General features: G+C 38.8%; 1 protein-coding gene across 1 annotated transcript; it reads left to right on the plus strand.

Moving 5' to 3' along the window:
• The first annotated feature begins 23,088 nt into the window (after window positions 1-23,088).
• LOC134534729 (uncharacterized) lies at window positions 23,089-106,421 on the plus strand. Its single transcript, XM_063373224.1, has 2 exons — window positions 23,089-23,475; window positions 99,328-106,421. The coding sequence occupies exon 2, from the start codon at window positions 99,387-99,389 to the stop codon at window positions 100,986-100,988; it is 1,602 nt and encodes a 533-aa protein (XP_063229294.1). The 5' UTR covers window positions 23,089-23,475; window positions 99,328-99,386; the 3' UTR covers window positions 100,989-106,421.
• Window positions 106,422-144,179: the final 37,758 nt, after the last annotated feature.

The following is a 144,179-nucleotide window of genomic DNA, read 5'->3' on the forward strand; positions in this document are numbered from 1 at the left end:
CATCCTTGTTTAATTTTTTTTTTAAATTTGTGGTCGGGCAGCGATGGCGGGCGGTAGATAAATCAGCGATCGCGCGGCGGAGTCCCGCCAGCCACAGGCCTCGCATCCAGGAAGTTCCCGGAAAGACGCCAGCCGGGATACAAACGACGGTCCTACCGGGAAGCGCCTACCGCACACACGACTCCGTGTGAACCCTCACCCCCTCCCCTTACACCCCCACTCTCCCGCGAGGGCGCGCGGAGCAATTACTCCCCTTAATGAACGTGTTAATTGCATCGTGCTCCCCTCCCCTCGACTCTTAACCCCCTCTCCGCAAACCAAGTAGCTCCCCCTTCCCACCACGTACAGTAAATCTCTGATCTTTCTCTACATCCGGACTGCATCTGGGGACCACTTTTATTCCTCTCCAGGATAAGGGAATTAGTGGAGGTGAATGGATGTGAGTGTGTGTGTTGAGGGGGGGGGGGGGGGGAGAGGGAGGTTTTGGATAGGCATGCTTGCAGTTAATGGCATATTTGCCCACGTTCGTCTGTTTCGAGCATTGTTTTCCTAACTGCGAGGCGCAGCTGGCTTTCTGTTGCGTAACGTCATAGGCTATATCCGAGTTTCGGGAAAAACTATCAATTCTAATGTTTACGGTCTCAGACCAACACCATTACACGTTACAAATGAAAAGATATCCATAAAAAGGAAAACTATAAAATAACTAGATAATGCCCGGCATGCGTTGCAATGCCTCAATAAATTTTTTTTTGTAATTTTTTAAACGTATACTAAGCATCTCTCTTTATCTCTCTAATTCTCTATCTCTCTATGTATATCTCTATAACTCTCTCTATCTTTCTATTTATATCTCTATCTCTCTATATATCTTTCTAGCGGACCCGACAGACATTGTCCTGCCAAAATGTACTTTTTGTGAGATATGGATATGGCGGTAAGTATTTCTACGCTGGACATTTTGTATCTTCTCATTATACATACCCCTCCTCTTGGGCACGCCACTGCCGTTACCAAAAACCTTTCCCATGGTTACGCAGAAGGCAACAACAATGCAAAAGCCCGTTGCCATGGAGGCTAATTATCAACAATGCTTAGTTTTTTTGCTTTTAAAGCGTGTATTTTTAGTTTTTCTTAACTCAGAATCGAGATAAAATATCCAATTGTGAATCTAAACCATCCTCGAATCCCCGTGAACTCACACACAAAATTTCATCAAAATCGCGTACAAACAGACCGACAGAAAAAGTACTGTTTTATTATAGTAAGATAGATAGATTATTCTTACATGTTCGCATCCATGCAGTATATGAAAAATCAGCATGCATAGCCCCACACCTATAACTATACTTATCTGCTGCCCACGACTTTTTCCGCATGGAATTTTGTATTATCTTGCACCGTTTAGAAATTTAAACATTATAACATAACAGTTGATACAGTTGTAGTAGTTTTCTTATGTTCACAAATGATAATTTTTCTCACCTCTATTTCAGTCTTTGCAATAAAAATATGTTACTACCTAAATTTTGAGTAAATATGTTTCTACTTTCAAATGTAATGACGGGAAGACACTTCATAAAATGTCTTTGTAAACCACATTTACTGTTTTTTCCGTCTCGAGCTAGAATGTAAAGATTGTCTGCATTACTGACCCGCGAGCAAGCTACATACATTTCAGAGAGAGAGAGAGAGAGAGTGAGAGAAAGACACCTATTGAATGTCTATCTAACTAATTTTTTTATGAGAGCATATTTTCATTAAATAAATCATGAAATCATTCAACGATAAAAGCTGTTTATTTAATTAAGCGGACGGGTTCGCTCCAAGGAGAAAATTGATGCGGCGAGACCTCGTGGACATAGAGAAATGACACACACTCACTATTTGTGTGGCTATGAAACATGATTTTTTTTCTGCAATTTAAATTGTAATATACAAAAAGGGTATTGAAAATTGAAACAAACATGGCGACACTATAAACTGTCAGGATCTTTATTTTTTTCTTACTCTCTACTTAGTTCCTTACAATAGCAAAACTTAATGGCTTCTAATAATGCGTTGCAATTTTTGCTTTTAAAGCGTGTTTTTTTTTAGTTCTTACTAACTCAGAATCGAGATAAAATATCCAATTGTGAATCTAAACCATCCTCACTATTTGTGTGGCTATGAAACATGATTTTTTTTCTGCAATTTAAATTGTAATATACAAAAAGGGTATTGAAAATTGAAAAATTGAAACAAATATGGCGACGTTATAAAGTGTCAGGATCTTTATTTTTTTCTTACTCTCTACTTAGTTCCTTACAATAGCAAAACTTAATGGCTTCTAATAATGCGTTGCAATTTTTTTCTTTTAAAGCGTGTTTTTTTTTTAGTTTTTCTTAACTCAGAATCGAGATAAAATATCCAATTGTGAATCTAAACCATCCTCGAATCCCCGTGAACTCACACACAAAATTTCATCAAAATCGGTCCAGCCGTCTAGGAGGAGTTCAGTGACATACACACGCACACAAGAAATATATATATAAAGATTAATATTTTTGAAAAAAAATAATGTTTAAATCAATGAAGATAGTATGTTACTGTGCGAGAGGCCACGTCACCTAAGCTACTACTTTAGGCCCATGGATCATTATTGTTACGATATATATTGTGGGGAGTACTGGGTTTGTAAATGATAGACCAATTAAGTTTTATTACAGTTTAATTTAAAACTAATATTTACATTAATAATAAATAATTTTACTTAAAAATGCCCTACCACAAAAAACTGGCACTTAAAAATGTTTATTTTCAAGTCACTCAATGTCTGTCAAGTTCCGCAGTTCGCACTCCTCACTGGAGCTAGGTTCAACAGTGGCTCGCCCCTTACCTCGCGCCTGTCCACACAGTGTCTCGCGCCACTCAGCCGCCGCACTCTCATGATCAAGTCAAACTCCACGTCGTGCCACTCTCGGGGGGGGGGGGGGGGGGGATGTGTCTCTCATCCTCTTCGCCGATGTCGCACTTCCCTTCGCTCGTAATCCGCTCGGAACTGCCGCGAAGCCCGGCGTCGCTGCTCAAGCACTTGAGGCGGCCTTTCTCGAACCAACGAGAGCAGTTGTGACGAGTCGCGTCATCCCGGGCCGACCCGACGCCCGAACAGTCCAGAAGGGTGACATCCGTCCTCGCTACTCTGCGCGGCGGCCCGCGGAATTCCCAAGGCCGCTCAGCGCCAGTCGACAGCGCCGTGGCAGGACTATGCGTGGGGGTGCGGAAGGGGGAGGGAAGGGGTAGCGACGACCCTTGTAATCCGGCCAGGCACGCGTGGCATGCCAAACGTCAGCGGACGGCACGTGACACGGCGAGTGACTCCAGTGGCCGTGCATGGCCGCCAGCCAGCTCCGAACGTGGCACGTGTCCCGGTCCTGCGTTCGTTACAATATTAATGTAATTTTTTTAATACACTTTTCAAATTTTAATTTTTTTCTATATATTTTTTTTTATTAACGTCCCCCTTCCACACTCAAAATAAATTCCTGTATCCACCAATATCGGGAAGGTGTTTTTCTGTAAGTGAAAGCGAAGGAGGAAAAAAAATTCCAACACCGCCGGGATTCGAACCTGCGACCGGTCGGACGCCCTGGAAACTCGCCCGACTGGTCTGGTTGACGTCAAAGCGGAGAAGCGGTTCCCCGCCCGGCTCACAAGGCGAGTCCCTTGCCCGAGGGACGATCGATGGCGCGACCCATGGGCGTCAAGGGGCGTGACCTTGGGGGGGGGGGGGGGGGCACCTCACTGAGGGGGCACACTTGCCCTGGCAAGATCGTAACTGTGAAGCGGGAATGATATAAAAAAGAAACCTGGGAATTCTACTGATCCCCCCACCCCCCACCCCTGGCGGACCTGTTCCGAGGAGACTGACTGGCATGCGGCGAAACTACCTCAGTTCTGAGCTATGCATTAATGGAGTACAAAAAAAGTTTATTTATTTATTATTTATTTTTATAAAATAACACCCTGTGACATCTGTCTCGCTTCCTGCGCCATCTAACGCAAACGTTCTGGATAATATGACGAAAAAAAAAAAACTACCTAGTTTTGAAAACATGCATACATTTAAATTTGAATCTTACTCGTAGGGAATTTTTTCATAAAGTTTAAGAATGAAAGTAAAAAGTCACGTATAACTTTGCAACTTTATATGAATATACAATTTGAATGGTAATTGAAACGAAATCTGCGCCAATTCACCCTGTTTTACCTTAAAACAATCTTAGGCCTACTTACTGCAAGAATGATTTTTAAAACAATTTTTTGTTTTATTGCAATTCTCACGGATGTATCAGTATACTTATAAGCATTGAATATTATTTTTTTTATTTTTGAAGTTATATTTAAATAAGATAATTAAATGTATAGATACCCTCAAATATTTAGTGTTTGAAAGATTTAATATTCGAGTGAAAAATATCTGGAGAGAAATATTTCAGAAAGTTAAATTTCATATATTCAAACATAATCACTTATAGTTGAGGAGGGTTGTATTATTTTACTCTAAAAAAAATTACCATAACTATTTCGTATTTACTACCATCCAGAGCGCTGTCAGAATGTTTGTTACGCACTTCAGGAAACGTTTTTGACAAAAAGAGAAATTATTTAAAAAGTTGCTTTTAATAAGTACCTATATTTAGTGGGTTAAATTTTTCTTCAAAACTTTAATTTCTAAGTTTTTATCCGTTTATTATTTTATTCCTGACGCTCGAGTTATATTTTTAGATTTGAAGCACTCTTTAAGAATCGAATACAAGATTATGGTTGTTATTGTATATAGTCAGAAAAAAATATTCATTATCAAAATTATTTCATGAAGTTAAAACTCAAGTTTCGTAATACCACGGCCTGGCAATTCATGCAATTAATGCAAAATTCCCTATGTCGTGCCATTTTCCAATAATTATTTGTTAAAGATAAGTAAACATAGCAAGTCTAGCTGAGACTCAAAATCGTTTATTAATATATTATACTTTTACTTCCTACATCTTAACTCAAGGGATTATATTCAGCTGAAGTAACGTATCACCTTCATAATCTGCAATTTACGTTCCACCAAAACTACTATCTCGATTTTCAAACTCCTTATCAATCTAGAATATTTAAACCTAAAATAAGTGTGTTATCAAGATTAAGATATTAAATTTTGATTGCAATTTAATTATTTATTTTAGGAGGAAACGAAATGTAATGACGAGGAATTATTTGCTGTTGAACATCAACAAAGTATGTTACTTCAGGAGAGACATTGTTTCTTAAAGAATGACTTAAGTGGATAACAAAATTTCTTAAATAAGTATATGTTATCGTGAGATTTACTAATTTGTTCATGGACAAAAACTGAAGATAAAATATATCAACAGCTCGATTTAATATCATTTTGAGATGGGCAAGAGTCCCTGCTACTCTTTCTGTGACAGATAGTACATAATTATCTTGTATTGTTATACAGTTAGTTATATATATATTAATATATATATATATATATATATATATATATATATATATATAGCCACTCGATAAAAAAGAAAGCATGATAGGTACAATTTCAATATTTTTCCTTTTTTTTTTTGTTAAGTTTGTGTAGTAGAGTGTACGTTTGGACGCCATAAATTGTGCACCTTTTTTCTCTATTCACAATAAGCTATTAGTCACTTGCACAGAAATCCAGGTGGTGCAAATATTTATTTCAGTGATACATGTTTAAAAACTGCTCCAGGATTCGAAAAATATTGCCACTGTTGTTCAAAAGGAGTTATTTCCTCTTAATATATTTTTTTACCGCGCTTGAGAAATAATTAACATCACTCAGTCTGTTACGATTCCAGAGAGATATAAAACTGTTGGGAGGATTCTTAATGCTACAAAAAGCTTAACATTTAAAAAAAATAGAATTTTAAAATAGGACAACTGTGAGATTTGAGCGATAACCATGCATAATATGGCGGAGATACTAACATGAAGGTGTGATTTAAGTCACTTAAATGCTTTCAAGAATCTGTACTGGGTGTTTGAAATCTAAAAATTATTCTGATATCTTGATCAGTTTTCATTGTCTAGGGAAATTTCTTTTGGGTTGTTCCTTTTGTGTTTTGTAGCAAAAATTTGTCGTCATATATATGCTTCTTGCTATCTGCTATTAGTAAATGTCAGTCACTAGTCTAATTATAAATGTTGCCTTACTAATTTCATTTTTTTTTTTTTTTTTAATATTTGTTTTACACAGCTGTGTTACGTACAGAATTGATTTTTATCATCTCATTTTCAAACTATTTTCTGTTGAAAATTTGCATTTAAAGAAGTTATGAAAAAAATGATCAAACTGCGGGTGAAGCCGAAACCCTTGAACCAGGGTTTTGTCGAGTTAATTTTGCCCCACGTGTGGGCGACAGACCTTAGGCCTACTTCGGTGTCGCCTCGCGAACCCTATCCCTGTCTATTAGCTCTTCCCCGCGGAAGGGGGCCATTAGAGAGGGAGAAAATGGGGGGGGGGGGGTGTTTCTGGCGACGAATTAGGAGGGAGAGGGGTGGTGTATGCGATGCGAGGATGAAGAGCAAAAAAAAAAAAAAGGAGGTGTGATGGAGGGTGGTCCCGGAAGCGCAGCGGGTATCAGTCCCTCCGGGACAAACCCCCACCCCCCCCCCTACCCCGCAGGACTTTTGAGTTCCGGCTCCAATTCGCAGGAATACTTGTCTTCCTCCCACGGGAGGCCATCGTCCTCCTAACAGAACTGAACATAACACCTAGTGTAAAAAGTTATATTCATTTGCGTTTCGTTACAGACTCTAGCCGATAACTGGCTTCACACGGGTGAACGACATAGTGTGTGGATTTTATCGTAGGTTACTTTTCTTCAGTTAGGTCCGTTCTATGTAGACACGGAAAAACGTGAAGACGGAAAAGGATCCGGACCCAAAGATATTTACGTTTCACTGAGCGTCTATCGCTTCTACAATACACGGAACCGTTACAAAACGGTCACCAATGATATTGAACTTCGCATTTACGAAAAATTAATTTTGTTTAAAATATATACATAATTTTGAGATCCGAGAACAAACAGGGTCAGGTTTTAAATTTTTAATTAATAATAAACAGCAAATTAATAAAATAACACTAGATATTCTTGTAACTGAAACAATTTTTTCACGTATTTAAATTGAAAAAAAAAATAAAAACATGGCTGCCACCGCGACCAAATATTTCGTTTACCGAATAACGTTAACGAAAGAGCTGAGCATCGCCGAACTAATCCGTTTGGGTCCGGGCCCGCATGAGTGCCGTTGTAGATACTCTGTTCCGAGAGTTACGTCTCCGTTTACGTGATCAGTTGCTGTTTTTGTTGCCGTTGTAGAACGGTCCTTGTAAAAACAAACACTATTAGATAGGAAATGGAGGGTGAGTACCGTTTATAAAGTTAACGTCAGGTGACACGGGCCGCAGTAGTGACAAGGAGTAGCCTACTGCCTATTTGCATAAACATGTCGTTTGCGTGTTGTATCTATAACGTTTCACTCTGCGTAAGCTTGCAGACCTTTTAAAATTATTAAAATGAAATATCGTCTATGTCCATCTGGAGTCATCTATGTAGTTTTATAAAAACCCTTAGGGATATGTCAAGAGTTTAATTATTGCAAACAAACAAACAAACTCACACTCTATAATATTACTGTAGATGTTAAACCAGCACACACGTAATTTAGTTAAAATTATGAAATTAAAAAAGGAGTAATCTGTTTTATATTATGTTTAAATGCGTTAGTAATGTAAGATCAAACACTTAAAGCTTTAAAATCCAAAATAGGGACCCGGAAAAAAAACGCGTTTTCTATTACTAGAAACCTGCCAAATTCACGGATTCATTCGGTGATAGGCTAGAATTCAAACACATTTACCTCTTAGATAATTTTGCTATTGGCTTACCGTTCATCTGGACGAATCTCAACCAGTTATAAACCCTCAACCAAAGAAGGATCGAATCATAGACAAATCAGCTGAGACGACTTACAAGTCGGCAGCCAATGAACTTGCGTTATTTGCCCGAGTGTACAGGAGTATGTGCAGTCTATCCTGAAGGCCATCGAAACCGCGAATTTTGCATGTCTCTATCTATTACATGTACGAAAGACTCCATAGTTCTATACACTCGGGCAAATGTCACCTGACTGGTGAGACGTCTCTTAACTTGGTAGTCTGTTGTTCGGTAATTCTTTAGATGACGGTTTCTCATTGGCCAAGAGTGTTCCCTGCAAACTGTGCACCAATAGCGGAAGCAGTTTAAAGATAGGCTATACATAAGGGCATGTATTTTAATCGTGAAATAATCTGATGGCTAGAGACCGGAAAAATTCGCGGATTCATTTCACGATATGCTAGAATCCAAAAAACTGTACATTTATATTGCTTCTGTGATTGGCTTACAGTTTATCTGAAGGACTTTTATCCAATGGGAAACCTTCAACCAAAAAAGTATCGAATCGCAAGCGTCCCAGTTGACAAGTGTCACGAGTCAGTAGCCAATGAGCAAGTGGCATTTGCCTGAGTATGTAGAGGGTTGTGGAGTCTATCCTAGAGGTCATCGAAAGCGCGAATTTTTCCAGTCTCTACTGATGGCTTATTAGACTGAAGCGAGGCGTTTTTTGCTCTAGCGAGTGTTCTCTTGTAATTGGCGGTCGGGCCATTCAGACGCGTTATTTCCGCGCTGGATGATTTATTATTGGTGTGCTGGCAGTAGACATGCACCTGACATAAACCCAGCCAATCACGAAACACAGACTGTGCTACAAAGTTTTAGCACACAGCTGGTCTTTAAAAAAAAAAAAAAAAAACTTTTCGCGAAAAGTGTATGGTTCTAGGTATACACATTTGAATTTTATCGTATCTCAAAATGAACCTGCAAAATTTTTCGGTCCCTACCTACAATAAAAAATGTTATTAGGTTTTATAATCTCGATAACGCACTAGCTGCGTTCGCCATGAAACTAATATTCTGATGTTTAACATCTTAGCTCTCAGCATACGGCAGTTGGTAGGAGAAATTTGACGAATGGAACGGAAGTCGCATGGAACGGAAATGTGTAACCACGATGCTGTGGCGGATGGCGCGAACCAAAGTTCATAGAGAAAAGGGGAAAGGTTATAGAATTCTCTGTTTAATGAATTTTAACAAGGTGGGCAGTGTTTTAATAAAATGCCATGTAGAAAATCAGGTCCACAGCCGGGGTTTAGTATTTTCATCAAGTATTTTTCGGAGCGGTTTCATTATAAAGTTTTACATTTCGATCTTCACAATGGAATGATTAGATATTCGACGTAGCACTCCAGAAGCGATTTCTAGCGGCGGATGCGGAAACTACGTGTGATTTGCGTCCAGAAATTTAGTTAAAAACACAATTTGCGTATATTTATCACTATCGACATTATTTTAATGATGTCTATGTTAGATTTCGTGTCCGAGTTTCGTATTATAATTGTATTTGCAACACGAGAACACATGAATTCGCTCGTTGCCGAGTACTGGCGCGTAATGAAAGACTCGCTCTCATTTTTTTTGAAGTGAAACTTTACTGAGGGGACAACAATATTCGAGCGTTACGAAATATCCGATCGCATGATCGGAATAGTTAGTTACGGGGTGGAGAAGGAAAGTGCGTCAGCGGCGACGCCACTACAACGCATGCGCTAGCGGTCGAACGGGAATACGGCCAGGAGGGAGGGAATAGGTACGTAGCAGAGCATGATATATGCCGGAAGGGGTGACGGCAGAAATGACGCAGCAGTAATGCTACGGGATTCTCGTAACGCTGCTGGTGTTTGTATACTCCTCAGTTTTCGTAACGGCTAACGATTGACGCTACCATATATCTTTTATTTAGTTTAAATTATCTCAACTCATTTATTTGGGTGGAAAATATTTATTGGTTTGTGTAATTACCTGTATAAATGTGATTCTTTTTTCTGTGAATAGTGTGAATGCAAATGTAAATAATGTATCTACACGTAATAAGCAAGAAGTTTCACTTTTGTCGCGTGTGGACCCAGGGAAACAATATTTTTTGTTTGATGTGACGTCTAATAAATCGATGAACGCCGGCTGCACGCACGAAAAAATGTCACGTTACGCACATTTTTCCGTTACGCTCATTGTACGCTTGCGCCGCATCTATCTCTCTTCCACTCGACTGTTTATAAAGTGAAGTGAAAAGTTAATGTGGTTTTCATTGCTTATTACAACAACAATTTCGGCAATAAAGGTTAATTATTCTTGCATTTTAAAATCTGAATACTAGTATAATTTCAACTATTTATTCTTTTATTATTAAAATTAAAATGATTCAATTTTATTCATAAAGTATGCAATCATTTCATCATTGTTTTGTTATGACGTTGTCACGTTAAACTATCGTCCGTAAACCGACTTTACACTCAACCAATTTTTTTTTCTTTAATAATACGTATGTCGTGGAGGACGTCCAATGTCCCGCTGAGTCGCTCGCTCGAGCGCGGCGCGTGACCGCGCCTAGGCCGGCCGCACGAGCGACACTGACCCTGGCGTCAGTCCCGCTGGCAGAGGTTTGTTGTCTCTGGCCGGCGCAGCAGCAGCGCCGCTCAGCCCACCAGCGGCCGGCTCGACAAGCTCCCAGCGTCCGCCGTGCAGTCGTTGCTAGTTACAGGGAATTTTTTTTCGTTGGGGAAGAAGGTGTGTATATATATATATTGTTACGAACGTGAGCAGGGCCGCGGCGTGCGCAGGTTCGGAGCTGGTTGGCGGCATAGCACAGCCACTGACGTCACGTTGCCGCCGCAACGTGAGACGTACCGCGCGCGTGCCTGGTAGATTACAAGGGTCGCCGCTGCCCCTCCCTCCTGCCCAACACTCCTCGCGCGGCGCTCTGTCTCGACGCAGTTATCTGACAGCTGGGGAGTTCCGCGAGTCGCCGACGCGTGTCTCGAGATTCCTGGCGTCGGGTCGGCGCGGAATGACGCGACTGGCCCCAGCCGCACTCACAACTTCTAGAAGAGGCAACTGGGCCCATATAATCCCAGGACGCCGGCCTCCAAAGAGTTCAGTTGGGAGTTCAGTTCCGGGGCGAGTGTCTGGGCTATAGTGCCGCGGTTGCGGCGGAGTTCCTGGGCGAGCGAGTTCCTCGGCGAGTGAGTTTCTCGGCGATAGTTGCATGGCGAGAGTCCCGAACGAATTTCTGAGCCAAGCATCGAGCGGATCCTCGGAAAAGGGAAGTGCGGCGGCGGCGGCGGAGTGCGGCGACGGAGTCCCGCGACGGAGGACCACGAGGGGTGCTGTGGCGAGAGTTGCGCCAGAGGTGCGGCCCAGCGAGGTGTGCAGTGAGTAAGAACTGAGTGACTGGGGAGTAAACATTTTTAAGAGTAATTGATTATTAGTCATTTTTGAAGATTATTTTTTATTGATGTAAATATTGAAGATTAATAAACCTGTGTAGTAAAATCTTTAGTTGGGCTATCCATTTACCAACCCAGTAATTTTTCCCACGACGATTTATTATTTTTATTTTAATAAATCGTAACTATATACATACACACATACATACATACATACATACATACATACATACATACATTTAGAAACATGCACAGAAGAAAAAAAATTCCGTACATTACAAAAGATTCATTTGGAAACCAGTTGCCTAGAAATAGTTTGTAATACCACAAGAAAAAAAATTGTAACATTGTACAGCACAAGGCTATGGTAAGCCTATATGAAATAATTTTTTTCGAGATAATACTCCGTACTTTTTAGGTGCATAAATTTATATTTTGAATTGATGTTTCATTCAAGCAATTTTTTTAACCGTGGTAAATATAATAGAATATTCAATAATTCGACTTTATTTGGTTTTTGTTATGCTTGTTAATGTGCGCAGTTAATACTGGAAAGCTATTCAGGGAACGGTTTACAAATAACTTTTAACTATTGGAGGTGCTGGGAAAACACAGAGCGTAGATGCCCACTATTTTGTACTGATGCAGTTTTTTTTTTTCATGTAAATGTTAAAATTTACAAATATCTGTAATTTTACATGAATATTTCAGTTCAATTCACAAAAAAAAATACAGTGGTTATTCAAAATGTTTTACATTGATATCGACACTAACTGACCGCCATATGGTCCTACAGTAGTAGCCATAGGTGACGCGGCTTTTCACACAGTTGTAATTGCAGGTGTTGTAATAACTCTCCTTGCATCACTCTAAATAACATACTGCTTTCACTGATATTATGCAAATTGTTTCCCAACTTCGGGGGGAGGGGAAAATATCCCCCCAATGCTTTCCCCTTCCCCTGCGTTCGCCACTGCATGCAGACATTGGTGTTTTGTAGGTAGGTAATAGGTATTTTCCTGGTTCTGAACACTGACAAAAGCCTGGAGCTTCTTAATAAAGAGCAATGTAGTTATCTTTATGAAATATTTTTTTGAGTTGATAACGTCTTGTAAATCGATGAACACCGGCTGCACGCACGAAAAAGCATGACTCATTGTCACGTTCCGCCTGGGCCGAGCGTGCAAGAACCGGCCAACCACCGTGCGAGAAAATCTATAATATCAAACAGGTTAAGGCGGGCTTTTTAACTAATTGTTCGTGATTATATTTAAATAAATTATTTAAATTAAATATGCAAAAACTGTAAATAATATTTAAAAATTAAAAAGTATGCAATTTTTCATCAATGAATTCTTATGACGTTATCACGTAAAATTATCGTCAGTAAACCGATTTTGCAGACAAACCCCTTTTTTTAATTATTGCATGAACATAGTATTAATATAGTAAACAAATAAAAATACAAATAAAAAACAAATTAAAAAAAGTGTGTGATATTCAGATTACTTAAAATGCAGCTTCATGCTGTGAAATTCCTCACCTTAAATGTACATTTTATTGTTCTTTAAAAAGTCTCGCGTATATTCGTAAATAAGCAGATGCTAATTATTTTAAACATACATATTTGACCTGCGCTCAGACGAATCTTTTTTTAGGAGCGATCCCAAAGCAGAGAGCGATTGCCAGGAACTTTTGTCTGCGTTTGCCTTTGACAGGCGATACGGCGTCCAACGTGATGAACCAGAATTGACAACCCCTGTTGTAAAATAGCAAGACAAAAATATTTTTTTGGGATTAAAAACATAGCTTTTATTATCACCAAAAAAAAACACCGATTTTTCCATCCAAAAATTAAAGGATTGCCAACAAAATTTGTTTTAATTATCGATGCTAAAAAAATAAGAAATTTCAGCGAAGGTCGGTTCAAGAGTTTAAATGAGACCTCCCAAATCTTGTTACGTATGCATCTCAAACACTCTTTTTGCTACCTGCCAGTTTCCATTACCCTGTTTTCAATAGGAACACAGAACTTTGTAATGGAAAGTCGGTGTAGTTTCTATGAAGATCCAGTTGAGAGAAAAAAAGTTCGATAATTCACTGCAGTTTATAACAGTGTAGCAACTTCAACAACCGCAGCTGGCAATCACACGCGATAAAAGTAATCAATAAAGCAGTTCCGGTGACAATCACCGTCGCGGAGCGATAAACTTTCACGATGTACACTTTCGCTTACACCAGGCCGTAATAAAAGCTGACAGTCGCAAACCAACAAACAATTTAATTTTAACCATTCTCCTTTAAGCACCCGAGAACAGGGACAAGAAAGTTTTAGACACCTGTTGGGATTTAAAATAAAAGATAAATGTAATTTTTTTTACTGTTTAATATTGTTCCTGTTATTTTACCTGATTTTCTCTTACAAGAACCCGCCGTTTTAGTGTTGGGTGATCCGAAAAATGCTGTTTCAGAGCGCTCAATATTTTTTGAAAGTCACAAAACATTGAAATAAAATTTAGGACTATAATTATTGCTTCATTCAAGTTACTAAGTAATTTTTGTGCAAATTTATGTATACATTTCCTCTGACTTGAATGTTCTTTTATTTATCTTTTTTGCTCCTGCTCTTATTTTAATTTTTTTTGAGGGAGTGAAAAAGGAAGAAAAACATATATCAGGAGTCATGACGTGTATTATTTTATTTTCTATTAATATGAATAAACCACTGATATTTCTGTTGTTATTTGAGCTAATATTTTGAATATATTATTGATTTCTGCCACGTTTCAAAATAACAACACTCACCCATACACTGTGAAATACTCCTAATCTGTTTGTGTACAATGTTCCAAGATTTTTAAGGGACGAGCTGCATTTTGTTTATTACTAAACAAACTAATGCCCGGCATGCGTTTCAATGCCGACATATTTTTTTATAATATGCGAGAAGTTACACATATACAAAACATCTCTCTATATCTCTATCTACGCAAACATACCAACATAACCAATAACTCGATAACTCGATATATATATATATATACACACATTTATGTGTCTACTTCTCTCTATCTCTCTCTCTCTCTATATATATATATATATATATATATATATATACATATCTCCACATATGTCTCGGCAATTAAAATATTAAAATGTCTATGTTTTTAAATATCTATATTTTTATATATCTTTCTACTTCTAGTTTGACAAAAGATTCCCCTGTAAACTTGTTTCCAAGAAATAGTTTGTGATAATACAAGAAAGATATTGTAGTTTTGCATTTATATGAAATACTTTTTATATAGATATTACTGAGTATTTCTTACGAAAATTGACGCATAATTTTATATTTCAAATTTTTTTTTAAGAATGGAAAAAATAATCGAATAATCAAACATTTTAGTTATTTTGTAGTATCGTGCTTATTATGTGCGCAGGTAATACTGGAAAGCTGTTCAGGGAACGGTTTTCAAATAACTTTAACTGTTGTAGGCCCTGCTGGGACAACAAAAAGCATAAATGCCTGCGCGTAAGAATATTAACCCAGTGTTATTGCGAACGTTATTTTGTAGTGATACAGTTTTTTATCATTTAAATGTGCAACTTTACAATCATCTGTAATTTTACTGAGTATCTCTGTTCGATTTACAAAAAAAAAAAAAAAAAAAACAGTGCACTGATGGCTACTTTTGAGATGTTTCAGATTTGATACGGAGTCACGTGTCACGGACTATGCGAGTAACCTATAGGTAGCGCGCGCGTGGCCTTCGCTCATCGACCGGGCGGGAGGCTTGGCAGCCCTGCTAATCCCTCAAGTGGCAGGCGCGAACAGGATGTCGATGAAGGAGTGGGGAGGGAGGGCGGGTGGGCTGGACAGGTATCGGTATATGCTAATGACACGGCACAACGCAAACAGGTCACACACTTGCGGTCGCGCAAACATCCCATATTCTGTGGATATATACACGGCTCTCCGCCACGGAGCGTGTTCGTAAAGGCTCCCACCAGTCTTTTCACTTGTTATTTTTTTTATCATCTGCTTGGAATCTTTAACAGCTGTACATTTAATTTACGTGACTTGACACACCCTCCATATGACTGTGCGCTTTGCTCAAGACACCTGCTTGAAGCTCGATCCCACACGCCATGTTGATATTTTGACGTGACGACGTCTAATAAATCGATGAACGCCGGCTGCTCGCACGAAAAATTGTCCCGTTACGCACGTTGTCCCGTTACGCTGTGTCCCGTTACGTTCATTGTACGCTTGCGCCGCATCTATCTCTCTTCCACTCGATTGGAACAACCATCGATTTGACATTTTCGAGGCACATTAAACTTGAAACACTCCCATTCGTTTACTACTTTTCGTATCATCGTCCAATCCTTAACAGAATAACACCGATTGGAATAAGTTAAATAGCAAACATGTATAAAAGTTATAGTTAAAATAATCTCTTCGTTAAAGTAATAAACATATTTGAATTAATGAGTGCAAATAAAAGTAAATTTATCAATTAAATTGTAGATTTCATTTCACTCCTTCTTTGTATCCATACAAAATAGTGATAATTCAATAAAAATGATTCAATTTTATTCATAAAAGTATGCAATCATTTCATCAATGTGTTGTTATGACGTTGTCACGTTAAACTATCGTCCGTAAACCGACATTACAGACAACCAATTTTTTTTGTTTTGTTTTATCATCTTTCATTTTTTAAGGACTTTTTACAAAATTTTGCCTCTTTACCTCTCTTGCATTTATGGTTCTGCCACAAATATTTTCAACAAATATTAACTTAGTGTGATATGTGTGTAGAAATTATTCGTAATTACCATATATTGCGTGACTTTTACAACCACAGTATTACAGTAAGTGAACATCTGTTAAAAATATTTTTGGCACAACAAATACAAGGGAGGTACAGAGTTAAAAATTTTAGAAATAGCCCTTAGAAAAGTTAAGACGATAAAACGAAAAAACTCATCATGCATTATATGAACATTCCTACTTCGACAGCAAAATATTCTAATGATGTTAGAATATAATAATTTTTATACACGTTAAGCTAGCCTGTATCTACATGAACCTTTTTTTTCCATACAATATTTGGCTGTTCGAGGAAGCACCTGTCGAAAAACCGTCATGCTATATCTAACATACAGTAATACAGTATATATAATACAGTATAAGCTGATGAAGAGCATTTGGCGTTATATTCAATGCTATTCGCGTGGAACGTCGTAACACGAAAATCACTTCTAACATAGTAAACAGCTACTGAAATGCTGACCAGTTCTAGAGGATGTAGGTATACAACCATGAAATCTAGCCCGAAGGACTGATATGCCGCGAAACGGAAGGTTCTCTTGGTACTTACGTTCTTTAAATGATCATGCAATGGGGAATTTTGATTTAATGTAACTTCTTGGACATACACCATTTCAGTTTTGCACTGTTTGTCATGGGGGAAAAAAATTCATAAATGCAAAATAGGTAAGAAATAACATTTAAAACATAACGCAAAACAGTAGCACACTGTGTTCGTCTGTGCTGTTATTATTATTATTATTTTTCATGACTAAATGCCTTCTACAGAATTCTTGTGATCGTCTCTTCTGTCGTTGTTGTTTTGTCCATGATACCTGTTTAGGTTCATCGTTGGGTTTATTTTCCCCATGACAGACGGAAAGATCTCCTGGGTTAGGATTTCTTATTTCTAACTTTCTCTACCAAGAATAAGACAAACCGGTGTCTTTTTTTTTTTTTAATTTTTTTTAAGTGTCTTCCAGGAAACTGTTTCCGTAACAACGCTTCACAGATTTATTTTCCCTGGAACGGAGACGCTAAATAAAAGAATGAATTACATTAAACAATTTGAACTTTGGCCGTTACGTTATGCATGACTGATTTTAGAGTTGCGGTGCCAGGAAATAAACACATCAACTGCATGAGCCACATATGACACTAAACGCTGGTATTTTGAGAAATTATAAGCCAATAATTATAAATTGTGTGACAAGCAATGAAGTTCATTTTCAACATGTACCGCAGTATGGTTTTTGTTGATGTACTAGCCACATTGTAAATTTCAAACTATTTTCAATTTTTTAATAAATATATTTCAACTATAAGCTGACAATATACACCGTAAACGTTTACGTGTTAAGTAGGAAATTTAATTTTTGTACAATAACTGTAACTGCGCCAGAAAAATACAAATTTGGAAACAATAATAAACCTTTATTTACTAATTGTATAATGGCTAATTTTATGTTGCACTAACTAGCATACCAGCTCTTGTATACTTAGCACAAACGACACAAGTTCTGAACAAATGAGGTTCACATGAAGGCGTGTGTGTACATTTGTATACAAGAAAGAGGCAAATAGGAACCAGACACAAATGATTAAATCTTTAAACCTACCCTGAAATCCCCTCGTAAAAAGAAACAAATTTCACAATCGTCCCCACCCCAAGGACAGTTGTGACAGTGCCTGGGGTCAAAAGTTACAGGTTCAAAAATACACATAAATGGTCTTTAATGGACTTTATTGCACGTAATAAATGTCATACAATCATTTTGTGATGAAATACGTCGGTAACAAAGAAAAATTTGCATCACTTATAACTTATAAGGCTCTATAGCATCTTTAATTATTAACAGTCATCATATAATTCAGCCAATAGTTAACTAAAATTCTAATAAGCTGTATAACAGCTTAAATAAACATTTGTATAAGTGAACATGCAACAACAAAAACAAAATCAATAAAATCTAAGGAAGTCCTTACTTCTAAAAAAGTAACCTACTGAGATCTAGTCAGACACTTCACAGTTATGACAAATGTAATGGCGTCTACAATCGGTGCACTCAAAGTGGGACCAGAGCTTACATTTTTCTCGGCATTTTATCCATCTAAAAGTATATATATATACACACACATGTATATTTACTTATGTCACAACTGTACAACCGTACCTATTGCATGCATTCGCAGAAAAAAACAATTGCCATGTCTATACCGGATAACCTACGTTCAAAAAAATCACTGCTATTTAACCACTAATGTTTAAGTTTTTACGAGAAAAAACACTTATCTGTATACACTCTATCTGTATACACAAAACAACAATCACACAAAGAAATCGAACAAAAAAACTTACTTTTCATGAAAGAATAGTACTGTGGTACTCTGCAAGCCGCGTCGCGCGCCGGCTGACGCAATACTGTGGAACACGTGCGGACAGGCGCGCCGCTCCTCTCTTCCCTTGCACCCCCCTCCCTCATTATTCCTTATAGTTTCGCCAATACCACGACTGTCACGACCGTACCCTGGCACAATCGTACCCAGTCTACCCTAACTAAGCCAAGATGGCAGCAATGTCTTCTAGCAGACGATATGTCAAAATGCGACACTAGAGCTCCTAGTAGCAATCATTGAAAACAAAGATTGCATCAGCAAACTCTAGCAGACGGCATGTACAATATGCGACACTAGCACTTTTAGTAATAAGTATTTACAACAAAGATGGGAGACTGGCCTCGAACAGATGAGGCTGTTATCATTCATATTAAAAAAAAATTTAAGTCCGAATAAGTGTTATACTTTGATTCTGGTATATGTTTCAAATGTTGTTTGGTCAAAGTTGTAATTCTTTCATACCAGAGATCTGACCTGTCATGGTTCGAATCACTTCGCTGCCAATGTTTTTGCATAAAAATAAATTTAATATTCCTGTAAGGGCCATCACAACACTGGTAGGTAATGGAACATCGACTTCATGTACATGAGACTCATAGATACTGGCGCACTTTAAAAACAAACAGTAAAAACTAAGTTGGCTATATCCAGCAGAAGAAAACAACATGGCAGACCATTACATCATCGAAGACGGCAACATCCAGTATTCAACAACAATATGGTGGAATCAAAGATGGTGTATGTGAAATCATAATCAGAGATGCCATAATCCAATATGGCGGCTACTCACCCGCCCCCAGCGGTACCTTAAGTGCTTTTCGCAAACAGACACACTCGGATATCTTGAGCAGTTTACAAAACGCTTGGTTTCGTCTGAAGCTCTGCACACTGTATGTGAGTCCATATAGGCGGGCTGTAGTGATATTATAAAAACGGCGGTAATGTATAAATTCAGTCAAATTAAATAATTTAAATAAATACTAGGTATTCAATATAAATATAAACATGTGAATGAAATTAATTATTTAATTTAGTAGAATAACTTAGATGTATTTTAATTTTGTAATGAAATTCAATAAATATGCTGAAATATTAAATTATTAATTTTAGTTACTTAATAAAAAAAGTAATTTATATTGCAAATAAATTATACATACGGGAACATAACCTTACATAAATACACCTGAAAAAGTTTTTTTAAATTACATAGACCAAATTTTAATATTAAACACTAAAGAATAAGATTTAAAAGCACATACGTGTGTAGCCTTTTTTTCATCCTGTGAAAATTTCGTTGCATAGTTCGCACGCATCGTAAAAATCCACTCTCGTCATTTTTTTTTTCCGTAACGTGCCTAGAGCATTGTAAGTTGAGTGAAAAAGGAAAATCCAAGATGGCGTGTGAGACGGAGCACGCAGGCGCGCGACCTCGTGTCTCCGGCTGCAGCTGCAGCCTCGCTCGCTGCACCGCAGCCACGAGACCCGCCCGCCTTGGCGCGACCCCGCCGGCCTTCCAGCCGCGAGGTTCCGGGTGCGAGTCCCGGCGCGAGTCCTCCCCCCTCCCCCCACGAGCATGTTGCCATTGTCGCCTGGTTAGGAGTGTCGTAAGGAAACTCGTGGTATACATGCATGGGCGTAGATCCCTAAAGGGGGCCTGGGGTTACCCCCCCCCCCTCCCTGGAATCAAAAAAGCTCCTTTCTGAGGGGGGGGGGGGGCGTTTGCGCTTTTCAAATTCCTAACTGTGAAATGGGAATGATTACCGTTGTCCTGCGCCCCCCTAAGAATCCTACAGATTATCGCCCATGTGTGCATGTGTGTGTGTGTGAAAATTAATACTATAAAAAAGCAATTTTCATTTGTACACGCATAATAATTTACTATATATATATGCATATACATGTGGTCAGTGGTTTTTTAAGATTAATTTTTTGAAAACCGTTCTAGCAAAACGGGCAACGTGAATTTGTCACTAAAGAATAATCCATGATATTGAGACTCTTAGTTGTATGAATCCAATTAAAAATGCTTTTTACAATTGCAACTGACAGTTTAGATAGACGGCAGCAGAGTGGTATTTTTCGACCACCTCACTAATCTGTCTACAACACGTAAAAAATGAATTTTTATTTTCGGTTCTTTGCTAATTGTAGACTTCTTCTATGGTAAAATATAAAATATCATTTCAGTGTGTTGAGTACTATGAGCACGTTTCTGACGTTTTAAGCCAGCATAGCACTTTTAGTAAACAGGCCTATCTTGTAAAAATAGTTTGCAAAAAAAATCAATAAAAAGATTATTGCCTCGATACAAGAACATAACGTGTAATGAAGTAGTTAATCATGAAGAGTGAGCACCGGTTACCCGGGCACACATATAGTTCACAGAGCTTCAGGAAAAACTATGTGATTTCATAACTACTCAAGATATTCTAGTGGGGTCTGTTTACGAAAAGTATTTAAGAGTTCGCTGAGGGCCAAAAAGTACTTTTGATTTCCGATTAAGTTTTAAAATGTTTTTTTTTTTTTAAAGATTGAAAATGGCTAAAAGCGTGTTTTCGAAGTAATTTTTAGGCGTAAAACAAAAGGTAGAGATTCCTGAAAGCACTTAAGGGACTTGCATTACACCTTTATCTTCATTTCTTCACCATACAATGTTACGGTCACCGCTCAAATTTCACAGTTTTCCTACGACGACTATAAGACGGCGCGCCAGTTCAGAGCATTGCGCTTAGAGGCGATACCGCGCTAGAAATACCAACGAGCGTCACGCTTATTATCCCGCCTCGCTAACAAACATACACCCCAACCAGACGGCGCCCTTAAAAACAGCTTTGGAGGGCTTAATGTATTACCGAGAAAATAATCATCACGTATTTTATTTTCTGAATAGGTGCATTTATCAAGTATTGAAATAGCATCAGTAACATCACTGACAAGCTCCAAAAGTCGTACGACCGTAGATAGCCTATACGTTTTATCAGATAAAAAAATAAGTGGCGTTACGTAAATCTTCAGCTTGGAACTGGCAGATAAATCCGTGTTGCTACCCAGGAGCGCATGGCAATCATTAATGCAGTTATAATATTGGACGAGCAGTTACGAGTATCTTTTATAGCTAGTGGATCAGCCTTTCTGATAATATATCAAGGCAAATTGCGCACTTAGGCTGCTAAGTAAAAACATTATTTGTGAGCCCAGCATTGAACGGCTACTTTTCCAGTAAAACTGTCAAAAAAACTGCATCATGGCAGACGCAGTTAGCAACTTCTTGTGTCATTTTGAGTGTCGGAATTTTAAAGGAAAAGTTTTTAGTAGTTATTGTCTAGTACATTAAATAACATTAAATGCAGTAGTTAGCTTATGCTGTTTGACTACATACTGTGTATTGAATAATTATAAAACTAAGCCTGTTTGAATTCCAAATGTAAACAAATAGTGACATTGTTTACAACAGCTGAATTTGACAATTCTTCAGGGAAATAATAAGTCAATGATTGGTCAATGCGCAGATGTTAAAAAGCTGCCTACCTCACGTTATTATTTGGTCTATATATAGTTTAAGCACAATATTGGGGTAATAATCTGAATGTTTGGTCTAAAAAAACTAATATCTTAAGGTTAATTCTGCGTAGGCTTTACTCGAAACACTTTTAAATGGATTCTCAGGTTTTCCAGACGTACAATTCTCGTCGAACTATGTAGTATTTTGTTTCATATTAGCTCATCTAATTACTTCCTTTTTGTAACTGTGTAACCCAGAGGTAAAAGACACCATGTCACATAATGTCACGTAACAGGAGAGCAAGTTTTCAAATCATGTCCACGAACTGTTCTGTACCTACAATATTGGTCATGCTTATATTCGTTATTTATAATAGCCGAACATAGTGGTTTATACCACTGTAATCATGGACATAGTGGGCCAATACAGGATTCTATTTCGCTGACAAGTGGATAGGACGGGAGAGGGAATTCAAAAAAAAAAAAATTTTTTTTTTTACTCAGATCAGCAACATGCATCACCGCCTTTGCGGTTTTTGATTCCACGCTTTGTAGCAGCTCACTTAGCATCACTTAAATACCCTAATAACATCCTGCCATCACCCAGTTATCGCATATTTTACATAACTTCAGGTGAAATACTCACCCTACTGCTACTGGGGACGACTCTGTTTCATGAAAAAATGTATCGTATACCTCCGGGTAGAGAATTATTTTCGTAACATATACATTCTTTTTACGTCATAATTGACCCGCGAGCAGTGGAACGCACACGAAGGAAAAGCCACGCGTGGAAAACTGTTGCAGAGGAGGAGGGATGTGACGTCTCCCGCGTCAAGGCGTCACTTTCCCGTGCGCGTGCGTGCATGCGCGTGTTCGGCTGAGAAGAAGGAGGGTGGAGGGGGAGGGGCGGCACCGGAGGGGAAGTGGGAGGGAGACGGCAGACGTGTGCCTGGTTCGCAGCGAAATGGTGGAAGGCGAGCGGGCGAGCGGGCGCGAGCACGTAGTTCCGACAGCCGCCGCTAGGGTCGAAGTGGGTCAGCCTGCGACTCCGCGGCGCTGTCGGGGGGACGGGAGTCGCTAGTCGGATTCGACCGTGGATGGTTGTGTCACCGAGAGCGCGGCTGGCTGGACGTCGACAGCCCTTCTGAAACTTTTTTTTTATTTTTTTTTCCACTGTTATCATTTGCCCGGTGGTCGCTAAGGGCACTAATTTTTTTTTCTCATGCTGTGGGAGACCGATAGTGATTTGTGCTGAAGAGGAAGAATAACGTGTGGTGTTTTATCCGTCCTAGTTTTTTTTTTATTGTGCCATTGGATACTAACACCGTTTGCTTCAAGAAGGATAATTTATTTTTGGGTGAGTAGAAATACTATAATTTTATACTATGCTGTATTATTTTTTGCAATTGTAGTTACATGTCCTTTCATGCCAGTTGATCATAAATTTCATTACGGTTTTTGTGCAAATAACATTTTCTGTAGGCCTATGTGGCTTTTAAATAGCGTACGCTGAATAACTTAAACACAGGTGAAAACGCGTAATTCTTATTTAATTATCTTCCGTGTGTGTTAATTTGTAATTACTTTCTTTATGATGATCAGTTAATTTTTTTTTCCTGCCAGAAAGCGAATTGTGGTTGGATAAAGGTTGTGCCACGTAATTATCCGTGTCGAAAGTACAGCGGAACTTGTACGTAGGGTGCGTTTTCGCATCGCTGTCATCAGCTGTCGTGTCGCGCACCTCATTACTAAGCCGGAAAGCGCCAATGCTTGAAAATAGACTTGTCTTTGTGGTTGGTAAGCTGATTGCGCTTCGTGATTAAAAGAACGAAACAAACGTAGGAAAATTCATTCCGATAATTATTCCAGCGAATGGACCGTGAGTGAGACACTTTTCATTTCAACACCTGCGTTTTAAATCCTCGTAAATATGTTTGTGTGTGTATGTATATATATCGTGCCTAATACTTACGCCTGCAATGTGTAAGTACCATTACTTATTTTTCACGTATTCGCGATTTTTTGACGTCCAAATATAGAAGTTATTCGAAATTATTATTGATTATCGCTCAATAATGAGTTAAGGGTTTTTTGTTGCAGTTGCAAATCTTTGGTACTTTGTTGTGATTCCGGCAAAACGTTAGTCCTTCGTGTGTGAGCGACTTGAGTAACGCAGATTTGAGAGCTGAAGTTCGTATCAGCCCACCTTGGTCGGAGATTGGTCAACAACGCAAGGGTTGTGGTTTTCCCCGTATTCGTGTGTTCCGTCTGGGAGTCGCAATTGGCGGGTTGTTGATCGTGCGCAGATCTCCGGATAAGAATCGACTGGCGAGAGGGCGGTGTTGATAAAATGGCAAAAAGATGAAACGCGACGATAAAAAGTTTAACAGGGTTTCTCAGAGCGGGCGCGTTCCTGTTTATGGGCTTTCAAATTTAATTACGCGCGGGACAAACGATCAAATTCGTCGACTGAAATTGCCCACAGTAAAGTTTCCCAACCACCGCACTTCACTGTCGTTAAACACAAGCTTATTTTGTTTTCGCTGAGCTCTATATCTGTCCCGCATCTTGTGTCGATGGGTAAATCCCATTTTGTTAATCTTTGAGAAAAATCATTGACTTTAACAACCGAAGTATGTTTTCATATTTTGTGAGGTTGTGTTCCAAACAAGCCGGAATTACAATAGTCGTCGCGTCCGTCCGTCGCCTGTCCGACCGTCATCTGATAGTCCGTTCGTCCCCGAGTGATATGCAACCTCAGTCCGTCGTAATATTTATCCATTTCAACGCTAAAAACTGGTGAGAAAATTTCTCTTGTGTAATTAGGTTAGTTAAACACTCATTTAAGCTAAGCACTTATAACTCTTTTTTTTTACTCTGGTAAGTATTTATCCAAACATTTTCAGTTACAATGCGTAGGTAATTAAATTTTTGTGACTCGTACAAATTTTGTTTCAAAAACAGCCTTTAAATTGTGTTTTAACGCACGTGATAAAATAATTATCGAAGTAGATAAACAAATAAAATCCAATAACTTTTAATGTAAATAATATTATACGTAAATAATATTTGACACGCAAAATCCTGGATGACATGGATATTATATTTCATTCTTCCATCCGTCAAAAGTATGAAGTTTCAAACTTCCGACGGACGAATCAAATTTTCTGGACATCTGTAGGTCACGTGAATGACGGACAGACGTACGGAGGCAACGGACTGTTGTAATTCCGGCTTCAGAATATAATATAATAATATTATTATTATTTTACGATTTGCTTTTAGTTAAGTCCCTCGTTGATACATTTCGAGTGGTAATTTAGTAAAACGCTAATAGCTAATAGCGATGGCAAGCAAAAATAAAAATAAAAACTACATATTAAAAATGTAAATATTTTTTTGGTTAACCATCTGTTAAATATTAAAAAAAAAAAAAAAAACATTATGCAGATGACACCCTGACTAGAAAAATCAGCAAAGAGTTTGGTAACAGGTTAAAAAAAAAAAACAATATTAATGAAGAAGAAAAACAGAAAATGCATTAGAAATAAAATGTAAAAATTAAACTTGTATGAGGTGAGATAAATAATTTAAAATTAGATTATTTAATGTTGCGATCGTGCCTAATTAAGATTTCCCAATTTTTTTTTACAAAAATTCAATTTTAGACATATTGGATCCGGATTAAGAGATCGCAGTAATATTATATAATTAAATGGCATATTCTATTGCTTAATTGGCATTGGCGGAGGAAAATATTTGTTTAAATGAATATGATTGTAATACATCACAATTGCCATAAAACTTGAAAGATAAAACATGTTAGATTAGATAAGCAGCTAAGCAGATAAGGCTAAGAGGTAAGTGCTCGAACAAAGAATCATTTTTAAAAATTATTTGTCTAATTAAAATTATCGTTTTTTATGTATATACTTTATTTAACGAAAATTAAACACTTATATTTAGTGTTCCAGTGTTCCATATATGAGTGTAAATTAACGAATTATATTTGACAAAATTAAAAATTCTGCATTGCCAGGCAATTTTTATTTTTATTTTAATGAAAATAAGAGATTACTAGCCATGTTTTAGGGCATTCAGAGTTGGGTTAATTATGTAATAGATGCAGGAGCGGAAAAACGAATGAGAACGTACAAGCTTCAAGCAGACAAAGGCAACACCGATTCCTCGAAAGTTTGAATAGTAATTTGTTCTTGTTTGCCGTTACTTTTGAAGTTAATGCCCAACATTTAAATTTTAAGTTATTGATTTTGTTGTCAGTTTTTTTAACATGGCCGTTTTTTTAATTAGTGCCAGTAGGAACTTATCTTTAAATGCAATATTTGAAACGATTTTGTACTAATTCAATTTCAAACGAACGTTCGTTAAAAAAAAAGCTTGGTTTGTGGAACCTGGTTGATTTTAATTCTGGTTTTTTTTATTATAGGTTATAGTGCCGTCGTTTTTTCCCTCCTAGTTTTAATCCGCTTTGAAGTTAATTGTTGTTTAGACGAGCTAGAACCTGTTCTGTAACAAAAGAAAGTTTTACGTGTCGTTAAGCAGGTGTTTGCTATTTGTTATACGTTTAATATTAACATGTGTCCTAAGAATTGATTGTCTGTCAGACAAGCGCTAACTGTTGGTTGTCATCACAGCACAACTGTTGGTAAAGCCCATGCCAGCGCTGCGCGTCACTACATTCATTCATGTCATTGCATTTTGGTAGCGAGCTATCGGAAATAGTTCGAGATCTTGGGACGTTTATGGTGAATACTTGTATTGGCAGCCGCTCAATATTATTTCTGACGTGCTAATTTGACGATTTGACGTAGTAAGAGGGCTTAAATATTTAAGTATTTTTTTAAATTTAGTACATTATTCTAGTTACTAGGCTCACAAAAGTGTTAATTTTGACATGTGGCGAATGCAAACACAGTGCTTAAGTTGTATTCTAGATATTAATGTACATTTTTAAGCAAAACAGAAAAATAGGCATCACACTGAAATGGTAAGACATACAGCTGTTTGTGGTGTATAGGCAATAATTCTGACCGCGAGGATTAGCTTGTTGCCTTCTGCTTCTCCTTGTAGATAAATGTTCTTGACAATATTTACGACGCATAATAGGAGAGATTAGTTTTACAAGAAGCGTTATTTTGAGAGTCAGTGCAGTACTAATTAATAATAATTTTTTATTTACAATTGGATATTTTTGTACATGATATACGGCACATAAAACATAGCTTGCTAATCTTTGCGCGAATGTTAGTTTTTTTTTTTTAGTTTATACAAGTAGTTAAGTATTTACGTTACTTAAACGTTAACTTGGTGGCAATATGAAACTTAAAAGTTATTTGCACCTTCTAAATAAAAATTGTATACGTTGCATAAAAACATAGTAACTCAAACAGAGAAAATAAATCCTACTTAAAAACTCTCAACATAATTTAGTCAACTATTGCTTACTAATATTTTTTTATTTAAAAAGTGATTAATTTTTATGTAATTATGTAACTGATGGATTACGCAGTTAAAGGTAGTCCCAAACATTTTCAATGCGCTTAGTTTATTTTTAAGGTCGACCGAATCTTGCAGATTAAAACGTTAGGTTTATGACTGTCTTACTATGGCAGGCCTAAGATCTATATCGGACCCAAGGTTATTTATGTTAAATTGTTCATTTTGAATATCTAATGCGATTGTAGTATCGTCGTAATTTCGCCACCCACAAAAAAAGATAAAAAATCTACATTAATAAAAGAGAACAGAGCCGTTAAATTTGGCACGTGAATTATCTGGGGGGTTTTCTCGTTTGCACCTCAAAAAGATTTTTTAGAAATTTGTCGGGTTTTTATTTTAGCGATTTTTGACGTTTTCTCTTTAATCTCCATGGTAACGACTGTTGCATTGTTGATGATGCTTTCTTCGTCTCTTGCCAACGGCTATAACATCGTTGATTATTTCTTCATCGCAACGACTTTTACATTGTTGATGACTTATTCGCTTTGGCATCATAATCTAGTCTTTCTGTAATCATTTTTACGTCATATCGACACAGCATTGGTCAAATGAATGCGTTTTTGAAGGCGTTGAGTCCAAGATGGCGTTTTTGGTTTGCATTTTTTTCCCTGTTTTATCTTTTGTTTTATAAGTTGATTTTCAAGAATTGATTAAGGTTTTTTTTTTGTGTCCGAAGCGTGGAAATGGCCTTCCCAATGAGTGTTCTGTTCTGCCTGCAGACTGCCGTAAGGAAGCACGGGTTGATCAGCTAGTTAATAAAAAAAGTTACTAATGCGTTAGTCCGCATAGGCTTTTTTTCTTCTTTTGGTAATCGATGCGTAAGACCCCGGTGGCCGAAGTTCGTGTCCTTGTGGTTGACGTGTTAACTGTAATTCACGAGGCCAGCTGGCCAGTGGCCATACCGCGCGCGGCCAAACATCTCTTTTTTTGTTTACATCTCTCTCCCTCCCTACTTCCCCCCCTCCCCCCAAATCACCGGAGACAGCCTCGCTTCTAATTGAATTTACGTAGCGGTCCCGAAACCGAAGCACCGCGCCGCCACATCTGTAAGAATTATGCATGGACTCTGGGAATTAGCGACTGTTCGTTACGCCCTTCGTTACGTTGGCGACACTGAAACGACAAACCAATGCCCGTTCCAGTTGTTTCCCCTGGGGTTCCCCAGACTAATTGACGAAATTGCTCTTAGCTTGTGTGTCTTTTTTTTTTAACTGGTGCCACCCCACTGTTTTTTTTAAAAACTCGTTTATCTGGTTGTGTGGCCGCTAGTCAGGAGGAATCAGTCAATTCGTAATGTAGTGAACACTAGCCGAAACATTGATGAATTATCAGTAATTATACTTTAAAAAATAAAAAAAATACCCATCTTTTACAAGTCACGTTAACATAATTTTTAGTTAAGTGAATTTTAGTAGTACGAAGTCATTAAATAACCTTTTTTCTTAGATTTAAAGTTTGTGGCTCACATTTTGCGTGCAACGTTTTTTTATAATATATTGCATAATGATATTCATGTCGAAGTAAAATTGATGTAAACGAATTTGTTGTTGCAGAGTATTGATCATAGGCCTAAACGACTGACCAATTGATAAGAGGGGGGGGGGGAGTAAAGGTTCTTGCTACTTATTCTTAATATATTTTAGTGTCTTCAGATTGACTATTGTTTTTTTGAAATGCTAGAAACGTTTAGATTACGCACATGAAAAATATGCTCACTACTCTCAGCGGTGACACTTAGTAATTTTTACTTTTTTTTTGTTCCTTAATTGTAACTTTATTTTTACATGTTCTTAGATTTTTTGTACGAAATATCCCGTTCATGCACGAAGAGTTATCACTATCGCTTGTGCGATAGTTATTTTTGTTTCATCATAAATCAATAAAATAGGTTTTTCCAAAACCCTGAAAAACCTGACTTTCTATGGTTCCGAAAAAAAAAATATTTTTTTTTTATTTTATAAATTATACACTAAAAATAAAGTGTCTGAAGACGAAGACTACGTATACGCACGGTTAACCCGAAACTGCATACCTACCACATGATATAATGCTTCCAGTACATGCTAGGACTCACATAAAAACAATTGTCTTCAAGTTAATAAAAAAAACATTAAATAGGGACTTGTGTAGTAGTAGAAAAAAAAACATTTGTTTATAAATGATTAGATGTGGTTATGTTAAGACGTTATTTAAACTTTTGTACAAAAACCCGAAATAGTATTAGCAAATCAATTGAGGATACTTACTATGGCTCATGAAATGGTCGTCAGTAAGTGAACTCCCTTGCTCGCGAGAATGGCCACGCGCACAGGTGACGCACTGGGCTGGGGCCGGCGGGTCGACTCCGTGGGAGGAGGGAAAGCCTGCGAGCGCGGTGGAGCGAGCATTCCTAACACGTGTGTGTCGGCGCCGCCTGGCCTGACCTCCTGCCCCCCCCCCCCTCCTTCACCATCTCCCTCTCTTCCTACCCACTCCCTTCCTCCTCCAAGCAGGCCATCAACCACCTACCACAATCTCGCGCTCTCTCTAGCCAGTAGATGCTTCCAGCCGATAGACGGGAGACATTGCAGGTCCCGGTGACTACTTGATCCGCGGCGCCACGAGTGTCTCTCATACACACACATAAACAAACGATAGAGAGAAACTCACTACACACAAACAAATAACAGAGAGAGAAATACACAGACAAAGAGAGAAACATGCATAGAATGCAGAAACTGAGAGAAACACACGAACAAATATATAAACACAACACAGATAGAAACACAGGCACAAGGGGAAACACAAACACGCAGAAACAAGAAGGAACACACAACAACAGGGAGAAAAAACAGAGAGGAACATACAAAATAGAGAAACACTTAGAACAAAGCAAAATGCACAGAACAGAGGAATGCACAACAGAAAGAAACACAACACAGAACGTTAACCGAATGAAAGAGACACATATACAGAAACACGCAATAATCGAGAGAAACATACAACAGGGAGAAACACATTCAGTCAAACACACTGGCTGAAAGAAACATGTAGACACACATACGTGGTACATACAGTGTATTCCATTTCTTGCTATATGTTTTTTTCTTTCAGTGTAAAAGACGTGACAACTTGTCACGCTAGTTGGTACGTTTGTGACACAGGTTATATGTGGGTTCAATCACGTGCAACTGATTGACGCGAGTTCAGGCTATCGCCATATGTAAGTACTTAACTGATTTCGGTTGAGTTTATGAAACATCAGTTTTCCCATTATGCATTCAGTGGTAAAATCCTAGTTCAAGTATAGTAAGTTCAATTGTTTCCTGGCTGTACGGATTTTTAGTTGCTGTTATATTTTTACAACATTAATAAAATATCATTACCTATACAAATGATTTGTTTAGTCTGGTTTGTCTCTGCATTTCCTTACATTTAGTTGGATACTGCACTTAACAAAAAAAAATTAGGCTGTAACAAACAAATTTCAGTACTCATACATATGTGGCTTGTTACTACGCATCTCGTGGAATTGTTATAACTAAAGTTTAGAATGTAATGTATACGCATGATTGTACTTTCTACGCCCAATTTTCTCAGTGTGATGACCAGATGCCCAAGTTTCGCGTTCTTCAACGAAGTAGCGAATTCTTCCACTTCATGGTCGTGTTTAAATAAACAATGCGTCCTGAGATCTAACTCGAAGGTAATCGCTTGTATTTCACCGGCAAGAAAGTTATGTCTACAACGTCGAACCGGCTTCGTTCTTTCTTGTGTTGTAAGCGCTCTTTGTTCCAGAAGTTGGTCGTGCTGTGAGTCGTTCATAATCAGCATTTATGCTAAGTTATGTAGGTCACTGAGGCTGGGCTGCGCTCTAGATTCGTTGGTCACGTGATTGGACGGTTGGTTGTCACAACCAGTGGTACTGCTTTCCCACACATAGCTTGCAAAGCAACATGTGGTGTTTGTTTACGAACAGTGACGAACACCCGAAGTTGTTTACAGTTGCAGAAGTTTACGTAGACCATTTGGTACAGCTTTTGAGAACGGTCAAAATTGAGTAAAGGGACACAGACTATACATATATATATGGTTCATAAATAATGAAATGAGTGCCATGCGCCTTGAGACGTTGAAGCATTTATAATTTGATTGGTGACTTAAAAGAAATGCCAATACAGATATAGCTTTGTTGTTCCCGTGTGATTTTGGTGGCTGTGATTATTTGGAGCGATTATATTTTCCTGTCGATCGACTTCTTGGTTGTAATTAGAGATGCGTCGAATCCCAATTTTCTCCAATCCGAATACAGAATTCGAAGACCAGACAATACTTCGAACATGCCCCTCGAAACCGAATCTAGGTGTAAAGAGTTAAAGATGTAAAATAAATGAAAAATTATTACCTATGATGTTGAAACATCCTAGACTTTAAATCTTCACAAACTCAATTTCCATAATCAATACATTTTGTAATTTGATTTATTTAGTTACATGTTCAAATAACAATATCTTCGGGAATGGTACCTGGTTAGGGATGAAGGAAAAAAACAGTTCTAGTAATTTTTAAAGGTTATCAGTGTTTACTTTATTTCGTCTAATATTTTTCTTCTAGTTGTTTCCCTCGAATATTGAATACGGAGGATTTAATTGTATATGATGATTTAAGGATTTTATTGGCTCATCCCTAGTTGAAATACATGAGGGTGTAATTCTTGTCGTGTGAGTGCTTTCAAGTAATTGTACCGGGGTTTCAGGCCTAAAAACTCTTCTAAACACACCCGTTTTAGCCATTTTCACTCTTTTAAAAATACATTTTAAAAACGAAATGCAGAAACAGAACTAATCATCCTCCCTTAGAGTAAACAGACGCCACTCGTATGTATTCAATAGTTTTCAAATCGCGTGGCTTTTTTTCTGAAGTTCTGCACACAGTGTGTGTGTGTGTGTGTGTGACCGGGTATAGACGGAGGGGGGGGGGGGGGAAGGCGGCTTAATGACTTCGGTGTCGACGGAACGTTACGAACCTTAATCCATTCCGTTCCGTAAAGTTTTAACCGCCGTCGCCCGAAGGGGGGGAAATCGCGTGTCAACAGCTGTCGAGATCGTGATGTTTAGCCGTCGGAGGAAGAAAGGGTTGTTGGTTGGAAAAAAAAAAAGGGAAGGGGGGGAGGGATGAAGAGAAGAGCTCGCCTTGCTCGCTGAATAAACAAAAGAGGCTGGCGGTGGCGGCGGCGCATGGATGGGGGCCCCCGAGCGCGACCGGAGACGGCCGACGACAGCCGAAGCGGGCTGTCGCCGTCCCCCTCCCCCCCCCCTCTTGCCTAGAGGAGGCCATTATCGTCTCTCCGCTTCCGGAAAGCTGCCCGTCGACTAGGCGCCTCGCACGCGCTGCGCTCGTTAGCTCCGTGCGCTCTTACCCTCGCCCGCCCGTGACAATCAACTGCTCCAGCCCCGGTTTCAACAAGAGCGATTAAAAATATCGATAAAATAACCTCGATTATTTTATCTAGATAGATTCTTTTTTTTTTTTTTGTTACTTTTCTCGATTAAACATTGCGTGGTTCCCCCTTGACCGAAGAGTTATTAAAATGCGTTTCGAAGCACAATTTAAAAAAATAATTTGTTTCCTGAAGCGACGTGAAGATGAGATATTTAAAGTTTTCGTTCGTTGGGTCACCGAAAATCAGTTCATTTTGTTTTCGTTGGTTCGATTCTTTTCTCGGGCGTTTCCTCCAACTGACGGTGCACGAACGCATGGATTGTATTTTACAATATTTGATCGATGTTTGTGAGTTTTAAATTTCGTTCTAGATAAACATAAAAAATACTAACAACTAATAAAAATCTGGTTGATGAATTATAATGTAGCTGCGACGCTAGTTTCCGAACGCAAGCTAGCTAACTGCTGGTAATGCGTAACCAGGAGTGCTCATGCTTGGTGGTGTATTTCATTGTTAAATTTCCTCTTCGTGCGGTGGATGTTACAAATGTTTTCTTTTCACGAAACAGCGCGATAGGAGGACGTGAAATACGACGCCCGCGCGGATGAGGAGAAAAAAAAGAAAAAGAAAATGGCCCTCTAGGCAGCGGTCTCTCGTTTTTCATGGCCCGTTAGACGAGACCACGGTTTCCCGGAGGACGGGGGAGCGTTACTTTGGTCACCCCTAGGTCTCTCTCTCTCTCTCTCTCTCTCTCTCTCTCTCTCTCAGCCTCTCGGCTGCAGAAACTTCGTGGATTGCTCAACCAAGACAAATTGCTTTGAAAAGTGTGGTTTGATATATATTTTTCCCTTTCGCTCTCTCTCTCTTTCTCTCTCGCCTTTTATCCCGTGCGCCGCCTCCTTTCCGGGCTTCCAAGGCTTTCTTCTGCTTCTCGCGCGGTCCTGAAGGTCAAAAGCACCATCCGCTGGATGAGTGTTTTGGAATCTAGAGGGGGGGGGGGAGAGAGAGGAAGGTTAACTGTTACTGCGGTCATCAGCCCTCAGTCGCTCGTGGGAGGGACTTGACTCCGACTGGAAGACGCTAACTCCGGAGCAGTTATCACTTCGTAAACATCCTCTCCTCCTTCGCTGCTTCTCTGTATCCCTCTCTCTCCTCGCCGTACACTCCGCAATACCTTTGGTCCCCACAACAGCAACAGCTTTCTCCTCTGATGTAAACACCGCTTCCCAAATACTGTTATGGCCTGTGTCTTGCGGCGTATTTAAAATTTGTCAATTCTAAAAATAAAATTTAAAAAGATTACCAAATTGTTTACGTATTCTTCCGCCACGGTTGTTCTTTCATCAGTGCGTGTAAACATCTTCGTCAGTTATCGTAAAACATCACGTGTTGTTTGGCAAAGGACAGTGAAATGTAGAAGTGCAACCGTTACAGTGTAATCTGAAACCATGTTTTGCGTGACATGTGACGCTATCTGTTGGGGTGGGCCCATATCTACTAACAAAAAAAAAACCTTGGATCCAAAGTTTTAGACTTACAATGTTAATTTAACTAATAGTCGACTAATTGCTTAGTAAAATATATTTAAGCTATGCGAAAAACACTTAATGCCGTTTTGTAATAAAAATATATATTCTATATAAATGAGTAGGATATGCAAAATTTCTGGTATGCCACATTACAAAATATGTAGTACCCAAAATAGTAAAGAAAATTGATTTTCACTGGTTTGTTTGCCTGATAATAGCTATGTTAGTAAGATATTTTGAAAGCTACTATGTAGTGGGTGAACCCATAGCTAGTTCAAAAACTAGGTCTCAGTCTTGGCAATTATAGTTTCTTCCCCATGGCGACAGTTAAGAAAATGGGTGACAGTTGTAGCCATTTTTCGTACTGTGAGACGAATTACATGAATAGTTGAGCTGACACACTTTTTTTTTGACAGGAGCTTCAGTGGATATCGCGTCATGATGGACAAAACACTCATGATTCATGTGGCACCACAATAGCATCAGCAATGACTTTATTTTTAATTTAGATCTTGTAAGAAATTTTAGCTATCAAAGTCTAGATTTTCGCCGAAGCATGTCAAGAAAGAGACACCTTGTCCTCTAAAGGTGTGTGTTTTGGAGATTTTGCACGCGCGTTTTTATCGGTACGTACGTGACGCAAGTTGTGCTAATATTTTTATTTTGCTCTGTATTATTCCCCCCCCCCCCCCTTCCCGGTTGCAACCATAGCATTTGAATTTTATTTCGGCAAAGTTATTTTAAACTTGTTTTCTTCTTATTTTCTGATCGATCCATGTAGTTGAAGTTTTATTACGTAAAATACGTTTTTTATTTGGCCAGTTATTTCAGGTGATGCAGCATTGCTGTAGGAGCGTGTATTTTTTTTTTCGCGAAATAATCACCTTATCGATCAGTAGATTGCAATAAGGCATGCTTGCGTAAGTTATTGGATTTGATAAATTATTGGATAAATTATTGGTGTGCTGTCACTTTTTTGGCATGTAAATGAAAAAGAAAAGACAATGGTAGGTACGCGGGTTTAACCCTCCACTGGTCTGGAAATCATTTCGCGGAAAATACATGGTCCTAGCGTTTCTTTTGAGAACTTGAGTGGTTAAACTGTTCATTTTAACGGTGTTACGAACACAGGAGTTCTGACCACAGCGCCAGCAGTTACGTTGGAAGGGTTTTGGTTTCCCCGGGCATTTCACTGGCTTGTGGCCAATGAGTTGGCCAGCCAACTGACCGGTCGCCATGTGTCGCCTCCTGAAGAATATTCTCTCGCGTTTTGGTTTACGAGCTGAGCTCTACCTCGGGAGTCTGTTAATAGCAGTTTTAATTTCCGGGATTTTTTTCCCCTCTTCTTCCCGACCGTGTTAGCTAACCGGGGAAAGTTACTTTAAATGCATAGCGTTCGTTGACAGTCCCCCCCCTCCCCCCAGTGTCATAGACAAGAGACTCAAAATATAGCCCATTCCAGCTGATCTAAGCATTCTTAATTTATTGCCAGGTGGCTTATTCCAGTCGAGAAAAGTGTTAAAAATGGCAACAATTGACCTAAAATGTTGTCAGCTCAAACTAGTAATGCAAGTCAGACTATATTTCATTTAAGTAGGTAGAGTATTGTAAATTATTTTGCTTCAATTTTGCTTATTTTGCTTCGTGTTTTTTTCTCATTATTGTAAATTAATTAATAATATAACCATCACAATATTTTATAAAATCATTAATGCATTTAGTAAGAATATATTTAATGGTTTTTATATACTTAATATTATTATATCAAACATAGCATTAACTAACAGCATGTAATTACGTTTATACAGTTTTTAATTAATAGTCTGTGTGTAGCCTTTGTCGGGCATTACTAATAGTTTATATATCATTCATAAATCAATAAGAAATTGGTTTTCTCACAATCCTACACCTGAGTTGTTGCGTGTTTTTTTAAAATATTAAGTTTTTATTGATTTTGTGTTTGATGTTTAAAAATAAGTAACTCATTTCAAAGGCTACTTACAAAATATTAATTTAAAGCTATGTATCACACGATTACATGCTCTTAAGTCATGCTAGGAGTGATGTAAAAACTGGCCTTTTAGTTTCTAAAAACTATTAAATACATATAGAATTTATAAAACACTTTATAAACATTTAACGATAGTTATATGTTTTTATTAAAAATGATGAGTAAAAACACGGACTTATGGAAGCAAAAATACTACCCCCTTATATGTTGTGCAGTTGTCGATAGGAATGTCTTGTCAGAAGTCAGCGGACTCAAAAAAAAAAAAGCCAGCTCTACTGGAATGCACTACGAATGGATTGGTGGCGGTCCCAGCATGCTCTAGGATTCCGGAGGTCGGTTGTGGTGAAAGGTACGCCATGCGAGAATTCCTCCGATTCTTAAGCTTTCTCCTGTTATCGACCCCCCGGGAGGGGAAATTGGTGCGGCTTTTCTCCTACTGCAAAAAAAAAACTGTGCAGATTGTTTTGCATGTCTTTTTTTGGGGCGGGAGAGTGAGAAAGACGGAGAGAGAGATGGTGTGTGTGTTTTACCGAATCTTTGTTCCTTCTGAGGTTCACCAGACATATGTAATTGTTATAGCGTCTCTTCGACAACGAGGTTATTAGACACCGCAACACACAAACACATCAGGGGATATTTTAAAGGATTCTTGATATCAGGGAAAACCAAATTCAAGGATGTTTTGAACCAAAGTTCGAACCCGCCAACATTAGAAAAACTGTGCGTGTTACTGTTTCTTCAAACAATTCTGCCATTTGGAACACGCCAAATCTCTAAACGAAAAATAAATTTACAGCAGGTAGCGCTATCTATGCGGGAAGTGCAGGGACTGTCTCAACATCGTTCTCTATGCTGCTGGTTGAACAAGGAGGAACGCTCACGCGTTCACAGCGGAACTGTACAGGGTACATATCTATTTTCCGAAACAAGTGCAAGCGCACACTATTTGTCTTATTCTTTCGTTCATATATCTCTTTCGGTTATTTTTTTTGGGGGGGAGGGGGGGGATGAATCATCGCACAAAAAAAAAAGAGAGAACGAAAACGAGCTCAGTAACGTACTGTATATAGCATAGTATTCTCTTTAAATCTCTTTGGCCACGGTACCTATTCTTTTTCCTTTTCGCGTTAGAAACGTTTCACAATGTTTCACGAAAACGTTGCATTAAAATTCGTCCTTAAAATGCTACTCTCATCACGCTCAAAGAAGTTTTACTTAAAAATAAATATTGGTTGTCTGTAAAGTCGGTTTACGGACGATAGTTTAACGTGACAACGTCATAACAAAACATTGATGAAATGATTGCATACTTTTATGAATAAAATTGAATCATTTTTATTGAATTATCACTATTTTTTATGGATACAAAGAAGGAGTGAAATGAAATCTACAATTTAATAGGTAAATCTACTTTTATTTGCACTCATTAATTCAAACATATTTATTACTTTAACGAAGAGATTATTTTAACTATAACTTTTATACATGTTTGCTATTTAACTTCTTCCAATCTGTGTTATTCTGTTAAGGATAGGACGATGATAGGAAAAGTAGGAAACGAATGGGAGTGTTTCAAGTTTAACGTGCCTCGAAAAAGTCAAATCGATTGGTTGTTCCAATCGATTGGAATAGAGGTAGATGCGGCGCAAGCGTACAATGAGCGTAACGGGACAATGCGCGTAACGGGACAATGAGTCGGCCGGCGTTAATCGATTTATTAGACGTTGTCACGTCAAAAAAAAAAACCGAACGCGAACGGCTTTGTCGGGGCCTAGTTGACGGAATGTGCCGAGCGTGTGAAGATAAGTTTCTTCGTAGCGGGCGCCGAGGGCGTCGATTGGACAAGCGGGCCGTGGCGCGGAGCCGACGGCGGCAGGAGGAAAGGAACACCACGGTTGGCGAGGAAGGGGCGGCAGGTAGGAGGAGAACTTGAAGAAGCACATTGTCCGGTAACGGTGCGCCGCCAACGCTAGGGAGCAGCGGACCGTGCGCGCGCAACATGGAGTAAATAACCTCGCAGCAGTCGGGAAATGGCGGCGTTCCTCTGGAATGAGAGTCCTGCCTGTGTACGTACACCCCATTCCCCCCTCCAACTTATTTTTTTCCCCCTAATGGCGTACGAAATATGTTTTATTTAAATATTATTATATACTCATAAGGGAAAAAAACGTAATTGGGCTGTCATATTTCACTTGGGAAGGGGTCTCAAATCTCAGCATTGATCATGTGTCAAAAAATCTGTCATAACCCCAGACGCTTAATGTTTTCTGGATTTTTTTAAAGCTTCTTTTGTGGACATTAAAAGCTAGCGACATTACCTCATAAAGCGTTTTTTCCCCCCGAAAATATGACATTTTGAGTAATTTTGGAGACATTTGAGTCAAATTTGGAGACTTTGGTGTCTTTTTGTGTCCGTGTTTAGGTCTTGTTGTAGAGAAACCTATAATTCGACTCAGAGTACGGCCCTCCATCAAATCTGCGTTCCTGCAATTTTAAACTGCAGCCCCCCTTTTGTTCTTCTAAAAGTAACAGGTAGTTCAGGTTAGAACTATTATGTTCCATGCATAAATTCATCACGAGGATTGATTTGTTTTGGTGGGTGGGGGGGGTGGGGTGCCCCCCCCCCCGCGCACTTTTAAGTGACCGAAACTCGAAAGGTTGGTTAGATTAGGTGTGCTCCAGAAATAATACGTAAGTTGATGATATTCCTCCTCCAGGAATAAAGATTTCTTTCAGTTTGGCGGTGTTTCATCAGCGACATTTTTAAAAATCTCAAAAAAAAAATCATGAAAACATTAACCGTCGCAATTTGTTTTTTTTTTTATTTATACTCCGACCGCGAAGTGGTTTGAGCGAGCAACGAACCTCGGATATGATCAGGGACTGATCCAGGGGTCAGTGACCTGTAGGCCTTCCCCCTGCAAGTCGTGCCTAGTATTTTAAGAAATGCAAGATGGCGCGGAGAGTGTTTGCGCGGAGTTTCCCCTCTCAGCACCCTGGCGCGCGCGGGGGAGGGACGCTGGATCCTGGGAAGGGTGAAACGAAGAACAGATGCTGCCGGCCTTTGGTTAATAACAGAAGAAATTGTGGTGTTCCTGGTTCGGAGGGGGGGAGGTTGGTTTTTGCCCTGGTTTAAAAGGGGGAGGTAGGTTGGAGAGCGAGTCTTGCCTTGGCAGCAGCGCAGCCGGTCCCCGCTGGTATACCCTCCGGGGTCGCGCAGACAGGCCAGGTGTGGATGTTCCAGACACGTGCCGCCCTCTGCCCCTCCTTAACATCCGCCCCTCCCTCCCCCCCCTCCTCCCTGTAACCATCACAACTCGACCAGCTCCTGTTCCAACACCTGCGCCACCCACTTCCCCTCCCCTCCCGCACCGGTTACCCCCCACTCCCGTCAACCTCTGCCGCCCCTACAGCGGCCCAGTGTTTCCAAGCTCTCCAGTAAACAAACTACGTATTTCCAAGCTAGGACATTCGAATACAGTCTGTGGCGCATCACTTGTCTCTAGTTGTGGTCTTCTCCAATGGGATATGTACATTTCTGCCACTGTTGTTCTGTCAACAGTGTTTGTAAATAACTAACATCGCGTGTGATCATGGCAGTCGTGAGAAGTGGTATATAAGAGGCTTAAATCTCCATGGCCCGGTTTAATTTAAAAAATATATATATTGAATTAGTTTATCCTGAGAGTAGAAATGAAACAGACGTCTATTGCTAATAGAATTCACTGGAAACTTTACAAGTTATTCAATTCGCCTAGTCACATTTTCAGCTATGACTACTGTAACATTACAGCTTTAGATTTTTTTTTTTAATTGTGGGGTTCAAAAAAATCGTGCATTAAGTAACTATTTTTGCCCTCGGGTCCTTGTTATCTTCGTCCGCCGACCGTGCATATATGATGGTGACATATGGTAAATAGGTACCCACAACTTTTTTTTGAGAACGGTCACAGGTAAGCCGAGTTAAATGACGCAGACTACATAAAGTACGTTTGTGAGTATCGCACAGAGAGCGGCAAGATTATCAAGTTTTTAAGTGTGTTTTCGTTTAGACATTTGGTTCCAGCGTCTCTGCCGACAGCGAGGTAATAGCATCGACACTGAACATGGGTCACTACGGGACAGGTATCGGTCAGGTATCCCAGAATTCTCCCGGAGTGATTTGAGATTCTAGTGAAAACTAAATTCACTAAGGATTGACTGAGAATCGAAGCCAAGGTCTTCCACAGTGCTAGTCAAAAGCCTTTACCACTGTTCCAGTAAAATGTTGCGTTGTTATTTGAGGTGGAATCCAGACCCACGACTCAAACCGCTAGACCATACAAGGTCTGACAAAAATCTGTGAATTATTATTTTTAGTTAAATTTAAGTATGTGTATGTTTAGCACAGTTGGATTAATAAACGTAGTGGTTTCAGGGTCTTAGCCAGAGTTATGTGTCCCGTGGTGTTAGGGAGAAAGTTTTGGCATTATCCTTCCAAAACTTTACTGTTGTAATTAAGACATTTTTTTTTTTACTTTGTCAGTGTAAATAGTATTATGTATAATCTACAACAACAAAAAAACAAAAGAATCACTAGAAAAAAAGGTATTTGAACTAGAAACTACAGAATAAATAGTACCTTTGTTCCTTTTGGCTCTACGTCTCACTGTTTGGATTCCCAAGCAGATGAGCATTTCTTTTTTGGGCGAGAGTGGTAAATGGACTCTTTTGTTTCCAGCAATAGTGCGGTGTTCTCCCACACACAAATCCGGGCCAATATAAATCGCATTCCGATTGCTGCTCAAGGTCGCCAGTTTGTCAGGGACCTGGCAGCAGGCGCGCGGCGTGGGAGCAGAAGCGCGAGTGGATCAAGAACATTCTTCCTCGCTTCGTGAATCGCCGTCAGGCCTTGCACAATTTATCAACGCGCGCGTGTTGACGTAATGAGACTTATTTAGCACGCATTTGTTATCGCCTTAACTTTTATTTTTGCGCCATCATTGATATATATATATATAATTTTTTTGAGTAAACTAAAATTTCACGTGGATTCTTCCCCCTAACAGAATTAAGTTTTGTCAATCCCCTCTCCCCGCCCCGGTTTTTTAAAAATTACCATTTGCCAGTTTGTATCAAAATAGTTTTTCATTGCGACTGTTATACAATAGTTACTTATTCATTAAAAAAATATTGATTGAATTGGCCTGCAGGACCCACACACACACACACATATACATATTCATTTAAGTTAGTTTTTGTTCGTGACGTAGATGGTATATTTGTAGTTCTGTAGTGCCGAAAGCACGGATACTTAAATTCTTTCTGGAGTTCATGGCAAATGGTTAGTTGGTGTTCCTGTAAATTTACCGCATGTTTTGTCTTAAATTTTGCAAACAGATATTCATTGAGTGTATATTATCTACTCGGCGGTAAAACGCCCAAGTGTTTATTACTTTAGTCGCACAGAAGAAAAATATTCTGTACTTTTACAAAAGATCCCTTTGGAAACCATTTACCAAGAAATAGTTTGTAATATTACAAGAAAGATATTGAAACTTGGCACACCACATGGCTATGGTTAATCTAGCATATATTAAATTTGTTTTTCGAGAGAATACTACGTATTTCTTACGAAATTTTGGGGCATAATTTTACATTTTATTTGATGTTTCATTCAAGCATAATTTAGTAAACTCTGAAACATATAATTTAATATTCAATAATTTGACTTTATTTTTTGTATTATGCTTATTATTGTACGTAGTTAATACTGTAAAGACATTCATGGACCTGTTAACAAATAACATTTAACCATCGGAGGTACTGGGATAACAGAGAGCATAAATGCTCAGATAAGAATCCAAAGTATTACTGATAACACTATTGTGTGGTGATACAATTATTTTAATGTAGGTAAGTGTACAAATTTACAAGTATATGTAGTATAAGTACTTGAATATTTATGTTCCATGTTAAAAAAAAAAAATACAGTGCGGTTGCGTGAAAGCTCGAAAATAACGTTTAGTAAATATCTGGCGAGAAAAAAAAAATTGTGACCGAACAAAAAATGAGAGAGGGTTGGTGAGAATAAGTTTACAAGAAAATTCCATTATAAAAAGTAACCACGAGAAGACAAACAAACAGTAATCATCTACGCGAGCATTTGTCATACAAGAGTGGGGGTATTCCGTTCCCCCCTCCTTTCCCTCCTCAAATGAATTGCCATTAGTGCCGCATCGTAGCAGGGAAGTTTTGCTGGCGGCGAAACACAAAGGGGTGCGTGTCAGCAGTTGGCGCTGAATTCGCGGTAAGCGGAACAGTTCGGTCGGATGTTTGGAATGGAAGTGATGGTTGTGTATGTGAGTGAGAGAGAGAGAGAGGATAAGGGAAATATGTGGAGGAAGGGAAATGAGGGGGTGGGGATAGATATTCTGCTTTTGTTCCTGCGAAGATGCCGGGCGTCACTGGAATTCCCGAAGCAGGATCGAGGGAAGCACATCTTCCAACCCCTTCTTCTTCCATCTCCATCGTGTCCCGTCTTCCCTCCTCCACCCCCCTACATTTCACCTTCCTACCCTCCTTTTTATACTTTTGGGCTGCTGCTCTTGGGGAGGATTTCTATCGCTGTCGTGTTGTCTCGCTCTCCCCCCCCCCCCCCCCCTAAATTCTCCTTCTCCCACAGCCGTGTGGTTATCATCCGCCCGTCGGCGCGCGTTTTAACCGCGACATGTTTGTTCAACTTCACCGCGGCGCGGCGCGATACAAAACGTGCACCGCCTGCGTCAAGTTTTCACCGTGATCCCTCCTGCTGCTAGTACGGGGGGGGGGGGGGGGACCTCGAGGTCCCCCTTATACGTCTTGTCCGGATTGCCATTGAAGTGAAACTTCTTTAATGCCGACAGATTTAGGTCGAGGATATCAGAGCGTAACGAGAAAAAAAAATTGCATCGCTCAGGAATGGGTGCACTCCACAGCGGAAAGAGGTAGAGGAACCACAATTAGAGAGTCAGACTCTTTAGAGATTTTTGTTGCTATTTGTGTTTCAGTTGTGAACCTCTGTAGTTTACTTTATTGTAAAGTTTTATCATCACAATGAATCAATAACTTTTTTTTTAATCGTTCAAGTGTGTTATTGAGGTCTGAAGTTTCTCTTTTAATGCGCTTGGCTGCCAAACCATCCCCCCCCCCCCCTTCCCTTCGTATAGTCGAAATAGGCATGTGGCTAGATCTTGTATGCAGAAATTAGGACATATTTCCGTCACAGTCAGGTCACAATAATTACAATAATTATTTCCTATTAATTTTATATCAACTCACAGAAATATGATAAAAATTTTAATTTTATTAATATTTTAGGTGATGTAAATATTTATTGATTACAGAAGTTGTGAATCTATTTTTGGAGTAAAATATTTTACAACAATGTTTACTCTGTTTGTCTGGCATTTCAAACATAAGATTTTACTTCTGTATAATTTTCTGGATCAAGAAAAACAAATATTAATATTTACTCTGGCGTTTGCAAAATTTTTTCTAATTTACGGCAATGAATACGTTTCTATTTGTGTATGATTATTGTTTCAAGTACTTATTTATTCTGGAAATATTTTGGAAACTTCTATAAACTCCTGGAATGGTTAGTCTAATCAAAAAAAATTTCAGACAAAGGTTTTGGATAAAAATTATAAAATTAATACAGAATTTGCACGAAATCGATATTGTGCCTACGAAGGGAGTTAAGTTTTTTTTTTAGTTGTCCAATCCTAGTTTATTATACCCTTGCTGTAATGGTTGGACGTATAAAATATTAATTCAGACGAAGATTGTATATAATAATTTAAGGTTTTATAATAAAAAGAACCAACTGATTTAATAGTGTACATGGTAGGTAAATTATGAAAATATTTTTAATTCTACGTCTTTTATTTTTCAACTCTCTGCAACAATAGTTCATATTATCAAAAATTATTTCAGATAAATTTTTTTATAAAAATAATAAAATTTATAAACAAACTTGAACGGTTCTAATAGTTACAGATGAGGGAGTTACAGATTTTTTTTTTAAATTCTACCCCTAATATTTAAAAAAATTTTTACAGCAATGGTTTGTTTAGTAAAATTGTTTTAGATAATATTTAAAAAATATATATATTACGTAGTTTCTACGAATTCAATGTTGTGCCTACGAAGGGAGTTATGATTTTTTTGTCCTCCAACCATTCTTTTTTGAACCCCGTGCAGTTATGGTTGGTCGTATCAACAACTTTTTCAGACAAAAAATTTCGTACGAGTTACATTATGTTCGAACGGAAGTGATATTTTCCATATTATGGGAGTTACAGCTGTTGATCTGTTTTTCTAAAAACCATCCCCATTTCTAACCCTTTGGTCTAATATTGCCCATTAACGTACTCGACCGAGATTTATCACTTCTAGATTGTTTGTATCAGTTTGGAAGTGATGTGTGAAAAATTGCGACAGTTATCTAATCCACAAAATTGATTTAACTTTTAATTTTGCCTTGGTTTTGTGGTCTATGGACCATGAAAGTAAAAACTATATATAATTTTTCCTAAAGTTACACCATGGTAACGGCTAAAATACGTATCATGTCTTTAAAATCCACTTAAAAGTGCACGTGTTACTCAGTACACGTGATAGAAGTGAAACCTCTTTGGCAATTCAAACCTCGACTCGTAAGTATATATCGTAAGGGGTAAACGACAGAGATATGAGAGAGAGAGAGAAGGGGGGGGGGGAGAAAGAAGACAATTTTCTAAAATTAAGATAGCGCGGGATTTTTGGCTGTCATCAAGTATTTTTGTATGTATTAGGAATAATTACTAATGTTCTACGCACGGGATTTGTTTAAACTTTTTTTTCTTCAAATTAGCATATTCTTAGCTGGACTTACATTTACACGCTCGTGCGCTCGTAGTTATAATACGGTGTGTGATTTAGTTAATCAAATAATTCGTGACAAATAATCACCCTGGCAAACTTAAGGGTGATAAAACATTATACCAACAAAATATTTTGTTACGCAGCTAAAACAATACTCATATAACAATTTAAAATTACTGATTTACGCTAGCAATTAAAATAATACGTACTTGAAAGAACACCATTTTTTCCCGAATTCGGCCCGTGGCGCGGTGCACAACAAAAACGCTCAAACCCCATTGTGTTGCCCTCTGCCCAAATACTACCTAAAGTCGGGGTGGCGTCAGGCGCAGGCGGCTCCCTACCGCCGTGACCCGCCTATCCCTGCACCATGGCAGGGTTTTAACCTGAGCCGCACGCCGCCACGTGGAGCCCGCTCAAGGGAACGAGTTCTCTGCACCGTCCGGGTGGTTCGAGCGATAAAAACTTGACGCAGCTACTGCGCGCGCAGCGTGTGTGTCGCTAGTGCGCGTGTGTTGTTTTTTTTTTTGGGGGGGGGGGGGTGGTTCCTCGCGCGTGTGTGTGTGTGCGCGCGCGCTAGGCCAGGGGAGAAAGAGGGAGAGGAAACTAAAAAAAAATAAAAAGACAGGTTGGAGAGAGATGCAGAGAGAACGAGAGAGGATGTTTATGTAATAGTGTTTGCTGCCTCCGAACGCCTTCTTCTTCTCTTCCAGTGTTCTTCTTGTTCGCTCTCTCGCAGCACGACTCCCCCGCCAGGTTCTCAACCCGGCGCGGCGGCCGTAAGCTACCGCTTCTTCCCCTGCTACATTATTACTTGGGGCACGACGAGGGGGTGAGGAGGGGGGAGTGGTGTCTGCGGGCAGCCGAGCCGCCTTGGAACACACTCGCGCCGTCTACATCCCGGCGATCCAACTGCCCTCCCCGCAGCCAGCGGATTGTTTTCGACGACCACACATCATCATCTCGCGATATTTTAATACCATTTTTTTTTGCGTCCAGTCAAATCCTGGCTACTTTCAATCTAGGTGAAAACCATTGTTGTTTTTTTTTTACCGTGCACAGTAATTTTTGTTTTGTAAATTCAACAAGTATATGAAAAACAACTGTACCATTACAAAATAATTGTGTTCGCACTTATACTGGGTTCGGATTCTTACCTCATAAAAAAACGCGTATTTCATGTATGCAAAAATAATTATAGCCATGGTTTGTACAAAGTTGCGATATATGTTTAATGTAGTATTACAAACTATTTCTCGGCAACTGGTTTCCAAAGGAATCTTTTGTAAAGGTACAGAAAAAAAAGTTTTTTTTGTAGGGTATTTATTGGTACTTCTTCCGAACTTCAGTTAATTTTTAACAAAGTCATGTTTCGCCTAATTTTATTAAAAGTGTTTATCAACTAGATATTTTTTAAATTTCACGTGTTTAGACTTCTTGTTCCTTTGCATCACTCACTTTAAAGACTTCCACCATTAGTTGTGTATACAATACGTAACTGCTTCATACTACTACATGCTTGACAATATTACGATTATCTTGTTTTAGCTTAAGTACGGTAATCATACTTGCAGAATTCCACGGCGATTTCGTAACCCCCCCCCCCCCCTAGTCATAGCAGGATTTTTATTGTTTGCCTGGAACCTTGTATCTATCATTTGCAAGCCGTATGTATTTACCGTCTTACCTGGTTTCTTGACGAGACATGGTTAGAGTGTGAAAAAAAAACAGGGGAATTCATATTTGTATTATAACGCTTCTAAGTTGTATATTTCCCTTATTAAAAGAAAATCAAAATTTTCATATTTTACGTTTGCAATTTTAATATAATTACCGCACAGTACCATATATTCACGCAATAGTAAATAATAATTTGAAAGATTAGTGTGTGAACAATTAAGTTCGAAATCACTAGGTTTTTTTGAGACTATGCATTATGTAAGCGGAAAACTTTATATTTTGAAAAAAGGTTGCCTTTTCAATGATTGGCTTTAACTCTCTCTCCCCCCCCCCTTTTTTTTTTTTTTTCCACTTTCAATTTTTTTCTTTCCCCGTATCTACGCTATCAGTTAAGAAATTTACAGGTTTAATTGGCAAAAAAAAAAAAATTGCATTGCACATTGTTAGTGACGCCGTACCTTAAATTTTTAGTCGCGTTTTTTTTTCAATTGGGTGAGGGTTGCCTTGGCTGCGTTTGGTACACCACGGCGAAGGGAGTTTGGAAAGCGGTTGGGGTGAAGAAGGGAGGGAGAGGGGATGTTGCAAGGGTTTATCGATCTGACGCCATCAACCCGTCATTACGGGAATGTTCCCGCGGGCGAGTTGCGGAAATGGCGCGAATGTAATTTGCAGGGGCGTCCTCCCATCCCCGGGCGCTATCTCTCTGTCTCTCTCTCTCACGCACACACAAACACACACACTCTCTCTCCAAACTTCCCACCCTTCTACCTCCGTTCGTCACACAGTTCCTCCCCTCCCCCCCCCCCTTCCCAAAAAAAAAACATCCCGCAAACGGCATCATCGCTTTTGTTTTGTAGGGCAGACACAGGTGGTCCCGCCCTTCATTGTGATGAACAATAATCCAGTGCGGTTCATTTCAGTTTGGCTGGAGCGGGTGAGGGTACCAGTATTCCCGATACGTTTTGTACATCACCCTCTCTCTCGTATAGCGCGTTCCAGCCGATGTTGACGCTCTAAGTGTGATCATACCCCGCCAGCTTGGATGTGCAAATTTCTTGTTACAATACAAATTATTGGCGTGACAAAGCTAGAATTGACGTTGTTAGTCATGTCCGTCGAAAGAACATTATGCCCGTGGGGGGGGGGGGGGTTCAGGCTCCCCTTTCCAATCACTTAAGGCATAACTTTTAAAACTGTTCGCAATTAATTAAAAGAAAAAAAGATCTATAGACTGTAAATGTTACCATGGCCATATCTTTCAAGGTTTCCAATGGATTCTTATTAGCAATTATTGATTTGTAAATTTTGTCTCGTACCATCAAGGTTAACTCACACAATAAAACAGTCTTGACGCCATACCGCCCTTACCCACCCCCTCCCCAGAGATTTCTCTCCCCCCCCCCTCCCCCAACACCGTCTTACAAGGAGAGGGCGCGAACTTCGGGTCGCCGATTTTAACGTCCATTTGCGAGAGCAAAGTACTGAGACAATAGCTAATCAAAAAAACGAGGCACCAATTAATATGCCTGTAGCGTTGCACTCGCATGCGTTAAAACAGCGCGGCCCAGTGATTAGAGGAAATGTCAGACAAGCGGGCGACTCTAGTTCGACTCCAATTTGGATAGGATATTTTATGATGTGTAACATTTTAGATCTCGATACACGGCATTTGGTAGGAGTAATTGCGTGAATGGAACGGAAGTCGCATGGAACGGAAATGTGCAACCACGATGCTGCCATCTGTGGCGGATGGCGCGAACCATATTTCGTAAATACAATCGGAAACTTTATAGTATTAACTGTTTGATGAATTTTAACAAGATTGGCAGTATTTTTTTATAAAATTCCTTGTTGAAAATCAGGTCCAAAGCCGGGGTTTAATTTTATTTCAAGTCTTTTTCGCTTTTTCGGAGAAAAAAAAAAGGGGGTTAGCAAGTAGGCACCGTATGTGTACCAGGTTGAAGCACGGAGAACTTTCCATTTTAAATAACGCAAAAAAAAATCAATGCGTAATGGACCGTACTGTGAATAAATTTTATTTTTTGTATTTTGCAATAAATAAACATGAATTATCACGGCATCGATGTAAAAAGATCAAAATTAAAAAAAAGTTTATATAAAGTGGAATCGAACCCTAGTCATCTACGTGGTAGCTAGCCGTGCTGTCTCAGCTGTCTTGGTGTAAAGGTTCTTGGTGTATTAAGGTGTGCCTCGTTTTTCAGTTGGCTATTTCTGTAGAACAACTGAGAGTTGGGATTACTCGTTTACAGGGTAGATTGCTATTGGGAAGTAATTTTATATCGCAAAGGTACGTCACAATCGACGATCCGAAGTTCGCGCCCTTTCCCTGTTTGTGAGATAATAAACATGCTCCAGCATGTAACTGTTTCCGGAGAGTGGAGGGGAGGAGGATAAGTGATTGCAGTAGACGTGGGAATTATGTACACTAGGCTCGAATGCGGTGTTCACCAAGTGTTCAAAACTAGTTTGCGTGGTTAGTTGAGCCGCGTGTAGACCGATTCGCAGCGGCAGAACAAACGAGCCTATTTAAAACATTCTTCATTCTTTTGTACATACGACATTGTGGGCAATGTTTCAAATCAATATTCCCCCATTGCAAGAACCTTTGAAAGAACGTAAACATTACCTATGTTAAAAATTTAGCTGACGTGAAGTGAATCCGTGATACATTCCAGTATCAAAATAACATATCGATTATTTTTAGTCTAGAGAAAGGCCCCATTAAAAAATACATTCTAATTCTTATTAATTACCAATAGGCCTACTAATAATCAGACATAGAGAGAGAGAGAGAGTTTGTTTTTAAGAAATAAACTGGAAAGCCATTGGAACTACACGGTCATAATGTTACATAATTTCAGATGGGAACTAACTATGTATGTTTTTTTTTCATGTATGCCCCGTAATATGTAACAGTATTTGTAACCTAATCCGGAGATAAAATACCTAATTGACTGGGTTGTAGATTACAAGTTACAACATCGTAATTTATCTTCACGGTAACGTGACTGTACATCCCCATTCCAGTGCCTGAAATAGCTTGTATCTACACTGTTAAATGCCAACATCCCAAGAGGACGTTACGAACTCCAAATATGCGAACCAGTTAATGGAGTATCGATGTGTCGGATATTTTGAATCAATTTATATATCAGTTTTTTATACTGATTCTCAAAAGATAACTTTGAAAGCTGCCGCAAGATGGTGAATGATAATTTTGAAATTTTCTTTGGTAAATGTTTTTTCTTCTTCCGAGATGAATGAAAGTATGTGTACTATCCGTGTCATTCTTAATAATGGCCCTTAAAATTATGATTAACTGTATTTTAAAAATTCTGACTCCGTGTCCGTGTTTAGTTATTTTCAAGGGTCGGTTAATTTTTAAAATTTATTTTACATTATGTTAATGAAAATATAATTTTTTTAGGCCCAAAGCAGGAGGTGTTTATTTTTTTTTTTTTTTTCGTTGCAAGATTTGATAAATTGGGGAATAAACTTTCTCGGCCTTCCGATTTGTGAGTTAGATATAGGCCTAGCAACGGCGTGTTTTAGGCATGACAGTTGCACAAGCCTAGAAGCCCGGGCAGGCGGCGCAGGAAGATAATGCCTGAACAGCATTTTCGGAGCACTGCAGGAATGCGTGCTGCGCGGAGCTGTTGAAGCCAAACATCACGTGCGCGACAGTCTGGCCTCTGTCGTGTTTGATTGTGCGGACACGTACGCGAGATAGCATCTAGTTCACGACAAACAAAGAAGGGGGACATTTGAGAAGAGGACAGCCAGTCTTCTTCTTTGGGCTGGCATGCCCCTTTTCAAACCATTTAAAAAAAACAACATAACTATGTATGACGAGTGGAAATCTGCGTTTATTTTATAGCTGGTTTTATAATATAGTTTGATGTATCCAGTAAATTTATTTTGTAGACGTGATACCGTATCTTATTCACCAGCGTGCGTTTCATCCTAAACACGCCCTTTCAACATTTTTTTATCGTCAGTACTGTAAGTTAAGGGCTATTCATGTAAATTTTAACACTGTTCATCTCTTCCATTTGTTGTTCTTTCACAAATATTTTCAACGAATATTACATACAATCAGTGGAAAACTGTTTAAATTATCAGTGACAGAACAACAGGTATCTTGTATTGATTGTGAGACCGACCCTCAATGGCCGAAATAAGAAAAAAAAGGTCACAAATCTCCATTGTCTCGCTTTGACCACTAAGCAGAAAACAAGAACACAATAACAACAAATGTAAAAGTTTACTTTACACATTTTTACTACACAAAGTCAGAGGATGATTATGTTTATTGCTGTTACAATTTGTTTTTAAGTTTGCTTCGTTGGTACGTGATTTCTTCGAGGCCACATACGTATAGTGGCCAGGGTTCGCGAACGTTTCCTTTAGATGATTGTGTTTATTCAGGGTACTCCTATTCCCTCCGCTTCTGTATTCTGCCTCTGCTCCATTTCATCGTTTCATCCCTCATCCGTATTTTATTACCTCGATTTCTGCACGACGTTAAGCTCACATCGCATTTGTGTTTTTCTTGCTCAAAAGACAATAATATTACTTTGGCTTTTACATATTTGCGGTAAGCCTTATTGCATATTTCATTTCCCTGTCTATACTTTTTTCCTTTAAATTTATCACGATGGCTCTTTATCGTCTCAAATTTTCTCAACGGATTTTTAATGAGTATTCTAATATAGCAATCATAATTCACGCAATTGTTGATGATTTTGTTCATTTTCACAAACTTAAATAGCTCGAAAATAAAGTTAAGCTAATATCTGTAAATATAATTACGACCCAATACTAAATTCAAGAGAGCCATTGAAGAAAAAAAATAATAAGCAGAAAAACGTCTTATAATATAAATGACAAGGAAATCAAATAACCAACTCGGCGTGTTGTGAGAATGAGTGCTAAATATATGTTTAAGTAATTATGTACATATTTGTAGCTTCACCTCTTCTTTATGGGTGAAATTCCCGTTCAGGTTATTATTTTATTTTTACGTTTAGCATGGTTGAACTTGTAGATGTTTTTGAGTGCCCTATATATATATATATATATATATATACACACACACACACACACATACAAATACGTTTTGCATAGTAGAGAAGAACCAAATGGGATAAATAACTGAATTTTTTGGTTCTGAAAGCAAATCTTGTGGCTACTGCGTGGTGTGGTTTACAATACTTTCAGAAAAATTGGTTAATATCTTTTAACCTTTGAATTCATAAAAATTGTGATGATTTTAAAAGGTCATGTAGGATGGATTTTTTTCTGAAAAAAAAAAAAGCCATATTCGGTAGCTACCAGTAAAATTGACTTTAAACCTGAAAAGTTCCAGTTCTATATAACATTAAATTCTCCTTATCCATCCTGCACAAAAACGTTAAAAACAACAACTTTGCCAGCAAATTATGTAAAAAGGTATGCTATAATATAAATTTCATTTTGTGAAAGTTCAGCCACTCGAAAACGTCGGCAAGTTCAAACATGTTAAACGCATATTTAAAATAATGACCTGTAATGGGCCATGACTCCTAGGCGCCCGCCGAAAACAAAAAAAAAAAATATTAGCCACTCTGACGGCTTCGTATGAGCTATCCCTTTCTCCTTTCACCGCCTTTCGCCCATCGCTCCGGGAAAGTGATCAGTCCAGTTGCGTTCGCCGGACTTTCCACTAGCCGAGTTGGGAGTTGTTTGGGAAACTGCCTGCCTACCCAGGCGACGTGACGCCACAGCATGCTGCTGTTGTTAGGAGTCGAAGTCTCGAGGCGGGATGACAGTTGCGATGCTCGCTGGTGCTTTCAGCGCAGCCTCTCGTGTATCTTCTTGTTGTGCGTAGGGCAACTGCCGTGTTCTGAGCGGCGACCGGACACATTTATGTGGCAGGAAAATTGAGATAAAGGTGTCTTAAAGTCCCCTCTGTGCTTTCAAGAATCGGGCACCGAGTTTTTCATATCTTAAAAGTTATTCTGAGAGCACGCGTTTTATCAATTTAAACTCCTTTAAAAATGCGGAAACCGAACTCCAATCTCTACCCGCTGGCAGGCGAAATTCCTTTTGAGAAACCGACGATTAAATTAACAAGCGGATCAGGTTTGAAAGTTCTTAGACACTCGAGTTCATCAACAGGCGAGTGGCTAAATGTTTGAGTACACAGAATATTATATATATATATATGTGTTTGTATATATGTATATACGATATATATCGTATATATACTTTTTCACAAGATTCCTTTGTGAACCAGTTGCCATAAAGTAGTTTATAATACTGTACAAATATAATGTAAATTTGTACAATACATTGCTGTTGTTATTTTTTGCACGCAAAAATGTTTTTTTTTAAACAATACGAAATATTTATAGTCTCGCAATTGGCGCATGATTTTAAATTTTGATGTTTTATAGAAGCGTCGATTTTTTTAACCATGTAAAATATAATCGAATATTCAACTATTTTACTTTTATTTTGTTTCATTATGCTAATTAATGTGCGCAGTTCATACTGGAAAGCTACTCAGGGAACGGCTTACAACTAACCTTTAACTAATTTAGGCACTGGAAAATACACAAAGAATAAACTGCGAACTTACTTTTCTTGTAGCGATACAGGCGCTTGCATGCATGTAAATGTACAAATATTTACAAATAATTTTCGCAATGTAGGAGCATCAGCATATTGTGGTAAATATGGAGTCATTTAGAAAATTAGATCCGTCTAGTTTTGTGTAGGTGCATGTTGCCGTTCAGGAACAACATCGCTATAGTCAACACGTGAAAACCCGAATAAAGTTAACTAAAAAAAAAAAAAAAAAAAAGAACTTGGCAGGACGACGAGAAAAAGAAACATAGGCCTTTAAAATGTGACTAATTATTCACCCGGGACAAACTATTAGGCACCGTGTTTCACCGAGTGGAGGTTGCACGCCTGCTGTCAGGTGGCCGGTGAGGTTTATTTTTTTTTGCACGGGGGGGGGAGCGGGGGGATAAAAGAAAAGGAGTGAAGGGGGGGGGGGGGGGTTGAGAGCGTGGTCCGTCCGGGGCCGCGAGCCAACTGGACCGACGCCAAATCGACCGGACCTAAGTCTGTGCGCGGCGCGGCGTCGAAACCTCATTACGGCGTCCGCGAGACCAGCGCAGTTTTCATCGCGTCCTTCCCCCCCTCCTCCCTTAACACCCCTCTTCTTCCCTCTCCCAGAGTGTAGCTGTAATTTAGGTTCTCTCTCTCTCTATCTTTCTCTCGGCGTGGCCCCAAGGACACGTGCGCACATTTGTATTCCCTACCCCCCCCCCTTTTTTTTTACACTGTAAGGCCCGCGATCGCCCGACTTTTCTCGTCACGTGTGTGTGTCCGGCGCTGTGGACTTACTAATGATGATTAGGGACGGACCGAATTCTCGTTTTTTTTTGTTCTCCGTGACAGGTCAGTCCGCCAAACTCTGGCACGTTTTGGTTAAAAATATTAAAAAAAAATTCGAGCGTGTCTTTTAGTACTCGCCAGATATGTGTAACATCTATCCAGGGAAAACTGCAAATTCGTATGTTCTCATGTCGCAAATGCACTTATAATACAAAGACTCGGACATCGGACACGTAAAATAACGTAGGATTCTTCAAAATAATGCAGAGCGTGATGTATATATACGCAAATTGTGTTTTCCAACTACATTTCCTAACGCGAATCACACGTAGTTTCCTCGCACGATGCTAGAGTTCGTTGCCGTCGACTGTAGAATCAAGCCTTCTGCAGACAGAAATTTTAAACTATATCATGAAAACTGCTCCCATAAAAGCGCAAAAAGACTTGATTAAATACTAAACCCCGGCTTTGGACCTGATTTTCTTCCTTTAGGAATTTTATTAAAATACTGTCCGTATTATTAAAATTCATTAAACCGTTAATGATATGATGTTTCGCTTTGGCTTTGTGAACTTTGGTTCCCGCATCTGCCACAGATGGGGCGCTGTGATTAAACATTTCCGTTCCATTCACGAACTTGCGCCTACCTAATGCCGCATTACGAGAGCGAAGATGTCACACATGAAAAAAAAAAAAAGCTCCCGCTGATAGCTTGACTTTTTAGGCTGGGCGCATACGTAAGACAAGACATGTCGCGACGCCATACGATACCTCGAGACAGTTCACACAGTATTTTATACGTTATTTTTCACCCAGATTCTTTTAATTCAATTGCTGTGATACTCCTTCAAAAATGGCTTATACTTGTATAATATAGGTCTTTACTGTACTAACACAATTCTGATCTATTTGCATCCAGCCCCAACGAGGAAAAATCAATTGAAATGTATTACAAGTGAACAGTTCCTGGAATTTAGGTAACAGACGAGAAAGGTCTTTATTTAGTCACTTCGGGATGCCCCCCCCCCTCCCCGCCCCCCTCATTTTTTTTTTACAAAATTTTTATTCTCGCGCATGCGCGGAACACTGCAGCCATCAGACAGTCTGATCGCTTCGTCGTTGGAGCAGTCATTCGATGTTGTCGCCGGGTGTCTGATCGCGATAGTTTTGTGGTGTCGTGCCGCGTCTGATTCCGTGTGCATTGCCTTTGTGTAAATACATGGTGGTTAACTACTATCAGACAAAACGTCGTGTCGTGTTGTGTCGTGCCTCATTCTGTGTGCGCCCGGCCTTCGTGTCTGACCTCCGCAGCTTCCCGGGTATAAACGTGGAGGAAATTATGTATTTTCTGCCTGGTCACAGATTTGTCAGTCATTGAAACTGAAAAAACTGCCTGTAAATGGGTAAATAATCACTAGCTAGTAGTTTCCGGGCTGTTTGAACCATCATCGACTACCGTTAGATTAAGGGTTATTTGTAGATTATAGATATATTTGTATTTCGCGGGAAAATTGACTGCTACACTTTGCCTTAACTGGGTTAAGTTTTTGCACACAATTTTTTTTTATTACTGGCTGTGATTGGTGAGAGGTTTTTCTTTCCGGCACGTGACTGTTCCAGTGCCAGTGGAACTATTCTACGAGCCTTTGTTCATCCGCCTATAATTAACTGAATAATAGCTTGACGTGGTCTATATCGTCGATACTTTATGTCTAGCCAACACGCTCGTTATCTCTGGCCTGCGTGGTCTTATCTGGTCATTACTTCACCATAGGGCGCGCTCACCCGTCTCTCCATCCAGTGCGAGTGTTATCTATCTTGCCGTTGCTCTATACCTGGCCCATATGTCAGTCTATCTTGTATGTAATTACACTATGCCTGGTGCGCGCGCACTCCTCTCTGCTCTTGACCCCGGTTCTGTTTAGTGCTGTGAAAGTTTCTCTCCTCTTCTTTTCCTCTTTCTCTCCCGGCCGCCCTGTTTACTCTGGTTTCCTGCTTTCCCCCCTCCGTCCTCCCGTGTCCCCACCGGAAACAGGACGAGTCGCGGTTGAAATATACTGCCGACCGTAAATCGCGTTTCTGTCCTCCGACCCTTTTTTTTTCTCCCCCGGGACTCTTGTCGCATTTCGCGGTCGCATCAAAATCCACAGCTCAGCATGTGCAGGCGTGGCTCATTTCGTCTGATTATCACGGATCGGTAGGGCCGTGCATTTTTTTCGCGAAAACATTTGTTTCATTGTCCTTGTTCCGTGGTCGGCTGGGTTTATTGCGGGCACATGTCTACTGTCAGCATACCAGACATAGCCGTCCAGTGCGGAAGCAAACGCGTCATGAATGGCCAAGGCCAAACATGGCAGTGGCTTCTCGTTCATACGGCCGACAATTACAAGGGAACAATCGTTAGCTAGGGCATGCGTCATTGTAGTTTAATGAGCGATCAGATTATTCCGCGAAAACTACATACAGAAGGGATGGTTAGCCGTAACCCCGAGTTTTGAAACTCCCCAACCTGGTTGAAGTTTGTCGTGCGGGAGGGGGAAGATGGAAGATAGAGCATCGACCCGGTAGGATGTATCTCCGGCGCCTCTAGATTTTTTTTAAAAAAAAGGGGGGGGGGGGGAGTTGTTATAGCAGTTAGTGGTTATAGTAACAAGTTCACATTTCCTGCTTCCCCCCCCCCCCAACCACACCAAACTTATTCATCCTCGTAGTTGTGTTCTTGCAATTGACGTTTCCGTGAGTAAATCATCGCGTCCTTTGACTGGCTGACTTCGCCCACGTAGAAATCTCTGGCCGAGGAGAGTGGCTGTAAGAAGACGTACGTAGTAAGGCCATCTGAGTTCAACTAGTTTATACATGATGTCCAGAAAAGCCCACAAACACATTTCCCCCAATTTCCCCCTGACATCACCACGTCTTTTGTAATATTTTTTTCTTCTTCACTGATCGAAACATGCAAAAGGCATAGAAACGGCGTACTTGCAGATTCTTCTAAGCCACGACAAAAATGTTTACACAAAAAAAAAAGCTGTAAACCTATGACCTACCTTCTATGATTTTCTATTATAAAACTCAATATACCCCTTTTTTCATTCCCTTAGGGTTAGAATTTCATAATTATTTTAAGTCGGTCACTCCAACGGCCTATAAACTATCTATGTGCAAAAAAATCATGTCGATCCGTTACGTGAAAGAAAAACAAACATACAAACACACTTTTGCATATGGTAGGGATTAGCAAAACCATCGTTAAAAATTAAAATTCATGGTTGGCTTGATAACGTTGATTTAATAAAAAGTTTATTTTTCGAATATTTCCCCGGAGCTAGGTTTTATTATAACCACCTAAAAGGGGAGGGGAGACTTTGGTAAAGCCACTCTCCCAAATATTAGATCCCTGCAAAATTAAATTGGCCAGGGTCTTGCCAGTGCCCGATTTCAGGCAGCTAGCGCTTTAGATCTTTAGCTGCTCACTTCCCTTCGAAGTTTTCCCCAAACATCATTAAATTTTACAAATTCAAGCTTTTTTACGGTCGGTTTTTAAACAGCATATTATGCAACTAAGTACAAAGGTAGATGAAATACATGGGCTGTTTGTCTTTTTTTATTATTATTTAAATATAATAAACGTTTGTTGCAATTTTATACGCCTGTCTTTCTGTTGTGCTTTAAATTGTAGGATTTGACGTGCATTTTTGGAAAATCAAATCATTGCCGTACGTTTAAAAAAAACTTATTTTCTGTCGAATTTTTTTTGTACGTCTGTTTTGGTTCGCTCCTCAAATTCTCCTCTGCCCCTCGAACACTGGCACTCTGGCCCCTTTTGCAATCGGGGCCAGGGTTCCGCAGTCGAGGGCCATCTCTGGTCACCTTGCAGTGAATGCAGGTGAAGGTGGAACAGCTGTTGACCGCGGCAGATTACAGCTTCGCTCTCTCCCCTCCCTCCCTCCTGCTAATGTTGATCGACGCTGGGTTTGTCTAGCGGTCGGGCGGACGTGGGTTAGGGGAGGGGGTCGGGATATCCGCCTGGGTTTCCCTCGTTCCACCCCCCCTACCCCCCCCCCCCCAATCACCAAAACCCCGGAGGAGGGGCGGGGCGTAGCCGAAACCCCTGCCCCTTCGTAGTGGTTTGACGGGTTCAGGTGTGACGCCGGAGAGCTTCTCTCTTCGCTTCCGGTTCGGTGCACCCGGCTTCCTATTCCCCCCTTTCTTCTCTTTGTTCCTTCTTCGTCCCTTCTCTCTCTCTCTCTCATTGAATCTGCCTCCCTTGGCAGGGCAACGGTCCGGATCGCCGGCTGCGATTTGTCGAGTGCCGCCTTCGCGGCGATAGTCCTTACAGCTTTTGTTACATGCACCAGTATCGAGCCTCTGTGCCGCGCACGGTGATGATGCAGGCACGGTACTCTTAACGTACCGTTATTTCACTGCCAAAATGTTTGATTCTTAATAAATAATGTTCTAAATAATATATCAGTGTTATAAGTTCATTCAGCATGCCTTAATGCATAAACCTGACATTGATATATATATTTTTTTTTACTTTTTACTTACATTTGCAGCAGTCAGTTGATTTTTTAAAACGATTTCGCAAGCATTAATAGATTAAATACTAATTTAGTTTTGGCTAGAAGTATGATTTCGTAACACGCCGTTACCTCTGGGTCAGTGAAAGTTACTTACCTGGGGAAATGGTGAGGATTTCTCTTAGGCCATGGTAACGCGGCACTTTAAAACTACGTACTTCACTGGAACATGTATTATCTCAACAAATGGTCACATGTATTGTGAACATATTCAGATCGTAGTTGCTTCACATTCGAACTAAACAGGTTTTGCAAGACGTCAAAAAACCATAGCTTAAAAAAATAGTAGAACGTGAATCAGAAACAGAACAATAAACTGGGAAATTATATAAATATATGAACTGATTTTTTTTAGTAAGTGAATGGCGGTACAGAATAATTGTGTAGTGTAATAGGTTAAATCATCCTAAAGAACACTTGTAAGTTAAAATAAACATTGCTAGAGTGTTGCTAGCTGTTAACAATCTATTCCTGTGTATTTTAAAAACTCCTTCTTAATCGAGTAAATTTTTACAAGTTCGGTTAGCTAAACATAAAAAATTATGCGCCAATTTTCTTAAGAAATACTAAGTATTATCTCAAAAATCTTATTTTATATTTATTCAAAAATAGACATATTTATTAGTTGAACAAAGTTACAATATACTTATTATTAAAAAGTGTTTTCGGCAACTGGTTTCCAAATGAATCTTTTGTATAAGTACAGAATTATTTTTTTCTGTGTTGCGAAACAAGACCACATTCAGCACTTGCGAACGCCATAGAATCGATACATTCAGGAGAGTCAACCAACATTGCACATGACAGTAAACACATATTGGCGCAACATTTTCCTCCTCTTCCCTTCGAAAAAAAAAATCGCTGGTATTTTCAAGTGACAAAATGGGCACTGCCTTGAAAAGTTACGGATTTTACCTTGTCCTTCTTAAAACTTCCTCCAAAATAAACATTACCACATCCCTCCTCCCCTCCCCTGATCGCTCTACAAAAAAAATATTCATTGTAAGTTACATCGCAGATGATACTGGTGTAAACAACTCGTTAAATCTGTCAGTGTTGAAAACCGATTTTGTAAGTGAAATAGCTGTGTTACTAACTCGTACGATGCTATAATTCGTACTGCGATGGCTGCACTAAACATTTCAGCATCGAAATTCTTGTATTTAGATAATTATAAGCAAAATGCCATGTACTGTAAATACGGATCAGTTTTTTTTTCCTTCTGGATGACGCTTTGTGCCGGTAAGGTCTTGGTTCGTACCGAACCAATGTTTTGTAATTATTTTATAAAGCTTTATTTTCAACTCTAAGTGGCCCTGTTAATAACTGTGGCTTAGCGACACTGCCCGGGCGGGTCTGAATCGCTTCTTTCCGGTTTTCGCCCAACGTAGAAAATAAAAGCAGATAAAACTAGTTAAAAATTACTCAGGGATCATCGTAGATTTTCGGGTCTTCGTAAATTTGCGGATACAGTGTTCACTTACTTTCAACAAGAAATCAAATGAAACATATTTACGAGTGTTAACAATACATTCGAAAACCCGTTAATATTTAACGTTCAAGGCACCGTTCTTTCTTCCAACGCATTTTAATCGTTTTTTTTACGCCGAAACACACAACCAGGAAGTTAAAATCCGGCGTAGTTTATATGCTGTAATGATAACATACAGTAAATAATATACCTTGACGTTAAATACAATATTTTCTAGTGTTATCTAAGATATTGAAACACCAAAAGAGCGTTATAGTGGTGCGAAAAATTAAGAACAAATGCATTTTCGACAAATGTATATATGCAATTAGTGAAAAAGAATTTTTTAAATTAATAATGCTGTATTGATTCGACTTCATGTGACTTTGTCACTTCATATACTATTTTGCGCCAATGTATCTCTTGCGTCTGAGTAAACCAGGTAAAAGTGCAGAATTATTGGCGTACAAAAAAAAATCGTGAGCGAGTTTTTAAATATTAGCCAGTGACGTGTAGCATTTAACCTCGGTAACGAGCAAGTTCATATGTTCTCATGTTACAAATACAGATGTAACACGCAACTCGGTCACAAAATTTAACGTATAATTCTTTAAAATAATGCCCAGCGTAATAAATATAAGCAAAAATTGTGTTTTCATCTACATTCCCGCAGCTAGAATTCGCTGTCGGAGCAGCTACGTCGACTATTGAATCATTTGATAAGCAGACCGAAATTGTATGCTATACTTATAATGAAACGGCTCCGGTAAAAGCGAAAAAGACTTGAAAAAATTACTAAACCCCGGATTTGGACCTGATTTTCGACAAAAGATTTTTTATTATCTTGTTCAAAATTCACTACATTTAAAAGTTTCCGTCGGGCTTTCTGAACTTTGGCATCCGCCATAGAAGACAGCGCCGCCTGTTACGCATTTTCGTTCCATGCGACTTCGTTCCATTCACGGGAATCGCTCCAACCAAATGCCGTACACCGAAAGCTAAAATATGTGTCTTGTAATCATTATTCTAGATCAACGAAGAACCCTTGGTTTACTTTGAGGTCCCTTCTTGGTTTGAAAAAGCCCGATTATCTACTGTGATTCCTAGCAGTGTAGTTCCGTGGCTTGGGATATTCGACGGGAAAAGAATTAAACAACAAGGAAGTCTGCGACTACTTTTTTTTTTTTATGTAACGCGAGGTGCGTGTCGTGTCGCAGCAGGAAGTGGAAGTGCTGGTTTATGTAGGTCGTGCGCCTCCGCCTCGTTATTTGCTTTTGCGAACATTACTTTTTTTTTGTTCTCTCCCAAGGAATGGGCCTGTTGGAGGGGGGGGGGGGTTGGTGAACAGGAAAATACTTCCCCCCTGTTCTTTTTTTCTTAACCCCTCCCTCTTGCTAAAGGGGTTTAGAGACGATCGCGCGCGCCTCAGGCGCCATCTTGGACGTGACAATTTTTTTTTTTCTCGAAGGGAAACTTCCTTGACGTAAGTGGAGGCGGTGACCAATCTCAGAGCGTAACGAAAAAGTGCGACGCTGAGGAGTGAGGTGATAGATTGCCGCTTTTTGGGGGAGGGGGAGAATACCGAATAAAATGGAGAGACAACTGTAGGCAATTTTGGAATTTTTTTTTGTTGTTGTTATGTTTGTATCAAATTTTGTGTGCTTCATTGTGTAATTTATTATTTAGTTTTATAGTTCAAATGGATGATTGAAGTGTGTGAAGTGTGTGAAGTGTCACTTCTAACGCTCGTGGCTGACTTTTTTTTTTGCTGGAGTTTTATCCTTGTCATCGGCATTTAAAATGTATATAATATGTGTGTGTGTGTGTGTGTGTGTGTGTGAATGCTTGGAGGAACAGGAGGAACCGTTACAGTACAGTAGTGTCTATTGTTTACTTCAACAAACGTCTAAAACTATATCCTATGGATTGTCGAACCCCATCGCATAAAATAATACTTTTTAATGCAATTTGATAGAACTTTTTAAAATATCTCATTCAACCTATCGGCATGTAAGTCATTTACGTTTAATCGGCTAAGTACCGCGTGTGTTTCCTTACGCGATTATTTTGTTTAAGGTAGATTTCAAAGAAATACTACCAATTATAGCCATTACCATGGTGCAACTTTCGAACAATTTTTATATATTTTTATTTCATGATTCATAGACCCCAAAACCATCGCCAACTCAATAGTTATATATAAATTTTATGGACACAATAACTGTCGCAATTTTTCACAAATCACTTCAAACTGATAAATAAAAAATAGTAGTAGAAAATCTCGGTCAATTTCTTTAATGGGCAATATCCGACCAAAGGGGTAGAAATGAGGAAGGTTTTATGAAAAAATAGAAAAATCGCTGTAATTCCCATAATATGGAAAATATAAAATCCGTTTGAACGTATTGTAACTCGTAGGAGTAATACCAAAATCTTTCGCCAAAAAGGTTTTTGATACGACCAACCATAACTGCAAGGAATAAAAAAGGGTTGGAGGACAAAATAAATTATAACTCACATCGTAGGCACACCATAAAATTAATTCGAATTGTTTGTAAATATTATAATTTTTATCTAAAACTTTTGTCTGAATTTTGTTTTTGATTTGACGAACCATTGCTGCAAGGGGTTAAAAAAATGAGTTAGAATTTAAAAAGATCCTTTACTCCCTTATTAGGTACACTGTCAAATTAATTGTAAATTTTTTCAACACATGGCTGTGGTTATTTTTGCATATATGAAGTACTTTTTTATATAGGTAACACTGAGTATTTCTTACGACAATTGGCGCATGATTTTATATTTTATGTGATGTTTCATTCAAGCATAATTATTTAAACCACGGAAATTTCAATCGTATACTTCATTCTTCATTTTGGACTTCATTCCATTTTATTATGTTCAGTAATGTGTGCAATTAATAATGGATAGTTATTCAGGGAGCAGTTTACAAATACTTTAACTAATGTAGGTACTAGGGCAAACAAAGCATAAATTCCCGGGGTAAGAAGAATCGGCACCCACTATTTTGTAGTGATAAGTTGTTTTCATGTAAATGTAAAAAAATTACAAATACCTGTAATTTTGCATAAGTGTTTCTGTTCCATTTTTTTAAAAAAATACAGTGTGTGTTAAGGCAAGAAGCGAAGCGCGGCACGTGAGGAAGGAGGGGGTGGTATCATCTGCTGTAGTGAAACACGTGGGACGGTAAAGGGGTCGAACCGCAGGTAAACACTTCCCCTCTTCCCTTTGCCCTGTCATAAAATACGGGAGAGTGAAAAAAAAGGGGGGGGGGGGGGGTAAGCAGTCACGCACGTCTTGTCGTGTTGTGTATCCCCAGCTCGCGGGTGGCCCCTCGAGAATGATGAAGGGAAGGGATGAAAAAGAAAATGGTATGGTGCTGGCCAGGGTTAGGAGCCGGGGGGGGGGGGGGAGGTGTTGGAGGCCTTCCTCGCGGCTTTCACAAGGACGCGCACGAGCGACATCGCGCTACAGAGAGAGAGAGAGAGAGAGAGAGAGAGAGAGAGAGAGAGGCGATACGAGGCGAGGCGTTGACACAATTCGCCCGCTTCTGCTGGGCCACTTTACCTCCGGCCCCGAGAGCTCCAGCGGGGGGGCGGGGGGGGGGGGGGGCGCAGGAAGTTATGCGCGGATTCATTTCACGACAGGTTAGAATTCAAACATGTTTACCCTCGTTTGCGTCGCAGCTGGAATCCAAAATATCGCGTTGGCTGTAATGACGAATAGAAAGATTTTTTGACGTGACAACGTCTAATAAATCAATGAACGCCGGCTGCACGCACGAAAAAGTGTCCCGTTATGCGATGTCCCATTACGTTCATTGTTCCGTTACGCTGTGTCCCGTTACGCTGTGTTCCGTTACGCTGTTGGCGAGTGCAGTAATAATGGGTTATTGACTAAAAAATTATGGTGATTCATATAATAATTGATGATAGATATTTGATTACAGTTTATTTATATGAAAACTTGTTCATAATTATATTTAAACTTTATAGCTAAACGCCAGTTTTTTAAATTAATTACAAGTCATTTACACGTGAACTGTTTCGTCGACTGATTATAAAGTGAAGTAAAAAGTTAATGTGGTTTTCATTGCTTATTACAACAACAATTTCGGCAATAAAGGTTAATTATTCTTGCATTTTAAAAATCTGATCACTAGTATAATTTCAAGTATTTATTCTTTTATTATTAAAATAAAAAATTATTCAATTTTATTCATAAAATTATGCAATCATTTCATCAATGTTTTGTTATGACGTTGTCACGTTAAACTATCGTCCGTAAACCGACTTTACAGACAACCAATTTTTTTTTATTGCGACTTGAGCGTGAGAATTTGATTTTTAGAATGTTGGTTAAACTGGTGCATGCATGCATTTAATACACAATTTAAAAAAGTGGTACTTTTTACCAGCATTATCTTTGGAAACCCGGTTTTCAACGATATCACTCGTAGAACTACAAGGCAGAGCTTTCTAAAATTATTGCATATCGTACAAAGCCCTGCCTTGCGATTTTACAAGTTTTATCGTTGGCAACAGGACTATCCTAGTAAAAGTACAATTTGTTTACAGTGTATTCGTGTATTTTCTAGTAACTTTTATTTAGTAAATTGTATTGGGAAATATATAGTTAGTATGTTCACGTACAATGTTTGTTAAAAAACCTTGAAAATTTTTTATATGCCCTGAATGGGTTTGATTCCGTTTATAGCCCGGTTAAAGATGGTATGTTCATAATAATGTCATATTTCGCTGTCGCATCGCGTCTTTCGCGTCACGTGTGTCACGTTATTGTGATTCCAGCATCACAGTTCACGCGGAGTGTATGTGCGCCGACAGCAGACATACAAGATAAAACAGTGCCTAACCGTGGACGACGCAAAAAGGCCATCGCAATTTCAGCCGTCATTGAGCAGGAGGCAGTGGCGGGGGTAATTAAAAATAATGTTAATTGAAGCTTTGCCTGGTACATAAATACTGGCGGCTTTTTTTAAAATGAACATTTTGGAAGTCCTTTTTAAGATTCACTTTCTTCTGACTGTTGTAAATTTGCTCCATTTGTTAAAATTAACACTAGTATTAGTTGACTTGTACCAAATAGCTGAGTTTGCCCGACTGTGAAATTATAATAGACATAAATATGTACCCATTGACAGTCACGTAAAACATTATTATTTCTAACGAAACTTTTAATCTCTTAGAAACGTTTTCTATATGTCTTGTCACCTAAATGCATTGCTTTAGTCACTTCTTTCGATTCTTTTTCTTTCGCACGCCTGTCAGATAGCGAATCTGAGACCTTAGATTTTGTTGTTTTTGAAAAATTATAATAAAAAAATGTTGCGAAAGATTGAATTCTCTTCAGTTTGGCCTTTAACACGTAAATGGCGCATTTATGCTTCGAAGGTGCTTACGGGCGAAACCAACTGGGTGGTAAAGAAGCTTAAGTTATCGACCAAGGCCGAGAGCTATTTAATTATCGACTCGCCGTGAACGGAGTCGGGGCGCTTTTAACCCGTGTTTTACGACTCGTGGGGTTCGAGGTAGAGGTCGGTGAAGCCTGCAGGTGGCTGTGATGCAGGGTTGCCAACGGGGCGGGCTGCGACGTACAGAAAGCGCGCTCCTGATCAAGAACACTCCCGGAGATACACGGACTTCATTCATTGTTTACACTCCCGGAGATACACGGACTTCATTCAATTTTTATACTCCCGGAGTTACACGGACTTCATTCAATGTTTACACTCCCGGAGATACACGGACTTCATTCAATGTTTACACTCCCGGAGATACACGGACTTCATTCAATTTTTATACTCCCGGAGTTACACGGACTTCATTCAATGTTTACACTCACGGAGTAACACGGACTTCATTCAATGTTTACACTCACGGAGTTACACGGACTTCATTCAATGTTTACACTCCCGGAGTTACACGGACTTCATTCATTGTTTACACTCCCGGAGATACACGGACTTCATTCAATTTTTATACTCCCGGAGTTACACGGACTTCATTCAATGTTTACACTCCCGGAGATACACGGACTTCATTCAATGTTTACACTCCCGGAGATACACGGACTTCATTCAATGTTTACACTCCCGGAGATACACGGACTTCATTCAATTTTTATACTCCCGGAGTTACACGGACTTCATTCAATGTTTACACTCACGGAGATGCACGGACTTCATTCATTGTTTACACTCCCGGAGATACACGGACTTCATTCATTGTTTACACTCCCGGAGATACACGGACTTCATTCAATGTTTACACTCCCGGAGATACACGGACTTCATTCAATGTTTACACTCCCGGAGATACACGGACTTCATTCAATTTTTATACTCCCGGAGTTACACGGACTTCATTCAATGTTTACACTCCCGGAGTTACACGAACTTCATTCAATGTTTACACTCCCGGAGTTACACGGACTTCATTCATTGTTTACACTCCCGGAGATACACGGACTTCATTCAATTTTTATACTCCCGGAGTTACACGGACTTCATTCAATGTTTACACTCCCGGAGATACACGGACTTCATTCAATGTTTACACTCCCGGAGATACACGGACTTCATTCAATGTTTACACTCCCGGAGATACACGGACTTCATTCAATGTTTACACTCACGGAGATGCACGGACTTCATTCATTGTTTACACTCCCGGAGATACACGGACTTCATTCATTGTTTACACTCCCGGAGATACACGGACTTCATTCAATTTTTATACTCCCGGAGTTACACGGACTTCATTCAATGTTTACACTCCCGGAGATAGACGGACTTCATTCAATGTTTAGGATAGCGTTTCGAAAGGTATCGGGAAAATTTCGTGTTTTCATTACCTCTACCTGTTCAGAGACGTTCGAAACTTGGTAGCATGTGATTCGGTAATTCTTTAGTGGAGACTTTCTCATTAGCCATGCGTATTCCCTACAAGCTGTGTGCCAGTAGCAGAAAAAGCTAAGAGGTATACACATTTGAATTTCATCCTGTTACGAAGTGAATTCGCGAATTTGTCCTGTACTTAGTTACCACCCGTGAGACTTAAATCATTCATGTCAAAGGGCAAGCAACTAATTAAAAGGTCAGTGCGGTTTTTGAAAAAAAAAACTGTCTTTTCATTCAAAAATGACTGATTTGTCTCACTGATACTTAAATTTTATTTCTAAAATTAATTTTTTCTTGTCTCCGAGAATTTTAAGTTTTAGTTTCATAATTATTTAAATTAATGATTACACAAAATGTTGTGTCTTCCATGTTGCTAAACGTGTACATTGCCATAGCAGACATGAAACCACAGACTGATAACATATAACTACTTCAAAAAAAGTTCCTAAGCTAAATTATTGTTAGTTTTAAAGGGCCCGTAGCTTGTTCGCTAAATACAACTCGCTATAATCATGTATGTAACGATGTACTCTTGCGGACAGGCTCAGCACGTCTTGCAACATTTAACCATTTGCCACTGGGATGAGTGCAACAGACTAGTAGTGTAAGGGTATCCAATCAACCTTTCCATATCGTACGTAGTAAGGATGGTCATTTAAAAAAAAAAAATAGCGAGCAAATTAATATTTTTATTTGTATAGTCTTTATAGTATCATAAAACACTCCCTGATTTTCATTTTGCCTTTTGGTTAGCGATAGGAATTGCGTATTATGTTTTTGTTTTATTTTGTAACGTTTAACTTCTTGTTTTTTGAACATTAACAAGAGCTTAATTTTTTTCAACTATATTAACCTATTTTTAAGGCAACTCTATTTTTGATGTTAAATATTTACCAAGAAAAATTTTAAAATATGGTTAGGGGTGTAAACGAATGCGTATCGCCTCAACTTGGCCACCTATACGAAGACGTTAAATAAATAATTATATGCAGCTGAGCATTATATATACCTACACGTAAGTAAAAGCCCTACTAATACAAATTAATATTTTGGAGAGACGTGTTACATTTGTTTGATTCCAGTTTATTCAGCAGGGAATTAATTACTCATTGCTGATGCGACGGACCAGTGGTCCAGTGCAAACATTTGTTTTTCATCGTGCGGTAAACGTTGCTATGGATTGTCGTTACGTTCGCCACGGGCCGTAAAAAAAACCGGTCGATGGCGCGCGCAGGCAGGTGATTTCGGCTCGGCCAATCACCTCGCGTTTCCGCAGCGAGCCAGGGATACAGTCGATAGCCGTTAGTTGTTGCCGTGCGTTTCGGCGATATTTGCTCTTTGCGGGTTTTTCCAATCATGGTCGTCCAAGTTCGTTGATCGTCAATTCAAACCATTCGTGCAACGAAAACTGGATAAATAATTTATTCTTGATGTGTTTTTGAAGCATGACTAGAGATGCTGAAAATGGACCGTAAAATTACGCGAATTGATTTCGTGTTGGGATAAAATTCAAATGTATATGCCTCTAACTGATTCCGCGATTGGTCCGAGTTTTGTAGGAATTTGGGCAGTAATTAAAAGCTTCAAATAAATAATTATCGAATCACAGACTCCCAAATTGAGACGTCTCATCAGTTGGCAGCCAATGAACAGGTGGCTTCAGCCCGAGTGTAGAGAGAACTGTGGAGTCTGTCCTAGAGGTAAGTGGAAACGCGTATTTTTCCGGTCCCTAATGATTTAACGCGGTAAAATTTTATACAGCTTGATAGACTTCAACATACGCTCTCCGCATTGGAAACATATCTATAACAACGATTATCTCAAGGATAATTTGTCTACAGGCTATACTCAACTTGTTCACATATAATCAAGTCTTTGTAACATCTTTCTCATTGGTCGATAACAAGGTCACATCCTTTGGCATGTTTCAAGTGTTCATTACTGGCTCAAAAGCACTGTAGGCCAGTGATCTATGTGTACCAGATTTATATGTGCTTCAAGTTTACTTTGCTACCAAATGAATCGGCGAAATAATCGTGGCTCATATATTAGCAGAGACAGGAAAAAAATTCTTCGTTTCAGTGACTGGCAGGATAGACTCCATTATTATCTATGCATTCGGGCAAATTACACTTGCTCATTGGCTACTGGCTCGTGCCACCTGTTAACTGGGATGCCCTTTTGATTCGATACTTCTTTTGTGAAGGTTTTTAATTGGCTCAGAGCCCTTCGGAAAATCTGAAGCAGCAAAAGAGGCAAACGTATTTGGATTCTAGCCTATCACGAAATGAATCCGCGAAATTCCAGGTCGCTATCCATCTATGGTTAATGAGTAGGGGCATGATTTTTCGCGGAAAATAAATCTGATTACTCATTAGACTGCAATGAGAGTTTGTGTCTTTGTAATTTGCATCCGTTTCGAATTTAAGTTTTTTAAATTTGTCCGGGCCATTCAAGACGCGTTTGCTTCCGCACTGAATGGCTTAAGATTGGTATGTATAGGGACACCTGTATTTCGCGAATACATTTCGTGTCAAGGTATGTCACAAAACACTGTAGCTTTTTCTTAGAGTAATGGCGAATCGTGTGCGTGCAGCAGTACGGTATCCACATTCCCATTGGCACCTCTCGCCGACCACAGCCAATAAATACAAGAAAAAAAACTACGTATTTTGCGATGTACCTAGACACGAAATGTATTCGCGAAATACAGGTGTCCCTAGGTATGTAGACAGTATACATGCACCTGAAAGGTACCGAGCCAATCACGAAACACAGACAATGCTTCAAAGTTTTAACACACAGCTATAGTCTGAAAATATTTTCGCGAAAAAACACGTGACCCTACCAATGAGAAATGCTTTATCGTGTTTGACGGGCCGATAGAGAACTTGGCTAAGCACTAACAAATGTCCGCTTCCGTATCAAGAGTGACTCTTGAGGCAGTGGCGTATTCAAACTGAAATAAGAAAAGGGGGTGGGGTCAATTTGGGAATTCAAAAGAAAGGAGGAGGGCATTTGTCGGAATTAAACCTCTTGGTGGAGGAGGAGGTGCACGGTGCCATGCACAACTATAAAAGGAAGAACATAATGTAGGGATGGAGGGGCAGCCCCCGCTCAGAGGGGAAACCCCCACCATGAGTCGCGCAGGGGGAAAACCCCATGCCCCAGCAAGCGGGACTGGCCGCGCATTGCTGATTGGCTGCCCGGCCACAGCTGCGCCTCGCAGCAGCCCTTCAGCTGTCGGGCTGCCGTCCGGGGCCCCCCGCGTGTTTTAGGTACTTCGTTTAGTCTCATTTATTGTGGTATAAACTTCAGCTGGTCTAATCTCGGGTGGCATAACTTAATTTGGTCTAATCTCGCATGCCACAACTTCATCTTATTTAACTTCGTTTGTTCTGATTTCATATTTGCTTAACTTAGTTTTACTTAACTTTTCCTAACTATTGCCTAACTTCCTTTTGCTCAACTTCCTTTTGTCTAACTTCATATTGCATAACTTCATTTTGTCTTAACTTTTATTTGCTTAACTTCATTTTGCGTAACTTCGTATCGCTAATTAGGTTATGCCTAGCTTCTTTTTAGTTTCTTAATATTGCCTAATTTAATTTTCCCTTATAACATAATTTTGCCAAATGAATTTTTGCCTATCTTTGTTGTGCATAACACTGTTGTGCATAACACTGTTGTGCATAACACTGTTGTGCATAACTTTGTTGTGCATAACTTTGTTGTGCATAACTTTGTTGTGCATAACTTTGTTTTGCCTAACTTCGTTTTGCCTAACTTTGTTTTGCCTTATGCGTATTTTACCTAAAATTGTTACTACTCCATCATAACTAACTATGCCTAACTTCGTTTTCCCTGCTGACATTTTACGTAACTGCATTTTGGTTGACGTTTAGAAAGATTTTCGTTAGGGGAAACGCAAGTCCTAATGGGAAAAAAAGTTATCCTCCAAAAAGTGCAACAAATCCTTTAAAATAAGCCAGGAAATTCGCCAAGTTGTTAACGATGATTTCAGACCCTCACACAGAAATGTGAGCAAAAAGTTTATTTTATACTTTCACAAAAGATTACTTTGGATACCAGTTGCCAAGAAATTGTTTGCAATACTACAAAAAAAGATTATGTAACTTTGTACAACACATGGCTATGGTTATTTTGGCATGTATGAAATGCGGTTTTCCGAGATAATTCTGAGTATTCCTGACGAAAAATTGGCGCATAATTTTATACTTTAATTGATTTTTCATTCAAACATACTTTTCTTTTTCAAACCATGGAAATGATAATCCAATATTCAATAAATGGCTGTATTTTGTTGTATCATGCTTAATAATGTGCGTAGTTAATACTGTAAAGCTATTCCGGGAACGGTTTACAAATAAATTCAACTTTTGGAGGTACTGGGTCCAACACAAAGCATAAATTCCCGGTGTAAGATTACTAAGTCACGTTTTTTTTACGTTTTTTTTCTTCAAAATTTACAAATATACGTAATTGTACATTAATATTTCTGTTCCAATTACAAAAAAAAAATATCTCTGGCAGTAACACTCTCTCTCGTCCTCTGCAGTGCATCACGATAACCACCTTTGCCCGCTGGCGGCCTTCGCTTTCGAGACGGAAGTGCCGACCACAGTCGCAACCTGGGCGGCCTTCGCCACCCGGACTGTGCCTTTCATATCGCCGCCACCCTCCCCCTCCCTCTAAATCATTCCGTCCCGCAGCCTTTTTTTTCCTTTTAGCTTCGCCGCCAACGGACTCTCGACAGCTCAGCTCACTCCTGCGTGTGCAGGATCCTTGACTTGCTTTCTCGCCTCCTCCCCCCCCTCTTCTTCACAGACTCCTCCAGGAAACACAAGATTCCCGCTTTGGTAGTCCCAGGTATTCATCTTTAAAAGGACCGGGAAATTTTCGCGGTTTCAATGAACTCTGGGATGAACTCAAATTGTTCGTACTCAAGCAAATGTCACTTGTTCGTTTGGCTGCTCGGGTTTGTTGGCCCAGCCAGAGCCATCCAGATAAACCGAGAACCAAAAGCAGAAGAATGTTTCGCGTAAGTATGAGTATTTGAATTATAACCTATCGCGAAATTAATCCACGAATATTTTTCCGGTCTCTACTTAATCGGTAGGCCTATAGACCGGAAAAATTCGCAGATACATTTCGCGTTATGCTAGAATCCAAACGCATGTACCTTCATATTGCTTCTGTAATTAGCTCACAGTTTATCTGAAGGACTTAGAACCAATGAAAAACATTCAACCGAAGAAGTATAGAATCGGAAGTATCCCAGTTGCCATGTCTCACAAGTCAGTAGCAAATGAGCATGTGGCATTTTCCCGAATATGTAGTGGATCGTGGAGTATATCCTAGAGGTCATTGAAACCGCGAATTTTTCCAGGCTCTATTAATCGGTACTGAGAAAAGTGTTCCGGGTTCGTGCAAATTTGAACGTCTGCCCTACTGAACAGTTTGCTTAAGGAGGTACTTTCGGAGATCATTTTGCATCTGTTAATTAGATATTTTTTCCTTTTATTTTAATTTAATCATTAATATAACTGTAATTTATAATTTCAATCCTAATAATAATTGATAGTTTCAGTCCTAATTCAGAGCATAGAATCGCGTGTTAAAACAATTATGTAATATTTATCATAAAACTCTTTATTTATACGATATCATTCATAAATAACAACGGAAGAATATGTTTCCCAAAAAATCTTAAGTTTTTTTAAACCAAATTTTTATTGCTTTACAAATGACAACTTAAATATAAAGAGTTCAATGATTATGGCCGCATTCTTCGAAACTGTATACCACACGATTACAATATCTATGGTCATGCTGTAGTTGAAATATAAACTGGTCTTTACGTTTCTCAAAACTATTTAATAAACAATTACCAAATATTTAAAACCAGCACCCATAGTCATACTATGCATTTATTAAAAGTTAATAGCGTAATATGAATTTTTCATCATAAATTATGATGCTACCCCCTTAAATAATATTTCATAATAAAAATACAATTTCTTTTTTACGTGCAGTTTATTTTTACTCACAGTGAATTAAGATTTATTCGCCCGTCAATAACGAATTTTCAGTAGTGTTGCGAGAAGAACTGAACTGAGAGAATATAATATGTTTAATGTCTGTACATAATAAATTTTATAGTAATAAACCTTAACGTTGGACTAAAGATTTTCTTTCCACAGTTGTTGCTATGTTGAATTTATTTGAAACGTAGTGTCTAAATGTTTTGTATGCACACGGCGCGTACGCTTTGGTATCGTTACAAGAAAAAAAACATCAGCGCCACAGTGCAGCGGGTCGATGTTTTCAGGACACACACTACTACGCTTCGCTTGCTGCGCGCGTATCGACTCCTTATTCCTCTCCAGCTCTTCTTTGTCATCTGTCGTCTCTTTTTAAAAGAACCCTTATGGACGACCCTCATCGCGTTACCGGACCCTCTTTGCCGCGCTGGCAGCTACAAGGTACCTCGCCAAACTCAGGCTGACTTGTATCGACGGTGGGTTTACCGACAAATACAATCACGACGCTAGTTTCTGTTTAGAAATTGGGAAATAAATTTCTTAGACAATGTTTATCTAAAAATTTCAATTCACTATTTCACTAATTCACTATTTTTTAGTTATATACATACATGCTTAAAGTAATTTTGAAGAAAAAAACAATAATAACAACAGTATTAACAGTAATAACAATAATAATAATAACAAACGGTTACCCAATAACGTGTATTCCGCAAGAGGACGTGTCTTTGTTATCGACCAAAATGCATTCTATCTTTGAATCCACGCAGTATTTTAATTTTTGTTAACGAAACATAAATATTCTTTTAAATTCACAGTTCTCTGTAAGTTTGTACATATCCATGAAAACAACTGTATCACTACAAAATAATGTTCGCACCAATACTAGGTTCGGATTCCTACCCGGGCATTTATAAATACTTTGTGTTGTCCCAGTACCTGAAATTGTTTAAGTTTTTTGTAAACCATTCCCTGACTAGTTTTCCAGTATTAACTGCTCGCATTTAATAAGCGCAATAAAACCAAATGAAGTCAAATTGTTGAATATTCGATTTTCCCATGGTTAAAAAAAATGTGTGCTAAATGAAACATAAATTAAAATATAAAATTATGCACCAATTTTCGTAAAGAAATACTCAGTTGTATCTCGAAAAAACGTATTTTATACATGCCAAAATAACCATTGCCATGCGTTGTACAAGGTTATAATTTCTTTCTTGTAGTATATTACAAAGTATAACTTAAGAAATCTCTTGTGAAAGTAAAAAAAATTAATAAATGGTGTGTGGCTGTGTCATGGACACGGCCGTGTGTTGTACGTGAATATGTGTAGTAACAGGTAATATCTTCTATACAAAATATAAAATACACTATTTTATGTATGTTTGATCCTTTAGCTGTCCAGTGGTGTAATTAAATTTCGGATGGAGTTGATAGATATGTAGCTGCAACACCAAAATGTATCCCCCGATTTTGTTATCATTCGTTTTTTGAATTGCAATTTGAAAGACGTATTCGCGTCATGGCCGGGTGCAAGTGCGCCCGCCCCAGGCAGTAGAGGAGCGTGACTCGTGAACAGCGGCGGCGGTTCAGAGTTGCCAAAAGGCGCCCGACGCGCGTTGCGGTGAAAGCCAAGTTTCCGAGTTCCCGGCGGCTCCCACGACGCCTGCAGTTACGAGGAGGTCGTAGTTTTCCTTGGTTTGCTGGGTAGGGGGGAGGGTGTCATTTCCCCCGTCGCGCGCAGCTCTTCGTGAATGTTTAAATTGGTTCGCCCCGTGTCTCGCCGTCACCGGGAAGTTAGTTCTGTATTCAATACGTTCTCTATCATTTACAATAAAGATGTTGTTCAGCCCCCAACTTGAAAGACGTGTAGCTACTAGACTAGGGAAGCACTTTCATACCGTGAGTCGTGCACAGGTTTTCAAACTTATTTTGTCGTGATGAACGTGTACCTGAATTCAGACTCACCTGTATTTAAGACATCAAAATTTCATTCAACTTTATAAAACCCTACAATTGTTATCAATTTTAAATGTGCATGAAATAAATAATTATTACTACGTTCTTCACGTGCTGAATTACGGCAAAACGAAGAAGACAACATGGCGTGGTGAACTTGATCGGCGTTCTAGCTGCGAGGATGCTCATTCGGTGCTTAGAATCTTTGTAAAAAAAATTGTGTGACTTTGATATCTGCTGTGTGTGTTATACTAAAAGGGCAGAAGACTAAATAACATTGGCGTGCTTTTCTTTAATCTCTCATCGTTATATTATCAGCTCAATTAAATGTTACAAATCTTTATTAATAAATCGTAGGGCTGCTAACAATAAAAATATTACCCTAGTTTCCTCAAACAAATATCATACACATTTTGACAATTCATTGTATACTTTGCACATAAGGATAGCATTTCCATATATGATGTATGAATAACACACGTCATTTGTTGACGGGCGACCCGTTCATTGTGAATTAAAAGCGTGACAAATTCACGTTCGTGTTGTCACGTTTGCGATCTTGTTGCAAAAATTTAATTGAGGCCGGGGGGGGGGGGGGAATTCGAAGTTTCAATAGCATTGAGTGTCCACTCTGCACTAGTGCTTTATTTACTTCATGCGCGAGCATTGTGCTGAGGTTCCATCTAGGAAGCGGTCAAGGGGAATGGGTGGAACTGTTGTGGGGAGGGAGGGAGGGGGTAAGCCGCCTGGCAGCGTTCCAAGTTACGAACCTCTCCCACCATATTCCTCTCTCTCTCTCTCTCTCTCTCTATCTCTCTCTCTCTCTCTCTCTCTCTCTGTCCCGCCATCCTGTCTCTTAACCCCCTCCTCTTTTACCAATTCCCTTCGCTCTCAAGCCTCCACCTCCGCCAATTAGGGCCCCCCGATAATTTACCTACTCTACTCTCGGCAGACTCTTTTGTGTGTGCGCGCACGTTTTCTTCTTTTCATTTCTTTACTGTGGGTTCGTGCGGACCCAAGAAATAGCCGTAAGCTTAGAAAAAGGACGACTTATTTCCTTCTGAGTTCTTCTTCCCAGCCCTTGCTTTACAGATATTTGAACTTTGCGAGGTAGCCAACGTTACAGATTGTATTTTATGGCTTTAAATCTTTCGATGTGTAAACATGTAGTTTAATAAATATCCTTGTAAACATGTAGTTTATTAAAATCCAGGTCAAAAGTTGGGGTTTGCTTTTATCAGAGCCGTTTCTAATAGTTTAAATTTCCGTTTGTTTTCTGCTGCCATCTGCAGGTGATGTTGTCAAGCAACGTTTAATTTTCAGGCAACGAATTCTAGCGGCGGAGGCAGAAAGTGTGTGATTCGCGTCTCGAAATTTCGGTGTGTACTTGAAAAGCGAATATTTTATTGATCAATATATTTGATACCCTTGGCATTATTTTTGAGAATTCTACTTAAAATTTTGTGTCCTAGTTTCGTTTTGTAAGTTTATTTGCAAAATGAACACCACGAGTACTCATGAATTTGTTCTTTATCGAGGATAAACGTTTCGGATCTCTGGCGAGTTCAGGAAGATTCGCTTGATTTTTTTTTTTTCAGTTCATTGTCTGCGCCATGTGTTAAGACGCCCAAAACATTAACTGAAGTGGTGTTTGCATCGTGGAAACATTTTTAAATGATTCTATTATTAGGTATAGGAAACATAATTATCTTTGGCTGAGGTCGCATTGAAAAAAATATATATATATGTGCAGGTATACGAGCGCTAAAGTATGCTGATATATAACTTGATGTAAGCTTTTGGACATACGCCATTTCTAAGCACATGCATGTCTGTAGAAGAAAACTAAAAACTATCCAAAAGACAAAAACACAAATTAGCAAAAAAATTTGATGTTGTCAACAGGATATATACACCAAATAGTATTCCATAACAGACATACATGTGCTTAGCAATAGCGTATGTCCAAAAGCTTACATCAAGTCATGCACTCCCATTTCACAGATCTTTCAAAGATAATATGCTGGTATGCTAAGAGTGTGCAAGTGTGTTTAAGTATGCAAGCGTTCTCCCCTGCCGTCTCCTCCTCGATCGATGGACGCGCTCCCCCCCCCACCCCCCCCCCCCCCCCGCCACCCCTCCACACCAACGACCCTAACCATTCCCCTCGTGCGATCGGAATTTTTTTTTTCGTAACGGTCGAAGATTGTAGCCCCCTCACTTCGGAAAGCGACGTGAACCACGCGTCACGGCATGCTGCCTGGCTGCTGTCTCGTCGGCGACGCTGGTCGGCAGACCATCGCCCGCCCCGCCGAGGTCACGCGCGATCATGTGACCGCTCCCCGAACTAGTTCATCGGCGCCGCGCAGAGCCTTAGGCTGGGTTCACAATTAAAAAAATTAAGCGAGTGCATAGCAAGCCATGCACACGACCTGTGTGAACTGCGAAATCGGTTCACAATTGAATTCTTACTGTTAATTTCAGCCAATGAAATTTTTCGCGAACTATGCGACATCTGTTAGCAGTGTTAGTAAATAAACATATTAACTTTCAAAATAACGATAATACTATTATTATCTCGAAATTTTCTTACCACAATATGGTAAATAAATATAAACATATTTCTAGTCCCGCCAAAAAAGCACCCTGCTCTTCTCCCATTGACTGTTGTGCCATGCGTACGCGACCGAAATAAAATATATTCATTTCACTCCTATGCGCACGACCTCGCTCCCATGCACACGACCAACTTTCTGCTATTGTGAATCGTTAGGTTAGGAAACATGGCGTTCATATCCTATGCACACGACATATTTTGTTACTGTTACTGTTATTTTTTCAATTGTGAACCCAGCCTTAGACTCTGAGCGGCACCGCGTGGGCTCGGTGGGGTTTCAACTTTTTTTTTTAAAGTGAAAACTTCTTTAGCCGCGTTGAGCGATTTTTTGTAGGGGCAAAACTAATGGGTAGGGACCGGAAAAATTCGCGGTTTCAAATACCTCTAGGATAAACTCAGTTGTCCTATGCATACTCGACCAAATGTCACTTGTTAATTGGCTGCTGGCTTGTGAGACGTCTCAACTGGGTACCTCGTGATTCGATACTTCTTTGGATCAGCGTCTCTCATTGGCCCAGAGTCCTCCAGATAAACCGTGAGCCAGTAGCAGAACTATCGCACAGTTATATGTATTTGAATTTTAACCTATCGCGAAATGAATCCGCGAATTTTTCCTGTCTCTACTTATGGGTTCGCGTCACCGACATGCTGGTGACGTGTTGCGCCAGACTGGCGAATCGCAGCGGCCTGTGTATACGCATACTATATACACTAATACATTGTATATACTCGACTGCATCATGTGTGTGATTGACTCTCTTATTTGGATGGGTAAAATCTTGCGTGTTCGCGTCACCGTAATGCTGTAGTAACAGTAAGTGAAGTTAATTTGACCACGTGAATACATGACCTAGGTCTGACATCACTGGTATGTCATAGCTAGGTAATGAATTTTTACGTAATTTTTGCATACCACTGACATCTGTTGTGACTGAAAAATGATGTAAGGATCAATTATATCATGCTGACATCGTACTGATATAATACCAAAATAATTTTCTTACGTACATTTGACGTAGAAATGATGTCATATTAAACATTTAAAAACAAATTTTTAAGTTTTCACATCTGTCGACATTCCCCATGACAGCTTTTTGGGTTTTTATTTTTAAATGTGTGAGTTTACCCTGATTGCAGGACGATAATCATGAATCTATTAATAATTAATGGCAAACCCTAACGATACGTGCAGATAATTTTACAGTTGTGACCCATAAATTTACCGTATTTAGATTTTTTTAAATTCTGACGTTTGAAAAGTTGAGAATTCCGTAAATTAACTGTGGTTTCTAACAGTGCATCGTGTCTGGATAAAAAATTTAAAAAAAAACTCTCTGTACCTAACTCTATGGCTATACCAATCGCACAGGGCGCACGTCCGCAAGATGGCGGTGGTAGCTGTTCCCCTTCTTTCGAATTACGCGACGTCACACGTGCGTGTGTGTCGCCTGCTTTTACCCCTTTTGGTTTCGAAGCCTGTTGACTTGCTGCTTTGAAAAAAAAGGTTAGAGTGGGGAGAGAGTGGTTAGGGGAGGGGAGGTGTTTTATGTCCTCGGTCGTGAGCCCAGGATTTATGGTCTTGTACGGCGCGCGATATTGTAGCCGAAGGACCCCGCAAAGTTGCCAGCCCTGGGAATCTCTCACTCCCCCCCTCCCTCCCCCCCCCCCCCGGTATAACTTATCAACATACACTACCTATTCCACTCCAGCTCCACGGCTACTTTTTTTAGAGCCCCCGTAAAAAATACATAAGAAAGGTGGTTGTCAAAAAAAAATTCTGTACTTGAACAAGCGATTACTTTGGAAACTAGTTGCCAAGAAATAGTTTGTAAAGCTAAAAGAAACATATTTTAACTTTCTACAATACATGGCTATGGTTATTTTTGCATATATGAAATAAGTTTTTCTTTTTTTCTTACGAAAATTGGTGCATAACTTTATATTTTAGTTGATGTTTCAGTTAACCTAAATTTTTTAAACCATGGAAAGACAATCGAATATTAAATAATTTGACTTTATTGTGCTTATTAACGTGCGCAGTTAATACTGGAAATACATTCAGGGAACAGTATACAAATACCCTAACTATTGAAGGTACCGGGACAACACAAAGCATAAATGCCCGGGAAGAATCCGAGAGCAGTATTACTGCGAACACAATTTTGTTGTTAGTTGTTTTCATGTAGCCCTAAATGTACAAATTTACATTTATATGTAATTTTACATGAATGTGTAGTGAAGCTTTCTTGGTTTAGTTTGTTTTAATTAATATTTTTGAAGTCTTTATGCGCTTGAAAAATTGGAAACAGGAAACAAATTTGACAAATTTTTCTTCCTTCATTGTTATTAAAACACTGTATTCTAAATATGTGAAGATCACTTCATTGATCATTGAACTCGTGTTCTCTATGAAGAACTTCAATTTACGTTTAGAATGCATTTTCACTTTGATTGTCATCTGTATATCAGATTACGATCGTTTATATTTTTGATCAGTTTTTTTTTTTTACGTTGAAAGACGATACTAATAAGGAAAGTCACTGTGATTCAATATCACATTAAGCGAAACAGAACCAGTAAACTTTTTTAAATGTTTATCCCTTCGTTTTTTAGTGAAACGTATCTTGACTGGCAAATACAGCACGCTTGCCACTTTCTTTGATGATTCATGCAATGGAGAATTTTGATTTAATACAATTTCTTGGACATACGCCATTGCAGTTTTGCATTGTTTGTCATGGGAAAAAATCATAAATGCAAAATAACAAATAAAAATGAAAACTTAAAACTGCAGAAAACATGCCTAAATCAGCTGTCAAACAGATAAACTTAACGATGAACCAAAACAGGTATTATGGAAACACATCGACGACATAACAGACAAACACATTCAAACTTAAATATCAGACAGCTTAAGTTTCCATGGGAAAAAAATTTAGGCATGAAAAAAATAATAACAGCACAAACGAACACAGTGTTCGTCTCTGCTGTCGTAGTTGTGTTGTCCATAATATCTGTTTAGGTTAATATTTTGGTTTATCTGTTTGAAATTAGCTGTTTTCTGGGGTTTATGTTTTCATTTTTCTCTCTTATATTGCATTTATGAATTTTTCCCATTACAAACAGTCCAAGAAATGATGTTAAATGTTTGCCACTGTGTCTTCCAAGTAACATAGTATTATTACAGTCGTGCGCAAAGCCAAAATTATTTTGCTTATTTATTTCACGCCAGGCTAGACTCAACTTACCTATTCACGATGAAGCTTTTTCAAGGTGTTCATGCCAAGATCAAGTCCGTTGGCGGGTTTGACGGCTTCCTCTTGTTTATAGCTCTCTCAAAGTAGTCAAGGTCTTGTCAAAACTATTAGAAATTACATTAGATTTACGAACTTTTCGACGAAGAATTCACTTCAAATAAACGAAGAGTTCTTCGTAAATTCAGATGGCTGTATCTCCGTAAAAACTACTTCGTATCTCAAATTGCTGTTCTGTTTATGGGGTAAGAACACACGTAGAAGAAATAAGAGTGCTTTTGTAGGAGTCTTTGACAAGTTTTTGAATATTTTGCTATTTTACGAAGAGGACTCGTGTGGATTCATGTTCAAAGTAAGTAAACATAGCACCCCTAATTTAACGGAGATATCTTACGAAGATGATTTGTAACCAGCTTTCTCCGTAAATTTAAGGAGAAAATTGTTGACAGTAAGAGCACAGCAGCGAGAAACAGATGTGTATGTGCTTCCAGTCCACTTTGCTACCCGATGAATCGACGAATTAATCTTGGTTCCTGTCGTTCGTAATCGAATTTCACTCTTTAACTGTATGTTCATGCCATAAACAATAATGCAATTTTGCTGAAATCGTGTTTAGGCTCAATTATTTCTGACGCCTCATGTGTTTAGGATTCCACAAGATATTTAAAATAATATTTTTTTATGTATGTCAATAGACAGAACTATGTCAAGGTCAGGACCCGCACAGCCGCAGGTCGACCCACATAATGTGTTCGATGTGTTACGACACGCCCGTAATGCATTTCGACCCAGTTAAGATTAAACTTATTAGATGAGAGATTGTATTAAAATGTAGGTCTGCATCACTCTTGTTCTTGTAATGGAATCATTTAATTTTGTCTCAGCTGAGCCGTGTTAAATATTTTGGTGCATACTTTCAATTTTTGTTTTTGAACTTAAAAACAAATGATTTGAAAGCATATTTTTTCATCCATTTTAGGCTGTCTCATGATAGTAATTACTTGTTATGTATATACATTATATGTATTTTAATTCTGATTACACATAACTTGTTAATTTATTTAAAAGTTCGTATTTATTTCCAGTCTGTAAATAAATAAGTTCGGGAGTTTGGGTTATTGTGCATTTCAGCGTATCTGGACATTTTGGAATCGACTTCTGATATTAATTCCTGACAATGTATCGAATCTGTTTCAACTGACCATATATTAGAACAAGTAGTTTCGCATTTGAACACACATTTAACAGTTATAAAGAATTATAAAACTTTCACACTTTGGGTGCTGAATTACTAAAGCGTTTATTTTTTTATTTTTGTGTACACATTCGCTCCAACCAACCCGCAGGGCGACGTACAAACGTTTGTAAACGAACTCAGGGCTGGTTTATAAACTACTCAAGAAACGAAATAACTCAAGAAACGCAAGGCGCAATAATGTTCAATAATGACGTCTGTAAACTACGCAATACGTAAAATTGCAACGCAAATATCACCCCACTTTCAAATCTTATGTTTCGCCTTGCCTTTCCTGCACAGGAAGCCATGATATTGACTGTATTATATACATCACGTTTTCACTCGTTATATTTCCGCACAGTGAAATGAAATAACGCTTTTAAATCAAATTTCGTATGTTTTAATGGTAAACATGAATTAAAAAGAAATCAGGAGAAGAAATTCAATTTTTTTTTTAATGTTTTACCGTTTAGAGTTGTAGGGTTGGTGTCTTGAGTGCTTTAAAAACAACCGTGATTAACTTGCGTTTGTTGAGTGTCGTTTCGTTACAACGTTGCCTCCTTTGCGTGGTTTTCAAACCCGGCCCTACCATTCCGGTTTTGTCGCGCGAACCGCGGTGAAAAAGCCTTTGGACGCCCAAGAAATTACTTTCGGGGATCCGAGTTTTTTTTTTCTTTCTTCTTTTGAAGCGACCGAGGGTTTTTAGCCTTTCAACTCGTGAGTGGGGGAGGGGGGGGGGGAGGGCACATGCTCCCACACCCGGGCACTCGCGCGCAGGGCACCCCTCGCTCACATACGTGGGGCAAATAGTCCGCCGTGTCGCATGCATAAAACATGAGCGACCGGCTCTCCTTTTTCTCGTGGACGTGTTTCAGCTCGGAGGTCTTTCCTCCCTTTCTCCCCCTCTGTTCCTGCGGAGACTAGCCGACACATAGCAGTTCCCATCGCCACCGCCCGATGGCGCCACCGTATGTCCGCGAACAGCTGGAGCCCTTCCTCAATCTGTGTTCCGGCGAGCTGAACCGTGCGTTTGTGACTCTTTGACTCGCGGAACTCACGGTAACCTACCTTGCTCACTCCACATCACATTTTTTTTTTTCGCGTGCTAATTGTTAATATCACCACTAGAGAGTGTTATTTTGGTTCCACATCTCAATTTTTTCCACGTTATAATTGTAAATATTTCCACTAGAGAGTGTTATTTTGGTTGTTTTGTTTGTCCGAAGTGGACTCTTAAAAACTACTGGGATGGTTTCAAGATTTCAAGAATTATTTCATTGTTATAAAGCGACATTATCCCAACTGGACATAGGTTACACGATATATATACACAATACTTAAAAAGAACACAATATGTGTGTGTAGGTTTCTTGAAGACATTCATATCAGGAAGAAATAGAGTTGTACCAAACAGATAAGGAAGGAAGTGCGGATATAAAAAGAGTGTGTATAAAACTAATTTACGTTACTGTTTTATTTGTACGAATCTTTCCATGGAGATAATAAATTGGACATAAGACTATGTTTCATTTGAGATGGTAAAAAAAAATTATGGTTCTGTAAGATAAATGCACTTGATGTGGTTTCAGCGTTTCTTATTCGAGTGCCAGTACGGGCACCTGGAAGCGACAGTGTTGCTGAACTCAGTTTTTTCCCCTAACCTAACTAATACTAAGTGTATTTGTGTGGGATAGGTCTAGGTGCGTCCCAGACCGAAGCCTTTACGCATAATCATGCAGGATTTAAGCCAGGGCAAAAAAGGTAGAACGCATCATACGCTTTGTTGGGGATTTGCCAGCCATGACAGCAATTGATGCCATGACTAAATCCCCTATCTTAGATCTAGATAATAACAAGTTAAGTTAGGCCTAGATAAATACCTGCAAAGTCACGGGGGGGGGGGGGGGGGGGGAACCCTGGGCTCATTCGTTCGTAGTTAAATTATTTTAAGCATTAAGGGGCCCGTATATTCAGGGGTGTGCATGTGAGTTGGTGAGGCGGGATGATAAGCGCGATGCGCGCCGGTGCTTATAGTGCGGTGTGGCCTCTAAGCGCAAGCCTCTGAACCGGCGCGTAATCGACTCGTCGTGCATGGGACAACTGCGAAATTTTGAGTGGTGACCGTAACATTATATGGCGGAGAAATGAAGGCAAAGGTGAATGCAAGTCCCTTAATAAGTACTTTCAAGAATCTGTATCGGTTGTTTTATGCCTAAAAATTAATCTTAAAACTTCTTTTAAGCCATTTTCACTATTCTAATATATATATATATATATATATATATATATATATTTAAAAACAAGTTTAGAAACAAAACTACTTTTCGGTCCTCAGCGGACAGACCTCACTCGGATATCTTGAGTATTTTTCAAATCGCGTCCTTCCTGAAGCTCTGCACACCCGTGTGTGGGCAGGCGGGTTCAACACGGGACAAGAAGGATGGTCCGGGAAGAAGAGTGAGCCAGGGGCATGAAGGTTCCGACCACCGGCTGGGGCTGAGCTCTTGAAGGGGCGCCCCGGGCTTTGTTCGGCGCGCGGTTGTCGCCGTCGACCTCGCGGTGTTTTGTCGCCCATTGTGTGCGGAGGGCAGAGGTGCGCCCCGGCGGCCGTGCTTCCTGCGCGCGCGAGGAGGGTGTCTGTGTCTGTCTGTGTCTGTCTGTCTGTTTGTCTGTTGCTCTGTCGCTGAGCGGAGACCCCTCCTCGCTACCCGCCAGTGGGCGGAAACATATGACATTCAATATTTAAGACGCACGCTTAGTGTATATGTGTAAGTGAGGCGGGATTGTAAGTGCGACTCTCGCTGGTGCTAATTAGCGCGGTGTTAGCCTCCGAACTGGCGTGCAGTCTTCTCGTCATGCAAAGGTTTAATTATGAGACATTGAAGGTGAAGGCGCAGTGCAATTTCCCGCGAGTGCTTTCCAGAATATCCACCGAATGTTTCATGCCATAAATTGTGTTTTTTTTTTTTTGGGCATTTTCATTGCCCTAAAAATGCAGTTTTTAAAACAAGAGATACTAATCCGCCTTTTCAGCGCATTCTTAAATGCTTTTTTTTTGTGAACAGACTGCACTCGGATATCTGGAGCAGGTTTTCAAATCGCGCCGTTTCTTCTGAATCTCTCTCTGCACACGCATCTGTGCCCGGGTATGCGGGGCCCCTTTACCAACGTGGCTGTAAATAACTTAACTCGTTGTAAATGCTTAAAAGCGTATCAGTGTGAAGTTTCTCCCCTCCTTTTTCACTTTTTCTCTCTGAACCCTATAAAAAAAAGATTCAAATATTAATAACGATAGCTGGTTCTTCGTGCCTGAGCTGTGGAATATATAAAATTCGCCACTCCGTGTTCAGGTATCGACCCTGGAGAAGCAGGCGCTTTCATTACCAGGGCCCCTGGCCCATTTTTTTTATTCATCCCTCTCTTTTTCGAACACCCCGCCCCCCTCCTCCCACGCTCGCCTTTTCCCCCATCTCTCATTCGGCTCTGTCTTCCCGGCCCCGGTAATGAGTTTTCACGATGATTTTCTGGAAATACCTTCCTTCGGCGGTGCCGTCGACAGCTGTTTGCGCTGGCTGCCCACGATGTTTCCTCGCCGGCCCGGAGGTGTATTTTTTTCCCCTTCCCCTTCCCCCGCGGGAAATGGAAAACTCTTGAACTGAATTCACGCTAATGTTTCAAACTACGTGTTACGTTTCTTTACAGCCTGTAATTATCGCGCGCTAAACAAGCGGGCGTTGAAAAATATTATTTTTTTTAAATGTGGCATTTAATTATCTGTTTTTATTAAAGCCAATGGAGCTTGCGTCATAGTGAGGTGGTAGAGTTAGAAAGAAAGAAAAAAAGTATTAAAAGAGGGAGGATGCCGTTATTAAAATTAGCGCCACACGCCCCCGCGTGTTTTGGTTTTTTTTTTATTTGTGCCGCTGAAACGTGGGTGGGCGCAGTGAAGGGGTAAAAGTGAAGAGGGTTGCCGAGGGGGGGGTTGTTTTACCGCACAGAGGGATGCCCGACCGTTGAACCTGACCTTTCGTCGCGGGCTTCGACCGCGGGCGGACGTTGTGTGGGGGCGTAGCGCGGAACGTTTTTTTTTGTGGGAAGAGGTTGGGGGATGATGGATTGGCTAAAAGGGTTGGCCGGGTGAGGCGTGGGGGTGAAGTCCCCACGCGCGCGTTTCACTGTCGTTTCCAACGTAAAGTTGGTTGGGCATTATCAGTTAGCACAGACGTTGAAATGCGGCGATACATACCCGTCAAGATTCCAAGATTGATAAGAAACTACGAAATCTTTGTCGTCGATTTCTCATGCACTGTACCCGTGAGTTTGTTTCACCGGCCGTACCTTATTTTTTTTTTCAATGTAAGTAGTATATGATAGCCGGTCCTGAAACTGGCTTCTGGCTGTGGAGCGGGGAGCCGAGCCGCCATCTTGGATTTGTGACGTCACGGCGGCCATTTTTGACTCAAAATTCCTCAAAATTGACTCAAAATTCCTCAAAATTGACTCAAAATGACTCAAAATTTCCCGTTTTCGAGGGAAAAATTCCCGTTTCGAGAAAAAATTAGGTTTTGCCCTAGAAAATAACCCAAATTCCTAAAAAGAGGCTTAAGCATCCTTGTCTACAGCCTCCGATAAGCCTCTGACGTCATCTAGGATTATGACCGACATCTTGGATGAGTGTAACGGGACACAGCGTAACGGGACATAACGTAACGGGACAAGTAGATCACGGCAGCCATCTTGGATCCGCCATCTTGGATCCGCCATTTTGGATGACGTCATTTTGTTTTCTCGAACATTCCAGCATTTTGTTGTCCGCCATATTGGATTATGACGTCACCGTTGCAATTTTCGTTACGTCCGCCATCTTGAAAATCCACAATTTTTATGTTAGAAAATCGGGAAAAATTTTAAAAATCATTAAAAAATTATTTAATCGAATTAAAAAAATATTAAAAACCACTGTTGCAGTTATCGTTACGGTTGCCATCTTGGATTATATAAATGTTACATATTTCGTTACACCTGCCATCTTGGTTGAGTACCATGTCATTCTTACACTTTACGTTACGACCACCATATTGGATCCTATTAATGTTGCAATTATCGTTATGGTCGCCATCTTTAAATTTGGACGCCATCTTGGAAATCCGTAGTTTTTATGTTAGAAAATCGGGAAAAATTCCAAAATTCATCAAAAAATTAATGTATTTAAATTCTGTATGATTATATCGATGTACGTCCTTGGTTCGATTCCCGACGAGAGTAAACGGTCGATCCTTCCTCCATGAAAGCTACCTAGACTGATCTACCACCACCAGTACCAAGGTTTATATCATCAACTGGTATGACATCATGTCCACCATCTTGTCTTCATCCGCTGGAGTCCACCATCTTGTTTTCGTCTGCTAGAGTGTGCCGATACCATGTAGTATAATTATCTGGTCACCATACTTTTGTCCTCAACTGTTGACATTGATCATTGACCTTGGCCTTTGACCTTGACCTTTAAATTTGACCTTGACCTTGAAATTTGACATTGACCTTGAAATTTGACCTTGACCTTGAAATTTGACCTTGACCTTGAAATTTGACCTTGACCTTGAAATTTGACTTTGTCCTTGAAATTTGACTTTGTCCTTGTCGACCATCATGGATCCGACATTTTATGTTCAGTACATGCTACCAGGAGCTACCACCTGCCAGAGTACTCCATCTTGTGTGTGTACTTGTATTATGGAGTACATTTCCATCTGGTTAATTTTATTCTAACCCGCTACAGTGCAGTAATCATTTATTACCGAGGTGCCCCCGCCATCTTGAAATTCGACCGCCATCTTGAAATCATGTAATAATGTAGCTAGAAAAGCGGGAAAAAATCCAAAATTCATTAAATAAATCACTCATTATCTTACATATTGATTCGATCCGCTCCCGTCCTTGGTTCGATACCCGATCGATGCAATAATGTTTAATTTTATGAAAAAATAATAATTTCAATATACCATGTTCAAAATTCTTAAAGAGACTTTAAAACCTCTACTAACATCATCCTATCAGACATCAAGACCACCATATTGGAAATTCGTAATTGTAATGCTAGAGATTCGGGAAAAAGTTCAAAATTCATTAAATAAATTTGTAATCTATATACTGATTGATTAAATCGACTAAGGTCCTTGGTTCGATCCCTGGCCGATACAAATCAACTTTAATTTTAAAAAAGTACCAGAAAAGTGTAAGGTTCGAGAAATAAAACACCTCAAAGTCTTTTACAAGCATAATATTTATTACACAATTTCTATCCTACTACAGAATCACTTGCGAAAGCCAGCAATCTTATAAACATTTAGCCCTGCATAGACGTGCATCGACTACTTCTTAGCTCCAAATGGCTACAAATGCTTCAAAATGCTCCAAATGGCTCCAACAGCTCTAAAAGGCTCCAAATGCTTCAAAAGGCTTTAATAGCTCCAAATGGCTCCAAATGCTCCAAACGGCCTCCAAATGCTTGACAGCCTCCAAATGCTTGACTGCTCCAAACGGCTCCAAATGCTCCAAATGTCTCCAAATTGCTTCAAATGCTCCAAACGGCTCCAAATGCTCCAAATTGCTCCAAATGTTCCAAACGGCTCCAAATGCTCCAAATGCTCCAATTGCTCCAAACAGCTCCAAATGCTCCAAACGGCTCCAAAAGCTCCAAATGTCTCCAAATGCTCCAAACGGCTCCAAATGCTCCAAATGTCTCCAAAAGGCTCCAAATGCTCCAAACGGCTCCAAATGTCTCCAAAAGGCTCCAAATGCTCCAAACGGCTCCAAATGCTCCAAATGCTCCAAATGTCTCCAAAAGGCTCCAAATGCTTCAAAAGGCTCCAATTGCTCCAAACGGCCTCCAAATGCTCCAAATGGCTCCAACAGCTCCAAAAGGCTCCAAATGCTTCAAAAGGCTCCAATTGTTCCAAGAGCTCCATCTTCAATTGATTCCAACTGATTCCAATTACTTTTCTTATCGAACTTGGCATGGTTACTAACATGTCTTTATTAGTATACATTTTGACTGGCAGTGGTAACGTATTTTGCACCTTTAAGTTATAAGTTTTATTTAGAAATCAGATTTCGATAAATGGTAGATACCATTTGGAAAGAAAATATATTAATTTATCTTCAAGTTTATACACATTTAATTTAAGCCATTATTGTATGTAGCCAGCTTCCCTCAGTTCTTTGAGTATGAAGGATATTTCTTTAATGTTCGAATAGTTTCCTGCACAAAGCGATCCATGTAGTAGTCGTAGCCTGTCAACCAATATGTTAGGATCTTCCCATGAGGTATAATCAAACTCTTCTGCTGCGTTCATCATCCTTGCATGTTTATAATAAATATTATTATCTCTGGTGTCTATCGTTTTAACACCAACCTCAAGGTCACTTTCGTCATCGTGACAGTGATTATCACAAGCTTGATCAGGATAATTTATTTTATTACGACGTTTCCATCGTTTTGGTCTCAAACCACCATCACAGTCTTCGCTCTTGCATGCTTTTGGTGCTTCAGCACAGTACTCAATCATGTCAGCCTTAGATGTGTCAGCACAGTCTTCGTTCACGCCAGCTTCTGATGTGTCACCACAGTCTTCAATCATGTCAGCACCACAAACTTGATCAGGATAATTTATTTTATTACGTCGTTTCCATCGTTTTGGTCTCAGACCGCCATCACAGTCTTCGATCTTGCCTGCTTTAGGTGCTTCAGTACAGTACTCAATCATGTCAGCCTTAGATGTGTCAGCACAGTCTTCGTTCACGCCAGCTTCTGATGTGTCACCACAGTCTTCAATCATGTCAGCACCACAAACTTGATCAGGATAATTTATTTTATTACGTCGTTTCCGTCGTTTTGGTCTCAGACCGCCATCACAGTCTTCGATCTTACCTGCTTTAGGTGCTTCAGTACAGTACTCAATCATGTCAGCCTCAGATGTGTCACCACAATCTTCAATCATGCACGCTTCAGATGATTCATCATAGTCTTCGACCTTGTAAGCTTCAGATGGTTCTCCATCTTTCTCATTTTCATGGAGACGACTAGATATTGGAGTAAATATATTTTCATTTCTAATGTGGTTACAACTTCCTTCGTTTGTTTTAGATTTTAAATTATTATCTTGATCTAGATCAGTAATTTTAGCATTAGCTTTTTCGCCTTCGTTCCTCTTCCGCGATGTTGTAGCCCAGTCTTCGTTATCTTTATTCATCTTAATTGTACAGGTCTTGTAATGTCTATCCAAGTAATATCTTCTACCAAAGGATTTCTGACACTGACTGCAATGAAATGGTTTTTGACAAGGACCCAAATTACACTCGCTTCTCTCATGTCGTTTAGCATTCTTTCTCAAGGTAAACACCTTGCTACAGTATCTACAGTGATGACGTTTCGATACAGCGTCAGATCCTAAATCGGAATTCATATTAGTTACCGAGACTAATGCCAGATGCAAACTAAGAGTTTTAAATTAGATATATTACTTAAATAGAATTTTTTAATTATTTCATCAGCGAGAATTAATTTATCTCATTCAAAGGTACTTTTTGCAAGTAGTTCTGCTTTTCAACAACAGATGTCGCCACATGTTACTTGCAGGTAAATAATATTTAGTTCTTTTATGCGGGATGCGGGATGCTCACTAACGATCGAAATAGAACGATGGCTTCGCTAGACTCCAAGGAGAAGGAAGTTCGTCCATCCTGTTAGTGCTTCTTAGATTTCTCAGAAATTATTTGACTGAGTAATGATAATTTTTTTTTTTTTAATTTCCGCCTGATAAAAATATTACAAGTAATGATTGAGTAGCAGAAGTTCACTAATTATATGCAACCTTGAATAAAAAATAACATGCTTCATTAAGTAAAAAAATCCTTCATGCAGAGATAAATTCCTCATCAGTAACCAGAAGCACTCGGAGAAAACCATCAGATGTATAGTCAGGAATAATCAGAAGCACCCAGTGAAAACCATCAAAATATTGTCAAGAATAATCAGGAGCACACGGAGAAATCCATCAAAATATTGTCAAGAATAATCAGGAGCACACGGAGAAATCCACCATAATACTGTCAAGAATAAACGGGAGCACACGGAGAAAACCGCCATAATATTGACAAGAATAATCGGAAGCACACGGAGAAAACCGCCACAAGTTTTCTTTGATATCATAAAATTTCAGGAAAAAATAATAAAAAATAAAAATAAATTAATAAAAAATTTAAAAAAATAAAATAAAAAATACATAAACAGATTCTGCTAGCTTGTGAACTTCTCATTGTTGAGCAAAGATATAGTTCTAGTACAAGCCAGAATTTTATGTATTTTTTATTTTATTTTTTTAAATTTTTTATTAATTTATTTTTATTTTTTATTATTATTTTTTCCTGAAATTTTATGATATCAAAGAAAACTTGTGGCGGTTTTCTCCGTGTGCTTCCGATTATTCTTGTCAATATTATGGCGGTTTTCTCCGTGTGCTCCCGTTTATTCTTGACAGTATTATGGTGGATTTCTCCGTGTGCTCCTGATTATTCTTGACAATATTTTGATGGATTTCTCCGTGTGCTCCTGATTATTCTTGACAATATTTTGATGGTTTTCACTGGGTGCTTCTGATTATTCCTGACTATACATCTGATGGTTTTCTCCGAGTGCTTCTGGTTACTGATGAGGAATTTATCTCTGCATGAAGGATTTTTTTACTTAATGAAGCATGTTATTTTTTATTCAAGGTTGCATATAATTAGTGAACTTCTGCTACTCAATCATTACTTGTAATATTTTTATCAGGCGGAAATTAAAAAAAAAAAATTATCATTACTCAGTCAAATAATTTCTGAGAAATCTAAGAAGCACTAACAGGATGGACGAACTTCCTTCTCCTTGGAGTCTAGCGAAGCCATCGTTCTATTTCGATCGTTAGTGAGCATCCCGCATCCCGCATAAAAGAACTAAATATTATTTACCTGCAAGTAACATGTGGCGACATCTGTTGTTGAAAAGCAGAACTACTTGCAAAAAGTACCTTTGAATGAGATAAATTAATTCTCGCTGATGAAATAATTAAAAAATTCTATTTAAGTAATATATCTAATTTAAAACTCTTAGTTTGCATCTGGCATTAGTCTCGGTAACTAATATGAATTCCGATTTAGGATCTGACGCTGTATCGAAACGTCATCACTGTAGATACTGTAGCAAGGTGTTTACCTTGAGAAAGAATGCTAAACGACATGAGAGAAGCGAGTGTAATTTGGGTCCTTGTCAAAAACCATTTCATTGCAGTCAGTGTCAGAAATCCTTTGGTAGAAGATATTACTTGGATAGACATTACAAGACCTGTACAATTAAGATGAATAAAGATAACGAAGACTGGGCTACAACATCGCGGAAGAGGAACGAAGGCGAAAAAGCTAATGCTAAAATTACTGATCTAGATCAAGATAATAATTTAAAATCTAAAACAAACGAAGGAAGTTGTAACCACATTAGAAATGAAAATATATTTACTCCAATATCTAGTCGTCTCCATGAAAATGAGAAAGATGGAGAACCATCTGAAGCTTACAAGGTCGAAGACTATGATGAATCATCTGAAGCGTGCATGATTGAAGATTGTGGTGACACATCTGAGGCTGACATGATTGAGTACTGTACTGAAGCACCTAAAGCAGGTAAGATCGAAGACTGTGATGGCGGTCTGAGACCAAAACGACGGAAACGACGTAATAAAATAAATTATCCTGATCAAGTTTGTGGTGCTGACATGATTGAAGACTGTGGTGACACATCAGAAGCTGGCGTGAACGAAGACTGTGCTGACACATCTAAGGCTGACATGATTGAGTACTGTACTGAAGCACCTAAAGCAGGCAAGATCGAAGACTGTGATGGCGGTCTGAGACCAAAACGATGGAAACGACGTAATAAAATAAATTATCCTGATCAAGTTTGTGGTGCTGACATGATTGAAGACTGTGGTGACACATCAGAAGCTGGCGTGAACGAAGACTGTGCTGACACATCTAAGGCTGACATGATTGAGTACTGTGCTGAAGCACCAAAAGCATGCAAGAGCGAAGACTGTGATGGTGGTTTGAGACCAAAACGATGGAAACGTCGTAATAAAATAAATTATCCTGATCAAGCTTGTGATAATCACTGTCACGATGACGAAAGTGACCTTGAGGTTGGTGTTAAAACGATAGACACCAGAGATAATAATATTTATTATAAACATGCAAGGATGATGAACGCAGCAGAAGAGTTTGATTATACCTCATGGGAAGATCCTAACATATTGGTTGACAGGCTACGACTACTACATGGATCGCTTTGTGCAGGAAACTATTCGAACATTAAAGAAATATCCTTCATACTCAAAGAACTGAGGGAAGCTGGCTACATACAATAATGGCTTAAATTAAATGTGTATAAACTTGAAGATAAATTAATATATTTTCTTTCCAAATGGTATCTACCATTTATCGAAATCTGATTTCTAAATAAAACTTATAACTTAAAGGTGCAAAATACGTTACCACTGCCAGTCAAAATGTATACTAATAAAGACATGTTAGTAACCATGCCAAGTTCGATAAGAAAAGTAATTGGAATCAGTTGGAATCAATTGAAGATGGAGCTCTTGGAACAATTGGAGCCTTTTGAAGCATTTGGAGCCTTTTGGAGCTGTTGGAGCCATTTGGAGCATTTGGAGCCATTTGGAGCATTTGGAGCCGTTTGGAGCATTTGGAGACATTTGGAGCTTTTGGAGCCGTTTGGAGCATTTGGAGCTGTTTGGAGCAATTGGAGCATTTGGAGCCGTTTGGAACATTTGGAGCATTTGGAGCCGTTAGGAGCATTTGAAGCAATTTGGAGACATTTGGAGCATTTGGAGCCGTTTGGAGCAGTCAAGCATTTGGAGGCTGTCAAGCATTTGGAGGCCGTTTGGAGCATTTGGAGCCATTTGGAGCTATTAAAGCCTTTTGAAGCATTTTAGAGCTGTTGGAGCCATTTGGAGCATTTTGAAGCATTTGTAGCCATTTGGAGCTAAGAAGTAGTCGATGCACGTCTATGCAGGGCTAAATGTTTATAAGATTGCTGGCTTTCGCAAGTGATTCTGTAGTAGGATAGAAATTGTGTAATAAATATTATGTTTGTAAAAGACTTTGAGGTGTTTTATTTCTCGAACCTTACACTTTTCTGGTACTTTTTTAAAATTAAAGTTGATTTGTATCGGCCAGGGATCGAACCAAGGACCTTAGTCGATTTAATCAATCAGTATATAGATTACAAATTTATTTAATGAATTTTGAACTTTTTCCCGAATCTCTAGCATTACAATTACGAATTTCCAATATGGTGGTCTTGATGTCTGATAGGATGATGTTAGTAGAGGTTTTAAAGTCTCTTTAAGAATTTTGAACATGGTATATTGAAATTATTATTTTTTCATAAAATTAAACATTATTGCATCGATCGGGTATCGAACCAAGGACAGGAGCGGATCGAATCAATATGTAAGATAATGAGTGATTTATTTAATGAATTTTGGATTTTTTCCCGCTTTTCTAGCTACATTATTACATGATTTCAAGATGGCGGTCGAATTTCAAGATGGCGGGGGCACCTCGGTAATAAATGATTACTGCACTGTAGCGGGTTAGAATAAAATTAACCAGATGGAAATGTACTCCATAATACAAGTACACACACAAGATGGAGTACTCTGGCAGGTGGTAGCTCCTGGTAGCATGTACTGAACATAAAATGTCGGATCCATGATGGTCGACAAGGACAAAGTCAAATTTCAAGGACAAAGTCAAATTTCAAGGTCAAGGTCAAATTTCAAGGTCAAGGTCAAATTTCAAGGTCAAGGTCAAATTTCAAGGTCAAGGTCAAATTTAAAGGTCAAGGTCAAATTTCAAGGTCAAGGTCAAATTTCAAGGTCAAGGTCAAATTTAAAGGTCAAGGTCAAAGGCCAAGGTCAATGATCAATGTCAACAGTTGAGGACAAAAGTATGGTGACCAGATAATTATACTACATGGTATCGGCACACTCTAGCAGACGAAAACAAGATTGTGGACTCCAGCGGATGAAGACAAGATGGTGGACATGATGTCATACCAGTTGATGATATAAACCTTGGTACTGGTGGTGGTAGATCAGGTTAGGTAGCTTTCATGGAGGAAGGATCGACCGTTTACTCTCGTCGGGAATCGAACCAAGGACGTACATCGATATAATCACACAGAATTTAAATACATTAATTTTTTGATGAATTTTGGAATTTTTCCCGATTTTCTAACATAAAAACTACGGATTTCCAAGATGGCGTCCAAATTTAAAGATGGCGACCATAACGATAATTGCAACATTAATAGGATCCAATATGGTGGTCGTAACGTAAAGTGTAAGAAAGACATGGTACTCAACCAAGATGGCGGGTGTAACGAAATATGTAACATTTATATAATCCAAGATGGCAACCGTAACGATAACTGCAACAGTGGTTTTTAATATTTTTTTAATTCGATTAAATAATTTTTTAATGATTTTTAAAATTTTTCCCGATTTTCTAACATAAAAATTGTGGATTTTCAAGATGGCGGACGTAACGAAAATTGCAACAGTGACGTCATAATCCAATATGGCGGACAACAAAATGCTGGAATGTTCGAGAAAACAAAATGACGTCATCCAAAATGGCGGATCCAAGATGGCGGATCCAAGATGGCTGCCGTGATCTACTTGTCCCGTTACGTTATGTCCCGTTACGTTATGTCCCGTTACGCTGTGTCCCGTTACACTCATCCAAGATGTCGGTCATAATCCTAGATGACGTCAGAGGCTTATCGGAGGCTGTAGACAAGGATGCTTAAGCCTCTTTTAGGAATTTGGGTTCTTTCTAGGGCAAAACCTAATTTTTTCTCGAAACGGGAATTTTTCCCTCGAAAACGGGAAATTTTGAGTCATTTTGAGTCAATTTTGAGGAATTTTGAGTCAATTTTGAGGAATTTTGAGTCAAAAATGGCCGCCGTGACGTCACAAATCCAAGATGGCGGCTCGGCTCCCCGCTCCACAGCCAGAAGCCAGTTTCAGGACCGGCTATCATATACTACTAATGTAAGATATTTATGGACATTTTTTTTAGTGGGATTTAAAAAAATTAATTTGCACACGTTACCCAGCGGCGGATAAAAATTAGAAAATTAACTTCTGAATAACCCATAACGGAATTATTATAAAAAACCTTTCCATCGTGAATACTTATCTGGCGTTTTAAAAATAAACACACACACACACATATATATATTATATATATACATATATATACATATATATATATTATGTGCATCATAGTGGTGTTTAGCGACCATCTACATTTACAAAAAATGCAATGCTTGAATTGTGTATGTAGGTAATCGCCAAATCCGTCATGTTTCATTCTGAATTTAAATTACTATTTTGTATCCACCCCTGGGCAATGCGTGCAAATTTACTTTTAAAAATTCCGTTGTTTTTCTTTTCTTTTAAAAATTTCTTTCATAAATTTGGCACGGCTGGTGAAAGACTGCATTTCAACGTCGGTGCTACGTATTGTTTAAAAAAAAAAAAAATGGCTTTCAAATACACGGCCTTCGAGAGGGTTGGGTTGGGTTGGGTTGGGTGGGGGGGGGGGGGGGGGGAGAAGCAGAATCCCAAGAGCTTGGCACCAGGATCTGGTTCGAGTTGAGGTTTTTTAATCTGCGAGTTCACTCTGTTTGGACGAAAGTTAAAGTTGCTATTGCTAAAATAATTCATTGGGAACCTTACCAAGTTATGCGGTATGTGCCGATTATGTCAACAGCTATGGCCATGGTAACGTTTACGTTGTGTTATTTTTAAAATATGTGAAATTGGCAAAATGGCGAAGCTTTATCCCCCCTCCCTTTTTTTTAAAGTTTCTTTTAAACGGCCCTGGTCAAGTAACTCGGGGTTTCAAGCCTTATAAACGTCCAGTTTCAGTTGCAGAATGACACTGGTGTGTTTACGATGTTGATAAATTTTTTCCTTGCCGAGAACTAGTGGGATGTCAAAGCGAAGCAGTGGGGAGGCCGCGACCTCTCAGTTTGGTCCTAGAGGGGGGGGGGGGGTTGTTTCTTGGCACGGTGGAGGAGGGGGGGGGGGGGCGTTCGTGATAACCACTTATCTGCGCCTTCAACGAGGCGACGGTCGGCGCCGCTTTCACTCCAGGCGCTTCTGAACCACCTCAGGCCCCTCGTGGCTGGCTGCACGTGTGTGCTGCGGCCGTGGCGTGTTCCAGATCCCTCCGCACCATTTCCTTCTCGGCACTTGCGGAGCACTTGTAAAATATTACTCCAGTGAAGCGTCTTTAATCCACCATTCTCTGTTTACTGCAAGTATTCATTTCAGTTCAATTTTTTTTTTCTTTTTTCACATTTTCACACTTGGTAATTTTTCCCCGTTAAAATAACACAATATTTTTTTTCTTCAGTAAATGAAACAGAAATATTCATGTAAATTACAAATATTATGTAAATTTGTGTATTTACGCACAAAAACAACTGTATCGCTATAAGATAGTGTTCGCAGTAATACTGGGTTCAGATTCTTACCTGGGCTTTATGCTTTGTGTTCTCCCAGAACCTCCAATAATTGAAGTTATTTGTAAAGCGTTCCCTGAAAAGCTTTCCAGTATTAACTCCCCATGTTAATAAGCATAGTAAGATAGTATAAAGTTAAATTAGATAAAATATTTAATTATCTTTTCTATGGTTTAAGAAATTGAGATTGAATGAAACATCAATTAAAATATAAAGTTATGCACTTATTTTTGTAATAAATGCTCGTAAAACCAATTTTATATGAGCCAATAACCATAGCATGTGTTGTACAAAGCTACAATATCTTTCTTGTAGTATTATAAACTATTTCTTGGCCACTGATTCCCAAAGGAATCTTCTGTTCATATTGACGTTCGATTATCCGGCGCGGCCGTGGTCCTAAACGTGCCGGATTAAATACCATTTTTCACAGTTTTACAAACTGCAAGTACAAAATATTTTGATGGACAAAAATGTAATAAACTACATTTAATATGTATTGTGACCGACTTATACTCCTCTTGCGTAACAAACCGTGTGCGATTTTGAGAGAACAAGTTCCTTGCTGTTGGTATAATTTGTTGCATACAGAAATTGTTTCTATAACGTCCTCCCAAGTAGAAATTAATGTTTGTGTGTTGTGTTAAATGTAATTTGTCTATAGTTTTACAAATATTTGGTTTGTATAGGTCTGTACGTACGCAATAATATGTACACATATTAGAGAAAAACCTTTAAGAATTTTTCTTTACTCTTTAATTACACTTGAAAATGCATAACAGTGAATATATGTTTGTGAATTGTTATTTCAGTGTTATAACTTCCAAGTTCTGAAATGTGTATAAATAAGTTTTTCTTTTTGAAAACTATGGTAAAACTGTTGAGTGTTGCAGAGTTCCTACATGTAAGTGGGTTACATAAAGTTAGGCTTTTTAAAATGAAAGCTGAAGTGCATGTTTGCGGTGCGGTGTTTCAGGAGGGGACTGTGACGGCGCGGCTGACCCCAGAGCTACCCCTGTGCCGCGACGTGACGGCATGAGTGCTGCGGCACTGGACAATGGCGGCCCGGACGACGACATTTTCGGAGGCGGTCGCAGCTACGGCTCCAGCTTCTGCGGCGGGAACGGCGCAGCCGTCGTGACGAAGGCGCGGCCCACCATGATCAGCGCCAAGTACCGCCTCAAGGAGGAGCGGCGCAAGGTGCTCAAGATCTCCATCAACAAGCTGAAGAAGATCGAGGACATGGAGAGCTCGCTGCGGAGGTCCGTGCTGATCAACAACACGATCAAGCGGCTGCAGCGCGAGGCGAAGGAGGAGAAGCTGCAGAAGCAGCAGCTGCACGCCTACCCCAGGTGCTTCACGCCGTACAACAAGGCCGCGCGGCACGACGGCGTGCCGAGCGACGCCGACAAGGAGAACACCTCGCAGAACGCCTCGCGCGCCGCGGACCCGCGGGCAGACTCGCTGCTGCTGCTGCCGGGCGAGCTGGACCTGTCCCTGTCCCGGGGCTGCGACGAGGAGGCGGCCCTGTCGCCGCCGGCGGCGCCCAAGAAGAGGCCCGTCGAGGAAGTGGAGGACTGCGACGTGCAGGACGTGCTCAGCCAGTTCTACATGCCGCCCACGCCGCGCATGCTCACCTCCATCGACGACACGGACGACGAGGACGAGGACGTGAACGTGGTGGACATCGACGTGCCCCCGTGCGCGCCCGTCGCCCCGGACTGCTGCAAGCGCCCCAGGCTCCAACTCCCCGAGGCGAAGCCGGACGCGGCCTGCGAGAGGCTACGACCGGACGAGAGGACTCTCCCCGCGAGGACCCTCGAGGACCAGGAGGACATCGAGGTGGTGCTCGAAGACAAGGAAGACGTCGAGAGACGGTTGCTGTTGTGCAGTGGCGGTACGACGATCTCTAGGACAGCGGTGCCGGAGGATCGGTGCTGGGTGAACTCGAGGACTAATGGCGGAGGATCGTCGTGCACCTTGCTTCCTTCGCCGTCGGACATGCTCGTCGAGGATTGCGCGGAAGGTGCGTCCGACCCTAGTTCCAGACTTGCGTGCAGTGACTCGTCACCACTTGTTTTGCCCGTTCAGTCGGCCGTGCTCTCGGAACACAGTTCAAACATTGCAAGGCACGGAGGTGCTCCCGGTTTAAGTACAATGCTATCCCCTCCTCCTTCCGACATGGACACGGAGGAGGGCGATGCCGCGAACCATCCCGTGTTGCGCATGTGCGACGTCCAGCAGTCCCCTCCGTCGGACATGCTGGTCGACGACAGCCTGCCCGCGGGTGTGGACTGCCGCCCTGACCCGAGGCTGGCGTACAGCTCGCCGCCTGGCGACATGCTGGTTCCCGCCAGCCCCGCCCAGGCCAGTCAGAGGTTCCGCTCGCCGGCGGACCTGCTGATGGAGGAGCCAGACCTGCTGGTTGCCGGCAAGCACCAGGCGCTCAGGCTGGGCGGCAGTCCCTTCGCGGCCAGCTCTTTCTGCGGCTCGCTCGACGGCGACGACATCAGCGGCGGCTCCCCGCTGGCCATGGAGCCCGCGGAGCAGCACCAGTACTCCTGCGGCCACGCGTCCATCTTCGGCGAACTGCAGTCCGTCGTGTTCCACAGTCTCATTGCCTCCTTGGAGTCGTAGCAAAGACGCAGTGCTTTCTGCGATGCCGATTTCTAATTTTTTTTTTTTCATTTGGCAGGTGAGCAATGCATCTATTATGGGCATTAACACCAAAAGGATTTCACTGTCATGATACAATTTTATGAATGGAGTTATCTTGTTTGGCTTAGTGGCAAGGTAGCAATTGAAATGTCTAAATGTTGAGAAAAAGTAATGTAAAATGGAAGGTGATAGTTAAGATTTTACCGAATGTTTGTTAGAAAAACAAACATTGTATTGGAGGCTGCTTTGGGATGCAACTCATAGGAACTATTTTCAGTATTTGGAGCATGATATGATTTTTGATCTCTATAAGCATATTTTTGTCAGTAAAGAATTCTTAAAAATATTCTACATAAAAAATGTGACGTAAGGATAAGAAAAGTGCTATTTTTGGGTAAGGTTTGCATTAAGAACATAGTTATTTTTCATGTATATTAAGGCATTCGTCATTTCTTCATAAAGCCATTTTCGGCCAGATTTTATGTTATTAGTATGATGTCGATAAAGACACAAGATTAATAAATGTTTTAAACCAATATTCCTAAGTGGCAAATATATAAATTTAAACAATGCGTGCTAATTTTTTTTATAGTTTTCAGAAGTTTATGTTTAATTTGAAGTTAAGAGTTTGAGTGTCACTTAATGTGAAAGTACTAAAAATTGTGTACTTTACCTCCCTTTTAGAAATAAATTTAGATAAATGTTATTAGTGAAGATGAAGATATAGATTTATTATTTATGTATATAAATAAACGCAGTTTTAGATAAAACAAATTGTATTATACATTTATAAAACACACATTACAAAAATTTTTCAGTAATAGAAATTTAGATAAAATATGAATTGAGAAAACGTGTTGTTGAAGTTTTTAATTAATATACATGGGTTTGAGAACCACTCTTTTCTCTAACGAGCGTTTTTATGAAAGAAATAAAAGAAAATGGAGAGTGAGATTTTCTGGAGAGGTGTTTTTGTCATGTCGGTGTGCTGCAAAACTAGAGCATAAAGATGCTGGACATAACATATTTAAAACCATATGTAATATTGCTTCCTCAACAGTAGGCCCTGTGCATTTTCATTAAAAAGTAATTACAGTAGACAGTGATTGTGGTAGAACTTGTTCAGTGTTTCAGGATATTCTGCTTTAAAATTTTGCTCTGTGTTTGTACTTACAAAAAGCTTATAGTTTTTCTAGGTATTTTTGGGCGTGCATGGAAGTAAAGTGAAAATCTTCAATTACTGTTATATTCTTCTTTGAGCTATCTCTACTAAAAATAATGTCAATGAAAACAGTTCAGTTATGCTGTCGATTTCTTGATTTTACCCATTCTTGCAGCGAATGTCATAGTGGATATTTTTGCAATCTTGTTAACGTCCTTGCCGGTTTTATTACTAAGTTCAGTCAGTAATTAAGTGTTTTGGTATGTTACACTGAAAAATGATTGGTAATAAACGCACATACTTAAGGGTCCCCGTATTGTTATCATCTTTTGTGTGTACTGTCATTCATAGCACCTAACAACACCACACTGTGATCTGTGATACTTGCTCTCATTTGTTAAATATATTTCCTCAGCATTTTACATTACTTGCACTGGCATTTCAAGTGGATGCTTCGGTAGCTAATTACTGTACTGAAATTAATATTTATACAAACCCATTATTGAAATAATTCTATTTTTTTTTAAACAAACACAAAATGTGACTCAGATTTTAATTAAGTATTAAATTTAGTTTTTGATTATTGGACTGCCAGAGTAAAGCTCTAACTGATTCTGTACTTCGAGTTACGCACGACACCTAAAACTTAATTATGCCCGTTGTACCATCGTATAAGGAAGAATGTATGTGGTTTGTGTAGTTGCAGGCTGCACTAGTGGCCTCATAGAGTTGTGTAAATACTTAGAAAGGCTGATTTCTTAACACTAGGTCAATTGCAAATAAAAAAAAGTAAAATTCGTGTTTTTAAAAATACCTTTCTTCTCTTTTAAATGTGAACTCTCTTTAACGCTTCAGTAGGCGCTGGCATTGTGATAAACTGTAATACTGGCCATGTTATCTCTAGAATGTAGTATGCGTAATATAAGAGGGGCAAAGAGGTTATCACTTCTCGGAGAAAAGTTAACCAAATCATTATTTCCAGTAGTGCACAAGAGACGCGGCCTTGTATGTAGTATGTCTGCGTGAGGTGAGGGGAAACTGTGCCGGAAAGATTGGTTTTCTGAGGATAGGGAGGTCACTTCAGATGTGATGACACCAAAAACATCCATCGTAACGGGATAAATCTAGGGATGACAAACATATAAGTTCATGTTTTTGCGATAGAGAAACTGTAGAAGAAACTTCACATTTTTTTTAACGCTGTTTAAAATTTATTTATTGTATAATCAATGGTTGAGAAGTGTTTTTAGCATCAGACCATTAAAAAGTGATTTTTTTTTCGGGCCACTTAATATTGTGGACGTTTGGTTTAAATATAACGGTGCAATTTGTGTAACTTCAACACAGTGTGGCAGTTAAATTCAGGAAGTAAGACTGCTACACATAGTGATGTCAGTGAGTTGAAATTCCAAATAACTGTGAAACTAAGTTATGTGAGTTTCAAAAATTTTAAAATGATATTTAGAATTTCAAACCAAGCAAATGCTTATCCAAATCGTAGGCCATCGCATTGACTTTAGGCCTTGTTTTATTTTTATAAATTTTTGTGCCATTCTTCTTGAGTGCTTCTGCGTAGTGTGCTCATAAAACCAATGTATTGCGATTATAATTTTAACAAAGAAACAGTTTTGAATCATGGGAGCTCCTGGTATGTTAGCTCAGCAAGAAAAGATACCGTATAAAATTTAACATAAAACTTTCATATTATGTAAAAACAGGGACGTGGTAATGTTGCAACTTACAGAGTTAAGTTAGGAGGTACCTATTTTGAGATTATTAACCAGATTTTAGATGTCAAGATTATAATGAGAATAAAGTGCCTTTTTTTATATGAAGTGAAAGATATGCTCTTAATAAAATTTAGGGATCAATGTAACATTTAAACTTTTCAATATTATCATAAACGTATCAATATCCTCTTTGCCTTTCACGAAAAACACTGTGCTTGGTAGAAAATATATAAGCAATTTCATGATTCTAATCTTTAATATTAAATGACTAATGTTTTTTATTCAATCGTATAATGGTAATCGTACAAGTCATGTAATATGGTTTTTAGTTAGCAGTGCTCCATTTAACCTTTACATTTCGAAAATAAACTTGGCCTTTAGATTAATATACTTACTACTAGTTGACATAATAAAAAATATTCCTAACACACATAACAATATTTCTTGTCGAACATATAGGAATTATTTTATATTTGTAAATTATTTTCATTGGGTTTCACACCTGAAAAATTTCGCCAGTACAGAATGGAAATTTTCTACTTTTAGTGAAGTTCTGATTTCTTAAAACAGTTAAAATAAAATATTTTTTGTTGCCAAGTATTCCCATGGTAATTTTTATAATTCACAAAATGTTTTTTCCCTGAAATAGAGTTGGAGGTTTTTTCACAATAGAAGTTTTTGGAATACTACTATTTTTAAATATTTGTCTCAAGTTATGTTTAAATAGACATGTTAATTTCTCGGCACATTATGCTATTTTCAATGGTTTTTCATTTTAAAGATTTTTTTATAGGTTTTTATGGAGTTCATTGTTTACTTACTTAGTAAACTTGTTTGATTACATATGTTTGTGATAATTGAATTGTGTTCAATTAAATTTAGGAATGAACAGGTTCTTAAATGTATCAGTTTTAATATTTGCTAAAGTATTTTTGTAAACAGTTGACAAAAAGTGTTTTGCTGGTTGTTTATACTCTTATTAATAGTATTATTTATATCGATATTTTGTTACATAAAACTTTTATAAAAATACTTTAATAAAATGTATGCTAACATGTGGGAGAGGATTATATCAAGACATAACATTCAGTAATACAAAAACACTGAAGATCAGAACAATACAGTTTTTGAACAGCATATATATTAAATATATAAAACAGTCCTTACTTGTGACGAAGGCAAATATTCAAAGTAGCACCATAAATGGTAAAAAAAATTTATGTTATGTATTTTATTACAGTTATGTTCTTTGTTGTGTATAATTTTATTAATTTTGTTTATATGCGTGAAGTTTGTACGATTAATATTTGAAAATTATGTTGCACAATGTACATAGGTAATGGAAAATGAATATCCATGTTCTTAAATCATGGTTAAGCTAAAATATTACATCTTAATATTTGCTATAATTATGTATTATAATTGTATGCGTATTACTACGCATTCTGGCAGTTGGTTCACACTGTAAAATTATATAAAGCCAGATTATTATCTCTTCTTCCAGGGTTGTGATTGTTATTATTTTTATGTGTATGATATAGGTTTGATTTGTTTGTTGTATATAAGTAGTAATTTATCACAAATACTCACAAAGAAACCCTACAAAACTTCAGGCTCTGATAACACGTGGAAATTTTTGTTGCGACTGCGATTTAAACATCAATAGTAGTTGAACGTTCATGAGTCCCATGTTACAATCATTAATTCAAAACAAAAGTGTCAATAGAAAAGTTACATTGAATTTAAATTTATTTTCATGATTTTATATCTGTTTTTAGTTGCAGGTGTTTCATAATTTTGGGGGAAAATTGATTATTTTAAACATTTTAAAGGATCATGTGAATGTACTTAATTCAAAATTGTGTACTGAATTGAAGCCATTTTTTTTGCAGGCTTTAGTAGTTAAAATGTTTTGACCAATATTGCTTATGTTACTCAGTTGCAGATGAAAACCGCGTTCCGAAAATTGTGGCAATACTTAGTTTCCTTGATGCCATACCCACAACCATGTATAAAGAGTGCAATAATGCTAAGTAATATAAAATTATTTATAGTGTCGTGAGTATTTTTTATATTAAATTGTGAAAGTAAGGAATACTTATATTGAGGCATTTATATATGTGTAAAAGTATTTTTGCTCACTGAGTTAAACAGCAGGTGCATAATATTGAAAAGTTGCCAACTACTAATCAGATTATATTTATATGATTAGCTTAATCTACTGACTGAACAGTGTATATCATGCCCGGTGTACCAAAAATTGGTAAACATGACAGAACTAAAACTGTTCATTGAAGAGTACGCAAACACAAATTAAAATAAAATACGCTAAATACAACGTAAACAAAATAGATAAAAAATGTGCTTTGCAAATTATTGATTCCTTTTTTGTTTGTATATTATATATAAATATATATTAAACATACTAACTAGAATTGTGTTGACCAATGTTATGTACCAAAATGTGTGGTTACCGACGTTACTTTTGAACGTCTAAAATAAAAGTACCTGAAAAAATTATTTCTTGTTTTCAAATTTTTTTCATTCCAGAAACATTGTATTAAATCATATAGTTCAATACTTGAGATTTACAAATGTATCCTTCAAAAATTGTGAGTTTCAAATGAGCAGGCTGAAAATGTATCACTGAGTGAAAAAAAAAATGCTAATTCAATTTAAAATAATTATTTGTTTGTTATGGCGAAACAAATATTCTCTTGCTGTAACAGAATTCTTACGTAATGTAATTTGATATGTAAGACATTAATTTCTTACACTTTACAAAATATGTCGTGTGTGGGGTAGACGAAACCATTTTGTTGCGTCAGCAGAATTTTACCTACTGCAGGATATACTTTTTTCGATCATACTGTATAGTTATTTTGCCGTAGAAAAGGCATTTTTGAGGCAAATAAACATTTTTCCTTGTTTTGTATGTTAGGAAATGAAAAACAATTTACATGCTTGCCGGCGGTAAATCAAACTCCCTTTGCATTTTCCTGTAAAAAAATAAAGGTTTTTGTAACCTCGTATATTAAATTACCAAGCAGTGCTTTCTAGTATTTAATAAATCCTAAAAAGTATGAGTGCTACCCCGACATAATGAAAACTCTCTTATGAAGAAAGCTGATATCAGTGAGAGAGAAAAATAAAACTTATCGGCTTGGATTGCTAAGGTACATTTTTCCGGTCTATACCCACTGAAATATCATTGCAGCAAATAAAAATTTGTCGTTTTGCACTGCTTTTGAGAAATACAAAAATAATACCGTAATACCTGTTAACTAACGCAAATCATCTTTACGGCTGATTTTAGTTGCTATTACCTCAGAAATTCACCATCGACGCATGGTGGTTTGGCAAGGCATATCTACCCATGCTAACGAAAATACAATTTACTTGTTCTCATAATGGAGTGAATAAAGGACTGAAATTTATTACATTGGCAATGAGAAAAAGGAACTTCAATACAAGTCATAAATTCTCTCCAAAGCTAGTAAAAGGTTAGAACCGGGTGTACGTAGAATTTTACTTGCAGTTACGCTAGTTCTTTCATTGTTACTGTTAGTTGACTTCTTGATGGTCAGAGAAAGCTTCATAAATACTATACTGTTTCAAAGTTGAATGTTTTGCCAGTTTAATGCTTTGCATTGAAAGAAAAAAAAGCACCATTTGGTTGATCTTACATGGCTGCCAACTTCAGGCACGCCCATCAGTAATCACATAAATTCATGCAATTAAACACGCTTAAAATAAAACTCGATAAAGTTAATGCATTATACTAGACTCTACAAAATAATTAGCATTCTCCCCTGTTCAGTAAAAAATATAAATCATACATTAACTATATTTAAAGAAGCTAATAAAAGTTTCAGGGTTTATATTTATTTAAATTAATAAGCTAACTATATTCATCGTTAGAAACGCTGATTGATACACACGATTATTCAGACGTGTAATGATGTTAGTCTATTTTACGTAATACATAAATAACACTCCGTATTTCCGTAACTGGACATTTAAACCTTTAATAATTATGTAAAATTCATTTTAGTTGTAAGCAATTTTCTTATCAACACCCCTGTTTCATGTCGAAAGACGCACTGTGGGCAAGTGAAGTGCGGACTTTCAAGCTATAAACTAAACCTTGTAACACCCCTCGTGCCTCAAAATTGAATTATTTTAAAAGGAGCCTTGGAAACTGCTGGGTAAGAAAAATAAGTTAAATAAATTGATTTACCAGAGGCGGCGCGAGGTGGGGAACAAACAAAAATTTAGGAACTTCCTGTAACAGACAAGGAGGAAGTTGGTGGATCATTAAAATCAATAAATAAAAACTACACGATTAACTTGATCTATAGTTTCCCTGTTTTATTTGCCCTGATGAATTATCTTGTTTCCATTACATTACATACAAAAGGTTTTAACAAGTTTCAAAGATTTAAGAAAAAACAAAAGAAAAACGAAAAGGGGCCGGCCCGCGATTATTTAAAACAAAGTACATTCATAGTTTGAAATATAAACATTTGCATTATGAGTTTCACACCCAAAATTGGATGGATCCGATGATTACATTGATAATTAGTTCTATTCGTTCTACATGTTCTTGAGGAAAACACTGGTCGCTGGTGGGTTGGTCATCCGCTTAAGATAGTTCGTAGCTAGGTAAGGGGGAAATGTTGAATTTACATTACCACCCGGGGTCTTCAAACGATCACGTCGTGTAGTAGAAACGTTTCTTCTAATGTGACCCATGTAACAGGAGGGGGGGGGGGGGGGTGGCCACGAGATGGGAGCAATCAGTCTCTCCCTGTCATCGACCCTGTCTGCAAAAGTCCAAATCAAAACTGATTAGAACTTGTATACAGGCAGTCTATGGGGCAGAAAATGCCCAAAAAAAAATTTAAGGGAAAAAAAGGGGGGGTCGCGAATTATCACTCACCAAAACAGGGGAGTTGCCCAGCACGCTGCAGTCGTGGAGTCAGCCAGGGTCTGGAGCTCGCGAATTGCGCGGCAAGACGCGGATGATTTCTTCATGATAACATTTAAAAGAGAAAAAAATTTCGAAGGCAAGTAATTAAACTATGCAGACAGACTAATCTACTAGGATTGACTTGAGGGATAGCATCCCTTATACAAAGCGACTACATAGTCGTTAGCGGTCGGGTGAAGTCTTGCAGAGTCTGCCGATTCGCCGATACTCGCTGGCGATCTGTCTGCGGACGCGACGCGAGTTGATCTGTATCGCGGCAAACCGCGTCTCGTAATTAAAAGTGGCCGCCGGCTCTTACAGGTGGAGGGGGGTCTGGGCCGCCGAAAGATTCCGAACTTGCCCGAATGCGGGCGGAAAAAAACTCTGGCAGCAGTTTTGAAGTTGGCATCACTGGGCGACAGTAGAGGACTCTGTCGGAGGGGTCTGAGTTGAAAACAATCGACTCGCCCACGGCGTCCATATAACTCAAGGGAAAGCAGGTGCTGCTCTCTGGCGCCCTAGAGGATAGGCTAGCGGAGAAGTTCGCGACTTGGTCGCTAGGTAGTGCTTGCAATCAGTTTTGGCGCACTCGTTTTTGCGAAGAGACCTTGGGGACGGTCACTGTTGTCCAGGGGGTTACGACCGGTCATTGGTCTTACTTGGAACTGAGAAGGGGGGGGGGGGTGAGGGTAAAATGCAACGCTGCTGGGAAGCTACGTCCCGTCGTGGCTGCAGAGGAGCGAAGATAACACTAATACGTGATGAAAAAGGCCAATCTCAGCTCGTCTCTGAGAACTGGTCGCCTGCAAGCTACAGGCTTGTCTATGCAGTTAGGGTCACGAAGAGAAATTATATTACAGGCTTGAGGCGTGACTGAAGGCGGGGGAAATGGTAAGCTGTCTGCATGTCAGGGATTAGGCCAGCAAAATATCCGATACGCCGATGGGAAAGGGGCTTCAGAGCACTGAGACAAAGTTTAACTCAGAGGAGTACACCAGACTAACAAAGTAAAATCACACTATAGTAGAGCAAATAAAATTTCCACACAAAAAAATTTAAAATCATAATAAAAATTTAAAATATATCGTGTCGAATTTACTAATTAACAGCACATACTCCCCCGCTTGAATGTGGAGCATATAGGGAAAAAAAACAACACTTACACTGCTTAGTAAAACTAGTACCAGGTTCGCCTGTGTCCTACTACTATTTATAAAAAAATATGTTACGGTCAATTCGAAAGTGTATTATAATTGTCTAAATCACCCTTAACGGTGAATGATGTCATGAGGAAAGTTGATCACAGATGTTGGGAATGGTGTCACGTGACAAAAACTCTAAATATGGGCTCTGTGAGGCGGGCCGAAAACATTGGGCCGGAACCGGAACTTGGTCCGTCGGGTGCCAGTTATGAAAGGTGGGGATTTGTGTACCCCTGAAAATAATGAAAGTGGGAATGTAAACCCCTGTACAATAGTCTTTCCATAAGAAGCCGAAGGCATTGGGACTTAGCCCTGCACAGTCAGGCGATGGAGAAGACGGTCGAATTTGCTGCTTGCCCGAAGGCGAAACAGAACCTCAGTCCCAGAGTGACACAGGGCCTATGGGTGGTATTACCTTGGCGGAATTTTAAATGATTGGGGATGAAAACCCCAACAGATCAACAATCCGTAGGAAAGAATGAATTTAAAAATATTAAATATTCGATTAATTAAGAAATTTCAGCGCATACCACTCTGATGTTTATTATTATTAACTAATATTTATTATTTAAAGTATTCTGGAAACAAAACGATAAATTATCGACTCTTCGCACTCAAATTTAAATTATTTAAAGAAATGTAAAATGCAATAAACCAATAATTATAAATCAAAACGGGGATAAATTATAATGGAGCGGTTAGATCTTCCATGACTGCTGATAGGCTTCGCACTGCCTGAAAGGGGGTTTGAACATAGGCCGTCCAAAGATGAGTGGTGGGAATGTAACCCAAAGAACACTCGAAAATGGTCATGAGATATTTCACTCAGAGGACCTTGGTCATGGCTCGTTGGCTCAGAGGACCCTAACTTTTGCGCCGCTCGTTGGCTAGCTTGACCTAGCTCCTATTTTAGAAATACACATAAAAGAAACCAGTTTGCCGTCTGGAAGTCACGTAGCTCTTACTTAAATAAACAATCTCATCGATAACGATGTAAAAGAAATACAACTTTGGGGTAGAATGCAAAAGAAAAAAGAAAAATGGCTAGATGTGACAGCTTCAGTGCTCAGACTCTATGTACGTCACTGTACATCACATTTACGTGCAAGGGAAAATAAAGAAATAAACATGTACAAGTATTAACGCAAAATCAGTACAAAAAAAAACACTACAAACATTATTCTTGCTTACTTTACGAATTATGGTTATTAAAAAAAAGGAACGTAATCAGAAATTAAATATATGAAATCGTGGAACAAGATTCATGAAGATTCGAAAAATAATCAGAGAGGTATTCTGAGTAAAAAAATTAAAACTATTTACGTCAAGTAGCTTGTTAAAGACTGAACTTACGTATGTAAAAATTAAAAATTAAAATATCTTAAATTACCTAGCTTGTGCTAGCCTAGAAACGGGATGCTCAAACATACTCAAATTAATTAAGTGGACCTCTCGTTGGGGGTTAAAAGTATTTCACCACTCTCGGTGATTACTGTAAATATTAAAATGATACTAGTCACCTCGTAGCTGCTTAATTTAGGGGGAATGCTTATTTTTATATGCGTGATTATATTATTATTATTGAGCAAAAAAGGATGCCTGTTGCCCTACTACTTGTAATAAAGCAGAATTAATTACATGACCTTTGACTGTAACACTTTAAAAGTCCAAGACAAGATTAATAATTAAATAGAGTCCATTTAAACTTCGTTTGAATTATTTAAAATAAATCCTTAAAATCATTTAATAAATAAAAAAATTAAATTTAAAGCCTAACCTTAAGGTACCTGTAAGCTTACAACTATTTATGCCGTTGTTATATTAATGAAATGAAATTCATCCTGTTGATCTCAGATCTTGGATATCGTGTAGGAACACCAAAATGGGCGCTGTGAGGGAGACCGAACAGCACTGAGGCCGAAACAAGGGAAATGCGTCCTTGAGCACTCAGTGACTAATGGGGATTGTAACCCCTGTAAATGGGTATGGTAACCCGTAACCTACAAACTAAATTGGGAATATAACCCCTGTACATAATTGTTTCGCTGTCCATAAGAAGTCGAAGGCATTGAGTCATAGCTCTGCACAATCTGACGATGGATCAGACGAATGATATGAATTTATGACTTGCTTAAAAAGCGAAGTACACCTCGGTCCCGGATACCTACATTTATTAACTCACATAGGCTCACTATGTTCAAGCTCTGACGGTTGATCAGACCATCAGGCTGAATCAGAGAGACCTACGAGGGAATTTCACCCCTGAGTTAGTTCGGGTTCGAAATCCGAAAGATCAACAAATTTGGATGAAAAATGGATAATGAAAAAAATTTAGATGTTTAAAATTACATAGCTGTACACCACCTTGTAAAGGAAATAAAAACCGATCCAAAAAAATATAAAAGTTAATAAATTGTTTACTCAAAATTCATAATTACAAAAATATTATTTATCCTTTACCTTGCATTCTTAGATTAATTGGTAAATTGCTCATAGAAAACTCTACGTTAAAAAAGGTATAGTACTCTATCTTACAATAAATTCATCACCTCATGACTAGCGTAAAAAGTATTGGGGATTCAACCCGTGTATATAAACAATTTAATTCAGGCCTTTTATTAAAGGCATGAGTCATTGCACCTCTCTTTGGGTGATCACGAAATAAATCTAAACAAAAGCTAGGCACATGGGTGTGTATGGTGACACCATGAAATGGTACGTCGAAGTATATTCACTTTGCTTGTGAACGATGCAATAGGATTAGAGTACTTGTTAAAATTACTTATGAGCATATTCTTATTTTATGTTACTTAATGAAATGGACCCTTTTTTAGATTTATTTTATGTACTATTAAAATACTTAATCGTTAATTTTATGATACTTAGAAAATGTAAACAATGGAAGTTTCTTAACATTATCTAAAACAAAAGGTTTATATTATCATATTATTTGTATTTTTTATATTATTATAAGTTATATAAATATATTATGTTATAATTTACGTTTCCCTAGATTAAGAAAATACTTTGCTCCTAGATTTAATGTAGTATAGATTATTTATAGTGCTTGTTTTGGGACATAAAAATTATATTATTATTAGGACATACCAAGCATGGATAGTTTGTTTACAAAAAACGTGGCCCATGGGTGGAGCACACGGGAGAGGAGAGGGGGTTCCGCGCGGTTGGCGGCCCTGTCATATGGAGAGATAACATGTCGGCGCGCGCAAGACGCCGAGAGACAAAAACCAAAAATACCACGATGTCCGAAAGGACTTCTATGATCTGTTTTTCACAAAGATTGACTGGTTTGCAGGCGGATGTGTTATAAAAAAAAACACAGATAAAAGGAGGAATTTAGACAAACTCAGGGCACTGTCGGCCGTGAGGAACACACTAGATTGTAACGCATTATTTACGCTGCCGGACACGGGGGCAACGACATGACCTTGTCTCCTCCAGCCGGTGAGGCGTGAAGAGGAGGAGGGGTGAAGAGGATGACAGGGGGAATGACACGCGTGCCTGATAAGGCACGCTGCCTCCACGGACGTAGCGCCGACGGGACCGTGCGGTGTCTCACCACGCGCAAACACAATCACAGTGGGACGTAAAACTCAAAATAAATTTTAGAATTGAAAAGCAATATAACTACAGGGTGTACCAGCGATCAGTTCACAATGTTATTATTACAAAATTGCTATCACAAAAATTAACTTACAAAAAATTTTTTTTTACTTTTATTTTTATTTTAGATATGCTTATATTATTCAGGTATGCCTATAGATCAAGGAAACCACGCTCTGCTACCAAGTTGGAACACCCCTCGTGCCTCAAAATTGAATTATTTTAAAAGGAGCCTTGGAAACTGCTGGGTAAGAAAAATAAGTTAAATAAATTGATTTACCAGAGGCGGGCGAGGTGGGGAACAAACAAAAATTTAGGAACTTCCTGTAACAGACAAGGAGGAAGTTGGTGGATCGTTAAAATCAATAAATAAAAACTACACGATTAACTTGATCTATAGTTTCCCTGTTTTATTTGCCCTGATGAATTATCTTGTTTCCATTACATTACATACAAAAGGTTTTAACAAGTTTCAAAGATTTAAGAAAAAACAAAAGAAAAACGAAAAGGGGCCGGCCCGCGATTATTTAAAACAAAGTACATTCTTAGTTTGAAATATAAACATTTGCATTATGAGTTTCACACCCAAAATTGGATGGATCCGATGATTACATTGATAATTAGTTCTATTCGTTCTACATGTTCTTGAGGAAAACACTGGTCGCTGGTGGGTTGGTCATCCGCTTAAGATAGTTCGTAGCTAGGTAAGGGGGAAATGTTGAATTTACATTACCACCCGGGGTCTTCAAACGATCACGTCGTGTAGTAGAAACGTTTCTTCTAATGTGACCCACGGAACAGGAGGGGGGGGGGGGGGTGGCCACGAGATGGGAGCAATCAGTCTCTCCCTGTCATCGACCCTGTCTGCAAAAGTCCAAATCAAAACTGATTAGAACTTGTATACAGGCAGTCTATGGGGCAGAAAATGCCCAAAAAAAAATTTAAGGGAAAAAAAGGGGGGTTCGCGAATTATCACTCACCAAAACAGGGGAGTTGCCCAGCACGCTGCAGTCGTGGAGTCAGACAGGGTCTGGAGCTCGCGAATTGCGCGGCAGGATGCGGATGATTTCTTCATGATAACATTTAAAAGAGAAAAAAATTTCGAAGGCAAGTAATTAAACTATGCAGACAGACTAATCTACTAGGATTGACTTGAGGTATAGCATCCCTTATACAAAGCGACTACATAGTCGTTAGCGGTCGGGTGAAGTCTTGCAGAGTCTGCCGATTCGCCGATACTCGCTGGCGATCTGTCTGCGGACGCGACGCGAGTTGATCTGTATCGCGGCAAACCGCGTCTCGTAATTAAAAGTGGCCGCCGGCTCTTACAGGTGGAGGGGGGTCTGGGCCGCCGAAAGATTCCGAACTTGCCCGAATGCGGGCGGAAAAAAACTCTGGCAGCAGTTTTGAAGTTGGCATCACTGGGCGACAGTAGAGGACTCTGTCGGAGGGGTCTGAGTTGAAAACAATCGACTCGCCCACGGCGTCCATATAACTCAAGGGAAAGCAGGTGCTGCTCTCTGGCGCCCTAGAGGATAGGCTAGCGGAGAAGTTCGCGACTTGGTCGCTAGGTAGCGCTTGCAATCAGTTTTGGCGCACTCGTTTTTGCGAAGAGACCTTGGGGACGGTCACTGTTGTCCAGGGGGTTACGACCGGTCATTGGTCTTACTTGGAACTGAGAAGGGGGGGGGGGGGGGGGTGAGGGTAAAATGCAACGCTGCTGGGAAGCTACGTCCCGTCGTGGCTGCAGAGGAGCGAACATAACACTAATACGTGATGAAAAAGGCCAATCTCAGCTCGTATCTGAGAACTGGTCGCCTGCAAGCTACAGGCTTGTCTATGCAGTTAGGGTCACGAAGAGAAATTATATTACAGGCTTGAGGCGTGACTGAAGGCGGGGGAAATGGTAAGCTGTCTGCATGTCAGGGATTAGGCCAGCAAAATATCCGATACGCCGATGGGAAAGGGGCTTCAGAGCACTGAGACAAAGTTTAACTCAGAGGAGTACACCAGACTAATAAAGTAAAACACACTATAGTAGAGCAAATAAAATTTCCACACAAAAAAATTTAAAATCATAATAAAAATTTAAAATATATCGTGTCGAATTTACTAATTAACGGCACAACCTAAACGTACATTTTAAAACGTGCCACACATCCAGGTTGTATCATGTATTCTAACCCAGAACATTTCTCACCGATGTTATTTGAAATACAGATTGTCTAGACATAAATTTTAATAGTATAAACTGTTAGGCGTTGTAGATTGTTGGTCCAATCTCTTTGTACGAGAGTGGTTGAACGTGAACTCCCTAACTGTTGGAATGGTCGTAATGGTCGAGACGACAGAGCTCTTTTTCGCTGGCCTCCACGTTCACCTGACTTAACGCTACGTGAATTTTTCCTTTGGCGCCTTATAAAAGATCGTGTCTACGTTCCGTCGCTACCTAATGAGTTGCCAGAGTTGAGACACAGAATTGCTTCCGTTACTCCGGACTTGTTGACCAAAGTTTGGGAAGAATTGGATTTTAGGTTGTATGGTGCGCATATTGAACATTTGTAAGAAAAAAATGGGTTAGTTTACCTTCAATTCGATGTATGATTTGCAGTAAGTAGTCTAAACTGAACTGTTATAATATACTATTTACATCACCAAGCTTGTCGCACGGACTTCTAGAACTGTTAGTCTGCGATGGCTTGAGCCAGTCCCTCGCATGTCCGGGTAAGCGACGAAAGGTGGCGCTGGTAAATCACGAACTTACGCTCTCATGCAAACGTACTGATGTGTTGACTGCTCCGACTGCTCAGCCATCGTCTAGACTGCAGATTACCAGGCTGTATTATTCTGTGGAGTAGTATCATTACCTTCTGGCAGTATGGAAGTAATTTTCTGCAATTTAAAAAGCCCCGAATTAAAAAAAAAACATGAATGGGCTTAAAGTCTCGAAGACATCGATATCAAGAGAGTCAAGGAAGAGTGATTAGAAATGAAGTGGATTTAGCTTATGGCGCCCAACTAGCCAGAGGTGTGTTCGTGTTAGTGAGGCGAGAAGACAAGTGCGACGCTCGCTGGTTGCTGTTAGAGCGGCGTCGCTTCTGGACTGACGCGCTGTCTTCTCGCTGTGCACAGATCAACTGTTAGATTTGAGCGATACCCGTAACATTTTATGGTGATTAAATGAAGATAAAGATATCCCTTGAGTGTTGATGTTTCATGCCCTAAGAACGTCCTGAAAACGCGCGTTTTAGCCATTGTATTTTTTGCAAAAACACAGGTTTAAAAACGAAATACGGGAATAGAATTAACCAGCCGCCCTCAGCGCTTCCTTAAATGATTTTCGTGATCGAATACCACTCGAGCAGTTTTATAAACGCGTGGTTACTTCTGAAGTTGTGCACGCCGTTATGTGTGCCCGGGTAGGCGGGGCCGTTTCATCTCGTCGACATAGGCATCATTAGAGACGACGAAGCGTGATGAGATGCTGATGGAACATTGACGGAATGATTGGATGCGTGAAAACGGGAGCACTCTGAGAAAACCCACCGGCTCACTGCAACGTCAGTTACGTTTCACACTTGCAAAAAAAAATTGTGTGCGTGGCCGCCACGCTCGTTAGAAATGAAACTTCACTGAGAAAAATAATTGGAACTGTTTAGGGTACTCCAATAATTTTAACATGCATAATCAAGTGTTGAAAATATACCTTTAGTCCTATTTACTAGTGTCCATGTCTTCAATGGAATATAAGAATGAAATAACGCGTTTATGATATCTACAATATGATACATAACCCTCTTGGAAATGACTATACAAAATTGTCACAATTCCAAGCTAACGTCGGATCAAACCTCAGAGTTGAGGGGAGTTTAGAGTTGTCAATTACGAGTTGCGAAAGTATATAAAAATAAGAAAGTATGTAAACCTTTACTAAAGTATCGGAAGGTAAACGACTTCTTGCGTGTTGCTGCCATCTGTAACCGGCTGTAAAGATGTTTCAGTTCAAAACATTTTTTTTTTTTAAACTCCGTACCATCGAGCAATATTCGTTACATACGTTACACACGTTAACATCGTACCGAATTATTTTCCGTTACCCTGCGGCTTTGATGTTACTCTACCGGCGAATGATTTATCCTCTTAAAAGGTGACCGCCTGACTGGGTGCGGGGGGCGCTAAGGGCGACACTGACTCGCGCATCACACACCTCTTCGCCTCTACCGTCAGGCGCAGTACTGGCGTGCAGTCTTCGCGTCGCCAAAGCGCCTTTATGAGACGTATAGAGGTGACCCTATCATTTTATGCTGGAATATTAAATATAAAGGCCCCCTGCACGGCCCTATATATACAATACTGTGTGTAGAATTTTTAAAACCTAAAAAGTCAGTGCAATCACACGTTTTAGCAAAAAAAATACACGTAAATATAGACGAAACCATGTAAGAAAACTTGTATAGAAACATGCAATGGCTCTTAAGTGATATTCGTAATCGAACACTTTTAATCAATCTTGAGCCTTTTGCAAACGGCGCGTTAACACCTGGAGATCTACGCACAGTTCGGTGACCCGGCCGGGATTCGAACCCCTTGGATTTTGAGCATCCAGCCAGTGCATCTAATCACTGTGCCTACAGGTCTGAAACACACATGCTGCAGTTGAAAATTTTTTATTAAAAAAAAAAACACTCGATGTGATTTGCCCCCAGACCCGAGAAGAGTATTGGCGAGTTGGCATATATATATATATATATACATACACATATACATATATATATACACGCCCGCTTTACAATGCACGATTTATGCTATTAGCGATGTGGAACATACGGAAAAAGATCGAGTGATAAAGTAAATACTGTACAGTGTGACAACAACTTAACCTATAGAGGAGGTGTTGGAAATGCCCTACCCTCTATGTGGGTTGTCACTCTGGACTGTATTTACTCACTCATTCTTTTTCACACATGTTCCACTTGACCTCTTTTAAAAAGAGACATCCTGTAAATGCAATTTGTGCGTACAGCATCTGAAGACATTCTGACTTGCAGAAACTAAGTCTTGAAGCTCGAAGACGTCCTTATTCAAAGGACAAAAATTCGGTCCGTTTAAATGTGTGAGCCGCTAATATGTACAGTGGAATAACTTGAATATCATATAGAATGTGTAATGCTGTGATACATGCTTAAGGGGAGTTACAAAAATATAAATAAAATATCATGAATTCAACAGTTATATCTTCGTCAATGCATAGTTTAATTGTATTCCTAAAGTTGAGAGGGAGTGGTTAATTTTTTGACGAATGTTTTCTTTTTTCTTTTTTAATCATTTTTTAAAAATATAAATAGTTTCCTATTTATAGTTATATAAAACCTGTTGTGTTTTGTCTGCTTTATCAAAGACCGTTTTAGCGATAGACAAAAAAAACTATCCCCCTCGTAGATGTTACTTACAGTTTATCATCAGTTTCGCTCGTGTGAAGCGAGAAACTAAAGTTGTACATCAAGTTCTGTCCCTGCCCGAACACGCCCGAATATTCACTTTCGGCCAACCTCGGAATTTGTTTTATTTTGCACAGGAAAAATTAATTCAAATATTAAAAGTGGTCGGTTAGGTTAGCTACATTAAAACACGGTTAGTTAGGTTAGTATAGCTACATTAAAATAAACAGAGAAATATAAATATATATATAAATAAACCCGAGGTTGGCCGAAGGTGAATATTCGAGCGTGTTCGGGCAGGGACAGAACTTGATGTACATCTTAGGCTTCCCCGTGTGAAGCGGGCCTTTTGAGGAGTCCCAATGTTTCACTAATTTTCCCGGACGCGTCTCTGGAAGATCGTGCGTGCGCCGAAGTGGCGTGACTCTGTCATGGTGACAGCAAAGTTGATGGTGGATGAAGGGGGAGGGGGGGGAATAAATTCAAGCAGCCGACCGACCAGGTGCGCGCACCCACGGACTCTTTCAGTTGAGCTGTGGCGTGTCGCGTCGCGGCAGCTGCTTTTGACCGCGCTCACCAGCATTCGTCTCGGTCGGAACGCAGGTTAGCGAATATTGTTACGTATGTGGAGTAGTTAAGGAAAACACACCAGAGACTAATACCGGACAGCTCTACACTAACCACACAGGCAGGCATCTATTTTACAGATAAATTGTCTAATTATTATATATTACATGTGGTGTCGAACATTATTAGCGTCTTGTAAACTTTGAGAACTGGAGGTTTGTTTATTTCTCCCGTAAATCTGTATAATTATTTAAAAAAAAAAAGTTTTTGCAAAAGAAAATAAAGTTATTTTTGTTACAGTGTTGGTACCACATTTACAACTATGCCAGGTTTTCACACAAAATTATTGGGAGCTGTCCTGTAATTAGTCTCTAGTGTATTTGGTTCAGGCTCTGTATCTCACACACCTGGTTGGTTGCTTCATTTTCTTATCTCTACTAATAATAATAAACACACACACACTATATACATATATATATATATATATGTGTGTGTGTGTGTGTGTGTGATTTCACTGCGATAGCTTTCCTTGCATTTGTTGTTGGGTTACGAATGTTCTCGCCAGATTTTTACTAACATGTATTCTATAGCTGTGTAAAGGTCACGCAAGTGAACATAGTTATTAACAATAGCGAGACTGTTTAGGACCGTTCTACAATGACACGTAAACGGAGACGGATCGTAAACGGGAGACAGATTCACGGAACAGAGTTTCTACAATAGCACGCAGACGGAGACGGTCCCGTACGATTTAACTCTTCCTTTTACGATGCTCCGTGCGACCAGTAGAAGCCTAGTATTTGCCTGCGGTGGTAGCCATGTTTGTTTATGCCCTAACTAAGTTAAAAATTGTTTCAAGTACAAGAATATTCTTTGTTATATTATTACGTTGTGTTTTTATTTTTATTATAAATGTAAATTCCGCCCGTGCAATAATATCGAAACAAAAACAAAATATATATTTTTAATTAAATTAATATTTCGTAACCTTTAAGTGCAATCTCATTGGTTGCCATTTGTTGCTTTTCCATGTAGGTACATTGTGGAAGCAGCAGAGACGCTATAGTGAAATGTTACGGGAGATCCGTCTCCGTTTACGTGATCTGTCTCTGTTTCCGTGTAGAACGGGCATTAATGCTATTTAATAATATTAATATTTGTTAATATTTTATACGAAACATAAAATGCAAGAGAGCTACACTGTTAAAAATCTCCATCTTAAATGTACGAAGTACGTTTGTAACAAATAATCTAAGGATCCTCGTAAATTTATGATTCTCTTCGTAGTTTATAAGAATTATCTTGGTATACAAGCAAAACATTCTTAAACTGGTTAAGACTACTGCGACCACACAATTATTTCTTCGACGTGTATATTCACTCTGTTTATAACGAAAAATAGAACTCGGGAGTTGAAATACTGTGTGGTTTCTACGAAGATCGATGTTATCGGAAATTTCGTTTAACTCTTCGTTGTAAAGTCCGTGAATTTGCTGCATTTCCTAACAGTGCACTGTATTAAATTTACTGGAATAGTTTCTAAATAATAGTAATGACTAGAAAATCAAATAACCAAGATGTAGCGTGAGACAGATACTTAATCAAAAAGGCCGGGTTTTAAAAAAGTGCAGTAGGCGCAGGATGTCTGAAAGCCTGGCGGAAAATGGAACCACCATCGAACAAGGCCAAGGAATTAGCTTTTAACTTACACAAATTTATTATTTTGATTTCTTGAAGTTCTTAGCCGTTATGCATGAATAGCCTAACTGACTAGTGCTCGCGAGACGCAATAATTGCCAACATTAAATGTCTTAGGCCGGCCTGGTTTATTAACTACAGAAAAACGCAAGAACGAAAAATGTTCAGTGAACACATTTTATATACTGGTTTATATACTACGCAAGGCGCATTAAAGCAAGTATTATTCAACTTCCAACTTTCTTGAGTTTTGGCTTGCGTTTCCGACGACCACATTTGAAAAGAATTGTTCCAAAAATTTTTGAGACGCTGATGTTATGTGCATAGAATACAGCTATATTCTTTTTTTAAAATTCACTATGTTTAATCATAAACTTTGATACAGTGAAAGAACACAATAATTTTAAATCAAATTATTTACAATTTATTTTGTTTAAATTATAAATTTGATTATCAAAGAAAGCTTGGGGTAAAGATATTAGTTTTCAAGTGTTTTATAATTAACTTCATAACGAATGTCATATTCTTGCGTTGGTTTTGTTTTGCGCTGTTGCGTCGTTGTGTTCCTTGCGTAGTGTATCAACCCAGTCTTAACATTTGTATGGCTATGACTAACCGTTAACATTACTTTCCGAACGCGTTTTTACTTTGTAGCCGGTGCGTGGAGAAGCGGACGTTTTATTCAAATTGTTCTTAAATTAACTATCTAATTGTTTAACTTTTATGTGAAAGAACGATAGTATGGGTTTCCTTATTAGCTCCATTATAAGAAACTTTTAGTTTTGTAACTTATTGTTTTAAGATTTATGAGTAAGCTTGCGACTTAAAACAACGAACTATAGTTCGTGGTTTGCGTGCATGTTGTATATTATGTGCTCGCTACCGTTTTATTTTTGCGAAGTTCATAAGGGTTCATTTATCATCAGTTCATTTTGGACCAGTTTTGCAGTGTTAATACAATGAATGTGTTTTAAGAGTGTCTTGTAAAATATATAATCTATATATATTTATATATAAATGAACCCCTATTTCTCCTGGTCATGCTATAACTTGAGAACGGCTTTACCGATTTCATTCATCTTTTTTTTTTTTTATGTTTTCTAATACTTCGTAGAAGGTTCTTACATTAAAAATAATTAAGAAAATTGCGCAGAAACTTGGAAAATTTAAGAAAACTTAACGACTACCTTTATTATATACTTTTTTAATGTAACCTTAGCCCCAGCGTTATATACCTACTCTTTGCTAAGCACGTTTGAAATAACTGTCAGTTGTTCTATTGGCAGGTGATTTTCGACAAACATTGCCAGTAATGTCTCGATCAACGCCAGCCGACGAACTTAATGCATGTTTGGAGGCGTCCATTTTATGGAAATACGTCAAGACACTACAATTAAATATGAATATGCGATTCGTATTGCAAAATGACGAATCTGGTAAAGTATTTTCCAAACAATTGCTCGATATTGATAATGGCAAAATTTATGTTGACACATTGTCTGGATACATTACATTCCCTGCAAATTGTTGTTACTTTATTGAATCAAAGACCGAACTCATCGAGATGGTTTTCCCAAACATTGCTGAAAATTACAAAAATCATGTTTGGTTAAGTGAACGTGTTATATTGGCTGCAAAAAAACGTTGATGTCGACGAAATTAATTTTCAAATTCAAAGTAAGATAGCTGGCGAATTGATGACATACAAATCAGTTGATTCCGTTACTAACCAAGATGATGTTGTTAACTACCCAACGGAATTTTTAAATTCCCTGGAATTGCCCGGATTACCACCTTAACTGCAACTAAAAATCGGATCGGTAATCATAATATTACGAAACATAAACCAGCCACGTCTTTGTAATGGCACCCGGCTTGCGGTGAAGAAATTAATGAACAGCGTCATCGAAGCCACAATTTAAAAAGGGAAGTATAAAGGCGAAGACGTTTTGATTCCACGGATCCCTATGATTCCGAACGACATGCCATTCGACTTTAAACGGTCACAATTTCCAGTGCGGCTTGCATTTGCAATGCCAATAAATAAATCGCAAGGACAGTCGTTAAGTGTTTGTGGCATTAATCTTGAAAATCCATGTTTTTCATATGGCCAACTGTATGTCGCTTTTTCCTGTGTCGGAAAACCATCAGCATTATTTATTTACGCGCCAGGAAATAAAACTAACAATGTTGTGTATCAACAAGCATTACAATAAACAATATGTTTTAGAGATAATGAAAAATTACAAACATATACAATATCAAAATTACAACAATATAAATAATTATTATTAGTAAAGTATACCATTTGAATTGAATGACAGGGCAACGTCTGTCGGGTCAGCTATTATTTTATATTTGTAGACTTTTTAAAGAAAAACTACTGTTCTGAGTTTATCATTAGAATAATACCACAGTAAAACTGATGAAATCATACCGAGATAGCATATATTTAATTATGTATAATATTCTACCAATTTTCCTTTATTAATGGTTTATTGCTTGATAAATAACTTGATATGTACAAATCAGATTTACCAAGTTTTTTTAAATAAGCTTTTTCCTTTTTAAAAGCAATACTTTAGTTATAAATGCTACTTTTATTTAGTGTAGTTAGTGCATGATATTACATACTTACTTCAGAGACTGAAATTAATATAGCAGTGTAAGAGTTGCCTAATGATAATTTACACTAGACCAGTAATTTAGTAGACCGGTAATAGGACGAGAAAACGGCAGGCGAGTTAAAGGCTCACACGAAGAAAGAAGTGAGTTCAGTAGATGTTCGAGTGTCAATGAATTCAAAACACTAACTTGAGATTTTTTGTTTAATTTTTTTTTTCGCTTAACCCTGGTATTCTCGTGGCGATTCAAATTCTGCGTCTGCAGATGCCCTTGCTGATTCGTTTTTATAAAGAGAAGAATTCACACTCAATAAAGCTCTTTTTTTTTCGATGGAAAGAGTGACAAGTGTGTGGGTGGTTTCGTCACCAAAGAACCATGACGCCGAAGAGAGAGTTCTCGAATGATGTAATTCACTAATGAACTCTGCTACAGCGCGTCTTATCCTTAGATTGCTGTGTACTTTTAAAAGGTCATTTTCTCTCCCTTTCCCATGCATGATTTCTGCTATTAGTGCTCTATTGCCATATACACACTATGGCACAAAAGCTTCAGACAACTTTGTAAAGAAATGAAGAATTTTTTTAAATGTATCTGGAATGTCGTCTTTTGTAAAATACAATTTGAAATGAGATTTTTGAAATATATTTACCTGTTGTATTTCATCAATAGAATCTCCTGATAATATTTTTTTTTTAAAGGAGAAATGCCTGAAAGACTCTATCCTGGTCTCAACTTTATTGAAAACTTTTTATATAATTTAATATTATGAAGTTTGGTTCTTTTGAGCATAACACATACTTTTATGGAATGCCTTGTTATTAATAGTGACCACGGTCATATGAATAGGACGGCAACTTCCTTTCTTTTGTCTAGGCGTGTCTCGTCGGCTTAATGAAGCTCGCGGCGGCCTGCGAACTAACGGCGCTATTGGTATTGGAACCCATCATCATCATTGTGTTAAATGAGAGTTTAATATATAATATATTATTCCAAAGTCCGTCACAATTAATGAATTTTTTCCCAAATTACTATTTTTTTTCATTCATTTGGGTACTTGGTAAATGCCTAACCGATACAAAAGCCTTAAAATTACCCCGCATTTGTAAGTTAATCTGAAGTGGTTATAGAAAATGCCTAGCTATTGTATTGAGCCTGGCTGTAATGAAGGTTACCGCTTAAAACCGTCAATTTTTTTTTTCCGTTTATTTTACCTACCTAACGACCCGGTTAAAAGAATAAAAAATTTCAAGCTTAAAAACCAGGAATATTAAAAACTTTAAATATTATTTAGCGAAGGGTCCGACCGGGGCTCACCGATTTGGCTTAAAATGTGTGAGTAGAAGCAGGAAGGTGTCCATTTACTTTCAACGTCTTAAAATATATCGCCTGAGGGGGGGACCTTGGAAGGGAGAAATAGCTCTAAGATTTTAAAGTATATTTATAATTTTTGACGTGACAACGTCTAATAAATCGATGAACGCCGGCTGCACGCACGAATAAGTGTTCTGTAACACTGCGTCCCGTTACGCTCATTGTACGATTGCGCCGCATCTATCTCTCTTCCACTCGATTGGAACAACCATCGATTTGACTTTTTCGAGGCACATTAAACTTGAAACACTCGCATTCGTTTCCTACTTTTCCTCTAATCGTCATATCCTTAACAGAATAACACATATTGGAAGAAGTTAAATAGCAAACATGTATAAAAGTTATAGTTAAAATAATCTCTTCGTTAAAGTAATAAACATATTTGAATTAATGAGTGCAAATAAAAGTAAATTTAGCAATTAAATTGTAGATTTAATTTCACTCCTTCTTTGTATCCATACAAAATAGTGATAATTCAATAAAAATGATTCAATTTTATTCATAAAAGTATGCAATAATTTCATCAATGTTTTGTTATGACGTCACGTTAAACTATCGTCCGTAAACCGACTTTACAGACAACCATTTTTTTTTTTCAGTTATCGTTAAGTTAGTTGCTTGGTGCAGTGGTGAAATACATTGCTTGGCAATCTGCGAACTTGGGCGAAAACACTACCTCAATGCGTATAAAACTGGACTTACAGTAAAAAAAAAAAATGAGTTCAGTGGTATTCACGTGTTGGACAGAAGACACTTTGATAACATTCCAACAAACAACCTAATTCTTTGTTTTTTTTATCCGCATCAATATGCAAATAAACTCACTTGTTTTTTACGGAAGGATTCACAGGATATGCACTCAATTGTGGTACACAGCACTAGCAATTTTATTACCATCTTGTCCCCTTTTCTCCGCTCCAGAGTAAAAGGAGACAAATCCCACACCCGGCTCGGGTTTGCGTCCATTTTGCACAACCTTGCTGATACCAAAAATTATATAATCGTGCAAAAATCCTCACTTGAAACCCTTCATATCAGGGTGTAGACAGAATTCACAGTAAAATGCAGTTTAAAATTATGTAAAAAGGGAAGGCAGGTGGTTTACAAGCAGTAGTCCACAAAAAATCAATGACTTTATTTTGCACTTTATTTTTCTATGTATTTCTTATCTTTTTTTTTACAAACTATAAACTCATTAGAATAACTTATATTAAAATACAAAAATAACAGACCGGGACATAGGTTCCCTAAATATAAATGTAAACATTTATAAATATTATATATAAAATCTATGAAAATAGGTAAATAAAGGCTATGATTAAAAAGGCTCGTAGCATAACGATTATAACCTGCTACAGTTATGTAAATTCTATTATAACCTGGCCACGCTTTCATTTCATATTAAATCAATATTACGATAAAATACAATATTTATAAATATGCATATCAAAACAGTACCGAGGAAAATGCTCAAAATTTTGTGAGCTCCCTACTTTACTAGCGCAAGACGTCTTGCTACTAACGTAATTTACAATGCAACAAAACATTAGAAACATTAATTTCTCTTAGAAAATCTGGTATAAATTCTGTGCCGGGCAAAGTCTAAGTTCGTTAAGCGCACCGCCGACCAGTCCAGTCACTATCTCCGCAAGTTTATCGCCGCGTTACCAATGCACGCAATACACTTGTGCTAAGTCTTCCAATCTTTACTTTAGGGCTACGAGCTTGTACTGCGAGATTTTTTGACGTAATCCAAACACACATTAGCGCACCGCTACTTGTTCAATCTGTTTATCTTATCACCGCGCTACCGACCCCGCGACCCAAACAACCATTTAAAAAAAAAATTAAGTCCGTTGCCACATATATGTCCTCGGTTCTGGTTCTTACCTGAGCACCTCTCCCACATAGCTGCATCTTACGTGCTCGGTCGTAAGGCCGTTTCCAGACGCAGAAATCCGCGCAAATAGTTTAACTTGCACGGCGTAGCACTCTTCTCTCACTTGGTCGTTCACAGAATTATTTATTACGTAGCTTCCCGCGTGTAGCCGTAACGTCACGTAAAAGTATTTAATTTTATGCACCACGATTATAATCCCGGCGCCAGAATCCGCTTGCAACAGCGCGCCGCTTCCAGCCTCACTCTCTGTACCCCGAGATCAACCGCCCCTGACGTCACACCCTCTAACGGCCATCGGCGAACTCTAAGTTCTGAGTCCGATTAATTTCTCATCACATTAGGAACATTTAAAACCCTAATATATACGTAGCACAAGTTACAAATAAAAATTTACTAAAATTTATATATAATGCAAATAAATATTAAATAAATACTACACATGTATTGACTGTAGTTTGCTGACTGTTCTGTTACCTTTGGCAAAATATTTTTAAAGTGAAAACTTCTTTAGCTGCGTTGAACGATTTTTGGTAGGGGCAAAACTTATGGGTTCGCGTCACCGACATGCTAGTGACGTGTTGCGCCAGACTGGCGAATCGCAGCGGCCTGTGTACATTTATACGCATATATACACTAATACATTGTATATACTCGACTGTATCATGTGCGTGTTGGACTCTTTTTTGGATGGGTAAAATCTTGTGAGCTCGCATCACCGACATGCTGTAGTAGCAGTAAGTTCAGTTAATTTGACCACGTGAATACATGACCTAGGTCTGACATCACTGGTAAGTCATAGCAAGGTAATTAATTTTTACGTAATTTTTACATACCACTGACATCTGTTGTGACTAAAAAATGATGTAAGGATAAATGATATCATGCTGACATCGTACTGATATGATACCAAAATAATTTTCTTACGTACATTTGACGTAGAAATGATGTCATATTACACATTTAAAAACATTGTTTTAAGTTTTCACTTCTGTTGACAGTCCCCATGACTGGCTATTTTATTTCTGGCATCGTATGACAGAAAAAGCTTCAGCTCACACTGAATGTATCCGTTTTATAATAATCAGCGCAGACTTGTTTTCACAATTGAGGCATCGTTTAATCTTCTTTGTTATCTGAAAACACTGAGAGCAGAGACTTCCAGTGCTGGCCGGCCGGAAACTGTATTGGTAGACGTTCAGATCTATTTTCACCCCTTCCCCTTCCTTCCTAATGTACAAATGTGTCTCTAAAACTTCCTACCATAAAACACTACTAATTGGCTCTCACGTAAATATATATATTTTTGACTACACACCCAAAGAATCTGCCTGCCATTTCACGTTCTTTCCTTTTCCCGTCGTGCTTAAAAACTTGTTGCCGAGTTTCGCACTTCGTGCGCGCCTGGAATTAAATAGAGGTAATAAAAAAAGGAATAGTGTGCGAAGAAGAGGTTTAGAGAGAACGCATTAATACCGCGCTGGGCCTCCCCCGCGCTCAATGCAATTATTTAGAACTCCCTCCCGTTACGCAGGGCGTGCGGAATGCGAAACTCGCTACCCTTTGGTCCCCCCTCCTTTTCCCTTATTCGCCCCCCTCCCCCCCCCCCCCAGAAACCCTTCTCTGTCCGTCCCACAGCCGGGGAGGTGAGCGCGAGAGAGACGGCAAAAGGAAAGAGCCCTACCGTTTGGTGTTGCGTGGGAGGGATGGGAGGGTGATTAACTGCCTGCTCCCATCTACAAGGGAAATTAGCCCTACACTCTATCCCTCCGTTCCACCCTAACCCCCCATCCACAGCCGCCACTACTTGCTTGCGCTACAAACCGCCCCTAAAATAGCGGCGCGCCCCTGCTAACTTCTTGTTACCCCCCCAGCCTACCTACTTCCTAGCCACCCATTCCTACTTTCTCCTTTTACCGTCTTAGAATACCGTCTTTTTCAACCCCCCCCCCCCTCCAAATTTCATGGGATTCCCAACTTTATGCCGAGACGCATTTTCAACCCGCCCCGGAATACCACCAGTGCTGCTTTGGCGTGAATGTAACAAAAGTTGCAAACGAGACTGTAAGGAATAAAATTTGATACACATCCCCCGCGCATTTTAATGACTTTTCGTGGTGCTAATAGTTTTCTGGCGTTCTCCGTAGAGAGATATTAACTGTTTGCTGGCGAGAGCTTTCCGTAATTAATCATGTACATTTACTCGGGAAACATCAGTTACTTGGCTTGCTTTCTTTATTTCTTTCTTTATTCTGTTTCAAAGCTTTCATTAGATACAGTGAACAAAATGGTACGCCGTCGTTTTAGTGCGCCTTTGAAAAGTAGCTAATAATTACAAATACCAAGTTTAAATAAATCTGATGATTTACAGACGGCTGTTTCCTGAATAAAGGTTAATAATGGGAATGGAGTATTAGTTGCATTTAAAAATAAACGCCCAGGGGTTCAAATATTTCAGACTACAAGAATGGAAAACTGAACCTCTCAAGGATAATATTGTGGTTTAGAAAATCCATAACATATTCTAAAAATTAATTGTGAATCCACCCTAAAATCTAGAATGATCGTCATTAATTTATTCCAGTACGTTTGACCTTTCATTCTCGAATAAAAAATGTTATTTGCCCTAATTATGTTTTTAAGACGATCATATTGTTTTTTTTGTATTTATGCGTTTCAAAACTATATGGGAACAAACGTTGCTGCTACTACTATTACTACTATCTTCTACAGTTACGTAAACTGACTGAAAGTGATGCTGTAAGCCCAAAAACACCCACTCTTGACCTTTCAACGGCCAGTGAAAGTTCATTAGTACGACGGGAGAAAGTTTTCACCCTCTATGAACCAAAAACAAATGAAACACACAAAATTATAAAAGATATGGTTTTATTGGCACTATGGGCTTTATAATTCAAACATGTTAGTTCTGTTCGTTCTGTCCTAAGAAAACCTCAGCATGAATGTTAGGGTTGGGAAGAGCAACATTAAAAAAAAAAAAATGTTTTCTTTTTCAATAACAATTTATATTTCACTATGAGGTTTATGCGTGAACTGCTTTACATTTAAAAAAAAGTGCCGGGAATATGCTTTACTGAGTAGTCAGACTACTCGCTCGCCACGCAGGGTGATACGGGGTTCAATTCTCGCTGGGGTCTAACCGGGTATTGTCCGCAAGCGGGGAAACGTGGCGGATGTTGCCGTGAGTCGGTGGGTTTTCCCGGAGTGATGTCTGTTTACGAGAAGCATTAAGAATACGCTGAGGGCTGATGCGTAGTTCTGTTTCCGTATTACGTTTTTTAACTGTATTGTTTTTTATAAATGTTAAAATGGTTAAAACGCATGGCTTTGGAAATAATTTTTTAGGCATGAAAAATCTGGTGGTGCATATTCTTGATAGCGCTGAAGATTACCTGATTACACCTTCATCTTCATATCACCGCAATAAAATGTTATGGTTACCGCTTGCTTGCTTGCTTGCGCTTAGAGGCGATTACGCGCTAGAAACACCAGCGAGCGTCGCACGTATGTACTATGCCGACTAGGCGGGCCCCTCAAGCTAAATCCATTCAATTTTATTTGAAGGACTTATATACTTGCCTCTGTGTCTGTGATCGCTCGCGCGGGGAGGGTCGTGGGTTCAATCCCAGCAGCCAGGGGGCACAGGTGGTTCGGAGACCGCCAGGAATGTGGAGGTACCGTCGCCTCTGCGAGCAACCGAGCGACGCGACGTGGAAACGAAGCCGAACTCAGCCCAACCAGTCCACAAACAGGTTATGGAAATGTTATCGCACGACCTCTTTGAAACATTAGGCCGGTGTCGCGCTGTGCGTTTCTGCCGCTGCGGGCTGGACTTCAGAACCGTTCTTATTTGGCTGCATGGTCTTTCGACCGCTTTTAGGAGGCGCGTTTTTATAAGTGGGTATCGTTTTTAAATAGCAAAAATAAATGGGTGCCTGTACTCATGTACACACGTTAGGAGTTATACTTAAAACTAATTTTAGTTTTGTATGCAAATAATTAATAAAAAAAAGCAAGGAGATAAATTATAAACATGGCTTGCAAAGTACAAATTGATACAATTAAAAAATTAAAATAAATAATCAGTATTAAATATTAATATAAAAAAGTGTATAAAATTAATTATTTAATTTAGTAAAATAATCGAGATCAATTTATATTTGTCAATGAAGATCAATAAAAATGGTGAAATTTGATCTTAAATTATTAAATGTATTATTTTATTAAGTATTATTGTAATAATTTATGTTTTATATTGCAAATAAAGTATACATACCGGAACATAACTTCGCTTTAAATATACTTGAAAAAGTTAGATTCACAATTTCTATCACTAATATTCACAATAAATAATTTTTTTTGTAATTATATTCACCAGTATTCAAGCGGCATCTGCCTTAGAACCTACATTTCCGATGACGCGGCAGCCATATTGAATAACCTTGACCTTCAAAATTCCTAAAAAAAATTCTATTTCGAGGGAAATATTCCCGATTTTAGGGAAAATGTTCCGTTTTATTCCTCAAAAATTCAAAATTAGTAAATACGGAATGCCTCAAAAGACTTTTGCCTTTGAAAGAACCAAAATTCCTAAAAGTGGCTTAAGACTCCTAAAAGCAAGCTGCCCTAAGCCACCGAGGTCACGACGACCTTGACCGTAAACTTTAATTTCTATAATTTTTGACGAAAAATAAATATATATATATATATATATATAAATAGTTAACTCCAAAAGTTGTACTTTTCGTTACGCCTAACATCTTGAATTCTAAAATATTACACTTTTCGCTATGCCGGGCATCTTGGATTCTAGAACACTGCACATTTTGTTACGCACGCCATCTTGGATTTTTGACGTCATCGTTGCACTTTTTGTTATGGTTGTTATCTTTGATTCTAGAAACTTTGCACTTATTTTTACGGCCACCATATTTAAAATCCGTAAATATTATCCGATTTTAACGGAAAACATTAAAAAGATTATAAAATAATTAATAAATAAAATTTTAATATAAAATACTTCCGCCATTTGGAAAATGATCCGCCATTAATTTGCATTCAAAGAAATTGGGGATAATTTTAAAATTGGTAAAAATATTTAATTAATAAAATAATATTTTAAAAAACGCACTTACGTCATGAAGTACTTGGTTCGAACCGGTGAGGGAAAAATAAAAATGGTGGCGGATCCTTCCTCCACGGAAGCCACCGACAAACGTACATCCCACCACTAATACCATGGCAGATATTACAACAGTAGGATGACGTCATGACGGACATCTTATTTTCGTCTGCTAGATGGCACCGCCACTATATTAGTTTAGATTTTCCCCGCTGGAGTGCGGTATTAATTTATTTCCAGGCCGCCCGCCATCTTGTTGATTGGCCGCCATCTTAGAAACCTGTAATTATTAAGCTAGGAACTCTGAAAAAAAGGTCCAAAAATCATCGAAAAATCACATGTTAAAATAATGATTGATTCGATATATTTTCTTCCACGTTTCAATACCAGGCAGTACAAAGTTATTAGATTGATTTATTATGTATTAAACAGTCCGGAATAAGTAAAAATATCAATATTGCATGAGACAACATAACAAAGGACTTAGTATAAACATCAAGTGCCAGCCACTCATGGACAATGCGATCGATACCCACCCATCAACGAGTATTTGTTTTTTTCCTTTCCTCGTGTAGAAAAATAAATTCCAATGCACGTGAAGTTAAAAGTATTCATGTACGATTAGTCAAAGTACCTAAATTCAAGCTCGTTAACCACAAGGGTTTCAAAAAATATTTACAAGGCTGAGGCTGCCCCGGATGAGAATAGTCTGCCGGCGCACGGGGAGATATTCGCAAGCTTGCAGAAGTGTCAGGTAAGCAACCACTTCGCCTCAACACGCGGCGCACAGGCCTCTGTCCCCGGTCGTGCCGCTAACATGTATAAAACGTCTTTTAAATAATTACCCAGTACATGAAAAGTACTTGTTGGAATGGCTTCAAAGTACGAAAAATGGAACGAGAGTAGAAAACAAGCCTACGAATGTAACACTTGCGCCCCGAAAAATCTTTCAGTACATTGACCATAGTCGAACCCAGTCAATAAATCACAAAAAAAAAAAAAGACATCGCCACGAATAATAAGAAACAACAAGGCTTCTTCATACAGGTCAAGCGAATCGGAACCAAGATATTTTTTTCTTTCGACAATACTCACGAACATTTTAAACAGTTCATGTTCCATGCCAGACGTATAGACCAGACATCTCCTAACCATGAGGTTATTTTTGACCTGACTGCAGTCTTGACTACACATTTAACGAAACTACACACATTCAATAAATGAAAATAACACACAATACAATCAATGACACGCAATTATCGTGCAATACACACACCGAACATGCAATGAACACACAATGCACACACCGACCACGCAGTGGACACACATTACATGCAATGAATACGTAATTAAACTGCAATGTACACACCGAACACGCACTGGACACGCAATGTACACACAGAACACGCAATGTACACAGTGAACACGCAATGTATACGCAATGTACACACTGAACACGTAATGAACACGCAATGTACACAGCGAACATGGAGTGAACACGCAATGCACACACTGGATACGCAATGGACACGCATTACACACACATGACACGCAATGAACACACCGAACACACAATGCACTCACTGGACAAGTAATTAACACGCAATACACACACCGAACACGCAATGGACACGTAATAAACATGTAATGGACATGCATTGTACACACAGAACACAAAATGGACATGCAATGTACACACAACCGACAGAAAGGACATGCAATACACATCGAACACGCAATGCACACACACAGGACACGCATTTAACGAAAATGATGTACATGTGCACGAACATTCTAATCAGCGGGGATACGTTCTCGTCGCAGGGATATGTTCGCGCCACAGGTTTGAGGAGGAGGCAGTGGTACGAATGCAGACAGTACCACGACGCACTCCAGGTTTGGAGCTGGCTGGCAACCCCACACTGCCTCTGAAGTCATGAGCCATCCACTGGTGTAAGGCATGCCATGTTTGCCTGCCCGGATTACAAGGGTCCTCGCTACCCCCTACCCCCTTCCGCTACCCCCTACCCCCTTCCCCTCCCCTAGCACCATCCCCCCTTAGGTCATTGTCAATGACCCTTTTAGCTGCCTGGGATTTATGCGGGTTTCCGGAGGCCACTACGCCGAGTGGCATGTACAAACACCGCCTTTCTAGATGTTTCGGGCGTCGGGTCGGCCCAGGATTACGGAACTCTTCACTGCCGCTTTCGTCGGTTTGAGAAGGACACCACGGGTATATAAGCGACGACACCGGCCTACGCGGGAGTTCCAAGAGTCCGGAGAGTTCCGCGAGTGAAGTGAAGTGCTACATCGGAGAAGAGGGTGAGAGACCCCCTCGAGAGTGGCGCGAGATTGTTTTTGTGGTCAGGCGCGAGGTAAGGGGCGAATAACTGTTGAGCCTAGTTCCAGTGAGGATTGCAAAGTGTGGAACTTGACAGACATTAATTAACTTGCGAATAAACATTTTTTAAGTGCGAGTGATTGGTGATCAGGCATTTTTTTTGGTAAAATTGTTTATTAGTAATGTAAATACATATTAGTAATTAATAAACAAATGTAATAAAACTTAATTGGCCTATCCCTTACGAACCAAGTTCTCCTCACATTAGTTCGTAACAATAGACTAATTATTAAAATAAAGCTGAGAAGTTTTTTTTAACATCCTAACCATTGTAACTACCAGTTGGATTTAAAAAATATTTTTTACATTTGATAGCACAATTCATGAGGAACGTTTAATGCTATTTAACATCATGCTACGACCCTTAGGAACCAAACAAAAATAAAAAAAGGCCAGAAAGAACGAAGAACGTTAAGCGAAAACGACATAATAGCGTAGACGGGTGATGCGATGCGAGGGGAGGTGGGATACGATACTAATAATTCCATAGATACATTAGTATAAATAATTTTCTTAAAAAAAGGAAAGCTGATATTGCTATCTTTTTTTTTAATTGTGTTGACAAACTTTAATATTCTTCTGCCAAGAAAACATATCTTCAAGTGAAATAAATATATGACTTTTTTTTCTGTTTTGATTTTTTTTTTTTTAAATTCATCAAAGAATTTCAGACTTTTGTGTGAAAATGAAACGGAAGATGAGCGTATGAATAAGTTGTCGAGTGCTCAACGTTCGTAGTATTTGATCGTGCTGACGAACTTTAATATTATTCTACCAAGAAAACAGTTCTTCAAGTGAATTAATAGTTATTTTTTTTATTCATTCAAAATGCCTCGATGAAAATCTCAGCTTTCTCGGCAGTCTGCAACATCAAAGCATGTGAGACTTTTGCGTGAAAATTGAAACGGATGATGAGTGTATGAATAGGTTGGACAGTCAACGTAACATTACCGAACAAAACCGGCTTAGGGAATCGAGTGCTGAACGTTCTAAGCGTTAGATTCCGCAACCAGTGCTCGAGAATCAAGCTTTGAACGTTTACAGCATTTAATCCAACAACGAGTGAGGTCAAATTATATTGGAGCACGTAGCCAAATCAAATTACTAAATTTGGCATTTGTTTATTACACTAATGCAGATTATCCGAGATAAACGATATTGGCACTGGCAGAATGAATAATATTTACAACTGCAAAGCATGGAAAACTGAAGCGCCCGGTTTATGTTGTAGCAGCGATAAAGTAGATATCCCTAAAGTTCCGGAATCAAAACCAGGTTTAAAAAAATTATTATTAGTTATACATAGCCTACAGGCTCAAAACATTTTTAAATCATACTAGACAATATAACACACTTTTTCAATTGACTTCATTTGGTGACAAAGAAATTCGCGCGGGGGATTTTATGTCTACATTAAAGATACACCTGTGAAAGGTGCACAACCCGAATTTTCGCAAATATATATATATTTTTCCAAAACCGATCACCTATCTTTGCGTTCAAATTTAAATCCGAGTCTAAGATTCGACCTTTGTGACCATTTGCAAAAAGATTTTCACTACCGAAATATTTATATTCAATGTTTCAAATATAATCTAATTATCTAAATCTAATTATTCACGCTGATCTAAAACTTCCCAACGATCACTGTTTTAGGTATAATGCGCCAACTGTAGACGAGATAGTTATTCTTTTGGTAGATGAAGATAAAAGTCCGAGAGTTATTGTTTTAAATACTATAGATGGTTGTCTTCAAAGAGTTTCTTAGTTACCTACATAGATCGTATGACCCACTACAGTATGCCCTGCTCTTCCCATGAGGAGATGATGGGTACTGCATCAACATTCAACAACAAAATGGTACTGAACTACTTAGGACAGTATCATGTATGCAATGTTATGGTTTCAGTCTTATGGTAAGAACAATGATATGAACAGTTTACATTATTTCATAGGATTGTTTAATCAATATTGTGTCGATATGGAAACAAAAATAATATCTGAATGGCGTGAATTTATAAGAAGGAATCAAAAATTTGAGAGCTTGTGAATATATACATCTATGAGATGCTGTTGTAAATGATCAAAATCCACAGCATACTGTCACCAATAAAAGCAACAGAGACCAATCTCCGTCATAGGATGCTACAACCTGCTGAGGAAATATAAGTTATGATATTAAAAAGTTTTTTTTAAACGTGTCAAGAACATTTCGCCCCTTAAGGTAGGAGACTCCTGCAATTAATTAGTTCCTGTATTAAAGAAGACAAGATAAACAAGAATTTAAATATGTATTCAAGTAGAAACAAATAATAAATAAATAAATAAATTCGTAGTTTACATAAACATACAAGATGCATGTAGCCTATCTACTAGAATGTGAACAAGGCAATACGCAATACGTTACTCAAAACAATATTTAAGCAAAAATAAACAATAATCCATTATATATTATTTATATTTAACCATCTTCATATTTTTTTTAAACCTTTGAAGAAAAATTATACTACCACGTATTAGTTCAAGGGATGAAATATTGTTTGAAGGTCAAAAATAATTGCATTACTACCTTAGAAGGCATAATATGACATTCGTTAGTACATTCAATGCTGGCTGCATTGTGTTAAAAACATTCAAAATATTTTCGCTGCAGGGAACATGACAACATGTTTAATAGATCTTTTTGTAAAATTAGCGAACATATGGAATTTTATGTAAATTAAGTTCATAAAATGTTCCAGGAGTTAATAGAAATTTCCTAAACGTTTCCAGAATAAATACCTACGCCTGTAGGCAGTACCGAAAGTGATTTTTTAAACTTCGAACCTAGTTAACACATTTCATTACTGTAGAAGTATCATGAATAGTTCTAGTCTACATAACCTACTTTGACTTTATCATACTATAGCAGAGCAGGACTAAGTAGGCAACGTTACCATTTCAGATCTACAATGGTTCCAAAGTAAACAAAATCTGATTAGCTGAAATTCTTTATTACCTTCCTATAAAATATGAAAGATTACGTTTACCTCCATATTATTATAGACCTATATATCTTGAAAACATTTTCTGGTGGTTGGCCATCGTAAAATAATATCAAATAATTTTATAACATGCCAGACCAGCTGAGAAATTATTTACATATTTTTGATAAAATCATAACTACAATACACTCAACCGTTAATCTGTGTTCAAAATAGCAATCATAACAGTTATAGGTCGAACGGGAAATTATTATCAGCATGTAAAATAAAAGTTGGTTGATTGCATAAGTTATAACTTTCAAAGTGCAATTTAACTCCAAATTTCTGGCATATGGTTGTCTTTTAAATGAGCCGATGACTATACGAGATTATAAGCGAGAATGGGTTTTAAAGAAGACGCTGTCTTTAAGAGAACACAAGTATCGAAGTGTAGTTTGCCTCCCTTGCATATTCACGAGAGCCGAGAAATGGAACCCCTACCTCCGGGACGTGCAGGGAAGTTCCAACCCCCACCCAAACGCAATTACTGTAGTAACTGGGCTGCGAGGCGGGGGTCTTTACGTCCCGAACCATGTAATATGTTTGCCGGCAGGATCTGGCATCATCTTCGGTTATCCCCGCCTCTTCTCTTTCTTTTCATTCTCTCTCTCTCTCCATCTATCTGCCCCTCTCTCTCTCCCACCACGCCCCTGGAGGTGTGGATGGCGCCGCAGCGCTACAGGAAATGATTTGTGGAGTGTCGGAAACTTGAAGCGCTCTTTTTGATAACAGCCCTATAACCAGTCGGTGGCTGCGGGCGCTCTCAGCTCGGGGAGGGGAGGGAAAAGGGGCTGGGGGAGGGGGTTGTCGGGGAGTAAATTTGTGCGGGCAGGAGGGGAGGGAGAGAGAATGAAAGAGAGTATATCGCCCTTTCTCCTTTACCCCTACAACTTTTTTTTTTTGCTTTTTGTTCGTTCTCATCGTCCCTTCTTCTTTTTCGTCTGTTCACTCCCCTTCTTTCCCCTTTGTTTTCGCGGAATCTGGTGTCTGGCGAGGACCGAGAGGAGCATGATGATACGTTCCTTGTGAAGGGGAAAGAGAAAAAGGAAAAAAAAATAAAGGAGGGGGGGGGGGATCTCGCCATGCATCGTGCATGAAGCAATATTTCACTTCACATCCCCGCTTGGAAAGAAGGGGGTTTAAAAAATATATTTTTTTTTGTCATGCATCGCAAGTGAGAGATTCTTTCTCTCCCACTGCACATTACGCTGTTGTGTGATATTTTGCAACGTCTGCCACAATTTCTGACCTGCCTGCAGACTGTTTCTGCAGTGCGTGGCAACGCGTCACGCCATTAACACCAGTCATGGCATAATGGCAATTATGAAAAAGAATCGTTGTTAGGTTGGTTACTGTGTTATATGTGCACAAACTATAAGCACTGTCAGATGTTTAGTTTACCAATACTTGAGTACGAGCCTTTCAATCTTTGGACCAGTTTGCAAATGCTTGGGTCAAGCTTCTTCTCCGTGTTTATTACTATTGTTACGAGTGAGGAAAACAGGTCCGGAAAGGATAGCTTAATTAATACTTGCAGTTTTATGTATCTACTAGCTGTCCGACCCGGCTTCGCACGGCTATACTAATGGAAAAAAATTAAGCCACATCTCCCATTTACAGTAATAGTAAATTTAAAAAAATCAGTGAAAATTTATTACAATGCTGTATAATGTACCGGAGAGAAAATGAATAGCACCGATGGTTTCCCGACTCGTGCACGCAACGTACAACTGATTTACCCGTACTTCGCTACTGCAGTCTACAGGCAGATCACTCTTTCATAGCTCTTTATACATGCCCCTCCTTGTGGGTACGCCACTGCCGCGCGATGCCCGTTGCCATGAAGACGCATAAGGCATGAACAATGCAAAATCCTGTTCTCATGCAGACAAAGTACCCACTTTTGCCTGGTTTTAACCACCCATTGAATCTAATTTTCAGAAAATGTCATCCTACGTAACATAAGGAACATTACTGTGAAGTTTAAAGTCTGTAATATATATATACTTGAAAAAAAGGGCAATTTTTGATATTTAAAGTACCCGCAAAATTTCAACGGTGATGAGGACTGCACTAACAATGAAATAGTCGTTGCCATTGAGACGAATGAAGCATCAACAAAGCAACAGCCGTTTCCATGGTGATTTCCTATCAAAAACTGGAAATTTTGATATATTACGCACCCGAAACTCCCCTTTGGATCGGATTTCCGCAGAATCCGTTCTTAGTGAGCGTCTACATCACAAAATGAGTAACTATGCTAAATTTCAAGTCAATCGGGTGTATAGTTTTTGAGATCTCGTGATGAGTGAGTCAGTGAGTGGTATATATATATATATATATATATATATATATATATATATATATATATATATATATACACACACACAAGTCCTTGTCAGAATTGTAACGGGAGAGGAAAATTATCGATTGTCCGAAAAATTAAAATTAATTAAAAATAATAAAAATAATTCTAATAAAAAAAATTAAACACAGTTATAGGAAAAAAACCAATAGTTTAGGTTTGCGATTTAAAGTGATAAAAAGTATTTAAATACTAACTGAACTCTTATGAGGGTACTGATTGCTTCGTTGTTAATATCACACGGGTGTTTTTTTAATTGTATGGGAAAATTAAGAATGATGAGGCATCTAGTGCGTGGCAACAATGTTAATAGGCAATAGGAAATAAACTTCTAGCGCCTGCGGCATTGTCAACACACACTTCATACGTGTACTGCATGCTGTATCTAACCCCCTCCAACGCATTTGATTCTAAATTGAAGATTTAGTAAGGATCCCTAATGTTATGGATAATATAATATAGCCTATAGCCTTCCTCGATAAATGTACTATCCAACACTGAAAGAATGTTTCAAATCGGACCAGTGGTTCCTGAGATTAGCGCGTTCAAACAAACAAACAAACAAACAAACAAACTCTTCAGCTTTATAATATTAGTATAGATATACTCAGTGTTATAACATGAGTTTTAAAAATGTTTCAGGTTAACATTTTAGTAATGCCACAAAAGTATAACTTCTAACGTGTGCGTAAACTTTAAAGCATTAAATAATTACTGAATTATAAAAACACTAGCTGCAGTACCCGGCTTTGCCCGGGCTGAACACCGGGTGATATATTGTCCGCGAGTTACAGCAAAATGGATAGCGATATGTCCAGTGTGGTGGACATTAATAAATGACACATAATTACTGTTTGTGTATCTGTGACCTATGGTTTTCTGTTTACCCATGGCGATCGGTTGAAAGGTTTAGAAGTTGATGCGCTACAGCGCCATCTAGCGGCGAGTTACAAAAAAAATTGTTAGCATAAAAACCTTCTCCATGATAAAAACACTTCGATGTGCCAACTTTCATGGCGATCGGTCAAACGGTGTAAGAGTTTATCGACGACATACATGCCAACATCCAATTTATATATATTCTTATATTTAGAAATTTTGGGGCTTTCACTTTTGCGGAAAGTGGATGTTCAGGACCTCGAATGGTTTGGAACACTCCATCTCGAAAGAATAGATATTTGAAATTCCTGAAATTGTCGAAATTTTGGGGCTTTGTTCCCAGAGGGGGCGGGGGGTTCGAGGACCCCGAATGGCTCGGAAACACTCCAAATCGAAAGAGAAATAAAGGAATATAAGAATGTAGGCATTTACTGTACTCCTATCTACCATAATAACAATATTGACAAAAAGAAAGCTTATTACCTACCTATTAATAATTATCTAAATAAATTAATAAATAACACTATGTTTAAGAATTTACGTACTTCAAACTATACACGCCAAAATAAAAAAAAATCTAAGGATGTTTGTGAAACTATATTTATTTGTCATAATGTTTAAACCATTTGTAGGATTTGTTTATATGTAAAACTGTGGTGGCAATATTCCGCTTATCCAAAGGAGTATAGAAATTAATAGAGACATCACTCCCTGTACACACCACAAATCTTTGAATTAAGTATAAAAAAAACATAGTCCAAAATGAAACAAAAAGTATAAATAACAACTAATTTGACAAAAAAATTATACAACTGGAATGACAATGTTAACATCTGCCTGAAATTTAATAGAAGTAGGTAGGTAAAAATATATATATATATATATATATATATATATAAGAAATTAAATTAAATTAAAACATACAAAATAAAATTATCTCACACTCAACCAAACATAATGTTTAATATGAAATAAAGGAAGATGGCAATTACACGTAACTATTCTAATTAATAAAAAAAATCAACTTTCCTGAAATAGTTAAATGCAAATTTTTCAACAATATATTACATAATTGATAAATATTTCTGGTCTTGGGTCTCAGCAGCCCTAAGACTCTTGACGCTCAGCAGATAAATTATAAACACTAAACCAAACTCCTTGCAAATAAGTAGGTAATGTAAAAAAAATAACAATATTGACAAATAGAAAATATTAGTAGGCCCTACCTACCTATGAATAAATTTCGAAGAAATTTAAAAGTTTAAGAATTTATGTAGGTACCTAGATAATATTAAACTTGAAACTATCCACACAATAAAAACCTAAGAATGTTAGTGAAACTATTTTTTTTATTTGTCATAATACCTAAAATATGTATGTTTCCAAAATGAAACAAAGTATAAATAATGACCAATTTGACAAAAAAAAAAAATGTACAACTCGAATGACATTGAAAACATACACGTGAAATTTAAAAGAATTATGAGTGCCCTAGGTAGGGAGGAAAAATATATATAGAAGAAATTAAATTTAAAAACTGAGTGCGTATACTTAGGTACGCGCATGTGAAGTTATAATTCTTTGGCATCATTAAAAAATAGTTTTTAATTGCATGCAAAAATATTGGAGTCCCTCCTTGTGGAAGAAGTGAAACTTCGTAATGTGGAAATGAAAATAGGAAGGGGTAGAAATTGATTTTTAGTGAAATCATATTGTATCAAATCAAACTAAAAAAATAAAGGAAATAAATTTGTAACGATTCATAGATTGATCTTCAGAGAGAGAGAGAGAGAGAGAGAGAGAGAGAGAGAGAGAGAGAGAGAGAGAGAGAGAGGACACCTATTCAATGTCTATAAAACTAACTTTTTTATGAGAGCAGATTTTCATGAAATATATCATGAAATCATTCAACGATAAAAGCTGTTTATTTAACTAAGCGGACGGGTTCGCCCCAAGGAGAAAATAACGCGGCGAGACCTCGTGGACATAGAGAAATGACACACTCACTATTTATGTCTATGAAAAATGATTTTTTTCTGCAATTTAAATTGTAATATACAAAAACGGTATTGAAAATTGAAACAAATATGGCGACACTACAAACTGTCAAGAGCTTTTTTTTTCTTACTCTCTACTTAGTTCCTTACAATAGCAAAACTTAACGTAATGGCTTGAAAGCTATTGCTCGGCAGACATAGAGGAATGACACTAACAGTTTGTATATCTATGACACACATTACTTTTTTTAGTTTTTTCTTAACTCAGAATCGAGATAAAATATCCAATTGTGAATCTAAACCATCCTCGAATCCCCGTGAACTCACACAAAAAATTTCATCAAAATCGGTCCAGCCCTCTAGGAGGAGTTCAGTGACATACACACGCACACAAAAAATATATATATAAAGATTAGCTAATATACACTATTCACACACATTAAAAGCAATTTCGTAAGTCCACATTCTAATCTCTACGCTGGAGCTCGGCTCGATAGTGGCTCTCTCTGCTGTTCGTCTTTTACCGCGCACTTCTGTCTCAACACAATGCCTCGCACTACTCACTACTCTGCGCTCACACAACACCGCCCTGATGCACCAGTCTTCACATACGAAACGCGTTTCTCGCCGTCCGCCATCGCTCGCCAATGGATCACTCACTCACCCTCTTCACCTCACGTTCTCTCACCAGTCACGCCCACGCGCCAGTGTCAACAACAGTCACTCTCTCGCCGGAGGTCGGCGTTGTCTTATGCACTTCCGACGTTCCGGCCTGGAAAAGTCTCGTAGCCCTCCGAAGTTTCTCGTCGTCAGAATCCCCGACTTTACACTCGAAGGTACAAGAACAATGGCGTTCTAGTTACGCCACTTCTCGGAGCGGTGCTCTCAGGATGCGCAGAATGTACCAGGTCAGACTTCAGGCAATGGCCGCGAGAGCCTGCGATCTAAAACAATATTTTGAGTTTCGACTTGTAAATTTTGCAATGTAAACCAGTAATATTTAATGATTTTAGCTAAGTCCAAGAACAAAGCATTTTCACTTGCCCAAAATCATTTTTTTACATTAATATTTATTG

This window comes from Bacillus rossius, chromosome 8 (genome assembly GCF_032445375.1).
Source record: "Bacillus rossius redtenbacheri isolate Brsri chromosome 8, Brsri_v3, whole genome shotgun sequence".
Lineage (NCBI taxonomy): Eukaryota > Metazoa > Arthropoda > Insecta > Phasmatodea > Bacillidae > Bacillus > Bacillus rossius.

Coding starts and splice junctions, on each gene's coding strand:
- LOC134534729 (XM_063373224.1), top strand. CDS start 99,387: ATGAGTGCTGCGGCACTGGACAATGGCGGCCCGGACGACGACATTTTC.